At 38.9% G+C, this 126,611-nt stretch overlaps 1 protein-coding gene across 3 annotated transcripts; it reads right to left on the bottom strand.

Annotated features, from left to right (window-relative positions):
- Positions 1-10,428: 10,428 nt before the first annotated feature.
- On the bottom strand, positions 10,429-78,759 carry RASSF6 (Ras association domain family member 6). 3 transcript variants are annotated; one of them, XM_036762241.1, is made up of 12 exons: positions 78,685-78,759; positions 75,439-75,473; positions 64,132-64,219; positions 43,977-44,055; positions 38,231-38,373; positions 24,947-25,044; positions 18,644-18,828; positions 15,625-15,726; positions 12,600-12,651; positions 11,744-11,862; positions 11,553-11,650; positions 10,429-11,458 (listed from the first exon to the last, which is right to left on the bottom strand). In XM_036762241.1, the coding sequence occupies exons 1-12, from the start codon at positions 78,744-78,746 to the stop codon at positions 11,383-11,385; spliced, it is 1,137 nt and encodes a 378-aa protein (XP_036618136.1). In that variant the 5' UTR covers positions 78,747-78,759; the 3' UTR covers positions 10,429-11,382. The 3 variants fall into 3 exon arrangements, with proteins under 3 accessions (XP_036618136.1, XP_036618138.1, XP_036618137.1); XM_036762243.1 differs by having other exon boundaries at positions 75,429-75,473; positions 78,685-78,699; XM_036762242.1 differs by lacking the exons at positions 75,439-75,473; positions 78,685-78,759 and adding an exon at positions 72,852-72,921.
- Between the last annotated feature and the right edge of the window lie 47,852 nt (positions 78,760-126,611).

Below are 126,611 nucleotides of genomic sequence, written 5' to 3'. Positions count from 1 at the left end.
GAGCCTGCACCAGAATCCGTGTCTCCTTACAATTTCTCATGTGCCTTTCAGCTCTCGAGTTGACATTGTATCATACATTTGTAACGAGCAGATGTCACTGTGGAGAGCAAAGCCAGCTAGCTGGCATCTGGATTCTTATTCCTGTGCCTTCCCAGAAAAGTGCAGGACCATAATGATCCCAGCTTGCCTATCTCTACCAGTTGGGGCTGGCTCACAGTCAGACTTTCTCTTTAGGTAGCAGCCTCTCTTCTCTCCTCCCTGTGTCTCTGTCTGGAGACTAGGGGGAGGTGTCTTGCCTAGCCCCAGGCAACTGCATCCCAAGCTCTGCATAGCCAGGAACAATGACTTTCTTAAGTCCAGATGTAAGGACCTAGATTCCCAGGAATTTTTTCTTTGCTCTTTTAGGGGGACTTTATAGATTGTTTCAAATTATTGATAAACTACATAAAAAATGTTAGTTATGCATCAGGAAGCACCTAACTTCTAAGCTGCAAAAGATGGTTTCCAATTTTTATACCTTGTGAAGTTAAACAAACAGCTTTATTTGTCCCATTCTCTGATCTTAGTTAAAGATATACTTGCAGGACAATTGAGAACGAGCTCAGATTTTTATCTAGAGCAATAACCTTTTTGTGTGTCCTTGACCCCTTCAGCAGTCTGGCAAGGCCTATGGACCGTTTCTAAGTGTAATTTTAAAAAATCACAATGAAAGGAAATGTAAAATTTTATCTAGAAGTGAGGGAAAATAAAGGTATTATTGTTTTCTCCTCTAAGTTTGTGGACCCCTTGAAACCTCTCCATGGATCCCAGGTTAAGAACCCCTAGTATAGGTTAATTTGATATTGCTATAGTTTCTTTTCTTGGGTGGGTGGGGGAGTTGGAGGCAATGGGGTTACGTGACTTGCCTAGAGTCACATAGCTGGGAAGTGTCTGAGCCTGGATTTGATCTCAGGTCCTCCTGCTTCTAGAGCTGGTGCTCTGTTCATAGCACCACCTAGCTGCCCCTGATGTTGCTATATTTTCTATAGCTAAATTCTAACAACAAGAGAGGCAGCATGGTATAGTAGAAAGAAAATGGGCCTCAGAGACAGAAAGTCCTGGGTTTGAGTCCTTCCTCTGACACATACTGTCTGTGTGACTCTGGGTCAGTCACTTAACTTCCTAGTATTCTACACAATTCTCTAAAAGTCTAAATTCCAGCACAGGACTCATTCTGCCTTGGTAGGGGGAGTTTACTATATCCATGAAATCTCAGGTATAATGCCCCACAAATTTGAAAGAAACAAAAGAATTGGCAAAGCTGCTTGGATTCATTTGTCAGAGGACTTGTGCCATCCTTTCAAAAGCACATTGACTGATAACAATCAGAAGCAGAAAACTTATTAACTAAAAGCAAACAGCTCTTCTCAAACTTCTGAAATTGTATTTGGCAAGCAGTGCACTTTTCCCCAAATTCCACTTCTTCTGGATATACTCTAATCAGTAGATTTCCTTTCCACACCAGGCTGAGGATCCACTTAGGATAAGGGAGTTAAAACCAGACCTAGTCCTTATTCTTTCAGAAATTAACAACAACCTCATCACAGCTGGGAAGAAACCATAGTGGTCTATTATCAAGAAAAACCTCTTCCCACTCAAGCTCTTGATCCATATTTTGAAGACATCTCAGAGACTAGTAAGGTAGCCCTAGTCCTGGCTAGTTTTGGTCCTACTTATGGCTTGGCCATTGATCACTATGAAAGTGACCATGGCCACACCATTCTATTTTCCTACATCATTTTCTGTTTCTTTGCAATGAGGACAATAATACTGCCTCTGTTCACCTCAGTGAGTTGTGAGCATTAAATGATATAATAATGTAGGTAAAATCATTTAACTGTTAACTTCTGTTGGAAGTTACTATTAGCCGTAACTTCTGTTGGGAAAAGATTCATTTACCAGTTTATCTGACACAGCAAGGGTTTCTTTTATGAATATTCAAGAAAATATCTTAGGCATCCGAAGTGTGGGTAACATGTATCAGAAGTTATTAGAAAAGTGCTTTGAATTTGGAATGCCACAACCGTGGGGTAGGTATAATATCTATTTCCTGGAGTCAGCAATAGATGATGGCAAACTTGTGTGGTTGTAGTTGCTGTTTCAGTGATGTCCAACTCTTCATGACCCCATGGATGCCAGGCCCTTCTAGCCTCTGCTATCTCCCGAAGTCTATCCAAGTTCATGTTCATTGCTTCCATGACATCTATCCATCTCATCCTCTGCCATCCCTGTCTCCTTTTGCCTTTAATCCATCCCTACATCAGGGTCTTTCCCAGTCAATCCTGTGTTCTCATGTGGCCATAGCTCTTATGAATCAGCTTTTCTGTTATTTACAGAAAAATTCTAACATTGTTAGAATACAAATGCTTGGCTACATACAGGATAAATTGGAGATAATCCACTGAGGGAGGGTATATCAACCCACCAGATTGTCAGAAACAAAATAAGTATGTTTCAGATTTATTTATCAGCTTTATTTACCTTCTCAAAGATAATGCCTGCTTTTCTTTGAATAAAACAGAGTTTTGCACCTTTTAGGGATCCATGACCTCACTGATGTTAGATGTGGAAATATTGTTTGTCCTTTGTTTTTGAAGAGAATCAATGACATCATGGGTGGTGTCTTGACTTGCACATGAACTGGATTTAGTACTCTTTCTAAGGATCACAACCCACCTCTCTCTGCCCAACCATCTGGACTCCTGACCATGTGTTAGTTGTGGCTGCTTTTTTTAAAACTCAGCAGTTACCAAATAAATAAACCTTGTATCTGATATATCTGTTGATTCACCCGGTTTCACAATCGTGCCCCAGTTACATTTTGGCAACAAAAACCATTGAACTTAGTTTAGTACAGAGTAAGCACTTGATAAATGCTTGTTTCCTTGACTTGTTAACATCGACTTTTACTTTCAGGAAGAAGGATTCATAAAAGTGTTTGATAAGAGCCACATGTGTGTGAAGAATTACTGCTCCCTCTATGACTTTCACAGTAGGGCTATCCCTGTATTATATATCAGAACAAACCTGGTTACTCATTGTTGATTAGGTTAAATTGTAAATTTCTGACATTTAAAGGGTTTTAATGAGTTTTCTGCTTCCTCATTCTGTCAAATTAAAAATCTTAGAAGGCTAAGGGAAATCAACTCAGTTCCAAACTAGCTATTGGCATTTCTTCTTGGTTTGAATAGAGTTGAACTCTTTCCACAAAACTGCCAAATAAATTTCCAGGAACTTGGGCTACTGGGGAGAGCAGGTCCCACCCTGGTTCTTCACCGGAAAAGTACTAAAGTACCGATGACCATGGGCAAATGTGTCATTGGCTTCTATGAACGCAGAAAGGTTCTGCAGCATGCAATTAATAATAAATCCTTGAGGGCTACAAAGTCGTTCAAAGCTTCCATCCTAGACCTGAAGGACTAGAGATACAACGTGGCATTCTTGAGGCTGAATCAGGAAGAGGGTCTGATCCAGTGTGACTTTGGACAGTATAATATCAGACGCCAAGTAGTAACTTTGGAACTTTCTCAGCACTGGTATGAAAGCCAAGTGACTATCTCAGTTGTATTTTATGGAGAATTCACACAGTGCAAGTGGTCAGAAATTAGTGGTGAGAAGAAGCGATACAAGGAAACTCTCATGGTCTTTCTTAAGAACTTTGGAATTGATTGTGTGACATGGGAGACACTGGTACAGGACCACCCAGCATGGTGTGCCTTCATCAGAGGAGGTGTGCTCTATGAGCAAAGCAGAATTGCAGTAGCTCAAAAGAAACATTTTAATCTCCCCCAACTCCCAATAGCACTCCCTCCTTTCTGACATTTTTCCCCTTCTGGTTTTGAGATGATTCTACTTATTCAATTCCTATTTTGTTTAATTTTTCTTCTCTCTCTTTTTTTTTTTGTAATTAGGTTGACTCACGATTTATCAATTTTGTAAGTCTTTTCAAAGAACCCTGTTACTTGGTTTATCATTTCTATAGCCTTCTCAGTTTCCAGTTTATCTAATTCTCCTTTAATTTTCAAAATCTTTTTTTAAAAACTTTTTTGGGTTTGTCTATTTTTTTAAACATTCATTATTCTTCTCTTTTTAAATCTTTTAGTTGTTGTTGTTCAGTTGGGTCTGACTTTTTGTGAACCCATTTGTGGTTTCTTGGCAGAGATGCTGTAGTGGTTTGCCATTTCCTTCTCTAGTTCATTTTACAGATGAGGAAACTGAGACAAACAAGGTTAAATGACTTGCCTAGGGTCATACAGCCAATTAGCATCTGAGGCCATGTTTGAACTCAGGTCTTCTTGACTCCAGGCCCAGTGCTCTGTCCATGGTGCCAGCTAACTACCCATATTTTATTAATACAGTACATATTTTTAGTGGTATATTTCCCCCTGATTACTGCATTAACCATATTCCAGAAATTGGTGGTTGTGGTGGTAAGGATACTGATTGGGAGTTCTCAAATAATGTTTCATTTTTCAAAACCTTGTGTGGCATGTCTATGCTTTAGTTACTTTATATATACGTGGATTGTAATTTATTTTTCTGAGATTTGGAAAGGCCTGAGGAAAACAAATCTCCCACTAACTTGCTTATTATGTGATTGTCTGTCGTTTGATTTTCATAGATCCCTTCCTTCTTTCCCTCCTCCCTCCCTCTTTTTTTTCCTTTTTTTTCATTTCCCTCTTTTTTCTTCTTTCTTTTCCTCCCTTTCTTTCCTTCTCTTTCTTTCTCTTCCTTCCCTTCTTCCTGCCTTCCTTCTCTTCTTCCCTCCCTCCCTTCCTTCTTTCCTTCCTTCCTTCCTTCCTCCCTCCCTCCTTTTTTCCTTCCTTTCTTCCTTCCTTCCTCCTTTTTTCCTTCCTTTCTTCCTTCCTTCCTCTTTTTCATTCTTTCCTCTTTCTAGCCTCTGTCTCTTTCTCTGTCTCTCTTAGTTTCTTAATAGTTTCTCAGTGTCATTGTTCACTCTTTAACAGTTCTTTTCTCTTTCTCTGTCCCATTTCATCTCCACTGCTTATAATCACGTGTGGGCTGGGAAAACACCTAAACAAATGTAGCAAGAATTGTCTGTTATTTCAGTGGATCTAGGATTTTATTGGGTGCAGGTCAAAAATCTGTCCACTAAACTTTCCTATCCTGTTTAATTCTTGTCTTTCCATAAATCCTCCAGAAAAAGATGCCCCCAATGTACTGGAGGCCTTCCTTTGGTTTGTCTTCTATTTCCTGAATACAATTGTAGGTATTAGAGTGTCCATTTACTATCCCCTGTTCTCCTAGCATGGTCTGCTCACCTTCTTGTATAGTCATACATATATGCAATCATGCCATCATGCTCTTTTTAATCATCAGGTCACCTGCAAGTTTAATTCTTTTGAAATCTGTGGTTCTTTCAGTCACATTGCACTGCTAGAAGAATAATAAAAGTCACACAGGGAGTAAGCATCAGAGGTGTGATTTGAATCCAGGTCCTCACAGTCACCATTCTACTACACTATTATTCCAAAGGCCTTGGATTTAATGGAGGGGTCCTATGGGGTTCTGGAGCTTGATGCAATCATCACAATGTTATCTACAAAAGGAGACTTTTGGAGAAATTTGACATCAGTGGGGAACCCCTCTTTCACTTGAACCTTGTACAGAACACAATAATAGCATTTATATAGCTAAATCTTAAAGTGTTTTACAGATAAGGAAACTGAGGCTGAGAGGAGTTAAGTGACTCGCCTATGGTCACACAGCTAGTAAGTGTCTGATTTGAACTTGTCTCTCTGACTTTGAGTCTCTCACTCTATTCACTGTGGCCCTGATAAGCGATCTTGGTGAGTGCAGGACTCTGGGTTTTTGTGATTTTCTTGATGATTTTCAGGGAATGTTTGAACAGCCATTTGTTGTCACCTCTGTCCTAAAATCTTTGAGTTTAACATATATGAAATATCTTATTTGAGAAGATCATTTAAAACTGCTTTTTGCTGTACCTAGTCAGATGATTTTATGAAATTAAGCAGAAAGAGATACTGTGGAATTTGTAGTCTCTTGTAGGAAATCATTTGTCTGCAAAAACTTGTCCTGTCCTCATGCTTTCATCAAAGTTACCTTCTATACATATACAAATGTTTTATTTTTTTTAATCCAGATAAGAATGCAAGCATATAGTTTGGCAGCGGCTGCTCACCCCCTGACACCCCAGTCATTAAACAAGTCAATAAAGCTCTCAGTGAGGGACCAAAGTACTTAGTTTCTGGTACTGGCCTGGGCCTCAGAGGGCTTCCTACTTTTGGTTTGAGGGCTATATTCTGAAGGTATTGAAGTTGCTAAAAACCCAACATCTCCATAAATAAGACATTGTGTATAGACTAGCAGATTGGGGATTTGGGGGATGCTCTCTCACTAGGGGGTCCCAGCTTTTGGCTCACATTTACTGGGAGTTAGCTATTGGAGTAATTGAGCCCCAAAAAGATGAATCGAGTATTTCTTACACTCTCTGACTCAGTATATCTCTACCCTGCCTCCAACACTCCAATTGAATAATCTCAGGAATGAGAACTTAAACAAAGCTTAGGTGGGTTCATGTGTAGGGTTTCCCAAAAGAGGGTTTATCAGGGTTGTTTCTACAAAGGAACTCAATGTACAAAGAGGATTAAATATACAATAGCCATTTATTTATTTCTCTACAAAAGAAATACTTAAACCACAAAGACTTATTGCCACACGTTGACAAATAACTATTAAAACATGAGTTATGTAATTCCTATTACATTGTTGATGCTTAAAATGTCAAAATATGAAACATTTTCTGGTATAGGTGGACAGCTATTTCTCTTTCACTTCTGCTCTGAATTGTCCAACCAACACCCCCAAGGTCCTCATCCCACATGAAGCCAGTGGATGGCTTGGGCTTATTTCACCTACCAGACGTCATCTCTGAGCAGAATGTTATCATAGAAAACTGTCCCCTACTGTCAGGCAGCTCTAAGGAACCCAGAGACCCCCACACTCGATGGAGCCACTCCTAAAAAGTTCATCTTTCATGATCCCTGTTGGTCCCACATTCTTAGGGAAAGAAACACAACAGAAGAGGGAGCCAAAGACCTGAAGTCTAGGTTAGATTACCCCAGATGGACATATGCTCTTTCTATCAAGTGTGAGTGGCCTCCAAAGCTTTTTAGGATGAGAAAATGGAAGGCCTTCCCTACCTCGTGGGAAAGTGCCAACATACTGGGCATATGGAAAGAGAAGGAGTGAATGTGGAAGTTATTTCTCTTCCTTAGTGGGTGATTCTTGTTCTCTTGGGCATACCACAGGTAAGGGGACTAAGAAGCTAATAAGGACATTGTATCTTTATCACAAAGCTTAACTCCTTCAGAGTAAAGCCATGTGTATGACTAGAAGTGGTTAGGTGACCTCCTTGTAGCTTCACACATGTTCCATGGGATAGCACCCATGCATGAATCTCCATTACCACCTCCCTCCACCCCTCCCAACAACTGTATTGCGGACTTCCTTAGGATCATACATTTAGAGATGGCCAAGAGTTAGGCCAAGAGTTCTTTACCTTTATTGTGTCATGGCCCCCTTCGACAGTTTGGTGAAGCATGTGGACCTATTTTCAAAGTCATATTTTTGAATATATAAAATAAAACATAGAATTATAAAGGAGGTAAGTTATATTGAAACATAATTATCAAAATATTTTCAAATAACAAGTTCAAGGAATGAAGGTTAAGAATCTCTTATTTGGGCCAACGTCCTTCCCCCAACCCCTCAATCTAACATTTCGAGAGGTGAAGTTATATATGTGTATATATATATATATATATATATATATATATATATATATATATATATATATACACATCATCCTCTGACCTTGAATTTGGTGTCTTTTCCATTGTATCACACCACATTTTAGGGTGCAAAGTGCTAGGCTTAAGAGTCAGGAATACCTGGGTTCAGATCCTGACTGATGATCGTAGGTAAGCCTCTTTAAGACTTCTTTCCCATTTGCAAAATCCTTGAAAATGATACCCATGATAAGACTTCCTGGGGATGGTTTGAGTCTGAACAACAAAGTCTAAATCACTATAGAAATGCCATTAGCTTATTAAGTATCTGAAATTAGTATAATTTATTCCATTTTTTAAAAGAAAATAATAGACATGGAATTCTTCTTGCCAAGAAAACCCCACAACGTGCATCCTTGATCCCATCTTCTCCTGTCTTTTCCAGCATGCTCCTGCTCCATCATCCCCTTTCTCTCACTAAACTTCAGTAATCTTCCCGTATAATGGATCCTACATTGAAGCTCATGTCTCTCTCATCCTTCCAAAGAAATCTGACTTGGGTTGCCTTGGTAGATACCATTCTATAGCTCTCCTCCCTTGCCACTCCTTGAGGAAGCTGTTTAGAGTAGGGGCCTTCATTTCCTCTACTCACATGTGCTTCTCAATCCTTTATGATCTGAGTATCAAACTCATTATTTAATTGAAAACTGCTTGCTCCAAAGTTGCTAATGATGTCTTAATTGTCAAATCTAAGGGCCTTTTCCAGCACAGCCAGGTGGTACAGTGGATAGAGCACCAGGTTTAGAGTCAGGAAGACTCATCGTCCTGAGTTTAAATCTGGCCTCAGATAATTATTAGCTGTGTGACCCTGGGCATGTCACTTAACCTTTTTTTGCCTCAGTTTACTCATCTATAAAATAAGCTGGAGAAGGAAATGGCAAACCACTCCAATACCTTTCCCAAATGGGGTCATGGAGAGTTGAACATGACTGAAAAATGACTCAACAACAACAAAAATGGCCTTTTCACCCCTCATTCTTCTTGCACTCCCTCTCTGCTAACTGGGAAACTCCTCAGTGCCCTCTCCTAGATACTTCCTCCTCTCCTAGCTTTTGTGATGCTGCTCTCTCCTGTTTTCCTCTTCTTCCTCTCTTGCTGCTCTATTTACTTCCAGGATCTTCATCCAGGCATGGCCACTAAGAGTGAGTATCTTGGGCAATCTTAAGTCCTCCCTCTTTACTCAGTGGTGTCATTAGCTCATATGGGTTCAGTGATCATCTCCAGACAGGTTATTCCCAGATTTACACATCCAGTCATAGTTTCTCTGCTGACCTTCACTCCTGCAACACTGTCTTTGAAACCTCTCAAAGGGGATGTTCTGCAGACTTCTTGAAGTCAATATGTACAAAAAAAATAATTCATTATCCTTCCCTACCCCTCCCACCTTTCCCTCTTCCAAACTTCTCTATAATGTTGAAGGAAACACCACCATCCGATTGGTCATCCAGTCTTACAACCTCAGTGTCACCTTTGACTTCTCCTCTCCCTCATGCCACAGATGCATCCAATCCATTGCCAGATCTTGCTCATTTCTTCTTTCACAATCTTTTGTATATGTCCACTTCTCACCATTCATATAGACACCACCCTAGTATAGGCATTCATCACCTCTAGCCTGGACTTTTGCAACAGCTTTCTGGTCAGTCTCCCTGCCTAAAGTCTCCCCCATATTAATCCATCCTCAATTCAAGTGCCAAAGCAATTTTCTGAAGGTTCAAGTTGGAGCATGTTACCTCTTTAACTCCGTAAACTTTAGTGGTTCTTTTTCACTTTCAGGATCAATGAAATAGTTCTGTTTAGAATTTAGCTCCCTTCCCTTCTTTTCTTCTTACATTTTCCTCCCCTTCAGGTACTCTATTATCCAGCTACATAGGCCCCCTTGCTGTTCCTCACTCATGACATACTACATACCAAGTCCAGGCTTTTGTCCTGGTGATCGTTCTGCTGGAATGTTGAGTGAGGCCTCCTTTGAGACTCAGCTCAAAGGTCACAGTCTCTCAAGAGGCCTTTCCTTGTCCTGCCCTACCTCCCCACTGCTAGTGCCTTCCTTTGGAGATTTCCTTCCACTTACACTGCATATATCTTATATAGAAACAGTTATTTGCATGTTGTTCTCCCATTAAAATGTGAGCTTCTTGAGGGCAGGGATTGCACATTTTTCCTTTGTATTCCCAGAATTTAACACAGTGCCTGGCACACTGTAAATGCTTAATAAAAAGCATTTGTGATGAAATACATTTTTATCAATCCCTTCTTTCAAGGTATAAGTAATTTAGTCTTCCCAACTAAGGAAAGCTATCTTAAGTGGCATGATATATTCTCTGAATATATGAGTTAGACAACTATGAGTTATGGTCTATATTCTCAGCCTCACATTTAGCAAGTGGGCATTTTTTCCTTGACAATTATCAAAAAGCAAATAAAGTAATGAAAACTCAGTCATATGTATTATACCATACAAGGAGGTCTTTAATATAATTTAATCTATATGAACATGCTCTTGTCTAGTCTATTTTGGCAATAATTTAGAATTACATGTCTTTGAAATGTTTATTTAAAAGTAATTTTCTAGCTGTGTACTTATCATACAGAACTCTAGTTTATATCACATATAAAATGGTTTAGAATTTTTTTAGACAATATCCATGAGAAATAAAAATGGAGGTAGATTAAGAAAAAGAGCTGTCAACCCTTATAAGGAATTGCTTAAAAAATTATTGCTGATGACAACAACTATTAATAACAGTAACCACAAGTCCCAAACTCATTTTATGTTTTCATAATTTCTTTTGTGTTTTGAAAGTCAGTTCTGGAAAACAATAAATAGGAGGTCAGAGACAGCTTTGTGAACTTCAGGTTAGGTCCTTTACCAGATGTCATGCTGCCTATACAGAAGTCCCTTCAGCTCAAAGGAATCAGCAACCCAGTAACTCTGGGAAAGATCCACCTGTAGATTTTGCAGTTTACTAGGTGGCTATGGTCTTTGATCCTCTGGAATTTTAGAAGGATTATATACAGATAACAGAAGCTCCCTTGCCAACTTGCAAGGTCATCCTCATTTTTATGAAAACCCAAGAGCCCTCAATGATCTATAAACTCCACTCAAAATGGAAATGAATTTCTTTGCAACATAAAGAACATCTCTTTTTTTTTAAAAAAAAGTGTTTGCAGTCTTTATTTCCCATTTCATTTTGTCATTTCTTGCAAAGAGTTAGTTCACAAAGTTTAAGCTAAAGGAGGGGTTTTCAATTCACACTGCCCAAAATGCCTCTCTAACTTTGAAAAAGTGAGTACTACTCTGGCTGTCTAATTTTCAGAATACATAGTGTCTCAACTCTAATATGAAGGAAACTTCACCTCTTTCTATGGAGATGAAATTTCCTAGTCAGATGATTTTCTACAAGCTTGACATTCCTATATTAATGCATGTACCTACAATATACATGCATTCATTAAGTAAGCAAATACTTTTCACTTGGCTGAAGTATTTGATCCATGGATGTTTGTTACACTACACTGTTGTCTCTGTCTTTACTATCATTTTATTTTGAAGGTGTTTTAGTATAAAAGCCTTCTCTGTACTGAATCTGAAAAGAAAAAAAAAAGAAAAGAAAAAATACTTAAATTTACTTTGGTTTCACAGCAGAACCAAATGAACTTAATATATGAATTTCTACTTACTTTGTGATTATTTTTTGAATCTCTCGTGCTTCTTCGTCATTCAACCTTTGAAGGATTGATTCCAAGAAAGAAAGATGACAGTGAATATATTCAGCCACCTAAGAAAAACAGAGACAAAATAAAGCATATTTGTGAGAAGCATTGAGTCCCAAAGAAAGCAAAGAAAGATTCTAGATGATGTGGTCTCATACATCACTGCTGATTTCTTCTGCATCTTTGTCCATGAGGAAAATCCTGGCATTCCTTTGTGAGGGACCCTGCAAAAGTCTCTGAAATAAGGGAATGTCTGTCCTCTTTAGCCGTCTCTTTTCTGAAAATAAAAACAAAGACTGACGAATAGGCAAGCAAGTTAAGCAGAATGTGGTACAAGAATGTTAATGTTAACCATGCTATAAAAATGATGAATATGGGAAATTCAGAGAAATATGGGAAGACTTATATGAACTGATGCAGAGAGAAGTATGCAGAACTAGGAAAATAGTATACAAAATGGTTTCTTTTAAGTCCCAACTAAAATGATATGTTTTATTGGAAGCCTTCCCTAACCCCTCTAAATTCCAGTGCCTTCTATCTATTAATTATTTCCTATTTATGTACTTAGCTTGCTTTGTATATATTTGTTTGAGTGTTGTCTCCCTCATTAGATTTTAAATTCCTTGAGGGTAGGGATTGTCTTTTGCCTCTTTTTGTATCTTCAGTGCTTAACATAGTGCCTGGCACATAGTAGGTGCTTAATAAATGTTTACTGATGGATTGATACAACACTAGAAATGAAAAGAACAAAAACAATCCAAACTAAACAGTAGGTAATTATAATGATAGGCACCTTTGCATCTTATCAAGTTTCTAAGAGTATCCGGAGTCCTAGGTTGTCCTAAATTTAATATGGTGGTGCAAAAAATGCCAACTCCTTCTATTTGTAACAGAATGAAACAACATTGCCATCTGCCTTTCTTACTGGTTAAAAAGAGAAACAAAAAACTATCACCCTCTAAAAGGAGGGCTTGTGAAAAGAATCAGATGATTTGAATTGCCTCCTTTCCTTACCTCCAGTTGCATAGATAATGTAAAGAGCAAAATCCTGGGGGTTGTTTTCAATCTGTTAGAGAAAAATAAACAATCATGACTGTCTGTTGTGTAAAAATATTTTGATAACTTTCATGTGTCAGTATCAAACTATTTGTCCTACACTGGGGGTAATCCCAAGGCTGTGGGTACAGGGTAGTTCATAGGGTTAGCTATGGCAGAGAGGGGTCTGGTGCCATGCAGCGAGCTCATCTGCTACTGTCAGGAAAAGCCCAGAAGGGATTCATTCCAACGAATAAGGAGAAAATCCAAAGAAGATCCAAAATCTTAAGAAAATCCAAAGCCTAATTTTTGCAATATTTTCATATAATAATAATACTAATAATAACAAATGATAGTACATTTATATTGACCTTAAACATTTTTGCAAAGGACTTTACAAATATCATCTCATTCAGTCCTCACAACGACCCTGCAAGGTTGGTGCTATTATTTTCCCATTTGACAGATAAGGAAACTGAGCCAGAATACTAAGGTCAAGTCCAGGGTCACACAGCTGGGTAGTGTTTGAAACCAGATCTGGACTCAGATTTTTCTTGCTTTGGACCTAGTGCTCTATCTTCTGAACCAGGATGAACTATCACCAACTTTTAGAATTTTCAGGAGAATGGTTTTGTTTTGTTTTTTTTCCCTATTGGTCAAAATAAGGTAAACCAAATGGGGCTTTGCTTTCAAGAGATATGACTAGTAAAGGCAGGGGCCTTGGGAGGAAGGAGGAGGACTAGACAGAGAAAGGTGACAGTGCTTCTTAGCTTGTCTTTTGCTCTGACTCCAAATCATCTGGGCGCCAAGCCAGAGAGAATCTTAGGGATGCGTAAGGTCAGAAGCTAGACAGTTCCCAGTAACCCTAGACTTTGAGCCACCTGGAAACAGAAGTCTAAAAGGCTTCCTCTTAGCTCGGGAGACCTCTGCTTGGTTATCTGGATGAGGTTACCCTCCTTATATCTCCTTCTTAGCTCCCCTGGCTTCCTTTAAGTACCAGCTAAAATCTCACCTTTGCCTTTCCAGATACCCCTTCCATTGATAAATTAGCTCCAATCCATCCTGGACAAATCTTGTTTGTACAAAATTTTTTGCATGTTGACTCACCCTTTACTATGAGCTCCTTGAGAGCAAGGATTATGTTTTGGGGAAAGAGAAGGGAAGGGAATAAGTATTTATATAGCACATACTATGTACCAGAAACTGTGCTAAGTGTACAAATATTACCTCATTTGATCCTCACAACAACCCACAAGGTAGGTGCTGGTATTATCTCCATTTAACAGTTGAGTAAACTGAGGCAACTCAGTGCAGTGGATTGAATATTGGACCTGAAGTCCATCTGTTATCCCCATTTTATAAATGAGGAAACAAAGGCAAACAGGGTTGAGTGACTTGCCCAGAGTCACACAGTTAATTAAGTGTCTGAGACCACATTTGAACTCAGGTCTTCCTGCGTCCAGGCTACTGCCCTACCAGCTCCTACTATTATACCCTTAGCACAGTGTCTGGCACATAGTAGGCATTCAATAAATGCTTACTGAATGACTGATGGCAATGACTAAAAAACAATCAGCCTTCTCTGATCAGGGACAGCTTCTAGCTACTATACCCTAGGAGCCTAGAGAGCAAAGAAGAGGCCAAAAGCCGGTAGCAAACATCATTGCCCAATAGAGACTCTATCCGGGAACTATAAGCCACTATATAAGATGGTGACATTGAGGTATAGTTGAGACTGTGTGTCCAGCACTCATCACAAGACTAGTACTGAATAGTGGAAACTGTTGTTTGTTCATGTTTGTCTTGACGTGGACCAATGACATCATGAGGGTGGTGTCTGATTGCTATGACCTAGATTTAAGTGGGGCAGAGCTGTGCAAAGTTATCAGCCTCATTCTCGTCTCCACAGTCATTAGAGTCCAGTGGCAAGACAAAAGTCAAGATAACTGGTGATGGCCCACTGTACCCAAGGAGAAGTAGGTCCATTGAGAGCAATGCAATGGCATCATTAAAAAGATATCAGTGTTGGGGCAGCTAGGTGGCACAGTGAGTAGAGCACTGGCCCTGGAGTCAGGAGGACCTGAGTTCAAATCTGGCCTCAGATACTTGACACACTTACTAGCTGTGTGACCTTGGGCAAGTCACTTAACCCCAATTGCCCTGCCTTCCTCCCTCCAAAAAAAAAACAAATATAAAAAAAGATATCAGTATTCTTGGGGTAGGGACAGGGAAGGCAGGCATAACTTGCCCTTCCATGCATGTGCTCTGGCCACATATCTTCCTGTTGCATGTACTCCCTATTTACCATCTCCATCTAAATGCCACCATTCCTACTGATGGGGTATTTTTAAGATAGTGTACCCTAGTTAATTGTCTATCGTTACTTTTCCTGCTATGCTTTTTCATTATCTGACTTTGCTTTGAACCAATTGTGTCCTCTGGTTGATGAGAGAAAAAGTAATTACGTTAATAGGATACTGAGAGTTGATGTAGACCCACACTATCAAGATGATGTAGAGAGAGACAGACTAGAGGAGGTTTCCCAGGGTAGGAGAGAATGTGGTAGGTCCAGTGCTACAGGATGCAGTTCCTTTAGCCTGGGGTAACTATTTGGGAGCTCCAAATACCAGAGAGGGCTGACCCAGGGACTAGCAGAGTCCTTTATGAGTTCCCCATGATTTGTCTGTAATAATCATCTCGTAAGTTTCCCTACAGTGAAGAGTGGTATAACCGTTTAAAAGCCATTAAAAGGAGGGTGGTTAGACCATTTTTCAGGAAGCAGGGCAAGAATGGAAGTAGAGAAGCCTACATCCTCACCTGCTCATAAGAACCCGGGTGGTCAGAAACCCAGGCCTAGAGAAACAAGGCAGGGAATGCCAACAGGCTGAGCCCTGAGCTTGTTGGTGGTACAAACAGTAATGGTGGAGATTGCACTGAATTTTGCACCCATATCACCAACGAGATGGACTAGTGATCCCCACTTGAGTTCAAAAGGAAAGATTACCTTGAATTTTTGTAGAAGCTGCTTTATTACCTCTTCTGTTCTCATGTTACTGTTTATTCTCACTTTGGTTTCAGATCCAAAGGCTGGAGTAAAAATTGATGTCTGGAAGGGGGAGATAAACATTATAGTCATATCCTAGCTATTTGCAGAAGGCCTATATTCTAGGCCCCAAAGCAACAGCAACAGAAAGTTCTGGGTACAAAATAATAGAGCAGGCTATGAACTGAATTTGTGAATGTCTGATACAGATTTTTTTTAAGATTCTGCTATATTAATTGATTATTTATTTTTTAAATTTTTATACCTTTTATTTTTGTAACAACTTCAGTTCCTGAATATGGGAGGCATATGCCTCCCCTCCCCCATTCAAAGAGTCATCCCTTGTAATAGAGAATAAAACAAAAAAAGGAGGGAAAAACAGTTGACCAAAACCAGCCAACATATCAGTTGAGTGTGATAATATATACAATGCTTCACACCCACAGGCCCCAGCTCTACAAAGAAGGGAAGTGGTACATTTTCTCATTTCTTCTTTCTGGTCTAGCTTGGGTTTTGTGCCCCACCCAGGAAATCTATGTGTCTTTCTATGGGAGAAGAGGGCATGCCATTCATTACTTAATTAATTTGACCTCAGAAGCCTTCCATATTTTCTTCATGTGGCTAGAGTTCCTAGATTTAAAATTCTCAGAGTTTGGTTTCAAATGAGAGGGAAAGAAAATGATGCTACAGGTTAAATTTCCCGGATAGGGCTTTGTTACGGCTAAATTCAATTTCATATTACAGTGTATTACTAATAATGATTTATATGTGAACAGTGACATAAAAGACACCATCAAGGACACGTCTGGGCTGAGAAGGAGGTGATCTGATGATTTATTAAGGATAATGGACAAATGATGGACAGCTTGAGCACTACATAGAGAAATGATGCATAGAGATGAATGAAAGTGTAGACAGACAGCAGTAATTAGATAGACAGACAGATAGATAAAGTTCTTTGCAGGTTGGGATTGCTTCATTCATTGAATTTGTATTCTCAGTACCTAACACAGTGCCTGACATGTAGTAGCCACTTAACAAGTGTTTTTTGATGAGCGGATTGTGTGTGTGTGTGTGTGTGTGTGTGTGTGTGTGAGTGTGTGTGTGAGTGTGTGTATTGATAGATGAGAAGAAAGGAGAGGAGAAGAGGAGAGAGAGGGAGAGAAGGTGACAAGGGGAAACCTGAAAACAGAGGGAGAGGAGAGGGGAAGAAGAAGAGAGACAGAGAAACAGAGATAGATAGAGACAGAGTCAGAGCCAGAGACAGAGACTAGAGGATGGTCCCTAGATCACTGAGTGGAATCTCTATAAAGGATTTATGGAAAAAATATCACAGGATGTAAAGGTATGGATTGACTTTGACGGACACTGAGAGGAGTATCCTTTCTCTTGAGTTGGGAGGCGCCTTTGAGGCCATCTAGTATAACCCCTGATTTTACAGATGAGGAAATTGAGGCCCAAAGTAGGGTAATTATTGAAGTAGCCACATATAATCCCTATTTCTAGTGTTGTGACATCCCAAGGCATCTGCAGTTAGCTGAAATGGATACTATAAAGTTCTAAGCCTTAGAACTCTAAGAGAATAGAAACTCATCATATAAGCATGATCACTATGTAACGAATCATATATTCAGTTAATTATAACTAGCCTGAGTGCCCATAGTCTATGTTTCACTGTAGATTGAATAATCAACCTGGGGTCAGGAAGACCTGAGTTCAAATCCCACCTTCCCACACTTACTAGCTATGGGACCCTGGACAAGCCTGTCTGAGCCTTTATTTCCTCATCTGAAAAATGAGCAGATTGGACTCAGTGACTCTCAAGGTCCTATCTAGCTCTAAATCTATGAGCCATCATCTATGTACCCCTATAGATGGGGCCGTGTCTTCAGGAGATGGTGCTGCTTGTTTCTCTGCTTGATACACACATCATCTCTTGCCATAACCTCTCAAGTCTCTTCCAGGGCAGGAAGAAAAGTATTTTGCAAACCTGAAAGGTCATTGGATAGTGAATTCCTTGAGAGCAGGGATTGTCTTTTTCCTTTTTTTGTATCCTCACTGCTTAGAACAGTGTCCAGCACATAGTAGGTGTTTTGTGGATGCCATTTAACTGACTGAAAGAACTTTAAAAATATTATACAAAGACCAAAAAGGCTGGGACTATAACAGGTGACCATTATAGACCCTAGGAGGGTCAAATGGGGGAAATTTTGGAAAAGCTTTCTTGAACTGGGAGTAGGTCCAAGTCGAGCAAAAAACCAAGGGAATATGGAAGGGAAATTTCCACTCCTCTAGACTTCCGAGGGAAAGCTGCTTGAATGATTCTGAGGGTAAAAAGACAGGGAGGCAGGTTAGAATAGCTGTTGGGAAATGCTACCACATATGTATGCCCTTGGAAATGAGGTTTTGTTCTCCATGCTTTTAGTAAAATGAAGTCTTTCTCTCAAAGCATTTGTTAAAAATCCTGTTAAAAACTAGGATAACATTTATACAATATTAACAGCACTGCAAAAACAAATGATTTTGAAAGACTTAGGGACTCCGATCAACACAACTACCAATCGTGATTCCAGAGGACCAATGAGAGAGCATACTACATCCCTCCTGACATAGAAGTGAGGGACACTGGATACAGAATGAAATTTATGTTTTGGAAATGGCCAAAATGGGAATTTGCTTTACTTCCATATGAACATCTGTTTGATAGGTTTTCCCTTCTCCCTTCTCTTCTTTTCCCCCTTCCTTCTTCCCTCTTCCCCTTTCCCCTTTGCCTCTTCCATGCCCTTCCCCTTTCCCCTTTTCTTTCCTGTTCCTCTTTTTTTTCCCTTTTTTCAAATGGGGAAGATAGGAAGTGGGTAGGAGAGAAAATAGATTTTTGATTGTTGAAAAAGCATACAAAAATATAAAAGTCAACCAAAAAAATCCTATTCAATGACCCATACTTCACAACCTCTTCCCTGGCCATTGATTTTTAACTCACCTCATGGTTATAGAAGTGGCCATTAATAGATACTCTGTGATTCTGGTGATCTCTTCTCCCTATCTTGCTAAGGTTTCCCTTCTTTCTCACCAAGGCTGCTTCACTCATTGTTCTGTATAGCAAGGGAGAATCTGGTTCATCCTCCACCAGAGGCCTCAGGGTGCTGCTGTTATAAGACACATAATCTAAGAAGAATGCAAGATTATTAGCTTGTGTCTGCTTCCTGGATTGTTCCTGGAATCCCTTTCAGGAACTATTTTTTTTTAAAAGGGGTGTTAACAGGGATGATTTAGATTGTTAATGTCTGAAATCCAGAGTAATTCTTCCCTTCCCCCTTCTCTTTCTGCAGGAAGTAATAATAGTGGCTAGACATTTGTACCCAGAGTCTACATTCCCAAAGCATAAGCATCATTGAATTTAAGTGGATTTCAGAAAGTGGGAGGAATAGCATGATGTCATGAGGTTGAGGAGCTGTTGCTGCCCTTCTGAAGAGAGGGAGGCTAGAGTTGTAACCTAGACTGCTTAGCAGAGCCAACTGGATACTGATTGGAGGTGAGTGCTTGGTACTGATCCTGAGAGGAGGTGATAGAGCCAAAGGGATGCTGCAGTGGGGCTGCAGCAACTTTGGTCACATGATCACTTGCCAGCTGAAGCAGCAGATTGTAGAGTGAGCTGGTGAGACACCCATAACACCTACCTGATACCTCCACTGCCAGCAGACAAATGGTCCTCCATTAACTGACTGAACATTCACCTCTTATTTTCATTTGAAGAGAGGGGAAAGGAGCTTATACTTCATATAGCGACAGCTGGTATTTCAGCTGAATGGTTCCCAATTAATCTCTATGATTTCCTTATTTAAAAACTTATCTCCACTTGATAGGTATATGCATATGTATATGTATACACACAGACACATATATGTATGTGTATATATATATGTGTATATGTATATATGTACCATATATATAAACTCTGAAATAATTTTCTTGATGTGAGAAACGTAGTTTTGGGGATCACTGGACTTCCCCAAATTGTGAGAACACGCGGCTTTGGGGATCATTGGACTTCCTAGGCAGGGCCTGAGGAAGAACCCTGTGATAATCCCTAGGGAAGGCTGTACAGACCCACAGGACTCCCAGAGGAAGACCAAGTAGTAGCCATCCCTTAATCTTTGGGGATCACAGGGCCTCCTAGGGGTCAGACCCTAAGGAGGACCCAAGTGATGGCCCCTTAGGACAGCAGTAAGATCACAAGGCTCCTGAGACAGGGCCGGAAATCCCAAGTGATATCCCCATAAGAAGGCCGTGCAGACCACAGGGTTCCCCAAGGGAATCCAGAGTGGTACCCCTCTTAACACCACAGTGGGGATCACAGGACACCCCAAGACAAGATCCAGGAGTAAGCCCGGAGAGCTTCTGCTGCCTGTTGCTTCCCTTCGCTTGACCTTAGGAAAATCCATGTGATTTACCCATTCTCACCCAAAGAACTCAAGACCAGAGTGGGCAGAGGAAGGCATTTTATTATGCTCCTCAAGAGAGCAGGTGTAGTGCTCACAGGATCACTCACACTGATACAGCTGCAGAAGCAGGGGTAACCATTCCCTCCACTCCTGCTAGAGTTATGGTTAGTTTACAGTTTTTGTTTTTTTACATAGTTTTCCTAGGTTATATAGTTTATATAAATAGGATAATAAGGATACAGAAGCAAAAGTGAAGTTAATTAGATTTTCCTTGTCTTAGTTTAGGATTAAACTATATTCTTTTACTTCCCCTACTTTCCCTCTTTAACATATGCAAATCAGTAGGCCTGGATTCTTGACCAAGACCAGACCCTAGATAAGCTTGAACAGGTTCAAGTGGGTTTGGCCTCTCCAATTCCCCAGACTGCCCTCCCAAAAAGCAAGCACATGCCTACAAGCCTCTGACCTCTCACCTGACCGACCCTGAGGCCTGGTCTCTGCCAAAGCTGGGGTGGGGGAGGGAGGGAAAGCACGCCTTTACTTCTGTGGAAACAAAACTCCTCCTCCCATTTCTTACATTGAGTTTTTATTTTTTATATGTATTTATTTCATCTTTATGGAATAAAACAATCGTTTCCATAACATAGCGTAATTTTAAAAAGGTGATTGCACATGAAACGGCAAATCTATTATGTACAACTTGCTCTCTCTCTGTGTGTGCATATATATATATATATATATATACATACATATATATGTACAGAGAGAGACAGAGACAGAGAGACAGAGAGAGAGAGAGAGAGAGAGAGAGACTCTTTGCTAGTTAATTAGTTTCAGACCCCAAATGCTGAATGGCATAATGACTTTTGTACTGATGATTGGCAGAGGGAAGAGGTTTGTTTCCCCCTTCAGCAGAAGAATGGAGGGGAAGGCTCTGAACCAAGAAGAGAGAATGAATCTAGATTGTTGTTGTTGTTTGGGCAGCTAGTCCTCAGCAATAGATATAAAAAACTCACATGGAAAACTGAGCTGCCACTTGAAGCACTGAAGGCTAGAGAAAGGGCATCATGACCTGCTTAGCCTTGGCAATGCTGCAGATGGGCTGTTACTGTGGTATTAGCACCAAACACAAAATTCATCATTCCTGCCAAACGAGACACATTATATGGGTCCCATACTACTTCTGAACTTTATTATACACATGATCCCTAGAACTCACGACAATCATTATATATGGAACATTTCTACCAGATATCTGATCTCCTCTATATATGGGAGTTTGTCCTCCCTGTTATTAAAAAAATAAAACCTTTTATTGATATCTTTTTTATATTGCCTTAATTCCCCCTGTATCTTTCTCCCTCTTCCTCCCAGAGAGCCATCCCATATTACAAATAATATCTTAAAAGAAAAAAAAATTAAAAGAGGAGAAAGAAAAGAAACTCAGCAAAATTAATACACCTAACATACCTGCCACCCAAGTGGACTTGCCACCTCTGCAAAAGAGGAGGGAAAGATGTCTTCTAATACCTTTTCTTTGGTACTATGTTTGTTCTTTGTAGTTTTGTAATGTTCATTTTTAATCGTTTTGTGCTCCACATCATGTTATTTTCCTTCTCTCTTGCCTTTGGGATTTTTAGATCTTACAAAAATCACTTTGGAGATTCCCTACCTTCTCGAAATATTTATTTTCCCATATTTTCTCTCTACTTTGAGCTGAGTATTAATTCATTTTGTTGTTTTCTTTTGAAATAATTTTCTTGAGTTTTTATTTTTTCATTTGTATTTATTTTATTTTTAATTTATGGAATAAAACAATCATTTTCATAACATAGAATAATTTTAAAAAGGTGATAGCACATGAAATTGCAAATCTAATATATACAACTTGCCATTCCTTTTAAATATGTAATAAAGTTATCATGTAAATTTCCTTTTTTTCCCTTTTTTATTCTCCCCCCGCCCTGTGCTAGAGATGGCTACCATTAGACACAAATAAGTGTGTCTATGTGTGTATACACACATACAAATATACATATATATATATATGTAAAATTATTCCATACATCTATTTATCAGTTTTCAAAAAAGATTTTCTTGTTTACATACCTTTTTTTAAAAAAAAAAACACCACTGACAGGAAAACTCGTGGTTCTTTAAATCAAAATTTTGTTTGTATCCCATGGAAAATTTCTTCTTTCATAATCAATTCTCTGCAGTGATTGTCATTGTTTGTCCTTCATTCTCAAAGAGGACCAGTGACATCAGGAAAGTGATGCCCTGACCTGACTTGCAAGTGAATTGGATTTAAGTGAGGCAGGGCTGTGCTAAATCACCAGCTTTATTCTCTCCTCTAGAGCCATCTGGGCCCAGTGGCAAGATATAGTTCAGGATGACTAGAGAGGTCCCAGATGCAGTGGGAGACCTTGGCTTTTTAAAGTTAGGTTCTTTTCCACATTTCAGTTTGTCTGAGGTAACACCCATTCAGTGATTAAGAATGAGGCAAAAATGGCCTCTTTTGCCTAGTAAAAAAAAAAAAATCAAGAGGGTTTCTGGCCAAAATAGAAACAATTGCTATTCACATGGAGCAATCAAAACCCAAAGGATAACTAAGTGAGGCTTGGGCTGGGACCTATTGTTGGCCAATCAATGAATGCCAGAGTGATTTGGGTTTAAGGCTGGTCAAATAGCTCCATTTGAACCCCAATGGGCTTCATCAAAGCCTGGTTTCCAGTGCTGTATTTCAAGAATTCGTAAATGAAACTGCATGGGGCAAAAGAGTTAATTGTTGCAGTTCTTTTTTTTTAATGATAAAATAAATAAGTAGGGAAGAGAAAAAAATCTCACTTGTAAACCCTAAGATATCTTGTAAGGTTTCAGTAATCAAAATTCATATTCCTTTGGGCAAAGCACACGCAGGTAAGGGTAGGTTTCTCTATGTGGACAGAGGGAGAGGAGGGAGGGGAGAAGAAAGGAAGGAAGGAAGGAAGGAAGAAGGGAGGGAGGGAGGAAAGGAAGGAAGGAAGGAGGGAAGGAAGGAAGGAAGAAAAGGAGGGAAGGGACGGAGGAAGGAAGGAAGGTATGTAGGAAGGTAGGAAGGAAGGAAGGGCAGCCACTGCAGTGATAGAAGGATTGTAAATTCATTTTTTGGTGGTGGTGTTATTTCTGATGCTAATATACGTTGGATAGACCTATTGGATGTTGTTTGCTCAGTTAAATACTGGTTGTTGCACATGAGTAAATTTATTCAAATTGTTTCTCATAGTCATGGGCTTATCATTTCTATTTCATTGCTACCAATTGACATGTTTACTGATTCATTTGCCACATGTTAATTTTACATGGCATTGTTACATTGTGTTATTGCTGTACAATATTACATGTTTAGGGCTTATGGTAGCAGACCTGATTTGCTGAATATTGTAATCCTGAAAAAAAATGGGGGCTGAATTGGTTGAAACATATTGTTATGTTATAGGCATGGAGCTCCGTAGGGACTTCCTGAAATTAAGAGTGGATGCAGGATGTAAGAGTGGGCTATTATAAAAATAAAGAGTTGTAAAAGGCTTAGATGAATGCAATACAATGCAATTTATAACAAGGTCAAGCTAGAGGAGGTCATTTAGGTAGAGCTCTGTGAATTTCCAGATCTATTTAATCATTGAAAAAAATCTTGAAATATGGTTAGGAGGAGACAGTGTGGTTGTTGTTTTTAGTCACTTTTTTCAGTTGTGTCCAACTCTTCGCGACCCTATCTGGAGTTTTCTTGGCAAAGATACTTTCCATTTCTTTTTCAGCTTATTTTATAGATGGGGAAACTGAGGCACACAGGGTTAAGTAACTTTCCTAGGGTCACACAGCTAGTAAGTGTCTGTGGCCAGCTTTGAATTCAGGAAGATGAGTCTTCCTGACTCTAGGCCTGGTGCTCTATACACTTGTGCTACCTAGCTGCCCCTTAGTAGAAGACGATGCCTAGAAATTAATTAGCAATCCAATGTCTGAGAAGGGAGATGCTTAAAAAAAGAGTTCTCATGAGTAGAAAAAATCTTATACTTGGGGAGGACTAGTTCAAGAAGAACTAATGAAAGAAATCACAGACTTATAGATTACGTGGAAGTCTCATGACTTTATATTATGAATACTTTCTTTGAGAAAAGAATTGGTAAACACTGGACAAAATAACACTGAAAAGGATGAAATTATATTTTCACAAACTGGAAAACACTTGTTGCTGGTGTGGGGGTTATTCTTTAAACCAGCTATCTGGGTACACTTAGACCACCAACTTGTCAAGGCAAAGATAAAAAGCTAAGAAAAAGCAAGAAGAAAAAAATAAAAATGAAAAAAAGATAGACTATACAATTGGAAAACTCCAACCTAAACTATGTAAATAAGTAGTCAGCAGTGAACAATGAGAAATGGACATTAACAGTCATATTGGTACAAATTGCTATAATCTTATGCAGACATTTCACTCAGTTTTGGGAAAATTATGATTGGACAGTGATAGGTGTGCACACCAATCCTGCTGAAACACAGAAACAGCCAGACAGTGGGTGAGAATATTGGTAATAATGGCTGTGATGACCCCCAAAGCACCAAACAACCACCATCATAAAAGTCATGAATGCCAGTTTACATTGGCATAGAATCTTTTCCTTTAAAATTACTTTACACATACGCATATAATATGAGACCAAATGGTGAAGGTGGTTTCCAAGTAAAACTTTTGGTTGGTAATAGGTTTATAAAAAGCGTATTTCAGAGAATCAAGCAGGATTAACCTTTTGCCATTGGTTCCAAGGAATACCACACATGCCATGGATGGTATGGACACTGACCTTCCTGGGGATCCTGGGCTTCATGCACAGAACTCTGTTTCTTCTCCAGCTCACTGATGCGATAGAGATCATCAAATTCCCCCCAGCGGGTCATACCCCTGAAATAAAGCATTCATTATGTTAGTGACATCTATGAGAGTTATGCTCAAGGACACCCTTTACCCAGGGTCCACTCCTTTAGGTGTGTATACATTTAGAGAACCTTAATCCTCACAGTCCCTGTAGGTTGAAAGGCCATGATAATTACAGAGGTGAAAAAAATGTTAAGGTTAGGTTCAGATGAAAAAAGGACTCAATGATCAATGATTTGGGCATACAACTGAAAAAGCTAGAAAAAGAACAAATTGAAAATCCCCAATTAAATACCAAATTAGAAATATTGAAAATCAAAGGAGAGATTAATAAAATTGAAACCAAGAAAACTATTGAATTAATAAATAAAACAAAGAGCTGGTTTTATGAAAAAAAAACAATGAAATTGATAAACCTTTGGTCAATTTGATTAAAAAAAAGAAAGAAGAAAATCAAATTGCCTGTATCAAAAATGAAAAGGGTGAGTTCACCTCTAATGAAGAGGAAATCAAAACAATAATTAGGAATTATTTTTCCCAATTGTATGCCCATAAATTTGACAACCTTAGAGATGTGGATGAATATCTACAAAAACATAAATTGCCCAGGTTAACAGAAAAGGAAGTAAAATTTCTAAATAACTCCATCTCAGAAAAAGAAATTGAGCAAGCCATCAATGAACTCCCTAGGAAAAAATCTCCAGGGCCAGATGGTTTTAAATGTGAATTCTATCAAACATTTAAAGAACAATTAATTCCCATACTTTGTAGACTATTTGGGAAAATAGGTGAAGAAGGAGTCCTACCAAATTCTTTTTATGACACAAATATGGTACTAATACCCAAACCAGGTAGAGTCAAAACAGAGAAAGAAAATTATAGACCAATTTCCCTAATGAATATTGATACAAAAATTTTAAATAAAATATTAGCGAAAAGATTGCAGCAACTTATCGCCAGAATAATACACTATGACCAGATAGGATTTATTCCAGGAATGCAAGGCTGGTTCAATATTAGGAAAACAACTAGCATAATTGACCATATCAACAACAAAACTAGCAGAAACCATATGATCATCTCAATAGACGCAGAAAAAGCCTTTAACAAAATACAACACCCATTCCTATTAAAAACACTAGGAAGCATAGGAATAAATGGAGCCTTCCTTAAAATTATAAATAGCATCTATTTAAAACCATCAACAAGCATTATTTGTAATGGGGATAAGCTAGATGCATTCCCAATAAGATCAGGGGTGAAACAAGGATGTCCATTATCACCCCTACTATTCAATTTGGTACTAGAAATGTTAGCTGTAGCAATAAGAGGAGAAAAAGAAATTGAAGGAATTAGACTAGGAAAAGAAGAAGCTAAATTATCACTTTTTGCGGATGATATATATGACGATTTACTTAGAGAATCCTAGAGAATCAAGTAAAAAACTACTTGAAATAATAAACAACTTTAGCAAAGTTGCAGGATATAAAATAAATCCACATAAATCCTCAGCATTCCTATACATTACTAACAAAGCCCAACAGCAAGAGATAGAAAGAGAAATTCCATTCAAAGTTACTGTAGACACTATAAAATATTTGGGAGTTTATCTGCCAAGACAAACCCAGGGCCTATATGAACATAATTATGAAACACTTTCCGCGCGAATAAAGTCAGATCTAAATAAATGGAATAATATCAGTTGCTCATGGTTAGGCCAAGCTAATATAATAAAAATGACAATTTTACCTAAATTAATCTATCTATTCAGTGCCACACCAATCAAACTACCAAAAAATTATTTTACAGAGCTGGATAAAATAATAACAAAATTCATCTGGAAGAACAAGAGGTCTAGACTATCTAGGGTATTAATGAAAAGAAATGCTAGAGAAAGTGGCCTAGCCATACCAGATATTAAACTGTACTATAGAGCAGCAGTCATCAAAACTACCTGGTACTGGCTAAGAAACAGAGTTGTGGATCAGTGGAACAGGATAAGTACACAGGATGGAGAAGTCAATGACTATAGCAATCTCCTCTTTGATAAACCCAAAGAGGCCAGCTTCTGGGCTAAGCATTCACTCTTTCACAGAAACTGCTGGGAAAATTGGAAAATGGTAGGGCAGAAACTGGGCATAGACCATTATCTTATACCATATACCAAAATAAAGTCAAAATGGGTTCATGATTTAGGAATAAAGGCTGAAACTATAAGCAATTTGGGAGAGCAAGGAATAGTTTACCTATCAGATTTATGGAAAAGAAAAGAATTCATGACCCAACACAAGATAGAGAGCATTACAAAATGCAAAATGGATAATTTTGAGTATGTTAAATTGAAATGTTTTTGTACAAGAAAAAAGCCAATGCAACAAAGATTAGGAGGGAGGCAGAAAATTGGGAGAAAATCTTTACAACTAATGTCACTGATAAAGGCCTCATTTCCAAAATATACAGGGAACTGAGCCAAATATATAGGAATACAAGTCATTCCCCAATTGAGAAATGGTCAAAGGATATGAACAGACAGTTTTCAGAGGAAGAAATTAAAGATATCTATGGACATATGAAAAAATGCTCGAAATCACTACTGATTAGAGAAATGCAAATTAAAACAACTCTTAGATACCATCTCTCTCCTGTCAGATTAGCTAAAATATCAAAACAGGAAAATGATAAATGCTGGAGAGGATGTGGGAAAATTGGAACATTGTTACATTGCTGGTGGAGTTGTGAACTGATCCAGCCATTTTGGAGAGCAATTTGGAACTATGCCCAAAGGGCTATAAAAATGTTCATACCCTTTGACCCAGCAATATCACTTCTAGGGTTGTATCCCAAAGAGATCACACAAGTGGGAAAAGGACCCATATGTACAAAAATATTTATAACGGCTCTTTTTGGGATAGCTAAGAATTGGAAATCAAAGGGATGCCCATCAATTGGGGAATGGCTGAACAAGCTGTGGTATATGAAGGTAATGGAATACTACTGTGGTATAAGAAATGGGGATGATATGGACTTCATAACAACCTGGCAAAACCTACACGACATAATGCTGAGTGAGCGGAGCAGAGCCAGGAGAACATTATACACAGCCACAGATATATGGATTCTGTGAGGACTAACCCTGACAGACTTTGCTCTTCTCAGCAACACAATGTGCAGAGACAGCTCCAAAGGACTCACGATGGAGAGTGCTATCTACATCCAGAGAAAGAACTATGAAGTATGAATGCAGATCAAGGCACACTTTATGCTCACCTTCTTCTCCCCCCCCCTTTTTCCCTCTCTTTTGTATTTGTTTTTGGGTTGTGTTTTTTTTTGGTTCTGTTTCTTCTTTCTCATGATTCATTCCATTGGTCATGGTTCTTCTCCACAAAAAAGAAAAAAGAAAAAAGGCCTCAATAATTGTCATAAGGACTCCTTATAATTTGACCAATGACCAATAGCTGTTGACAGATTGAATGTGTATTTTTTGTTTTGGACTGGTTTTGAGATTTCATTGGTATACAGTATCCTGCCATATGTTGTGAATACTCAATAAGCAAAGTCCCTCTCCCAATGCCAACTGGCACCTGCCCAGTGACCTGCATATACATAGGAAGTATTTAATACATACTTGCTGTTGCCATTTCTCTGCACCAATAGGTTAAATAACTTGCCTGAGAGCCCACAACCAGTAATTGTCAGTGTTGGGACTTGTGACCAGATCTTCCTGACTGTAGCTGGCTTCTATTCATTATCCCATGATACCCCTACCATACATAGAAAAATATTGTCTAAAAGATGTCCACAATAGTTTGATCACTGGATATCTCATATCTTGTAAAGTCCAAGGAACAGATGGCTCAAAATGAATCAGGTACTGTTGTGATCTTGGATCTGATGGTTTGCAGTGACATACGCTGGGCAGAAGCTCAGGAATTATGCTTTCATGTGTATGTGATATTTCCCCTAATGGAATATAAGCTCTTTAAGGGCAGCAATTTTGTCATTTTTACCTTTTTATGTCCAGCACCTAGAACAGTGTGTGACACATAGTAGGTATTTAATACATGCTTGCTGATTGACTGATGCTACAAAACAATTCCCTAGGAAAAAAAGATTTGTTTATTAAAACAGAAGGGGAACTTTTAATGCTGTGTTATTCATTATGCTCTGGCCGACCTTGGGACATGAAATTTGGAGAATATGGAGGTAGGAGGGCTATGTGGAGAGTGATGTTGGGTGGATGGTGCTGTCTGCTCAGTTGTTCTCCCAGAAGTCATTGCAGGCCACCATGACTGCTACCACCAGTACTATATGCTCCTAGAACTCAACCATCTCTGTTGTCATGCAGGACCTTCATCACCTTGTCTGCTTTGTCTGCATTCTTCTGGGCCTCCAGGAAGCTTGAAAAGCTCACATGATAGAGGCACCTTCTTCCTCAGTCCATAACTCTTATCTTCCTTGCCTTAATATGCATGGAACAATTGAGGAGGGATTCCATGGTAGTCTCCTGTTTCAGACCTGTGGCCAAAACACACGTTGGGTTCTGGGCTGAAGAAGGGAATGGATGGCAGAGAGAAAGCTGAATCTCTTGTGACCAGAGCCTGTGTGGTGAAACAAAGATTTTTCAAATTGTAGAACCCCAAATAGAGATTTTGTTTAGCAAAAAGGATTCAGTAGTATCTTTAATCGTTCAAGGATTTGTGTTTTTATTGGCATGAGCATTGCTTCTGTAATACAGATTACAACATCTCTATGACTTAACAGATGGTCTCCAATAGTTGTGGTGGATGAAAAAGTTCGTTCCCTGGTGGCCAACGTAATGATGAGTCTTCCTGAACCAACCTAGACTCGTCCTTGAACAACAGACAAGGGCTCATCACCAGACCTATTCTCAGGTATAGAAGAACTTGTCAGCTGCTGGCAAACATTTGAAAACCCAGGGTCATCTGCCTTTGCTGATGAGGGATTGGAGTAGGGTCTGGTTAGAGCTGAAGCTCCAAGCAAAGAATGAATTGACAACATTTGAACTACATGTAGCAAGAGTCACCTAAAGACCTAAGAGAACTCTTGTCTCTGGAAATCCTTGCTTATTTATCCAGGTTCGGGATTTGGTATTTGGGAAAAGAAATTATTCAAATTGTAGTCTGAGCCCCAACTGAAGGAATATTCTCTAATTACATAGACCATGCAAATAACAAAGAAAATAGCAGAACAATTAGTTAAGACACAATGGCCATATAAGAACAAGGAAAGATAATTGAGGTTAATAGGACCATTCTTATCTATCCCATATACAAATGGATATAATTCCTTGTAGTTTCTAGAAGTTTTATAATTTAGGCTAGAAAAGGGGAGAGTCAATCAACTAGCATTTATTAAGAACCTACTGTGTATCAAGCACTACGCTAAGCTCTAGAGATACAAAGAAAGACAAAAGACAGTTCCTGCTCTAATGGAGCTCGCATCTAATGGAGGAGACAACTATGACTTCATTGGCAAAGGGAATCCTTGTATGAGGAAACTCCCTCTACCAGTGAAGATGGGGAGCATCTTTCCTGCCATTCATAAGCTTATTTCCCTGAACAGGGATTCTTAGACTTTTTCCATTTGTGACCCCTTTTTGTGTTTTGGCAACCTTAGTTGGTGTTACGTGGCCTGAGGGCTTGAGCAGTGCAAAGTGAATTCTTTGTGTTCAGAACCAAGACTGCAGTGAAGTTGCATGATGCAACATGGGCAAGCACTGCCAGAAACACCGTGGATTCATTATGTGTTTCCCTCTAATTAATTTTAGGTCATGTGTCCAGAAGCCCTTTACTGTTGCCAAATTTTTTGTGACCATGGGGTCATGGAGAGTCAGACATGACTGAAACTACAAAACGTGTGTATACACATATATGTGTGTATATACATATATACAGATATATATGTATACTTATTCATATTTGCAAATATGTGTGTATATATGGATATATGCCTATCTAGAGGTGTGTATAGAAAAACAGGTTATTAAACATTTACCAGCACAGTCTTGGATGATGGTAATATAAAAAGATAACAATAAAAATACGATTTTTCTAAGTCTCACAGGAAATCAGGAGAGGAATATAGCTGCCTCAGTAGTAAAAAGCTCTGGCTGCTTCATGGGAATCTATAAAAGCCTTTTGGGAAGTAATTCAGAGAGTGGTTAACGACTTCTTCCTCTAGCCTGCGAGCATCCAGATTCTCCCAGGACTCCCATAGCAGCATCACTTCCTAGGCTCCTCTTCTGCCCCATCTTTCCTGTCCCCATTCATGAATGCCTTCAACAATCCAGACTTTTTAGACCTCCTTTCCTGTAAGACTTTCCACCAACTGAAGTCCTCACCTGGTGGCACCAATGCTTTGTAGCCCAACACACAGTATTCTTGGAAATGGAGTCCAGGGAATTTCTTCCAATGAGTGAATAGGAAATGAAGTTCTAGGGACTTTTAGCCATTCAAGGGTGGGAGCATGACATAGTAGAGAGAATTCGGGACTTGGAAGCAGAATGACTTGGTTTTTTTTAATATAGCCTTAGAAGTTTATGACTTTGGGGAAGTAAGTCACTTAACTTCTTTCAGCCTCAGTTGCCTTATCCATAGAATGGGGATAATACGTGATAGGTGATTAATTAGACCCCTATTTTATTTCAATCAGTATTTATCAATTTAATATGATTCCACAGGGGCAGTGATTATAACTTCTGTATATTAGGCCCAAGAACTGTGAAATGCAGGTTGTAAGTTCACTTACTTAATCATAGCAAATTAACTAGAGGACCTCCACCCTTGTTTTTGCCTTGTTGTGATGACCAAGCTCAGTGTGGTGGAGGTGACTCAATTACATGGAAAATCCCCTGGCTATTTTTGTTGCCTTTCTGTCCCTTGTCATCCCTCTATTGCCCAACATGGGTAGATGGCTATGAGCATTTGCCTATGAAGTGACCCTCTTTGGCAACCTGTGGACTGCCTTTGTACTGGTCTGTGTACGTTTTCACGTCTGTTTATGAGGCCAGTAAATGGGTCTGCTCATTGCCTCGGTAGGACCTCCTGAAAGGTCAAGATAGGTCTATCAGGGTCTGCTCATCAGCTTATTTGTCAACAAGTGAAATTCCATATTTTGTGTAGACTCTCCTGGAGGATCAAGGTCAAAGTTTACCAACCAATAAGATTGTATTTTACTGTGTCTCTTCTGTATCATAAAACTCAGGCCCTGGAGGAAGGGGGCATCTCAGATCACGAGGGATATCTAAGGTCCATTTCATTAGGGGGGACCATGGACCCTTTAATAAAGTACAATTGGCTCAGAGCTCCACCTCAGTTTCTTTTATTATAGGTTGGAAAATTTTGGACCCCACAAATAAGAACTCATAGCTTACAGGGTTTCTGTGAAATTATAAGCCACAAGTTAGAGAATGGGGCCAGGGTGCTAGATTCAGGCACAATGATGATGGTGAGGAAGAATGATTGAAAGTCCAACGAAAACAACAGACTTCAGATTCAAGAACTAAAAAAGACATAGTAGTCAGGCCATTTAACAGAATGGGAAATAACAGCCCTATACACACCAAAGGCTCTAAGGTCTGTACTAGGCTACCTAACAGATCAATAATTAAGGTTCCTAAAGATGGCTTTGTATCATCAAAATGAGTGATCCATCAACAAGTATTTATTAGGCACCTGCTGTGTGCATGGAACTACGAAGAAAAAATACATGTATTCAACAACTCCTGTTTAAGAAAGCAGGAAAGTATGCAACATGGTTTAGAAAAATTCCCACATAAAATTTTATCAAATTGAGAGTTTCAGTTTTCTAGAAAAGTGACTTATGTAAAATGTCCCATTTCTCACATGTGCCAGGTGAATTAGGTGCTTCCCCATTAACCACTCTTTCTCACCACCCCCTGTCCCATCTCTTTTAAAATTGAGGTGCAAAAAGATCAAGAATTTTATCCAAAGTCAAACAAGAGTCAGGTTCAGCACCTGAGTCCCCTGCCCACCCTATTCAGCAACCTTTGTTTCTCTTGCTATATTGTCGTGTTGGTCCTTGGTAGGACACAAGAAGTTACTGGCAAACAAGGTTCTATCATCATCACTGTGGGCTATGGCATATTAACAGCCTGCAATCATCTAGAAGCCACTGAGATGTACAGAATAGCTTCCTGGGAAGCCTACTTGACTAGATGTGGTGCTTGAGTCTTTCAAAAATGCTTTGTGATAAAGATCTTACAGGTATCTTAAAACATTTCTGCTTAAATTCTTTGACCTCTCGTTGATCATTTCATAAGATCTAAGGTGCAAAATGAGGCAATTTGCCAGGCACCTGAATAATTAAAAACTTGGAGTCACTCCATGGTGATAAATGTTTCTAAAATATTGGGAGGGGGGAATCACCTGATAGATAATGTTCACTCTACCTTAGTTTGGAAATCATTTAAGTCAGTGGAATTTTCATGAGTACAGTGGATCTATGATTGGGTTGAAATACTATAATTCAATGTTAAATGTACCATATATTGCACTGTATATATCCTCCCCATCAATGCCCATAGAAGTCATCATTTTTAAGCATGAATTATATGTTTTGCTTGGTGAATACAACCAATACTATATATAAGTGCTACAAGATTTGAGTGAAACTACCTAAGTTATGAAGAGAAGAATTCATTCTAATTTATAACCTTTTCTACCAAAGCCAGTCCTAGCCTCCAATATAGGGGTTTCCTAATTGAGCTAGAAAAAGAGGTCAATGTTTGATTGACAGTTGATAACCCTAGATGATATAGCCCCTCCCACATAGATTCTGTATATTGTTATTCTTCCTTAAAGAGACACATTGCATATTTCCCTCATCATGTACAACAGATGGCATCATTTTTAAAGCATGGATTGTATGTTTTGCTTGGTGAATACAACTAATACTATATATATAAGTGTTATAGGATTTCAGTGAAACTCCCTAAAATACAAAAAGAAGCATTCATTCTAATTTAGAACCTGTCCTACCAAAGCCAGTCCTGTCCACCAATATAGGGGTTTCCTAATTAAGCTAGAGAAAGAGGTCAATGTTTGATTGACAGTTGGCAACCCTAGATGATGTAGCCCCTCCCACATAGACTTCAGATATTGTTAGTGTGTGTGTGTGTGTGTGTGTGTGTATGTGTGTGTGTGAGAGAGAGAGAGAGAGAGAGAGAGAGAGAGAGAGAGAGAGAGAGAGAGAGAGAGAAACAGGGACAAAGAAAGAGACAGAGAAACAGAGAGAATAGGCTCTGAGAAAGTATTGATGGAATTTCATTTCTTAGGAGATTGACAGTTAAATGCCTTTGGAGAAAGAGTCTGTGAGTGACTTGTACAGTTAAATGTCTGTGGAAAAGATATTCTGTAAAGCCATTTTGAGGTGAATTCTTCAGGGGAGTTGAATGAGATGAATAGATTTTCATTGTTAGTGAGAACTGAACTGAATTCAGTCTTGATCGGTGGAGAAAAACAGTTACCTGAAGATGAATGGAGTCCCTACATTTTAATAAGAATTGCCTTTTGGGGCTGTAGTTTGAGTGTTTTAGAGGATGTGGCAGTGGGAAATGTATGAGAGGAATTCTAATCAGCAACTTTATGCTGATTAGCTAATCGTGCGAATCAGCATGCTTTCCCAAAGCATAGAAGTAACTTTGGCAATGGATGCATTGTTTATATTATTATTGGCTACTATTAATTAATTATGTGGCCAGCAATGGTGATGTGTGAGTCAGGCTATAAATTTGGTCTTTGAAGATGAAGGAAGGTGGCTCATGAAAGATCTCAGTTCTACAAGACTGGGAGCTCAAATGGAATAATGAATTAACCAGTTATTGAGATATTTGGTGCTTTTAGTGATTTATTAAATAAATCATATGGACCATCTTTGAACTCAGTGAAAGAAACAATTGATGAAGCCATTAGTCAGTAACAGAGTGGGGCGGGGGAGGGGGGGTGTCAATGAATTTGTCTCAGACAGCACCAGGGAAGTATTGCTCACACCTAACTTCATGATACCTCCACCCTTTCTGGGAGGGTCACTCGCTATGAGGTCTCCTGCATGGGGTTGTTACATATGGATTAGCAAAAGCCCATTCATTTGCCTATTTTATCATGGGAAAGAAAAACACGCTAACATTTCCCTTGCCAATCTTGTTAAAAGAAAATCATCCAAGTAAGTGAAGGAATCAATCAGGTGCTGGTGATACAAAGAAAAGTGGGCAACAGTTTTTTTTCTCAAGGACCTTTCACTGTATCAAAGGAGAAAACCTGCACAGACAGAGGCCCAGGATTGAAACAGACATAAAGTGATCTTGGTGAGGGTTTGTAGGAGCATCTGGGGGAGAAGAAAAAAATCATGGAGAAGATGATGCTTAAGCTGACTTTTGAAGGTAGGATAGGCAAGGTGGGGTCTGCACTCCAGCCTTGGAGTCAGCCCATGACTCTCAAAGGCATGAGAAGGTGCATTGAGTGCCATGTGTGGGGAACAGTAAAAAGGATCAGGATGACTGGACTGGAGAATGCATGAAGGGTGTAGTGTTTAATAAGGTTTAAAAGATAGGTTGGGAAGGATCTTAAATGCCAAAGAGAGGAGTTTTTATTTGGTTTTTAGAGGCAATAAGGATTCATTGATGTTTATAAACAGAGGACTGGCATTACGTTTGTGCTTTGGAAAAATCACTTTGGCGACTGTCTGGAGGATGGGATGGAGTGGGGGTGATGCTTGAGGCAAGGATTTCAGTTAGGGACTATTACAATAGTCTAAGCAAGAAGGAATGAAGACCTTAACTAGGGGAATATGGGTGGAGAAAGGAAATGGGTGAGATGATGATGATGATGATGCTGATGCTGATGATGACGACAATAACAATGAGGAGGATGATGATGATGGGTAAGTAAGGCCACAAATTTGGGGTCTGAAGGTGAAAGAAGACAATTCATGAGAGATCTCAGTTATATAAGACTGGGGACTCAAATGGAATAATAAATTAGGTAATTATTGAGAGAGTTGGCATTTTTAGTAATTTGTTAAATAATATCAAAATATATATGCGGATCATTTTTGAACTCAATGAAAGAAATAATGAAGCATTCTGTAATAGACTGAAACAGACAAGTTCAATTAATTATATATAGCACCTGTGTGCCAGGAACTGTGCTAAGTGCTTTCACAAATAATATCTCATTTGATCCTCACAACAACCTTGTGAGGTAGGTGCTAGCATTTTCTCTATTTTTGTTGTTGTTCAGTTGTTTCAATCATGTCTGACTATTTGTGACCCCATTTGGAGTTTTCTTGGCAGAGATACTGAAGAGGTTTGCCATTTCCTTCTCCAGCTCATTTTACAGATGAGGAAACTGAGGCAAGCAGGATTAAGTGACTTGCCCAGGATCACTCAGGTTAGATACTTAATGATTACCTGTTGAATTGAATAGAAATGAGACACAATCACCTTATCAATCCTTGCACATGGAAACTGACCTTAGAGACTGAACTTTAAGCAAGTCCTCAGAGAGATTTGAGAAGACACCATCTTGATGATGATTTAACATGTAATGACAGAAGTATCTTTTCTAAATTGCCATGTTCATGTCTGAAGGCCAATTGAAGCCTACTATTTTCACTTTATTTTTTGTAGTTTTTTCCTTTTGTTCTGTTTCTTCTTTCACAACATGAATAATATGGAAATATGTTTGCATGATTACACATATATGACATTTCAAATTGATTACCATCTTAGGGAGGGGCAGGGGAGGAAGGGAGAAAATTTGGAACTCAAAATTTTTAAAAAAAGAATGTTAAAATTGTCTTTACATGTAATTGGAAAAAAATATTTTTCAAAAAAAATTATCTTGTTCCTTAAAGGGAGCATACAAATTAAACTTTGGTTAATCAAATTCTACTGTAAGTACCTTAGGGGAGTTTGATTTTTAGAGGAACCATGCAAAGAAACCTTAGGTAATGTGAAGAATAACCTCCAAATTGACCTATTTTAGAAATTTGGATTTTTCTATATAGAATACACTTGTGATTTACTTAAATTATGCCATTGGTTATAGGGAGGGGCATCAGCCTGCATTTCTATGGGAAATGGGAACAAGATATGGTCAAGAGTCTTGCTCTGGAGAACATGGGTAGGGTCATCATGCTGCTTGTCTTTGCTCTTTCACAAATACAAACATTGGGGACATAGCTTGGAGAAGAGAGAAAGGCCAGGGGGCTCTTGGTTCCTCCACCTAGGGAAATGTTCGCATTCCTTCGACGATTGTAGGCTTTTCCCCTATCACCAGAATCAAGTTGTTAAGACTGTTCTGTTAACTGCTTCCTTTTTCTGCTCCCCTACTCCTCACCCCATACCCAACCACCATGCCCCCATTCCACCCCCTCCACAGGGTGCTACATAGAAATGCAAACATCAGGAGGATGGGCTTTGGTGTTCTCCTTCCCTACTGCGCCCTCAAATAAGAGATTATGAAGGGGAGATTAGTGATGAAAAATCAAGGAGAACACTCCTCCCCAATCCCCCCTTCCACCATTCCTTCCCCAGATTGTATTTTGTTTTCAGAATGACCATGAATTCTACTGGATATGAAGAAAAAAGAAATAATATTAAAAGCACCAATTCTAATTCACTGATGGGGAACCATAGACTGCCCTCTAGGAACTGATTCAATTCCCGTCTTCCCACAGTATGTTTGGGGTCAGAAGGGGAAAGGAATAAGCATTTATATAGCACCTATTATGTGACAGGCACTGAGCTAAGCATTTTTCTTTTACAAATATCATGTCATTTGATTCTCACAATAATCCTGGGAGGTAGGTGCTATTATGATACCCAGTTTACAGTTGAGAAAACTGAGTCAAACAGTGGTGAAAAAACTTGCCCAGGGTCACACAGGTAGTAATTGTCTGAACTCAGTTCTTCCTCACTCCAAGCACAGCACTCTATCTACTGCACTACAATAATTAGGCTGAACATTACTAAGACTTCAATTTGTAGAGAGTAAGGAGAGTATATGAACATAGCTCGGAAATAATAGGCCCTTTTTGGATAAGAAAATTTACCACTAGTAGATAAAGATCTTTATTTCTAAAGAGATATATATTACTCATGTTTATTTAGATCTAAACATAGTTCACATTTGCATTACTTTGTATTTGAGGTATCTGAGTTATAGCTCACCCCTTTTGGGAGAATAAAGGTGATGACTTGATGGTTGCAAAAGAAGGGACCTGCTTCTCATCTTGAATTTTTAGCCGGATAGGCTTTTGTACTCCCCAGAATACATCCAAAATTCCTTCGATAACTAGGTTGTCATCTTCAGTCTAGAAAAAAAATATCCCATCAACGTTCTTTGTACTGTATCAAAAATTCAATATTCTCTCTGAAAGATATAACAATTCAATATTCAAAATATAAAAATGGTCTGTCAAAAATAATAGCAGGAGAAATTGACAGAAAAAAATTGGTTTCTCAATTTATCTGTAAACAACTTCATTGTTTAGGGCATCCTTTCGTATTTATTAAGAGGCACGTTAATTCGTTCACTGATTTTTAAAATAAGTTTGTGGTGGCATCTTTTATTTTAAAATTTCTTCCAGTATCCTTCTTCTCCCAACTTCTACCAAGATACATACAAAAACTACAGAAATACAGCTATAAAGACAAAATACAAATTATACCCAAAAGAGATAAAAGAAATATGAAAAGGTCCTAGATGTGTAAAAATATTTATAGCAGCTGGTGGCACAATGAGAAGTAACAATAAATTGTTGTATATAAATGGGATAGAATACTATGATACTGTAAGAAATGAGGAAATAGATTATTTTGGAGAAGTGTGGAAAGTTTGTATGATGATATAGAGTGAAGTGCGCATATCCTGCAAGAACAATTTTTACTGTAGTATCAAATTTACAAAAATGAACAATTTGGAAGTCTTTTTTAAACTGATGAATGAAATGAGCAGAATCAGAACAATTCCCATAAAGGCCATTAGGTGGAGCACTGGATACAGAGCTGGACTTGAAACTAGGAAGATCTGAATTTGAATTATGCCTCAGATGCTTACTAGCTGGGTTGCCCTGTGCAAATCACTTTACCTATAGCTGCTTTGGTTTCCTCAACTGTAAAATTGGGATAATAATAGGAACTATGTGATGATCAAATAGATATTTTAAAGAACCATGAAAACCTTTAAAAGCTCTATTGCTATTATTTTTATTACAGCAACAACCCTGAAAACAAACAACTTTAAGAGCTGACAATCTATTATTCCAGAGGGTTGAGGATGAAATATGTCATCTGTCTCTTCATAGAGAGGTAATGAATTTGGGGTTCTGAATATTTTTGTACATAGCCAGTGAAGGAATTGGTTTTGCTTGACTATACATATTTTTTCCCAAGGAATTTGTTTTTATTTTTTCTTTTATCAATGGGGTTGGAAGTGGGAGGGAGAGAAAATAGACTTATAACTAATTAAAATTAATTTATGTCAATTATGTTCATTAAAAGACTTTTAAAAACAGGTTGGTGGGGCTACAGGTGTGAAATGTTGCATGCACTTTCTGATGATGTCACTGTATTGTTAATTTTTGCCTGCTTACTTTGTTGCAAGAGAGCTCTCACAGGCTTTGGGTAATTTAGAAATGTTTTTAATGTAATAATAATAATAATTATTACTATAGCTAGCATTTATAAAGTGCCTACTGTGTGCCAGACATTATACTAAGTACATTACAAACATTATTTCACTTGATCCTCAGGACAACCTTGGGAGATGAGTTATATTATTATCCCCATTTTATAGTTGGGGAAATGGAGGCAAACAGAGGTTAAGGGATTTGGCCAAGGTCACACAGCTAGTAAGTGGCTGAGGCCAGTAAAAGCAAAACCTGTCTCTGTCTCTGTCTCTGTCTCTGTCTCTCTCTCTTTCTCTCTCTCTATATATAATATATATATGTATATATATATACATATTTATATATATATAATATATATATGTATATATATATACATATTTATAAAGAGGTATTCCATATAACAAATAACACTGTTTTAAAGAAAAAAAATGGCTCAACAGATTGTGGTATATGAATATAAGAGAATCTTACTGTGCCATAATAAATGATGTAATGGATCATTTCAAAGTTAACTAGTGAGACCTTTATGAAATATGCAGAGTGAAGTGAGCAGAACAAGGAAACAATTTATACAGTTATACCAATATCATAGGGGGAAAAACAACCTTTGAAATACTTTAGAACTCTTATCAATGCAATAAAAGATTATGAGTCCAAAAGAATAAAGATCAAACATTCCACTTGCCTCAGACAGAGAGGTGATGAACTTAAAATGCAAAAAGAAATATCCATTTTTGGACATGATTAATGTGGGAATTTGTTTCCCTGGACTAGGTAGATATGTACTGAGAGATTTGTTTGTAATTTTTTTTAATGGGTAGGAGCTATCTTAAAGGAACAAAATAATAAAAAAAAATACTTGTTATTTGGAACATAAAATTAATAAAGGATTTTTTTTTAAAAAGAGAAGATAAAAAACCAGCAAAACCACCTGATACTTGGTCATAATGAATGATTTCTTGGATAGACTTCTGTAGACTGTTTGGCAGGATTTCATTTAAAATTCTTGAATAAATATTTATTAATGTTCTTGGTCTATTTTGTTGTTTTAGTCATTTCAGTCATGTGAGACTCTTCATGACCCTACGTAGGGTTTCCTTGGCAAAAATATTGAGTGGTTTGCCATTTCCTTCTTGGTCTATTGTTCTCCTTATTTGTTTAATTCTTCCTTGGTTTACGTATTAGGACTATATTCATCTCGTAGAAAGATCTGGTAGAATGCTTTCTCAATTAAAAATTTATTTTGTGCAATATTAGCACATTTTAGAAGTTTGAGAAATTTTTCCTGTGACTCCATCAGGATCAGGAGGTTCCCCCTTCCCCTATCCCCTCTATGCTTTGGTGTTCCTTTATAAATTGTTCTATTGTCTTTTCTGAGATTGGATTGTTAAAGATATATTTTTGGTAGTTAGTTTTGGTATTTTATGTTTTTAAAAATTTTCCTCTATTTCTTTTGTGTTCTCAGTTTTGGTAGCATTAGAATGTTCACAACAGGGTTCAATAATTCTTTTTACTCTGGTTCTCTTGTGATTTCGCCTTATTCATTTGCTGTTTGGTTGATTTGATTTTCTGCTCTTCTTTATAATTGGATCGACTAAAGCTTGATTGATTTTGTTAGCCTTTCTAAAGAACCAGCTTTTAGTTTCATCATTTCTGTAGTATTTTTGGTTTCTAATTTATCTATTTCTCTTTTAATTTTTATTATCTTTTCTTCTGAGTTTATTTGTTGGCTTTCCCATTTTTAAAATACATATTCATTTCATCAGTCCTCTTATATATTGTTGTCATTCAGTTTCAGTCATGTCTGACTATTTGTGGTTTGGGGGGTTTTCTTGGCAAAGATACTGGAGTGGTTTGCCATTTCCTTCTCCATGTCATTTTACAGATGAGGAACTGAGGATAATAGGGTTGAGTGATATATACAAGGTCAGTAAGTGTCTGAGGATGGATTTGAACTCAGGAAGACAAGTCCTTCTGACTCCAGATCCGGCTCTCTATCTACTGTACCACTTAGCTATCCCCCTCATATTTTCATAATGTATGTTTTTAGGTAAATACACACAGTTTTATATATACATACATACATACATACATACATACATACATACATATAGCGCACTCCCCCAAGGATTGCCTAAGCTTCATCTCAGAAATTTTGGTATGTTGTTTCATCATTATCATTTTCTTTTACATAATTATCAATTGTTTCTATGATTTATTCTTTGGCTCACTCATTACTCATGATTTATCTTTAATTCCCAATTTGAATCTGAATTTTTTTTCATTTCTTCTCCCTAAACTGATTTCTATTTTTACTATATTATTGTCCATAAATGCTATGTTTACTCTCTCTGCCTTTTTACATTTATTTACAATATCTCTTCTCCTATTGTTGCAGTATCTTTCCTGATTCTCTAGAATCATGTAAGCAAACTATGATGTCATCAGTAAATAGGAATAATGATAGCTCTTTCTTGCAGATCTTTTATGCCTTTCTTTCTACCCAGCATTTCTACCAATAGAATCATGTCAAATGATATTGGGAAGAATAGTCCCCCATTCTCCCCAATAATACATGGTCAATTTTTGTAAAACTTTTATGTGCTGTTGAGAAATTTAAGTGGCACTGCTAGATAATGCATGCATATATATACATATATATATATACACACATACGTATATATACACAGTTGTATACGTACACATACAAATACATCCATAAATGCATGCATACATACACGTACTCCTTGAAGTTGCTTCCTGCCTTAAATATCATCTCCATGTCTGGAGAATGTGACTCAAACTGTTCAACTTTCTAAAATACTTGCTGATTGATAGGGTGTCTTGCACCAGGCAATTGACTCTACTGTAATATATACTATGACAAATAAGGTGGCAGGTTGGAGAGAAAAATCACCCCTTCTCCCCTTTTCTGGAAGAGGCTTAGGGGTCACAAAATGTTGTTCCCTGCCTTGAATTCCTTAAACTCTTAAACTGACCCACTATCTCCAAGGTTCAGGAGGCTTAGCTGTGTAATGGCCTTCTCTAAGGCACTGCCATTCTTCACCCAGATAAAGGTGAGCTGCCTTCCAATTTAATCAGTAACTTCTTTCACAGGATGACTGGGCCTGAGACATATCCTAGCAATTTGTTAACATACTAATACCTGGTTAACTCTGTCCTTTGACCCTTCCCCACCCCCACCCCTACTTTCTTTGATGACATCCGAAACTTAAGGTGGGGATAGGAGACCAAATCCTGCTCCCTCCCCTCCCTTACCCTCCCCTCCCCTCCATAAAGAAAGTCAAATGATTTCATACTGTAAGCTAGAATAATCATCCCTTCCTACTTGGCTCAAATCTTATTTTAAACACTTAGATTAACTCATTTACAGCAGCTATTTCTGAAAAAGACTAGTTGCTATTGTTATATGGAGGTTGAGTTACCTTTCAGATTTGTTGTCTTGGAGGATGATTCAGAAGTTGAATTCAGGGACCTTTATATAGTATACTCTAGGATATATAAGTTGCTTCTAAGTAAATTTGATGTGGACTGTGGCATGACATCTTTTTTTTTTTTTAGTGAGATTCAAAGTCTTTGAGTTTGTTTTAAATGAAAAAGGAAATTTATCAAGAGGCCTTCAATGGTATCATCAAATCGATGAAATTGCAAATTCAAGGGTTCTCATTTTCTAAAACTTTTTTTTAAATGTCATACTTCCTACAGATCATTTACAGTGTTGTTCTGAGTATCAAATTGATTATCTATCCATCATCTATTATTCTAAATTTTATTTTTAATTTATGAAATAAAACAAATATTTCTATAACACAGTACTGTAAAAAGATGAGTGCACATGAAACTGTAAATCTACTATGCACAACTTGCTATTCCTTTCAAATATACAACAAAATTATCATGGCTACCATTAGACACAAATAGGTATATACATGTAAAATTATTCCACGTATACTTCTATTTATCAGTTCTTTCTGTGGATGTAGATAGTGTCTTTTTTTCATATGTCCTTTATAGTTAATTTGGGTATTTATAATAGTCAAAATAACTTGTCTGCTCAGTCGTTCTTAAAACAATATTGTTGTTACCATATACAATGTTCTCCCGGTTCTGCTCATTTTACTCTTCATCATTTTGTGCAAGTCTTTCCATGGTTTTCTCAGATCAATGACTCCATCATTTCTTACAGCATAGCAGTGTTCCATCATAACTATATACAACAACTTCTTCAGACATTCCCCAATTTTTAAGAACAATGATGTTCTTACCTCACCGTATATAATATGCCGGTTCTTCTGGTCCCCATAAAAAATGTTGTAGGTCTTCAATAAAGAATTAAGTTGCTCTCTACAAGAAATGACCATATCAAAATACCATCAGTCTCAATAATTTTAATAATAAAAGGAACTCACTGAATTTTCATTTCACAAAGCAAATGGAATAGAAAAGAATAATTCCATGATTTCTTTCCCCATAATCCCTCTCTAGGACCAAAGTAGCTGACTGACAACTGAAGTTTAGTTTTAAAAGTAGGGATGTTCTTAAAACTTTTGTACCTAAGGCAATTTATAGGTGGGGTGGGTGATAAATGATTAAAATCTCTGTCTAAGGAATGGACTAAAAATGACGGTTAGGGATAACTAATCTAGAAGAGCCCACTTGGGAACTCAGAAATTATTTCATATAATTGTCAATTGTAGCAAGTGGAACTTGGCAGGGTTCTGCTATTATTTGAAGAGCCTCTTGCTTAGCTTATACGAGACCTCTGCTTCCTGGATATACACTTGTCTCCAGGCATTTTCTCTGGCTGTCTCAGCTTGCCTTTAGTTCTCTTCCTCCTTGCCTCTGCCTCCTGGTTTCCTTCAAATCTGAGCTAAAATCCCACCTCTTGCAAGAAGCTTATCTTGGTTCCCCTCAACGTTAGTGCCTTCCCTCTATGATTGTCTTCAATTTATCCAGTACATATCTTGTTTGCACATATTTATTTGAATGTCGTCACCTCCAGTAGTTTAAACTACTAGTTAAACTACTCCTCAAGTACTTTGACTTGACTTGTTTTTGATGAAGCCAGGATGCCTCTATTTAATCATAACTTCCTTTTCTTGATAATCATTAACCCACATCCTCCTTGGCCTGCCTCCATAGATGGGGAGGGAAGAAAGATGTTGGTTTCAGTTCTGTGTAGCTCACTAACCCTATGTCCGGTCTCTTTTATTTGTTTGTTGTCTAGAATTTTCCTAGGAATTGAGGTCAAACTCACTGAGCTAGAATTTACAGACTCTATCCTCTTCTTTTTTGAAAAACAAAAACAAAAACAAAACCACAGGTACATTTGCTCTCCTCCAGTCCTACAGTTCTTGTCTGGTTTGCTAGGATGTTTCAAAGGTGACCAGTGGTGGCTCACCAATGTTGAAATGTACACGGGATTTCTACTTAGAGATGGATTAAATGATGTGCTGCTCTGCATCTCTTCTAATGCTGTTATTTCATTTTCCTATGGCTTAGTGAGAATGTATAAATGATATTCTTAGTAATATGCTTGGTTGTTAATGAATAAACATTTTAATTGCCTACTATATGCAGACACTGTGCTAAGCAATGTCTTATAGAGGATGGTAATTGGCTATTCTGAATTCCCACTGGGGGAAGAAAAAGAGAATTGGGCTTTTACTTTAAAGTGAAAGACATTAAAATGAGGGAAAATTTCCATATTTAAAAGTCAAACATTAGATTTAGTTACTGATCAACATGATATCTCCTCCTCTGACTCTGTGTGTGTGTGTGTATGTGTCTTTCCAGGTAGTTTGTCCACAGACAAAACAAAACAGCTAAATTTTGAAATTCAAAATCTAGATCTGCTACTTGCTAGCTTTGTGATCTTTGCATCTCTCTGGGTCTCAGTTTCCTCACCCATAAATTGAACGGGTTCATTTTGATGGTCTCTAAGGTTCCTTTCCACATGAAATCCTATGATCCTCTGAGAACTGAAATTCTATAAGAGCAGGTTATTATGTGACATTTTGTGGGTATAACATACGACATGTTGGGTACTCCAAATCACCTTGTGCTCTGACTTTCTTAATCTGAGAGAAAAGCAGTGGGTAAAGATAGGTGATTTGAATGCTCCAGAGACGCTCTGTGTCACATACAATAACTCTTGTCTTCTAAATTTTTGTCCTGTCATTCCAAGTCATTCCAGGAAGAAGGGGTGGGGGAAGAGAATACCATCTATTCTGGGATAATGAGTTACAAACCTTAATGTAAACAGTGCTTCCAACTACCTCAGGATCAGTTTGAGTCATGTGTCCCTTCTGAGCAGCAACCAGAAACCTGTTCCTATTTTCTACTAGGCCAAGGTGGGGGAAGGAAGGATAATGCTAGGTAGCCCAGCCTGGCATGTGTGGCTTTTCAGTCCACAGCAAAGTTGGGGGCAGGGGTAACCAACCATGGAAGGCAGAATGGAATGGAATGATAGACATGGGACTCTTGTAGAGGAGAGGCAGAAGGCTTGTTCTAATGAGTTAACATAGAGTGCTAAGTGTGAATTGCTTAGGAGTACTCTGTACTTGGTGTAGAGTAAATGCCACTGCTCCTCTGATGAGAATCACTCCTACCTAAGGCAGGGAAAGGGAAGCCATGAAATAGCTTCCCCCATCTTCAAGGCATCCTTGGACTGCCTTGAAGCACAATTTCCCACTGAACTTTATAAATATATATTGCTGATTTCACAGCAATTTGGGGGGATCCCACCTTATACCCATACAGGTGCAAAGGTTCAGTGCTAGAGTGGGGCTTGGTGGGCATTTGGTCTAAGCCTTTGTTTGACAGATGAAGAAATCGGGCCTCAGAGAAATGAAGTGAATGGACCAAGGTCACACAGCTGGGGTGGTGGCACAGTCATAATTTGAACCCAGGTTCTCTGGCTCTAAAACCAGAGTTCTTCCAATGCTGCTTGCCATGTGAGGGCAAGGACTCTCTTTTGCCTTTCTTTGTATCCCTAGAGCTTAGCACAGTGCCCAGTACAGACTAGGTGTTTAATAAATGCTTATTGATGGACTGCCCACTTCAAAATTTCAAAAAGCCATGTTTTTCTCAGCATGGGTGTCCCTTCTCCTCCATCTCGGCTCCATTACAGACTATGGTGACCCCAATACATTATATTAAATAGGTTTATTGAGTTGCTATGACCTTAAACAAAACAAAAAAAAACAAATAATCTCCTGCTATTCATATATCTCTGGTGATAAACCTCCCTCAATCTGCCTAGCTTGGTCATCAAATGACAGATGTGCAGTGTGTCAATAGCCATAATTAAAGGCTCTCCATTTCATAGGTCCTGACCGTACAACCATAACCAGGTATTCTGCTGGCCAGGGCAAATTCAGGTAGGCTTGGAGAAGGGTGGCCTATCCTCTGGGGAGACAGATGGGGATTCCATCAGTAACCCAAGAAAGTACCTGTCGTTTCCCCCTTTTTCAGAGTTCTAAGATTCAAAAACATGCATTAAATAAATTGGTACATCCCCTGTCTTCTCCAGGAGTTGTGAAGGAGGCCCATTACAGAAGATTGGAGTGATGAAGAAGGGCAATAGGGGGTCTACACCAATAATGCCCAGAATTCTGTCATCTTCCCCTTTCTTTTGTACCTGCTTGGCCATTATGCAATATGGCTCACTTGCTCAATAAATACCTAGCTGATACTCACAACCTTACAATCTTGCATATTCTTTAATATTAAACCTTTAGGGCAAGCGCTCCAGCTGCTTCTTTATCATAGTAAAATCTGATTTCCCATTGATAATAAGGCTTAACATGAAGCATTATTAGGAATAATTATAGCCTTTAAAATTGTTTTCTCCAGTATTAGAACTTTACTGCAGACAACATTAAGGAAACCTATGTATTTTTCTGCAATACAGGATGAGGAAATTGTATTATTAAAAAATTTTAAAGGGAAGAAAATAGGATTTTATGTAAATATTAGGTCATCCATCAAGAAGTGCTCATCAGCCTGTGCCTACTGATATCTACAAATAATGGCAGAGTTCCCTTTGCTAACTTTACAATACATTTTATTCTCAATAAGAATTCTGTAGAGGAAGATAGGTGGTACAGTAGGAATGCTAGATTTGGGGTCAGGAAGCTGTGAGTTCAAATCCTGTCCCAGATCCTTATTAGATGTGTGACCTTGTCAGATAACTTTTGCCTGCCTCAGTTTCCTCATCTGTATAATAGGAATAATAAAAGCATCTACCTGATAGGGTTGTGAGTTCAAATCCTGCCTTAGACACTAGCTGTGTGACCCTGGGCAAGTCACCTAACCTCTCAGCCTCAGTTTCCCCATTTGTAAAATGGGGATAATAATGTTCTGAGGATCAAATGAGATGACATATTGACAGTACTTTACAAACCTTAAAGAGCTATATCAAGGGTCACTATTAGAGAGCACCTGCATTCCCAGTTCTACAGGTCTGACACAGCCTTTCGGATACTCCAAAGGCCTTTCAAGGCTTTTTATACATTTCTTCCCTTCCTCCAAATCCCAGCCAAATTGGTTGTGTACTAGTCTTCCTCACTTCATCATGCCTTTGCCTAGGCAGTCCCCTACACCTGGAAAGCCCTCCCTCTTCACCTCTTCCTCTTGAAATTCCTATCTTCAAAGTTTCATTCAAATGTTTCTTCCTGCATGAGGCTTGGAGGTTCCTCACTTTGCATTTATTCTAAGTGTATTTATATGCATACCGGTGGTCTCCACCTGGTAGAATGCAAGCTCTTTCAAGACAGGCTATTTTTTCTTTCCTTGCCTTTGGTATCCGTGGTGCTTAGCCTAGTGACAGGCACACAGAAGGAGTTTAATAAATGCCTCTTGTTGATTGGTGCTGAGGAATGCCAATAGCTTCATACTTTTATCATTCTTCTCTAAACCCTTGTTCAATCTTTTCTTTTTTCAATCATGTCCAACTCTTTGTGGCCTCATTTGGGATTTTCTTGGCAAAGATACTGGAGTGGTTTGCCATTTCTTTCTTCAACTCATTTTACCACTGAGGAAACTGAGACAAACAGGGTTAAGTGACTTGCCCAGGGTCACACTGCTAGTAAGGGTCTAAGGCCAGATTGGAACTCAGGAAGATGAGTCTTTCTGACTTCAGGCCTGGTACTCTATCCATTGGGCTGCTAAAGCCTTTCCAAACTTAGAGACTTCATTTTGCAGACCAAATAAACTATGGAAATCTCCCTTGCAAGCCAAAAGTTTGTATCTCTAATTTTGAAAGCTGAGAAAAGGAGCCTTATGTTGAACAAAAGGGCAAACCTTTGAAAACTATCAGGCAGCTCGCAGTGTTATATACCTCACCTGAATTTTAAAAGCCCATGGGAGCCTCTGAAGAAGATCCACAGCTAGCGAAGTAGGCTCAGATAAAATTCTCAGTAAGTTTTTTGGTTTCGTTTTTCCCTTCCTACCAGGCTTCTAGGCAGAGCTACTCCTAGACAACAACCAAGTAATCTCCTCCCTCCATTCTCTTGCTTGTCAGCTGGTGTTAAAATAAAAGATTTGAGGCTTATTTACACATGGCTAGTCATAGGTGGCACCGTGGCTATAGTGCCAGGCCTGGAGTCAAGAAGATTTGAATTCAAATTTGGCTTCACATACTTACTAGCTGTGTGACCCTGGGGAAGTCACTTAACCATACTTGCCTCAGTTTCCTCATCTGTTAAATGAGCTGGAGAGGGGGGCAGAGCCAAGATGGTGGCTGGAAATCAGGGACTTGCCTAAAGCTCTCCCCCAGGACCCTCCAAACACCTATAAAAATGGCTCTGAACAAATTCTAGAACTGCAGAATCCACAAAATAGCAGAGGGAAGCAGGACTCCAGCCCAGGACAGCCTGGATGGTTGCTGAGTAAGGTCTATCGCACTGTGCTGGGAGCAGAATGAAGCAGAGCCCAGCATGGGCAGCGCCAGGACCAACCAGACTGGGAGCCCTGAATCAGTGAGCTGTGGCAGTTACCAGACTTCTCAACCCACAAACACCAAAGACAGCAGAGAAGGTTAGTGGGAAAAAACTGCAGGGACAGAGTGAAAAGAGTTCCTGTTGGCCATCACCCCAGGGGTGGTGGAAGTGGTGCAGTTCTGAGACTGCTTACAGAGCTAAAGTTGCAGTTGCTTCAGGCCCCAGGCCCACCTGGTGGGAGGAATTAAGTGGCAGATCTGAGCAGGAGTGCAGACCCTGCTTAGATCTGAGTTGTGGTTCAGGTTGGTGATTCTTGGGGGAGAAGGAGCGCTGGTGTGGCAGAGCTTGCTGTGTAGAAATAGCTCTGAAAAGAACAGTGCACCCCCTCAAGGTTGGGACAAAGCACTCTCTACTCTACAAGCAGTCATACCCTAACAAAAAGCTCACGGGTCAAGTAGTTGGCTGGAAGCATGGCCAGGCAGCAAAAACGGACTCAGATTCAAACTCAGACTTTGGAATCTTTCTTTGGTGACAAAGAAGACCAAAACATACAGCCAGAAGAAGTCAACAAAGTCAAAGAGCCTACATCAAAAGTCTCCAAGAAAAACATGAATTGGTCTCAGGCCATGGAAGAGCTCAAAAAGGATTTGGAAAAACAAATTAGAGAAGTAGAGGAAAAATTGGGAAGAAAAATGAGAGTGATGCAAGAAAATCATGAAAAACAAGTCAATGACTTGCTAAAGGAGAACCAAAAAAATACTGAAGAAAATAATACCTTAAAAAATAGACTAATTCAAATGGCAAAAGAGCTCCAAAAAGCCAGTGAGGAGAAGAATGCCTTGAAAGGCAGAATTAGCCAAATGGAAAAAAAGGTCCAAAAGACCACTGAAGAAAATACTACCTTAAAAATTAGATTGGAGCAAGTGGAAGCTAGTGACTTGATGAGAAATCAAGATATTATAAAACAGAACCAAAGGAATGAAAAAATGGAAGACAATGTGAACTATCTCATTGGAAAAACCACTGACCTGGGAAATAGATCCAGGAGAGATAATTTAAAAATTATTGGACTACCTGAAAGCCATGATCAATAAAAGAGCCTAGATATCATCTTTCAAGAAATTATCAAGGAGAACTGCCCTGATATTCTAGAGTCAGAGGGCAAAATAGAAATTGAAAGAATCCACCGATTGCCTCCTGAAAAAGAGCCCAAAAAGAAAACTCCTAGGAATATTGTTACCAAATTCCAGAGCTCCCCGATCAAGGAGAAAATGCTGCAAGCAGCCAGAAAGAAACAATTTGAGTATTGTGGAAATACAATCAAGATAACCCAAGATCTAGCATTTACTACATTAAGGGATTGAAGGGCTTGAAATATAATATTCTGGAGGTCAATGGAGCTAGGATTAAAACCAAGAATCACGTACCCAGCAAAACTGAGTATCATGCTCCAAGGCAAAATATGGATTTTCAATAAAAGGGAGGACTTTCAAGCTTTCTCAGTGAAAAGACCAGAGCTGAATTGAAAATTTGACTTTCAAACACAAGAATCAAAAGAAGCATGAAAAGCTAAAACAAGAAAGAGAAATCATGAGGGGCTTACTAAAGTTGAACTGTTTTGTTTACATTCCTACTTGGAAAGATGATGTGTATAATTCATGAGGCCTCAGTATTAGGGTAGCTGAAGGGAATATACATATACATACATACATACATACATACATACATATATATATGTATGTATGTATAGACAGAGAGCACAGGGTCAGTTGAATATGAAGGGATGATCACTAAAATAATAAAATCAAATTAAGGGATGAGAGAGGAACATATTGAGAGAGGGAGAAAGGGAGAGATAGAATGGGGTAAATTATCTCACATGAAAGTGGCAAGAAAAAGCAGTTCATTGGAGGGGAAAAGGGGGCAGGTGAGGGGGAATGAGTGAGGAGAGAATAACATACACACTCAAATGGGTATCTTACCCCACAGGAAAGAAAGAGGAAGGAGATAAAAAAGGTGGGGGGATGACAGAAGGGAGCACAGATAGGGGGAGGAGGTGATCAAAAGCAAACACTTTTGAAAAGGGACAGGGTCAAGGGAGAAAACTGAATAAAGGGGGATAGGATAGGAAGGAGCAAAATATAGTTCATCTTTCACAACATGAGTATTGTGGAAGGGTTTTGCATAATGATACACATGTGGCCTATGTTGAATTGCTTGCCTTCTTAGGGAGGGTAGGTGGGGAGGGAAGAGGGGAGAGAATTTGGAACTCAAAGTTTTAAAAGCAGATGTTCAAAAAAGAAGTTTTTGCATGCAACTAGGAAATAAGATATACAGGCAATGCGGCATAGAAATCTATCTTGCCCTACAAGAACGTAAGGGAAAAGGGGATGGGGGCAGGAGTGGGGTGACAGAAGGGAGGGCTGACTGGGGAACAGGGCAATCAGAATATATGCCATCCTGGAGTGGGGGGGAGGGTAGAAATGGGGAGAAAATTTGTAATATAAACTCTTGTGGAAATCAATGCTGAAAAATAAAGATATTAAATAAATAAATAATGATTTAAAGAAAATGAGCTGGAGAAGGAAAGAACAAACCACTCTACTATCTTTACCAAGAAAACCTGAAAAAGGGGTTATGAAGAGTCTAATACAATTGAAATGGCTGGAGAACAACAAAGTGACCTGGAGAAGGAAATGGTAAACCACTCCAGTGTCTTTGCCAAGAAAACTCCAAATGGAGCCATGACTAAAAATGACTGAAAAACAACAATACAGTCTTAAACACCCACTCCATCACCAAGACAAAGTGGGTGCCATGATCACCATACTCTGGCTTCATATTGCCTCTATATCTATATGGAAAGAGGTATATGGATAATGGGGTGGGGTGGAAATCCTACAATTATCCTACCCTCACCACCTTAAGGATACATCACCTATGGTGCAAAGAAGTTGATTAATGTTCAGAGTTGATGATCCTCTGAAACCTCTATCATTTAACTATTTCAGTGTGTGATTCTTTCAGTGTAGAGGAGCTTTAGAAATTACAAAGGAGTCTCGAGATGTTGGTAGAAAAAGAGATAGGGAGCAAAAAGGGTTAATTGCTCCCTTTACTGCTGATGGTTTTAAAGATATCCTATGTGAATTGACTTTGCTACTTGTTTTGCTAATAATATTGTCATTCAGCGAGTTTGCATCAGAAGTATGACTCGAACTCAGATCTTCCTGACTTTAAGATTTTCCTTTTATGCATTACAATACTTTGCCTCTTCAATCTTTTTTTTTTTTGGGGGGGCCGATTTAAAAGGGAGATCAAATCAGTGTTGTACAAAATTACAATGAGAACTCCTTCTACCAACGTAAATTATATTTTCAGAGTTTCCTGAAGCTTGACTAGGTGGGAGATCGGTGAAGTAAGATTTAAAATTGGAAATAAATGTACACATTTGCCCAGGGTCACTCAGACTGTGTGTCAGAGATGGGACTGTACTCAGGTCTTTTGACTCAAAGGCAGCTCTCTCTCTCCACAATACCAGGCTGCTTCCCAACATGATGAAATGGATCAAGTCCTACCTTTTGGTTTCCTTTCTAAAGCCTTGAATGCTTTGTATTTATCTTTGAATCTAGAGACTATCGATCCAACTGGCATCTCCAGTTCTGCACCTGTTCCCCACCTGGAAGGCAGGGCTAGGTTATCTTTATCCATCGGTGTTTGAGTTCTATCAACCCACAGGTGGTAGGGAGAGAAGGGGGGGGGTGCCTTCTCTATTCCACATAGATCCCAATAGGCTGTACTTTCAGCAGCAGATTGACTGGACCATGGACATGGAGTTTGCCCAAGTCTGTACCTACCCATCATGCTGCTGAGCAGGCAATAACCTAGGAAGGCAGCTATTGTGTTTGGAAGTGGTTCTGCAACCTTCCTATGCCTTATACTTCCTACCCCTCCTCCACACGCTCTTTGATCCACTAACACTAACCTCCTTGCTGTTCTTGGAACAAAACACTTCATCTCCTGACTCAAGGCATTTTCTTCTGGCTGTCCCCAATATCTGGGCTGATTCTCCTCCTCTCCACCTCCAGCCTTCCCTCACTTCTTTCAAGTGCCTTCTTCAGGAAGCTTTTCCTGATCCCCTTAATGCTAGTTCCTTCCCTCAGGTCATTATTTCCAATTTATTCTCAATATAGCTTGTTTATACATGATTATTTGCATGTTGTCTCCCCCACTAGAAAATAAGCCCTTTGAGGGCAGGGACTCTATTTTGCCTTTTTTTTCTACCCCCCTGGCACAGAGTAGGTACCTAATAAATGTTTATTGATTGATTGCGCTAAAACACTCTTGGTTTCTAAGCACATAATATCCATGGGTCTTCCTTGGCCACACCTTAGTAAACCATCTCTATAGATAGGCTAACCAGGCTGAAGGTTACAGACAGGCCTCAGTCCTGCTGGTGAGTTTGGGGGATGTCTACCCTGAGTATGTGAAGACTCTCCCCACACTAGAGTAGGCAGATGCCATGAAGGCCCCTGAAGCAGGTTCTGTGGAGAGCTTAGAGCTTGGTCAGGCATCTAAGACATTAAGTCATCCTGACTTTTGTCCTGCCATCCAACTTCAATGACTCAGCAAGAGAGAGAGAGGCTGATGATTGTTCAACACTGCCCTACTTCAATCCAATTCATGTGAAGTCAAGATGTCATCCATGACATCATTTGTCCTCTTGGGAAAAGAAGGACAAACAGCAACAGAGGCAGAAAGGTAGGAGGAACTGCCCTCTTCTCTGCACAAATCTCCAAGACTTGGGCTGCCCTTTGGGGGATCTTTTTTCCTTTTAAAAGTACCTTTAATATTCATTTTAACCTAATAGCACCAGTGAAGGAATGATCTCATTCCAGTTCAACTCATACAGGAATTTCCTCTCCAATATTCCCAACTAGTAGCCACTCAACTTTTATCTGAGGACTCCTAGCAGTCTATGAAACTTTCTTTGGGTTTGGGACACATTGGCATCTTCCTTCACATAATATTTGTCAATTCAATGGTGTGCTGGAGAGGGCACATTTTCAGTGTGAGCATTTACACCTTGGAAATTGGTAACAGCTACAAACCAGGGCTTGATTTATTGTTTTGTTCATGTCTAGACTTAAGAAAGTGATGGAAAAATGCTAATAATGCAAATTAAACTTAAAAGGGTGTTTTGTGTATAATGTCTTGGGCTACCTCCCCTCCCCTGCCGCAGTTAAACATTTACCAGCATGACCCCATTTGTCATGAACACAAACCTTAAAGGTGAAAAAGACTAAAAAAAATTCTGCACCCTCTGTGGTAGTAGCAGCATCTGTTTTACATAAATTGGGTTGGCCAATTTCTCCTAAAGGGGCAAGGAGGCTGTCCTTGCATTTGAATTAGTGTGGGGTAGAATCATTGGTGACTTCCTGGTTGCCCAAGGAATAAAACACACCTCAGGAATAATTATAATAAATGATAATTATTTCACATGCCTCATTATTGGTGTAACTATCACTAGGTGAATGGTAAAACTTTCTGACCCAACATTGTCTACATAGTTAATGCAGAGGCAGAGGAGACCCTAGTCAATCTGCATTAATTCACCCTGATTGATCCTTTTATGGTGGAGTAAATTCTTAACTTACGACCCACAAATGTCCAACTTTATTCCAATCCCAAACCTTGACCTGGCCAAGAACATCTCAAAGGTGGTTAGTTAGTATCTTAAGTACTATTGAATCCTAGTTATATAAAACAGGCTGCTAAGCTCACAATTTGACTTAGTGGACTTCTCCAGATTGGAGAGCAAAAAAAAAAATAGAGAATTCCATTTAGTTTTCTATTTGTTGTTGTTTAGTTGTTTCAGTGGTGTCTGCCTCTGAGACCCCATTTGGGGTTTTCTTGGCAGAGATACTGGAGTGGTTTGCCATTTCCTTCTTCAGCTCATTTTACTGATGAGGAATCTGAGGCAAACCACGTTAAGTGACTAGTCCAGGGTCATCCAGCTGGTAAATGTCTGAGGCCACATTTGAAATTGGGTCTTTCTGACTCTAGGCAAGGTGATCTATCCACATAGGTGGGCTCATAGAAGGTAAGAAAGTCTCTCCCTCCCCCACTCCCAGGTACTATCTCCAAAGCACAGGGGTAAGGTGAACACAAGGCAGCCTTACCATAGTCCTGATCCTTCATCTCTGATGATCACTGGCTAGGTCTGGGATTCTGTCCCTGGCTCCTCTGTGCCTGCCTCCCATCATTGGGGAGGGTCTGATTTAGTAGAATGAGGATACTTTGAGAGTGCTGGCTTGCTATCTTCTCCCACTCATCCACTTTAAGGTCAAAATCAAATAAAAACATTCTGGGTAGTTCGTCCTCAGGTGACATCTGAAACCCTTAAGAGCTTAGGGAGTTCAATGGCCAGCTCTGTTCTATCAGGTCCTACTCCATTTCTTAGCTCTTTCTTGGAGTTCTGAAAAGGCCTGTGACATATTTGTCATATGTCTTGGTTAAAAATGTCTCAGGTCCCATTCTAAACAGCATTTATTTCAAATTTTGTTTAAGACAAACAACAACAATGAACCCATACTTTTCTGTGCTCTTAAAGAAAGAGGTAACGTTTTTTAAGTTCTTTGACCTTGGTTTAATTTAAATCCCAAGTCTCTACCCCAAACTTTCAGAACAAGGTCCCCTTATCTTTAATTAACGAACTCCGCATGGCGGGAAGTGTTCACACCTCTAACCTTTGGCCAAGTGAACACCACAGAAGCTCCAGAGTATCAAGGGAAAACACAAGTACTCCCCAGTTCAAAGCCAAGACGGAAGCATTCTCTGGAACAGTGGGCCTTTGTGTGAAATTGGGGCTCCCTGTAACAGGTGGCCTGGTTGCCTGGTTTCAGTAAAAGAGAGCTGAAGCCTCTGAAAATCACACCCTTTCATCTGAATTTCATTATGTCCCATTAGTTAAATTTAGGCGGTGAAGGCAGAAATGCCCAAGGGTGGCACAAGAGACAGTTCTCTTTCTTTGGCAGCTTTAGTGGTGTTGGCATTGGGTTCCAAGGAGTAAAGAAAGACAAAACAGATTCTCAAAGGGAAAACTGACCTGGTTCTGTTTGGGGAAACTGACTCTACACTCTTTATTCTTGGGAGCCTGGGAAGAGATTAGCTGTGAGCCAGAGTCAAAGTGTTTTACTTTGCTCACCTTTCAGCCTGTTATGAAAGGTGGAGGAAAGACAACTTTCTGTCCTAGTTTCTGGCCTTGATATCTTGGGAGGAGTAACCCCAGGACAGAAAGCAGAACTATAAACAACAGCAGCTATGGCAAGTGGGAAACAGAAGCAATTGGAATGTATGATACCCTTGCCTCAGGACAATGAAAATGTTTTTCAGCTCTTATTGATATCTTCTGTTTTTAACATCACCCTTCATTTCAGGATATATCCGGTCCTCCTTCCCTAACAAAGAGAGAGAGCCTTTATAACAATGTAAAAGAGAGAAGAAAAAAAAAAACTCCATCACATTAAACTCATCAATCTCAGACACTAGCTGCGTCACCCTGGGCAAGTCGCTAAACCTCTCAATTTACTTGCCTATAAAATGAGATGGTTAGGCTCAAAACCCTTTAAGGTCCTTTCTAGACCCTCTATGAGCCTATGAATGAAGGCTGACAATAATATCCCTATTACTATATAAGATATTCTCTTCCTCCCAATCATCTTGGCTCACAATCCAGGTCCCATCTTCAACTCTTCACTCTCCCTCTCTCCCTCTTATACATATCCAGAGGTGTGCTGGTAAGTATTTAATAGCAAGCCCTCAAAATATGCAAACACACACATACACACATACACAAATATATTTATATACATATATATGCAATTTATTGTATATACAATCATATATACATGATATATTGTATATACAATTGTTATACATATACGCATAATATATTGTCTATATACATATATATATTGTATATACAATTGCTATATATATACACACAAATATATTGTATATATACACATACACAATATATTGTATATACAATTGTATATACACATATATACAATATATTGTACATACAATTGTGTATGTATATATACACATGCAATATTCAAAAAATAGATAACCTCCCACTTTTAAGTTCAATTTTCATTATTAACATTTTCTCCATCACTTTCTTAAGTCTAGACAATTAGTAGAATAAGAAATCAAGCCCTCATTTCTAATGTTGGATGATTTCTAAGGTATGCATGCTTAGACTGGAAATTTAACAGTTGGCTCTCTGCATGCTTTGCTGCTGCATCCAAATTGTTGCCAAGGCTTGTCAATTATAAGATCTCTCCCATCAGTCCCTTCTCTCCACCACCAACCTGGTGCAGGTCCTTATCATCTTACACTTGGACTATTATAATATCCTGCTAGTCTGCTGGTCTGTCTTCCTCAAGTCTCTCCCAACTTTGGTCCTTCCTGTGTCCAGTCTATTCAGCTGTCAAAGTGACTTTCCTAAAGGGGATATCTGACCATGCCATCCCTCACTCCCATTCAATAAATTCCAGTGGTTCTCTATTACCTGCATGATTAAATATAAAGTCTTCCATTTGGCCCTTAATGCCTTTCTTAACCTGATTTTTTCCTACCTCTTTAAGTCTTCATAGTTTCTGTACTCAGTATATTTTCCCTGGCTGCCTCACATTCCTGGAATGCTGTCCCTCCTCATCCCTGCCTCCTGGCTTTCCTGGCTTCCTTCAAATCCCAGTTAAAATCCCACCTTCTACAAGAAACCTTTTCTGGTCTTCTAGTGCCTTTCCCTTGAGATTATCCTCATTTGGCCTTTTGACATCTCATAGGTACATACTTGTTTGGTTTTTTTTTGTCTATTTCAAATAAATTGTGAGCTCTCCAAAGGCAAGGACTGGGTTTGCCTTTCTTTGAATCCCCAATACTGCTTGGCACATAGTAGGTGCCTAATAAATGCTTGTTTATTTGATTTCTTTTACACCCATAGTCCCCCACCTCTGCAAACAAGGGAGGGAAATGTCTTCTTGTGTCAATTTTTATTTTTTTGCTTAATCATTATACTTGCAGAGCATTTATTTTCTATTGTTTTATTGTGTGTGGATTGTTTTCCAGGTTCTGCTTATGTCACTTTATGTCAGTTCACATGAGCCGCCGGGCTTCTCCAAATTTTTCATATTGATCATTTTCTAACACCCCATTGCATTCATGCACCACATTTCATTTAGCTGGTCCACAATCTATGGGGCATCCACTTTGGTTCCTGTTCTGTTAAAATCAGGGTATTTTCAATTCAATTCAATAAATGCTTATTAAGTGCCTACTATGTGCCAGGCACTATGCTAAGTGCTATTTTCTAAACATCCTTTGTGCATTACAAAAGGGAAACATCTGTCTAAGCCAGTGGTTTTCAAAACTTTTCAAAATCAGCTCATAGCACAGTATCATTCTTTGCTGTAAGAAAGCCCAGTGTACCTGGGAGACTGGGCAATGTCCATGCCCATGCAATTGCCAATGTAAATTCCCTACAGTTTATGGCATGCATAGAGAAACTGTTGATGCACACACCCTTTGAGAACCACTGCTTTTTGTACTGATAGTGAGCAAATACAAGTATACACCATAGTACTACATACTATGTTCATTGGTATAAATTAATCCATCAATTGATAAACATTTATCAATCACCTCTAATGGGTCAGGCACTGTTCTAGGAGTTAGAAATACAAAGACAAAAATGAAACAGTCTTTGACCTTAATTCCCCCTCCACACCTCAACCAAAATTTTCCCCGTTGTCTTTTCTCACCATCAACAAACATTTATTGAGATCTAGGAATTGGGCTAAACTGGGGGTGGTGGTGGTTATGATTGTTTTTCAGTCATGACTAACTCTTTGTGACCTCATTTGAGGTTTTCTTGGCAGAGATACTAGAGTGGTTTGCCATTCCCTTCTCCACCTCATTTTACAGATGAGGAAACTGAGGCAAACAGGGTTAAGTGACTTGCCTTGTGTTCAGCTAGTAAGCGTCTGAGGCCAGATTTGAACTTAGGGAGATGAGTCTTCTTGGCTCCAGACCCTGTATTCTACCTACTATGCCACCCAATTGCTCTAGTGGTTGGGGGGAAGACTAAAAACACAGCCCCTACCCTTGAGAAGTTACCAGTCTAGTGAGAGAGATAACTGTCAAACTATGTAACATATAATCCATTCAGAGTAAACTGGAGGTTATCTAAAAGTCCTGGGGGCGGTGGGACTGGGAAAAGCCTCATACAGTAGGTAAGATTTAAGCAGAGTCTTAAAGCAAAGAAGAATTGAGAAGAGAGAGCATTCCTGGCTTGGGATGAAAAGGCAGAGCTTTAGAAGATGGAGTGTCATGTGGGAGGAACAGTGAGAAGACCAGTGTTGCTGGACTGTATAGTGCTTGGCAGGTTATTAAGTCCAAGACTGGAAAGGTAGAAAGGGGCCAAATTGGTCACTTTTCTGTATTTGAGTAATGAAGTAGAATTGCTCCAGTCTTTCTGGAAAGCAATCCCTACCTACACTCTAAAGTCAATAAACAAGGTGTGTCCTTTGATATGCAAGTGTTTGTTATCTAGTCTCAATTGGACCCTTCTTGCAGCTGAGAGTCATTCCTCCTAGTGCTTGCACTGCATCTCTCCTCCCATTCATAGCCAAATTGTAAGAAAGAAAACTTGTCTAAATTTGCTGCTTCTACTTCTTCTTTTCCCATTTACTTTTTAACCTCTAGCCATCTGGGCTTAATTTGGACCATTCCACCAAAAATGCACTTTCCCAGGCAACCAACCAGGTCTGAATTGCTAAATCTCCATCTTTTCTCCTTCTTGACCTCTCTGTAATATTTACATTTTTGAGTAACTGACCCCACCCTTCTCCTGAAAACTTTTTTTTTGTCCCCCAAATTACTTTATTTCCTTTTTGGAGGGTTAGTAAACTAGTTGATCAGAGGAATGCTGTACATAGAGTTTATTTTATTTATTTAAAAAAATTATTTGATTTTCAATTCACAGAACAAACATTTCCATAATAAAAAAGGTGATTGCATATGAAACTGCAAACCTACCATGTACAACTTACTATTCCCTTCCAATATGCAACAAAGTTATCAGCTACGTTTCTTTTTTTTTCTTCTCTGAAACTTTCCCCTTCTTTCTTGATACTGTTCTTTCCTAGTTTTTCTCCTAGCTCTCAGACTGTATCTTCTCAGTCTTCCTGACCATACCATCATCCTTGTCTCACCCCCTAACCATAGCTTCCTCAAAGGCTTCTCTTCTATTCTCTTTCTTTACCCTCTCTCAATCTCCTCAGCTCCCATGGACATGCTTATCTATAACCAGATGACTTCCAGACATACAGCTATATCAAATATTTCTCAGGAATGCTGAGTTTTGCCTGTTGGCAAAATGTCCCAAAGGATGTCCCAAAGGCATTTGAAGGTTTGCATATCCAAAAATGGGACTCATTTCCCTCCAAATTCCACCTTTCCTCCATATTTTTCTGTTTTTATTTTTTATCTGCCTCCTCACCAATCAAAATGGCACTTCTCTTGGGATATTCTGATAGCCAACTAAATGATTTTTCTAATTCCTAAAGCACAGGTTCAAAAAAATGGTTCCCCCAATCACCTCTAGTACAAAATACAACCATTGGCATTTAAAGTCCTTCAATTTCCAGATCTATTTTGGATTAATTCCCTTTATACACCCCATGTTACAACCACATCAGACAGTTTGCTCTTCCCCAAACACAATGTTCAATCTCTTGTGTCTTCACTCCAATACAGGCTGAATGTTCTAAACCAGGATTACAATCCCTTCTCACCTCCACATCTGAAGAGCTTTTCTTTCTTTTAATAATCCTTGGAGGTCTCACCTCCCACAAGAAGCTTTTCCTGATATCTCTACTCCCCATAAGAGTATCCTAATGTCCAAGATCTCCCTTCTCAAATTAACGTGTATTTACTTATCTACTTAGCTATTTTATTTACCTGTAGAAAGTAAGTTCTTGGAAGGAAGGGATGTTTCTTTTTTGTCTTTATATATCCCCCACCTACCACAATTATTTGAAAATCATAGCTGGCATAACAAATATTAATTGAATAGAACTGAAGGTTGGGGTATCCAATGCTTGAAAATACCTTCTCAGTTCAACCTTCAGAGTTCTTCTTAATTCAACTGTTCTTATTTCACTCTTAGGTGGATGCTACAATTTTCTTTTTTTTTTTAATAGTATCTTATTTTTTCCCAATTACATGGAAAGGCAATTTTTAACATTCATTTAAAAAAATTGAGTTCCAAATTTTTCTTCATCCCTCCCTGCCTCCTTCCCTAAAACAGTAAGCAATTTGATACAGATTATATATGTGATGCTATGATTTTTCAAGAAAACATCAATGGATTTTACTATGTGAATGCCCAGCCAAGTTTCATAACAAGTATCAAGACAGGAACAGGAAGTGGATGTCTGTGTTCAACACCTGGGAAACAACTTTGGGGCAGAATGTATTTATGGTGCTCTGAGAGTCTTCATTTCCATTTCCTTTACTTTTTACTTAATGCTGCTTTTGAGAGTTAAAAAGAGCAGAAGTGACAGAATCATAGAATCCCAGGAATCTCTCTCTCTCTATCTGTTTCTTTCTCTCTCTCTCTCTCTCTCTCTTTTTTTCTCTCTCTCTCTCTTTCTCTTTCTCTCTGTTTCTCTCTCTCTCTCTCTCTCGGTCTCTCTCTCTCTCCTGTGAACTCCTTGAGAGCAGGGATTTTTCACCGCCCTTCTATATGTCCTCAGAACTCATCACAGTACCTGGCACAGAACAGAAACTTAATAAATGTTTGTTAAGTGACTCATTTTCACTTTGGAGAGGAAAGAAACCTCTCCTTTACAGATGAGGAATCTTGGGTTCACAAAGGTAAAATTAGCAATTAGGGTTAGCTATTAAAGTTAGTCCTAAGTCTAAGAGCAGCACTGAAGTAGTGACATCTGTACCTAGAACTAAGGTTGGCTCATGTCTTGGGGCTCCCACTGGTTCAGGCAGAAATCATCCCAGGGTCTGCTTACCAAGTTCTCTGATCCTGTCACTGATGGGGGCTGAACTTTGAATGACGAGCTAGCTGCTCTTATTCTAAGGGGTTGCCTGAGAGCTCAAGTCATGGCAGAAAAAGGTAGGAAGCATGAAGGGTAAACTGAGGAAAGCAGCCATAGCTGGATCTGAGAGGCTGCTGCTGAAAGCAGTTAATGGGCCCCAAAACTGAGAAAAAGGCTGTGTGAAAGTTATGTGGGAGGGCTATGGGACAGGCGCTGTCAGTACTCCAAAGATGGATCTGCTGATTCTTCCTTCTCTCCTCTTCCAATTCCCCTCACTCTTTCTCCCCTTACATTGTGAGCTCCTTGAGAGCAGGGACTTTGTTTTTTTTATCATTAACACTCAGGACAACTCTTGGCACTTTTTTTGTTGTTGCTCAATCATGAAAAAGTCTTTGTGATCCCACTTGGGGTTTTCTTACCAAAGATACTGTAGTGGTTTGCCATTTCCTACTCTAGCTCATTCTATAGATCAGGAACCTGGGGCAAACATGGTTAAGTGACTTGCCCAGGGACACACAGCTAGTAAGTGTATGAGGTTGTGTTTGTACTCAGGTCTTCCTGACTCTAGGCTTAGCACTCTATCCACTGCACCATCTAGCTGCACTGGGCACTTAGTAGGAACTTAATAAATGCCTATTGAGTGATAGAATTTTACTGTAGAGAGGAAAGGAACCTGATACCTTCCTTGGGTCTATGCTTATTCATTGAAAGACTTGTTCCCACTTCTTAAAATGTAACTTCCTGTTCACTTAGCCTTTTTAAACCAGATCATCTAATTTATGTGCATCACCACCCAGATGTAGCAGAGGTCAGCAACAGGGCAACTTTGGAGAAGGAAAAAAATAGATATAAAACCACCGTATCTTGCCAGAATACTCTTCTCTGTCCCGAAAGCTCGGAACTCATAAAAGAGAATTATTGATTCATTTTTACAACTTCCCAGGGCAGAGAGAGAAAAACATTTGCTAATATCCATCTAGACAATGTGAACCAGCAGGCTAGTCTGCCTAGGGGTGGAGAGAAAGAGAAGGATTGTGACTAGCTGGCCTGTCACTGAAGGCAGGGGCTTTACAAGTTTCTTTCCCATTTTTTCTTAGTTTCGCTTGAAAGGAAAAACCCTTCCCAGAGGCGAAGAGTTGAGGAAATGACTAAATAATATACTAATATCTAAGGGGAGGGTAGCCCAGTGTACCCAAGGAGGGGTGCAGAGTGGCAATTCTGTTCACTAACCTAGCATACAATAGTAACACCCCACCATCACTGATAAGTCTGCCTCCAAACCAATGCTCTTTCTGTAAAATACTAGATCACACAAATCACACTGAAGTGGAATATTTGCATAAAAATGTAGTTACCTTGTAATGAATTTCTTCTCATTGATGTATATCAGAGAAGGGGACTGGTGAGGATTGGTGGTCATTTTTCTCCACTCATTCAGACTGGCTGAAATGAATCAAAAAAAGAAATCAATGTTGATGTTTGTTTCAGATGGTTCTTGACTATGTCTATTGGGTGGCAAAAGATTAGGAAAGGAATTATCTGGTATATTCAGTGATGGGAATTATTGATATATTCAAATGGAGACTGATTCTGCAGTTCAATGAAAGTGTTCCACCAAAACTTTCATTCCAAACATTTTGTTGCTATTGCTCTGAGAGAAAATTTATGTAGTGAAATGAGGATATTTGCACATACCTTTTAGATATACTCAGAGACAACCCCACCAATCCCCCATTCCTCTCCACTACTAACTCTTACTCATATTTTCTCTCCAGATTTAAAGGCAGTCTAGTGGATCTGCTCTGGAATAATCTCAGAAATTATAGAAACTTTAATATGCTCAATTCTCACACAGGAGTAAAACCAAGGAAATCTCTCATAAGGTGATTTTTCTTGTCTCAATATTAAACACTGAATTTCTTGGTTTAGATGAAAATCACTATTAATGGCCTTGTAATGTATTAGCAATAAGAAGTAACATTAAAAAAAATTTATTTTTATCAAGTAACATAGGTAAAGGCAGCTAGGTGGCTCAGTGGATAGAGCACTGGGCCTAGGGTCAGGAAGACTTGAGTTCGAATCCAGCCTCAGATACTTACTAGCTGTGTGACCTTTGGCAAGTCACTTAACATCTGTTTGCCTTAATCCACTGGAAAAGGAAATGGCAAACCACTCTAGCATCTTTGCTGAGAAAACCCTGTGGACAGTATTGGTATGCTATGGTCCACAGGGTCACAGAGAGTTGGACACGACTGAACAATAACAAACATAGATAAACATTCAAACAAAATGTAGAAGGCTGCCATACAGCCAGGGTCACCTCTTTATCCCCCTCCTATTCACCCATTTGGTTTGGGGAGGAGGTGGTCTCTTAAGAAAGGAATGTACTTTGGGAAAATAGGGAGGGACTAGGGCTGAGATAATTAGAAAATTTATGCGATTTTGGACCAAGTTATGGAACTGGACAGTTTAGTAAATCTGGTCTTGTATTTTGTCTTTGAGCAGTGTTTCTCATATGTGGTCTACATAAGGAGTATATTCCCTTTCTTCATAAAAGCAATTCAACCCAAATGGACAAATCCTGTTCCTATAAAGAAAACAGAAATGCCAGTAGGAGTCAGGCAGGCTGAAATCATGCTCTGACTTGACCAGCCTGCTAAGTTTTGCCTAATATCCTTCTAGCCAACAGTGAGCTTTGGAGAGTGAGTTCTGACATTAGTGACCTTCTTCATTTTAATGTTTTCAGCTCAGCGGTACCAGGGTTTAGCTAGAGGGCATAAGTGGAAAATGTCCATTTCACTCCATTTTTTTCAGTAATGGAATGCCTTATTGCCTGGACCTCTTTGCCCAGGAACAGAATTAGACTAGAAGAAAGCTGAGGAAGATGCTGGAGATGGAGTTATAAAGTCTGGGAGCTAAGTTCTACCTACTTAAACATTACAGTGTTCTCCTGTGTAATTATACTGACCAAACTTGGCTCCAGACAAGAGTTGAGAAAATATGACTCTCCCCTCTTTGCAGAGGTGGGGAGTTATGGGTATAGAGTATTATATATGCTGTCAGGCATGATTGATGTGATGAACATGTTTAACTGCTTTTTCCCCTCCCTTTTTCCTGTTAAATCTTTGTTACCAGAGATGAATCTTTGTGTAAGGCAAGGTAGAGGAACATAGTTTTTTAAAAAGAAGATTCTATTTTTAAAGTTACTAATAAAAATAAGATTAAAATGAATAATAATTTTAATAGTAAAAATGATACAGTGCTTTCTACTTGTCTTTCTCTTTTCATTTCCATTCCTTTTGAGTTAAACCCATGCACACCTCATAGTCTTCCTCCTCTAGGAAACCTTCCCAGGTGAACACTATTTAACTCTTCCATCTACCCCTTTCCCTAGGGATTCTTTATTAATTTCAAAATTACTTATTATCGTTCAAACATATGATGTTGCAGAATACTTTTGGGATTGCTAATCCCTAGGCATTCTCTAATCTTCCCACCTGAGTATAGTCCCGTTGACCTATATTTCTTGCTCAGGTCTACCATCTGTACCAGGGGTGGGGAACCTGCAGTCTTGAGGCCACATGTGGCCTTCTAGATCCTCAGGTGTGGTGTTTTGACCAAGTCCAAGTTTTACAGAACCCTTTTGTTAAGGAGATTTGTTCTGTGAAGTTTGGATTCAGTCAAAGGGCCACACTTAAGGACCTTGAAGGCAACATGTGATCTTGAGGATGTAGGTTCCCCACCCCCAATGTGTACCATAGGAAAATTTTCCTACAATATTATTTCCCTTTCAGCACATGAAATTCCTTGTAGAGCATGTGGCTATGTAACAAAAACACTCTGTGAATTAAGATTGATGTAGGATATATAGAGACAGAAAGACTGTGTATATTTTGATCTTCAGGGCTCATGGTTGTTGTAGGCTTGCTTCTTTATTCCCCAGTTATTACAGAAGATAGCCAGAAGGACTAGCATATGGGGGTTGCTCTTGGTTGCTTAAAAGGCTACTGGTAGAATTCTTGGAGTCAAAATCATAATCATGAATGAATGAATGAAAAAAGTATTTATTTAGAGCTTACTACATATGAAGCCAATGTTAGCACCATGCATTTGTATTTTCCATACAAATAGAAAAGTAACTCAGTCTCTGCTCTCCAGGAGCTCATATTATAATGGGGGAGATGATAACATGGAAGGCTTCAGCTACAAGTCAAGCTGAAGCTGGCTTCCATTTCTATTGCATTCAAAATTTGGCAGGACATTTCCCTCACCAAATTCATGCAAAGTGGGATCACAGTATTTAGAGCTAGAAATGCCTTTAGCAATCATCTAATCTAATCCCTGAATTTTACCAATGAGGACACCAAGTGAGAGATGATGTGGCTTGCCTAAAGTCATACAGAATCTGAACCCTGGTCCTCTGACTCCAAATTCTCTTTCTTACCTACCACCATGGTAGTGCAAACATCACCATCCAGATTTTACCTATGAACCAACGGGTTCAGCAAAGTGAAGTGACTTTCACAGGATCACATAGCTAGTAAATGGTTCAAGCTAGGACTCAAAGCTAGATCTTTAGTCTCCAAGTCAAGTGTTCCTTCTGCTCCCAAAAGCAGCACATAGACAAAGGGTTGAATGAGGAAAATTTGGTGGTTTTCTCATTGGTTCCCATGGCTGGGTTTTGTTTTGACCTGGGCCTGGGATTCATTTGGTGTTGAGAACTCCCAATGAAGAAACTTTTTTTTTTTTTTGCCCATGAAGATTGATGACTATCCTATAGCTTTTAGTCTTAGAGAGCTGCCAGAGACAATTTTGCCAGTCACCTGTTTCCCATTGCTTTTTTGTATTAATAAACTATAATAACTAATATATCTTTAGCAAAATTGAGTATCTGTGCTGTATTTACACTGTGAATCATACTCACTGATAATCCAAGCTAGATCGAATAAAACCACTTTATTGCTGATCATAGGCCATCTGATGGCCTAAGGAGATTTCAAGCTGTTAGATGAAACGATTGGTGATGAATCAAATGAAACAGAAAAATGCAAAACCAAAATCAATTGTTTTTTCCCCTCACTGTTAAATGAAAATTGGGCAAGTCACAGAGGAACTTGAGATTTAAGAACAAAATATTTTAGAAATACCTGAAAAGTCAGGACATGCTTCTGGCAAATGAGTCATCAATAATGAAGTGTAAGAGAAAACAATCTTTTGCTTTTTTTTTCTTTTACTATGAATCTTATGAGGGTAGATCTTGAAAACTTATTTTGATATATGGAGATCTAAAGGACCAACTGGCCTCAACACATTCTCCTAAACATCTGAAGGGAAGGAAGCAGGGACATCAAACGGTAAAGGCAAAGAGGACATGATATTTTCCCTTTTCTCTCTGTGTACAGGGCTAATAAATAGTGAAAGGACGTAATGTCCTGTAAAAGGATGAGGAGATATAAGCTGGTTTAATCTGCAAAGTACTCTGAAGGGGAGAAGGGAAGCAATTTATGCCAGGCAACTCAAACCACCACCACCACAACTCAATCCTTGATAAGCAGGGCTCTGAATCCAATAACCTTGAGAATATTTGTATTCCTCAAAATTCCAGACCTATTTCCAGCTCAGCCTCTGCAGCTATCATTGAGGGGGAGAAATCACTGTAGAGAAGGGGCCCACCTTCCTCATCACCACACCAATTAATAGACAGGGACAAGTGTTCTGGGAGTGGCAGCATCCCCCAGACCACATGTCTGTAGATGGGAACAGTCATCTCCACTAAGTTCCAGTCAACTGTCTGCCATACACAAAGGAGGCATGCAGGCCTAGCTGAATCAAGAAGGTACCCAAGGGAGAGACAGAAGGCATCAAATGTCAGACAAGCCACCACCATCCCCATTCCCATACCCCTATAACTCGATGGAAACACCCATCACACTAAGAGTTTAATAAATACTTCATTTATTCATTCATATAAAAAAAGAGGACATGATAAAGAGAGATAGTCACACACTATCTATTTTGATATTTTTAACAAATATTTGGTTATTGGTTTATTTTAGAATAAATCAATAGCAATAGTTTGAAAGAATATCAGCACTTACAGGCATAAATTTTAGTACTCTGGTAGGTTTGTCTATGTGGAATTGATAATTTAATCAATTAATGTTAAGTACTTATTAAGTGCCTTTTGTGTACCAAGTATACCAAGTATTCTCTTTAGGGCTGGAGACCCAAAAACAAAAATGAAACAGTCCCTACCCTTAATTCAGATTCAACAAGACCACTGGCTCAACCAAACTACCCTTAAGGATCTGACTTTCTTTGGGGGGTGGGGGTGGGGGTGGGGAATACAAGATATGTGTGTGTGTGTATAGTTATGTATAGTTACATATATAGTTATATATAGTTACATATATAGTGATATATACATTTAGTTATATGCATACATAGTTTTATATATGTACACACATAAATATATATATAAATAGTCATAGTTGTAGTTGTCTGTATAGTTCTTCAGAAAACATACAAAATAATACAAGATAATTGATGAGGGAGGAACGTGCACCTGGGGGTACCACGGAAGTCCTCAAGGAGAAGGTAGACATTGAGTTGGGTTTTGAAGGAAGGAAGTATTCTAAGAGTCATAAGTGAGGAAGCTCAGCATTCCAGACATGGAGATAGTGTGTGTGAGAGACGCGAGTGAAGAACAGCAGCTAGATAACTGTCTGGACTCTAGAGTGTGAAGGGCAGTGATGTATAATAAAGAAGAAAAGGTAGATTGAAGAAAAGTTGTGAAGGACTTAAATGCCAAGTAGGGGAGTTTGTACTTAATCTTAGAGGTACTTTAAAAAAAATTTTTTTGGTGGGGGGGGGGGCTGGAGGGGTAAAGGCAGGGCAATTGGGGTTAAGTGACTTGCCCAAGGTCACACAGCTAGTAATTGTGTCAAGTGTCTGAGTCTAGATTTGAACTCAGGTCTTCCTGACTCCAGGGCTGGTGCTCTACTCACTGCACCACCTAGCTGCCCCAGAGGTACTTCTTGAAAGGCCACTGGACCTTACTGAGTGACGTGGTCAGACAAGTGTTTTAGGATGATTGTTTTTGCAGTTGTTTGGAGGATAACTTGGAAAGAGTGGATAAACAAGTCCAAATGAGAGGTGCTGAGATCTTGAAATAAGGTCGTGGCCTTGCAGAAGAGAGAGGGTGACAGATGATGGAGACAACACTTGGTAATTGAGCAGATATGTGGAATGAGGAACAGTAGAGTGTTGAAGATGATTCCAAGTTTATGAAACTGGGTGCAAAGAAAAATGGCAATGGTGCTTTCTGAAGAAATAGGGAGGTTTGGAAGAGTAGATTTGGGAGGAGAGAAAATGAATCATGTTTCTGACATGTTCTGTTTGAGAGGCATGAGAGGCATTCAGTACAAAATGTCTAATAGGCAGTTAGAAATGAACAACTGGAGCTCAGAAGAGAGACTGGGACTAGATTTACATAGAGATGATAATTTAACTCTTGGTTGTAGACCGAGTGTATGCATGTGTGCATGGTGTGAGAGAGAAGAGAGGAAAGGAGAGGAGAGCACCGGGAAGGATCCTGGGATATACCCACATTTCTGTTCGGTTATTTTTTTGGTCATGTCCAACTCTTTGTGACTCCATTTGGGGTTTCTTTGACAAAGATACTGGAGTAGTTTGCCATTTCCTTCTCTAGCTTATTTTACCAATGAGGAAACTGAGGCCAACAGGGTTTTGTGACTTGCCCAGGGTCACCCAGCTAGTGAGTGTTTGAGGCTGGATTCGAAACCAGGAAGATGAATCTTCCTGACTCCAGGCCTGGCACTCTATCCATTGGACCACTTAGCTGCCCTATATCCACAGGAAGAGGACACAATATGGATAATGAACCAGCAAAGGAGATGTCAGGCCTGGAATCAAGAAGTCCTGAGGTTGAATCTTGCCTCAGATACTTACTAGCTGTGTGACCTTGGGAAAGTCACTTAGCCACTATTTACCTCAGTTTCTTCAAATATAAAATGGGAAAAGTGGCACCTACCTCTGAGGATTAATGTGAGAATCAGATGAGATATGTATAAAGTGCTTAGTGTGATGTCTGTCACATAGTAGATGCTACAGAAATGCTACCTATCATTGTTGTTATATGGAGAAAGAATAGTCAGAACAGTGGAGGAAAGACAGGTGAGAGCAGTCTCAAGAAAATCCAGAGAAGAGAAAGTATCCAAGAGGAGAGGGTGGGTCAGTGGTGTTCTGAAAGGAAGCTCATCTCTTTTCTCCTTTTTAGAATATATAAACACTTCATTATCATCTATTCCCTTCCAATTGCTCCAAAGTATTTACCTTTCTAGGTTTCTCTTATCTCAAGTGTTTGCATTTCATAGATCTTAAACAACTGTTTTACCCTCTTAAGAATGCTTCAAAATCCTCTATTTTATTCAAATTCCGTTTTTTTCTTCTTGTAGGATTATATCCAGTTTTTCTGGGCAAGTTATTCTTGATTGTCAGCCTTTGTCTTTTGGAATATTGTTTTCTAAGATTATCTTTCCTTGATCATAGTAGCAGCATAGTCTTGTGTGATACTAACTGAGGCTCTCTGGTACCTGGCTGCTGACAGCATTTCCCTTTTACCTGGAAACACTGGATTTCAGCTATAATATTCCTAGATGCTTTTAATTTGAGGTTTCTTTCAGAAAATGAGTGATGAGATTCTTTTTTTGTTTTTTTTTGAGGGGGGAAGGCAGGGCAATTGGGGTTAAGTGACTTGCCCAAGGTCACACAGCTATTAAGTGTTTGAGGCCAGATTTGAACTTGGGTCCTCCTGACTCCAGGGCTGGAGTTCTACTCACTGCGCTACCTAGCTGCCCCTGAGTGATGAGATTCTATTTTCACTTTGCCCTCTTATTCTGATTCACATGAGTTCTTTTCCTTTATGATTGATTCAAATAAAGGCATTGATTACTGGACCTTGCGTTGGCTTCTGCTTCACTTGGTCCATCCCTACTCAGGGCACCTATATATTTCAGGCCCTGGGGGATCAGTCTGATCTCAGGCCTCACTGGTGCTCTAGATTAAAAGTGCCCACAAGCTTCAGGCCATTTACTGGAGCTCACACTGTCTTCAACCTTCACTGGCATGAGTCCTCTCCTAGTACTTGCTGGCTTTTTCCATCATCTTGTCTAGTTTGGGGTTGGATGGAGGAAATTGCTGTTGCCTTTGTTTTCATCGTTGCTCCATCTGGTGACTTTTTAGATCTTTTCTAGGGCTTATGTGAAAGAGGGAGACTTCTCTGTGACTTCTCATCTTAAACAGATGACAAATGCTGTTTTCAGTTGCTTTATATACTTGATAAAATGAAATCTGCCAATGCCTTTGTTTAACTTTCCAAGGAGAATTTGTGAGCCATGTTACATTTATTGATTGATTGTTTGAGACTGGGTCTCTCCGTCTCACTTGGGCTGGAATTATAGCAGCCTCTCATGGTGTGACCCCACTACTGATTGCTATGGGAACTCTGACCTATTCTATTTCTGACCTGGGCTAATTCAACCCTCTCTAGACAGATTCCTGACTAGATCCCATTCCTGGGGGCTCACAATATTGGTGCTGAACTTAGTTCAGACACCTGATTGGTTTAGTCTACTGCAAATAGCTCAGAAATTGGCTTCAACCTCCACAGTATCTGGGATTATAGGTGTGAACCACCAGCCCCAGCCTCATTGGTTTCATTTATAGAGAGACCTCCACTGCAGTATCTTTGCCAAGAAAACTCCAAATGGGATCACAAAGAGTCAGATACCACTGAAATGACTGGACAACAACAAAACATTGCAGCATTCTAACTGCCTTCTTTTTTCACTACTCTGCTACCATCACTGCAAGATTGGAAAAGGACCACACAAGACTGAAGGCTGTTTTGTATTATTCTTAATTTCTTGGGTTTCTTTGGAATAATAGGCCAGGCTTGATATGTGCTGGCCTTGTAATGTAGGTTCAATATGGGAATGAAATGAGACAACTATCTCATTTCATCAGACAATCAATAAAAAAGGTTGTTCCTCACCATAGTAGGGGAAGGATATCCAGCAAGAATTCATTCAGCTGAGTCAACTTCCCTGCTTCTGTTTCTTGTGAAGATCTGCTGGTCAGAAGCCTAAGGGAGACACAAGGTGGCTTTTTGTGTCCTGACTCTTTTGCATGTAGGCCACCAGGAAGCTCCATCACTGACCTGAACCTTAGACTTATGAGCCAATTAAGTCTCAAGGATAATTTCAATATATTTTAAGGAAAAACTAAGCTAACCTATATAGGGTAGGGCCTTGGGATACTGTTCCTACCACATGTAGCCTAATTATTCATCAGTCAAGATAGAGATGGTCAGACCAGTATCTCTGTGTATATTTATGTATATTTATGTTCAACCCTTGCTGACATACAGAACATCCCAGAGGCAAGATTTATGGGAAAACTATTTAAATAGCAAGCATTCAGGTAGTGCTTTAAGGATTGAAAAACACTTTGCATGTTATCTCCTGATTCTCTCCATTTTATAGGTGAGAAAATTGAGGCAGACAGAGATTAAGTGACTTGATCAGAGTCACTCAGTTAATAACTGTCTGAGGCAGGATTTGAACGCTTGGAGTCCCTGACTCCATGTCCAGTGCCATATCAACTGCACCATGCTGTCCTGAGTTGAATGTCTCCTTTTAGTCCCTTCTCCAGGTTAAATAAACCCACTCTTTTAATCATCTATCATGTGACATGGTTCTGAGGCACTTCAACATGCGGGCCAACTGTCCCTAGATAGGTGCCAGTTCGCTGATGTGGCTGCAAAGCCTTAACGACTTGCTGGGTCATCTGCTTACAGATGACTTGCTGATATGGCTTCAAATACTTAAAAATTCCACTTCCCAAGGTCAAAGGCATGACTTTAGATTTGGTGTGGCTTAGGCTGAGTAGACGTGAAAGTTTATCTACTTTGTTCAAGTGCTATTCATGTACCTTATGATTACATTGGTTTCTTTGGCAGACATGTTTCACACTTACTCATTGATTTGTATTGATGATGTAGTTAAGAGAAATCCCCAAGTTTTTTCCCCCCATACACCTTTATGTTGCAATCCTCTCCACTCTACCCAGATGCAGTGGATTTTACATTTATCCCCTTAAAATTTCATATTTTTAGATTTGTCCCACCATCTTAGATGTTTGAACTCTTTTTTGTGGACCCCAATTCTGCAATATACTAGCTAACCTTTCCATCTACTAATTGGACACCATGTCACTTTTTTCCTTATTTGATCTCAACATCCGCTCCAGTTATCATCTTTTGTCTCTCCTTTCAAAAACTCCTAGAAGAAGCCTTCTTTCCTTGTTCATATACTTCCTCTTTTCCCCTTTACTTCTTATCCCCTATAATCTGGTTTACAATCCTAACACTCATTGGAAAGTTTTCTCTCCAAGGTCACTGATTATCTCTCATTTACTAGATCTTATGGCTTTTATTCATTCCTCATCCTCATTGCAGCATTTGACATTGTGGGCCACCTCCATCTTTGGGATATTTTCTCTTCCCTGAGTTTTCATGACACTACTTCCTCCTGGTTCTCTTCCTCTATCTTGGTTCACTCCCTAGCCTCCTTTGATAGATCCTCATCTATAGCCTTCAGCTTCTGCCTGAGCATAGACCAGGGCTCTGTCCTGGTCCTTTTTATCTTTTTTTCTCTACCTTCTCTTTTGGCAATGTCATCAGTTCCTATGGGTTCAATCCTCATTTTTAAGCAAATTCCAAATCTACATATCGAATCCTTGTCTTTCTTTTGAACTCCGGACCCACATCTGCAACTGCCAGTTGGTCATCTCTCCTTGAAAGTGCCATAGGTATCTCACGCTCAACATGTTCAAAGCAGAACTCATTCTATTTCCCCTCAAACTCATTTGTCCTCTCACTACACCTATTTCTATTGAATGACCACCATCCATTCAGGCAATCAGATTTTTAAGCTTGGACTCATTCTTGTATCTTCTTTCTCCCTGTATCTCTCACCACGTATCTAAATGGTTTAGCAAGTCTTTTCAATTCTATTTCCAAGATATTTCTATCATTCTTTCTCTTTATTAATATTGTCATTATCCTGATAGAGGCTCTCATCGCCTCTTCTCTGGACTATTACATTGTTTTTCAGTTATGTCCAACTCTTTGCGATCCCATTTGGGGTTTTCTTGGCAAAGATACTGGAATGATTTGCCATTTCCTTGTCCAGCTCATTTTACAGATGAGGAAACTAAGGCAACCAAGGTAGGGTGACTTGGCCAGAGTCACACAGCTGTCACACAGTGTCAGAGGCCAGATTCAAACTCATGAAGATGAGCCTTCCTGACTCCAGGCCCTGCACTCTGTCCACTGTGCCACCTATTACAATATTTCCCGAATTGCATTCCTTGTCTCTAGCCTCTCTACAATCCATCCTCTAAACAACTGATGTAGTGATATGCCTGAAGCACAAGTCTGTGTGTATCTCTCACTCTTTAACGTTTCTTGTAAACAACATATTGTTGGATTCTGATTTTTAATTCATTCTGCTATCTATTTCCATTTTGTGGGTGAGTTCATCCCATTCACATTCAAAGTTATACTTACTGTTACTGACCATAGCAATCTCCTTCTCCAATGGTTTCTCTTTGCCTATAGGATAAAGTAAAACTATTTTGTCGGTTTATAAAGGCTTTTATAGTACGCCTCCAACCTTTCCCACTGAATATCCCCAATTAATCTCCTTTATGCACTTTATATTTTTCTTCAATTTGTTCCATGTACATGATATTCCAAATCCTGTTTCCATGTCTTTGCAAAAGCTTTCCCCAAGTTTAGGATGTTGGCCTTCTTAGTTCAAGCGTCTTCTCCTGCAGGAGGCCTTTGCCACTAGAAAGCCTACCAAAAAATTCTTTTCATTTATTTTGTAAACATGTTGTATTTATTGAACCTTTCTTATTTCCCTTTCGGTACAGTATAAACTCCTTGAGGGAAGAGATTGTTCCATTTTTGTATTCCTATCCCCAGTGCCTAGAAGGTGCCCAGCACCTAGTAGGCACTTCAGAAATGGTTGTTGAATTGAAATCCTTAATTTATCCAATTAATTGCTGAAAAATGGTGAGCCTGACAAGGCCAAGGGCAAAGTCCAGAAGTATTCGACTACAGACCTCACTCCCAAGTTGAGAGAATCAATTGACTAATGTTCCTTGACTATGGTTTTCAGATAGCTATAGAGTTACCTAACTGTACTGTCGTCCTGCCCACATCTTTTCCACATTGTCCAGAATCACAAGAAGGTTATTAAATACCTTGCAGAAATCAAGATATATCGAACTGACAATACTTTCCCCAATTTACTAGTCTAGTAATCCTATCAAAAAAAGAAATCAAATGAGGTTAGATTGGCAATTCTAGATAAAAATGGCTTCAGCTCTGATAGTTAAGCAACTATGTGACCTTGGGGATGCCTCTCTACCTCTCTGGGCCTCAGTTTCCTTCTTCATAAAATAAATAAATGGTTAGATAATCTATAAGATTAATTCCAATTCTAAACTTCTGATTCAGCTATAAATGAATTAGAACTACTGGAGGTATTTATACTCAAACAGTTCTCAAGTAGGGAACAATTTGGTATAGTAAAAAGAAGAAAGCTGGATTTGAAGTCAGAGGAATTTAGTTTATAACATGACTTTGCCTCCTTACTTTCCATGCGATGTGATTCCAGTCACTTAACCCCCCCAAAGCCTCAGTTTCCTCATCTGTACAATGGGGGAGTTGAATTACATGGCCTCTGAGTTCCCTTTCAACTCCCAAATCTATGATCCTATGACTTTTAAGGCTCCTAATAGCTCTCGACTGACAACTTTATGTTTAGAATTTCAACATTGAATGATTGTCATGTCTGGATAGATCATGATATAGATGTTGTTATTGTTAATAACAATTGTTATTGTCTCAAATGGAGCTCATTACACTCCCTCCAAACTCATCTTTCAAACCATAACATTTCTATTGAGTGTACCATTAACCTTCCAGTCAAATGGTTCATGGCCTTGCAGTCAACTTGACTCTTCATTCTCCATCATAACTCATATCCCCAGCATTTTTAAAGTCCTGCCTATTCTTCCTCCACATTTCCTGCATCCATCTTTTTCTCTCCCCTAGTCCAGATCCTCATCAACTTCCACTTTCTCCCATCTCCAGTCCATCCTCCACTCAACTCCCAAAATAGTCTTCCTAAAGCATTAGCTCTGAACATGTTACTCTCTTGCTTAAAAACATCCAATGACTCCCTATTCCCTCTAGGAATAAAATAAAACTCTCCAATTTGGTATCTAATGTCCATCAGTCTAGTTGATCTTTCTAGACTTATTTCTATTACTCTCCTTCATGTAAGCTCTTTTCCAGTCAAGCTAGTTTGTTCCCATTTCCTGAACTCAATTTCCCATCCCCCATTTCTGTGTCCCTGCTCAGAAGTCTCCCTCCCAAGCCTGAAATACTCTTTTTCCACATCTCTTGAAACTCTTAGATATCTTCAAATCTCAGGCCAGATCCCAGGCTTTTCCTGCTGCCCTCTCTGTTATTGCTTTCTCCCTTCTCAAATTATCTTGTATTTACTTAAACTAATTACTTTTCTCTCCAGGTAATTGCCTCAGTATTCTATTACTCAATATTTTACATGAAGGTTCATAGCAAGTACTTTAATTGTGCTTAAAGCAAACCAATATAAAATTAATGTTGTTTTGGATTATATGTGGACATGAGGCATAAATTGTAGGAGAGCTGGACTTTTAAACCTAGGGCTGATAATTATTGCAGTCTCTCAATCTTACCAATCTCTAGGGTTTTTCCTTCTGGTCCCACTTTGTAAGAAAGGATGGTTTAAAGCAAACCTTTTTAAAAAATTCATTCTAAAATGCAATAAAGTAAGGATTCCCATATGTAAAGCACTTGCTAATTTACCAACTGCTTTCCTCATGTCAGCTCTTCTGGGTGGGCAGTGAAATTGTTATCACTACATTTAATAGGTGATAAAACTAAGTCCCTGGAATCAGTCACTTGCCAAAAAGCATATGTAGCTAACGTGTCAGAATTAAGATTGGAACTCAGTTCTTTTGACTCCAAGTCCAGGGACTGCCCCACTACCCTTCAATTGTTTCTCAAATATTATATAAATATAGTTTAACCATTACAATATTAAGAGAAAAAGGCACTGGGAGCATAGTTCTGGACAGCTAGGCAACATAGAGGATCCCTGGACCTGGAATCAGGAAGATCTAAGTTCAAATCTTCCCTTAGACATTATTAACTGTGTGACTTTGGGCAAGACACTCCTCTTTGCCTCAGTTTCTTCAGCTTTGGAATGAGGATAATAGTACCCACCTCTAATGGTTGTTATGAAGATCAAATGATATAATAGTTTTAAAGCCCTAGAGGTTGGCTATAAAAATGCTAATTATTATTATTGTTATCATGGGCAAATGTGATATCTACACTGTTTAGGTTAAAAATATTTTAATAATTTAAGAGGGAGGGGATCTTTTAAGGCTCAAGTGCTTTGAACCTGGAAAAAAGAATGGAAAGTGTGGAGTGAAGAGGATCTTGAGTATGAGATGGGTCTGACCCACGTGGGCTTCTGGATCCCTTTATTCTGAGGACAGGTGCAGCCAGGATGACGTCAAGGTCCATGCCCTCAACTTTGATCCCCGATAACTAGACCTGGAGGAGTTGAATTCAGGGGGTCAGGCTCCTCCCTTCCCCTTCCCTCATTCCATACATTCTGTAGAACAAAGTCATCTTGAGAAGCAGTGAATCATCCTAGCCAATGGCAAGGGAGCCCACACACTGTAAAAAGTTAACTTACCTAGGAGGGAGGTCAGAAACACGGAGGAAAGGAGACGATTTGTCTGGTTTTCCTTTGAGCATGGCAGGGATCTCTCTTCCTGACGGATGTCCCTCCACGGCCTTATAAAGTCCAAGAAGCTGTTAATTATTACTCTAACGCTTAACAAGCTGGGGCGTGTTGGAAACCTGAGACACTCCCCGTGGCTCAGTGCATGTTGGGAGTGTTTATTTTCCTCGAGAGGAGCAGCTGATAGGAACACTCCCAACCACACACCTGTAGGACAGGTAAATTGACACTCCGGTTAACGCTTTAGCTACTGCCTGAGATCTGATTCTCATAACTTGACTGGTCTGTCAGGACTCCGTATATACCCTCTATAAGCAAGAAGAGACCTCACTAATGTAACGTTTGATCTCCCCCCAATAATCTTGTGGTATAGGCAGTGCCAGCGTTCTTGACTCTATTTTGCATTGGTTGAAACAGATTCAGAGGTTAAGTGATTTCTTTACAGTCACACAGCCTGGAGGGCATGGAATTCAAAAGCAGATATTCCGATTCCAATCGCGGTGCCCTTTCACTCTAACATCTACTAATAAGTGACAATGATTGGGGCTGAAAAGAATTCTTCACAGTGCCTTATATTCCCCCCCCCCCCACACACACACACACATTTGAGTGAGCTTGATTTGAATCCCTTCCTGTTGCCCACAGATGTTATAAGAGGGAAGAAAGGAAGGGCACAGCATGTGATTCAATTGAGAGAAACAGGCATCATTTACCAGCTACAGTCCCTCTAACTAGGAGCATCAGAAAAGCTTTGAGATCCCCAAAATGGCAAGTGCTACTCAGTAGAGTATTAGTTTTTTGTTGTTTTTTTTCCTAGACCTTCGATTTCATTTTCCATTGCTTATCACAGTCTCTGGAATATACTAGGCTGTGTAATAAATTGACTGATTTACTGAAGAGATGGGGAATTCCCGGTGTCAAAACTTGATCCTTTCCCCATCCTTATTTGGAGAAAAGGGGAATTTCATCATGTTAGCAACTTCCTCCATAAAGCACTATAGATAAGATATTTTCTATAACAGGCTATTTTACAAAATGTTGCCTTGATACTCTTCACATGATCGGTCAGCCAAAGTTGTGTCCTGGTACCTGCGATGTTCACATGTCACAGGAAGAGAATGGTTGAGACTTTAGCATTGTGTAATAATAATGTTTATAATTCACACTTTTATACATCTTAACATCAGCAAAACTCCACAACAACCCTCAGAGGTGAATGAAACAAATATTGTTAATAACTATCTTAAAAATGAAGAAACTGAGGAGCATTGTGGTCAAATAGTTACACTTCACATAACTAGTAAGTTTCAGAAGCAGAATTTGAACTCGGGCTTATCAGTTCTAAAGTCAATATTCTTTTCACTGTGATCACAGCATAATTAGTAATTAAAAGAACAACCAACCAGCCTATGCCTGTCTATTTTTACTTAAGGTAGTATTTATATAGCCCTTTAAGATCTACAAAGTCCTTTACTGATATCTCATCTGATATCTCCCCATTTTACAGTTGTGGAAGCTGAGGCAGAAAGAGGTTAAGTGATTTGCCTAGGTCACATATCTAGTAAGTATCTAAAGCTGGATTTGAACTCAGGTCTTCTTTACTCCAGGTTCAGTTTTCTAACCACAGCTTTACCTAGATACTTATCTGGTTGTGGGGTCCAGGGCATGCCAGTCTCATTATTTATAGTGATGATTTAAAGCTGAAATAGTCTGATAGACTCAGTGGGTCATATCTTATAGAACTGAAGCCTTAGGGACCTATGCACAGCTACTGTGACAGTGGTATAATTCATAGATATGTGAATATAATTGAGAAGTCTGATGTTACTCACAGTTTCCTTTGCCTGGATAGGCTGACCTTTGAATGCAGTGTTTGCAGACTCTAAGTCACCAGGATGCCTTTGTTCAAACCAGACTATTCATCTTCTGTAGCCTATTGTTATCATTTCTCCATTATTAGGAGTTAGGAAATACTGCTTTGAAATACACTTCTGAAGGTATCTTTGAAACATGTCTTCTGATTATCTACTTTCCAGGTGGCTTTCTTTAGCTCACTGCATGGAATGTGGCTTTGGCTACCTGTGGCTTCCTATTCAGATTCCATGACCTGGAGGCCCCTCCCAGTAGGGATTAATTGGCAATGACTTGGAGTCAGTGACAATGACAGCAAGATTGCCCCTGACAGCAGATTTATGAGCAAACAAAAGAACAAGAATGAACCCATATCTTAGATCCATGATGGAGTCCTAAAGTGAGAGGGTCTCTCTCATTTGGAAAGGTAACAAGTAACCTTTGTTTCCATATAATCACAGATTTCCTGAGTAGAAAAAAAGAGGGAACCTCTTAGAATGTAATAGAATATGATTTATTTCTAATTTGTCTGGGATATATCTTGTCTGTATAGTTGCAAGAAATGACCAAAAGGAGGGAGCAGGAAGGGGAAGGGAAATGAGGGTGGTCTGCCGTCAGATTAATCAAGGTAGCACAAAACGGGAAATTGACAGCTGATGGTTCCTCCAACAAGAGGGATGAAATAATAGAAAATAGGAAGTTGACATACATTAACTCACCCAGCCCTAGTGACTCAGCCACTATTGCCAATTAATTTCATATCCTCGATAATGTTACTTTAGGCATGTATGCTGGGGAAACTGAAAAGGGAAATGAGAAAATTTAAACAGGGAAGTGGAAACTAGAGTTAAAAGTCAAATCTGGAAATTGCCACACAGAGGAAGCCAGGCATTCATGGGAGATGCAATGTGAGGGACCTATAAAGCAAGAATGTGAAATTGTCATAAACAGAGAACTTTTTTGACCTCAAAGTACTTCATTTTTTCTTAACACTGACTGGCCAAATTTTCCCTCTGGGGAAAATCCAAGTCTATTTTAGACTAGAACAGTGAGTTCTGATGGACTCTCAAGATAAAGGGACAGTTATTTAACATATTGTTTACTTCCCATGAAAAAAGGGATTTAAAGATTCCTTCCCCTCCCCTCATCAAATATATGAGAAGACAATTAGAAAGTTTCTCATTATTCTCAAAAAAACTCTTGGTAGGATCAGTGCTGGTGCTGATAATGATAGAGTTCACCCCTCCCCCCATTCATTAAACTCTAGTGGCTCCTTATTATCTCCAGGATCAAATATAAACTCTGTCCTCAGATATTTACTAGCTGTGTGACCCTGGGCAGGTCACTTAACTCTGCCTTAGTTTTCTCAACTGTAAAATACAGATGATAATAGCACCTACCTTTCAGATTTGTTGTGAGGATCAAATGACATAATATTTATAAAGTACTTTACACAGTGCCTGGTACATAGTATATGCTTAATAAATTCTTGTATCCTTTCCTCCCCTTCTCTCCCTTCTCCCATCCCTTCTTCCTTTCTTACTTTTCTCTGTCCCCTTTTCCTTCCTTCTTTTCCTCCCTTCCTTTCTTTCTTCCTTCTTTCCTGCCTTCTTCCCTCCTTTTCTTCCTCCCTCCCTTCCTTCCTTCTTCCTTTCCTTCCTCCCTCCTTCTCTTCGTTTCTCACATCTTTCCTACTTTCCTTCCTCTCTCCCTCCTTTCCTCTTTCCCTCCTTTCCCCTCTCTCTCCTTCCCTCCCTTCCATTCTTCTTTTTTCCTCCCTTCCTCCGTTCCTTCCTTCCTTCCTTTTCCTTGCACAAGACACTCTATCTCTTGACTCTAGGCTTTTTCACTGACCATTTCCCATTCTTCCCTTCCTCATCTCAAACTCCTAGTTTTCTTCAAGTCTTGGCTAAAACTCCACCTTTGATAGGAAGTTTTCCCCCATCCCTCTTGATGATATTGCCTTCCCTCTGTTGATTATTTCTAATTTATCCCGAACATAACTTGTTTGTCCATAGTTCTTTGCATGGTATATCCTTCAATTAGATAGTGAGTTCCTTGAGAGCAAAGACTGTTTTTTGCCTTTTTTTGTATCCCAATGACTTTGCATAGTACCTGGAACATAGCAGGTACTTAGTAATATTTGATGACTTGGTAGAAATTATCTCATTCTGTCTCTACCTCAGTTCTGTAATGTACATTATGGATATTCCCATGCAGATAACCTGCATCCCCATGTTCACATCTTGTCCTATTCTGTTCAATGGCCTCCCACAAATTCTCCACAGGAGCCATCCAACACCCTAGGGGCCTTCCTCTAAGTCTTTGAATATTGCATGTCTGGGAGAGGAGCAGATGGACTGTTCCTAGGTTATCCCTTGCCCTAGCTGCATGGTTAGCCTACCTCCTCTTCCTCTCATATGTCTCTCATGAGACCTGTTACACTTTTGTGTATTTCTTCCTGGGTAACATATTGCGGCTTATTCATCCCACCATGTATCTCCATTGCCCTTTGGGTGAATAAAGCTTTAAACCATTGGAGACTGTGGGATAGCATGATTTGCAGCCATACAGTGTCACCAGAAGAAAAACTGATAATAGAGAATGTTGGTGGGCCTTTGTTTCAGAGAGAAGCTTGATATCATTCATTCATTCACTGAATAAGTGTTTATTATGGACCTACTATGTGCTGAGAACATGAAGACAGAAATGAAGCAGTATTTGTCCTTAAAGGGCTTTCATTCTATGGGGGGAGGGACTAAAATGCCATTCAATCAGTCATAAATGAAACACATACTATCACAAAAGGACAAATTATATTGAAATATAATTATGAATACACATATACACAAAGTTAGATAGCACAGTGGATAGAATACTGGGCCTGGAGTTAGGAAGACTCATCTTCCTGAGGTCAAATCTGGCCTCAGACACTTATTAGCTGTGTGACCTTGGGCAAGTCACTTAACCCTGTTTGCCGCAGTTTCCTCATTGGTAAAATGATCTGGAGAAGGAAATGGCAAACCACTCCAGTGTCTCTGCCAAGAAAACTCCAAATGGGATTAACAAAGAGTCAGACGTGACTGAAAATGACTGAACAACCACACACACAAATGTGTGTGTGTGTGTGTGTGTGTGTGAAATTCATGGGCCCTAATTAGGGACCCTGGCTTCAGAGGGCTATAGCTAGGCTAAATTTCAAAGGGAGCTAGCGATTTTAGAAGCCAGTGGTGAGAATCAGAGCACATTCCAGGTAGGAGAATGGTGTCCTTGGCAGAAATAATTATGTTGAGAAGAGAACAGATTTCAGAGGAAAGGCAACAAAGGTATTTTGAATATATTAAAGTTAAGCTGCCTATGGGATATCTAAGTAGTAAACGGTAAGTGAGACTTGATTTTGGGAAAGAGATTAGAGTTGAAAATCTAGATTTGGGAGTCATCTGCAGAGAGGTGGTAGCTGGACCCATAGGAGCTGATGACATCATTAAGATGGAATGTAGAGAAAGAAGAAAAGAGGGCCTAGGCCAGAGTCCTGGGGGAATATTCCTCTTCAAGTGTCAGACAAGATGATCATTCAGTAAAGGAAATTGAGAAAGAATGGCAGACAGGTAGGAAGAGAACCAGGAAAGAGAAGTGTTGTGAATACCAATGGAGGAGAAAATGTCTAGGAAGAAGGAAATGAAATCAAAAAAGTTAAGGACTGAGAAAAAAATTATAAGATACGGCAATTAAAAGACCATTGGTAAACTTGGAGAGAACAGTTTCAGTTGAACAATGATGATAGAAGCCGGGTTTTGGTTTTTTGTTTATTTTGGTACAGAACAGCTATTTCTTCCACATAAAAGAGACATTTATAATGCAAAAGACTCATAATATGTACTGACAAAGACTTAAATATGAAATAGTAACTCACAATTCAGATTATTCACCATGAGCTCCCCCTTCTTCCCTTTTCTTCATCTTAAAATGTCTTGACATCATTACTCATTTTCTCCTTTCCTCTTTCTTTGATATCTGATGATGAGGTAACCCTTCTCCTTGCCAAGACTGGCCCTCCTTCATACACCCTTCTTCCCATCCCTCCCATTCCATCCCATCCCATCCCATCCCATCCCATCCCATCCCATCCCATCCCATCCCATCCCATCCCATCCCATCCCATTCCATCCCATCCCATCCCATCCCATCCCATCCCATCCCATCCCATCCCATCCCATCCCATCCCATCCTATCCCACTTTCTCTAGCAGTCTCTTTAATAATCTCCCTTCTCTCCCTAATTTTGAACTTCTCCCTATCTACTATTTCCTTTCCTACTACATTTAGACTTGCCTTAAAACATTTTTCATTAGCCCCTACTACACCCTCAAGCTAGCATCCTACGTCTCTCCTTTTTTTCTTTAAAATTTTTCCTGAGCTTAACAAACATCAAATAAAATGAACAATCCAATATACAAAACAGTACAGAAAAATATTAAACATGAAATTATGAGTCTCTTTGTAGAGTGTTTGCTTTAACTTTTAAGTATTCAATGAATTTGATGTGTAATTTTCAAAGCTGTCCTGTCCTATTACCTTTGGGGTTTCCTTCTGCTCTTTTCTGTTGACTAAAAAATTCTTCAATATCCCTCTTTTCTTCCATTGCTTTTCCTTTTCTGGCAATCCTGTCACTAACTCCATTTCCCTCTCTCCTCTCCCCGCTAGTAGAGGGGAACTTTGAAATGAATATGTATAGTCAAGTAAAACAATTTTCAACTTAGTCTTCTATGAAAAGGTATATATCTCCTTTGCCTTGAGTCCTTCACCTCTGTCAGGGAGTAGAGAGCATGTTTTGTCATCATACTAGATTTTTTTAAGTCTTTCAAAGTTGTTGGTCTTTACAACGGTGATATTATTATATAAATTATTCTCCTGATTCTGCTCACTTCACTCTCCAATAGTTCATTTATATCTTGGCAGATTTCTTAGTAGCTATCTCCTTTGGTCATTTCTTATGGCACAATAATGTTCCATTACACTCATATATCATAATTAGTTTAGCTATTCTTCAATTGATGGGTACCTGCTTCATTTCCAATTCTCTATTCTAATAAAAAGAGCTGCTGTAAATATATTTGCATATATGGGTCCTTTTTTTCTTTCTCGGATTTCTTTGGGGATATAGGCCTATTAGTGAACTAAAGGATATACATATTTTATTTTGGGGGGGTCAGTTCCAAATTACTTTCAAGAATGGTGAGACCAATTCATAGCTCTTATACCTTTTTTCCTAATTAAGTTGCATTCATTTTGTTTGTGTAAAACCTTTTTAATTTTATGTAATCAAAGTTATCCATTTTATCTTCTGTGATATATTATTCCTTGTTGATCAGGAACTCTTCCCCTCTTTGTACTTGCAAAAAATATTTCCTTCCTTGCTGCTCTACTTGATTTGTTATATGACCTTCCGTATTTAATTCATGTATCTATTTATGGCTTGCTTTGTATATGGTGTGGGATGTTGATCTAAACCTAATTTCTACCACACCACTTCCAAATTTTCCCATTTTTTCATAAACGGAGTCCTTCCCCACTAACTAGATCTTGGCATCTATCAAACTCTAGGCTACTAGGTTCATTTGCTTCTGTGTATTGCTTCTGTGTATGCTTGCTGTGGTCCTTTGATTGACCTCAGTTTTTTAACCAATACCGAATACTTTTGAGAACTATTGCTTTATAGCATAGTTTGAAATCTATCCTCCGTTCATATGTTTTTCATTATTTCCCTTGATACTCTCAATCATATTTCCCCCATCAACTGAATTTATTATTTTCTTATTTTTATTTATTAATTATTATTATCTTATTATTTTTCTGGCCTTATAGAGGAATCCTTTAGTTGTTTTATTGGTATAGCACTGAATAAATCATTTTTATTATACTGATGTGGCATACCATGAGCAATTAATATTTCTCTATTTATTTAAGGCTATCTTTATTTCTGTAAAAACTGTTTTGTAGTTGTATTTATATAGTTGCTATGCCCGTATTGGTAGGCAGATTCCCAAATATTTTATATATTCTGCAGTTAATTTGAATGGAATTTCTTTTTCTACCTCTACCTGTTGAGTTTTGTTGGTAATGTATAGAAATGTCAATGATTTATATGGGTTAATTTCATATTCTGAAAGGCTATGGAAGTTAGTTTCACTTAGTTTCATTTGTCTCTTTAGGGTTTTCTACACAGACCATTATATCATGTGCAGAAAGCTATAGTTTTATTTCTTCTTTGCCTAAGCTTATTCCCTTAATTTCCTTTCCTTCACTTCTCGCTAAAGCTATATTTTTTAAGAACTATATCAAATGATAGCGGTGATAATCCTTAAATCCTTGAGATTATTGGAAATGACAATAATAATAAGTAGTAGTTTGTATATAGTGCTTTAAGGTGTGCAAAGTACTGTACATGTTGCCTTATTTGATTCTCACAACAACCTGGTGAGGTATATACTATTGCTATCCTCATTTTATAAATGAGGAAGCCCAGGCAAAGGTTAAATGACTTGCCTAGGGCCCTTACAGATAGTAAGGGACTGAGGCAAGTTTATCCTGTTATTCTAGGTTATCTCATTACATATATCGCTTGAAAGAACAAGCCCCCAAATCTGAAATCGTTTTGGAAAGAAATTTATTAGGTCACTTGGGAGGGAAAGGAAGGAAGGGGGGAGAAAGAGAGAGAGAGAGAGAGAGAGAGAGAGAGAGAGAGAGAGAGAGAGAGAGAGAGAGAGAGAGAGAGGGACAGAGACACAGACAGAGACAGAGAGACAGACAAAGAGACAGACAGACAGACAGAGAAAGACAGACGGAGGGAAAAGACAGTGAGAGGGACAAAGAGAGAGACAAAGAGACAGAGAGATAGAGAGACAGAGAGACAGAGAGCAGCACATAGCTTTTCCCTTGAACGGCAGACTATCGGCTTAATGACAATTGAGACAATCATACCTGATATCAAAACTCAAGATAATATCAAATTGCTTTCCCAGAGATTTCACCCCAAATAGCAAAATATAATTAATCATAGCTTAGGGTCAGGCTGTTATTGTTTTTCTCATGTTATTGTAATAACAATTAACAATAAGCACATTAAAGGAGATACAAGCACTCAAAAGTCCTTATTTTATCTTTTCTAGTTTAAATCCATCCTGGAGCAGAATTCATTAGGAATTAACAATAATCACATTCTGGAGGTTCACCAATATTGTGAGCATACTACAGTTTCACCAACAGTAAGTTATTATCCATTTTAAACCAAAAGATACCCGATTAAATACTTAACAGCTTTCAAACACCAGCTCAATTCATAATCTAATAGCTTCCAGATTAAGAGAAGTTAATCTTCTAATAATATAATTGTATCACCCTCTAGTTATATTTTTTTCAAATTAATAGCTTTTCTTATACAATAGTTTCCCCAAAATCATAATACAAGAAAACTTAGAAGTCTAACAATAACATTAACATTATTATAGATTTAAAAAACAACACAAAGCTTTTTGCCAGTCAAATAATATTAGTTCAGTTGAATGCATGCTGAATCCTCTTATGTAGAATCACTATCTACCAATTTGGCATTCTATATCAATCACATTAAAAGGCCAGTATAGAGTAACCATACTTTATATGGCACTTCCTATGCTCCAGGCACTGTGCTAAGCACTTTACAATTATTATGTCATTTGATCCTCATAATAACCCTGGGAGAAAGGTGCTATTATCCCCATTCTACAGTGAGAAAACTGAGGAATCCAGAGTGAAGTGACTTGCTCAAAGTCACACAGCTAGTATCTGAGACTGGTTTTGAACTCAGTTTTCTGGATCCATACAGTTTCCAAGCATATTGTCTTAATGTCAAATATCAAATGCATTTTACATGGAGTTCTGCTTTACTGCAAATATCCTAATAGGAGAATATATAGCTATTTAAATGAGACCACATTATAATTTAGTTTCAGACAAACTTCAATTAAATCAAATTTGGATTTACAATCACAAATGGCAAACATTGAAATACTCAATTTTCCCAAGGGCCATTTGCTGTGAATTCCTCAAATTCCTCAACTGCTTTGCATTAGGTCACTTTCAGAGATAAATGGTGACAGTCTCACATTCCTGTTTCCCTCTTTTTGGAACCCAGGAGGCTCTAATGATTGGAACAAGCCTTTCTAGTGGTCTTTCAAGGACAAAATTCTAATATGCTATACTCAAATAATTCCATGTTGCACAGTTATTTCTATAATTTCCATTTCATAAATGTTATAACTTGATAGAACACTGTCTATCTGAAATTGCTAACAGGCACTTCTCCAAAAAGTTTCTCACTTCTTTTTTATCTCAGTGGGATCAAAACCTTCTCAAACCACTTTCCAAAACTCCAGATCCTTACTTCACATTCACACTGTCAGTGCAAAAGGCCTCTACTTTTTTTTTTAAATATTCTATCCATTCTCTCTCGTTTTTTTTTCTTTCTCAGTTATTTTTCCTCTCACAATTAATTGCTAAACTTTTACCTCAGGAGTTATATAGTCCATTTTAATTTAGATGACTTTGCTACTAATTTACCTAAACAATTTAAATTCAATTGAATCATTTCAAACTAGCCTTAGTTCTGCTTATTTTCTAATAGGTGAAATAACTTTCTACTAGAACAATAAATACATCTATCACCCTCCAGGAAGGGGAGAAAGGTGTTTGTTGTTTGTGTTTAAACTTAATCCTGGCTGCAAACCTCCAAAAAATCCACTAAAATGTTTTAGCAGTTACAAAAAAATTTTAAACCATAATTTGGAAATTAACAATACAGATATCACATTTTAAAAATAAATTTTAGGCTCTAATTAGTTTATAATGCCATAAATTTCCACAAACCAGAGAGTTCTTTTCTTTTCTTGTCTGTATTTATCTCTGTAATCTCCAACCTAGCCAGAGTTCTGAAGTTAGAGAGAAAGAGTCTAACCATTTTCCTCCTTATCCCCCACTGAAAGTCTAGTAAACAAAAAAAAAGGTCGGTGAGAGTAAGACCATGCTTAATATTACAGATAGTAGAAAGAATTATTTTAGGTATAGAACTTTGTCAGTCTCACCCACCTTTCTAAGTTCCCTTTCTGTGATCAGTCTCAGGTCTCCAAGAGGCTTCTGACTCCTTGGGCCAGCTGTCAAGGTTCAATCACTGCTTTTACCATATTAAGAAAAATTCCATTTATTCCCATGTTTACTTAAGTTTTTTTACATCTCAATAGGTATTATATTTTGTCAAAAGCTTTTTTTAAAGCATCTATAGGTGACTTTTATTGTTTTTGCTATTTAAAATATCTTTTAAGTTAATAGGTTTTCTATTATCAAACCAGCCCTGCCTTCCTGAGATTTGGAAGGCAGAATCAGTCATTTCTTCTCCCCTATTAGAACGTAAGAACTTCATCATTGCATAGCCCTTTCCAAATGTTCAGATGTTTTATCTTTCTAGTTTTCTTTTGAAATATTTACATTTCAAGGTTTCTACTCCAACTATAATCTGTGCATCAGGAATGCTTGTGAGTCCTCTATTCTATTAGAAGTCTGGTTTTGCAGGTAAAGTTGGTCTTGGTTGGAAGCCTCTGTCATTTATCTTTTGAAATATTGTATCGCAAGCTCTCCTTTACATTATAGTGGTAGTTCAAAGGCTTATGTGATATTGACTGTCATTACTTGGTACCTCCACTATTTATTTCTGATTGTTTGATTTATTTTTTCTTTGACCTGGAAATTTTGGAGTTTGGCTACAATGTTCCTGGAATTTCTCATTTTAGGTTTGCTTTTAGGAGGTAACTGGTAGATTCTTTCTATTTTTCCTTCTAGAATTGGAAATTCTAATAGATATGGATAGTGTTCCTTTACGATTTCTTGAAAGTTTGTATGTAAGCTTCTTTTTGTTTTGGTCATGATTTTTAGGTAGGCCAAGGACCCTAGTTCAGTAGTATCAAACTCAAATAGAAATGGGGGACACTCAACATGACAAATATCAAAATGTAGAGTTACCATGATTTTATTGAATTTTTATTTATTTTGTTCAATATTTTCCAATGAAATTTTAATCCGGTTCAGACCATACTCAGAAGTGTCCAAAGGCTGTGTGTTTGATACCCCTGTCTTAGATTATATGTTCTTGGCCTGTCTTACAAGCATATCCCTTGTGTCTTCATTAATTCCCCACTCCAAGTCTTTTGATTTTGATTTAATATGAATACTACTAGAAAGTAAGAGAGCAATGCAAAATTGCTAGAAAATAATTGGGGAATGGCTGAACAAATTGTTGGGTATGAATTAGTTGAAAACTATAATAAATATATATAGATATATATCATATATATCTATATATAATGAGGAAAAGATGATTTCAAAGAGAAAATGGAAAGATTTCTATGAACTGATGCACAGTGAAATGAGCAGAACTAGCACAATTTGTACTAAAACATAAATTTTGTAAAAATTAACAATTTTGAAAGACATAACTCTAAGTAGCTAAATGATGAACCACAATTGTTATAGAGGACTGATAAAGAACATGGCTTACTTACCTCTACGATGAGAGAAGATGGATTAAAATGGAGAAAACAGAAGGCATTTTTGTAGGTTGCCAACATGGAAATATGTTTTGCTTGACTGTGTTTATATAAATGGGGGTTCTCTCTTTCTTTTTTTCCTCCAGTGAGTAGGGGACATTGGAAGGGGAAAAATTAATTTTTGATTAATTAAAAAAATAATAAGTGAAACATATCCTTGCACAAGTTAAATTCTAATACTGCATATATGTACATACACACATGCACATATATACATATATGTATACACATATACGTACACACCCATGCATATACATGCATACATACATGCGTACATAATGGTAACAGTATGGTTTGGGGAGAAAAGACACTAGCAACTAAAGGAATCAGGGAAAGCTTCATATAGAAGATAGAAATGGCGCCCAGTTTTGAGGGAAACCAAGGATATCCAAGAGGTAGAGGTGAAAAGAGAGAGCATTTCAGGCATATGAATGCCTGAATCACATATTAACGCCAAACTTAGCTCCAACATCCAATCAGCTTAGCTTGCTGAAGCTCAGAACTCCAGCTAACGTTCTGTTTTCACTGATTATCTTTCTCATTGGTCATCAACCTCCATTAGACTGGAGTTAATTCTTCTTGATCCCAAAGCGTAGAACAGAACCAATGGATCAGAGTTTTAAAGAAGCAAAATTAGCCTTGAAGTAAGGAAAAATATCCTAACAAATTGAGCTATCCGAAAGGGGAATGGGCTTCTAGGGGAGGCTATAGGATCTCTCCTCCTCTCAAGGTAGTTTACTACTTGTTGGGTGTGGGGTAAACTAGATATTCTCTGAGGTTCCTTCCAGCCCTTAGATCCTATAATTATATCTATCCAAACTGGCTTAATGTGATTTAGAGGGAATCTCCAAGTTGTGAAGAGGTTGTATTATAAAAGTTCTTTTATAAATTAATTCTTTGAAACTCATAATGCATTTTCCGTAGAAACAATATTATAATATTATTATAAATTAGGTTCACAGACTAGCCCAGTAGTGGGGAACCTGTGTCCTTGAGGTCACATGTGGCCCACTAAGTCCTCAAACATTGCTCTTCGACTGAATCCAAACTTCACAGAACAAATCTCCTTAATAACAGGTTTTGTTCTGTAAAATTGGACCCAGTCAAAAAGCCACACCCAAGGACCTTGAAGGCCACATGTAACCCCAAGGTCACAGGTCCCCCATCCCTGAACCAACCTACAAAAAGCCCTTACCCATAATGTAGCTGAAATATTGCACATTTTGTAAGCAAGAGAATGCAGTACTGGGCCAATCCTAATAATTACATAAATAGAGAAAAAACAAAATTAAGTCAAAATGGCTTTTAATTTATCTTGAGCACTGGTCCTTCCTCCCTTAGTATGTTCTCATCTTTTCAGATGATTAAGCGTCAATTAACAGGCCAGAGGGAAAGAACCTTCTTGAGGAAAGAAGGCATATGATCTGAATAATTTTTCAAAGTAATAAAGAAAATATCAATTTAAATCAATCCCAAATTCATAGATAATCAAGTCCATGGGTTAGTTGGGAAGTGGGAAAGAGAATTTGTCATATTGGTCATACTAGTCTAAAGCCCCAAGTCAAGGGAGCAAACTCAAAAAAGGAAGAGTAAATAAATATTGGAGAGATGGTTTGTCTCACCAACCCCACTGAATGAGGATGGTGAGGTTTTGGTTTTTGTTCTGTGGCAAAAGGATGTATATCCCTCCTTCTTCTATTATGCTGGTGAGGTGGGATGGGAGAAACTATATGAGGAGGTTGAGCGGCTGACAGAGGTTTTTGTGGGGATTCTGAAAAGAATTCCTAGTCTTTACAAGGGTTTTCAGAGGTTATTAACTTTGTCTTTATTATGTCTAATTTTGTTTAATAACTAAAGCTGTCATCTTCCTTCATGTGAGTATAATATTAAACAGGGTCTGGCTTCCAGATAAAATGAAGGAAAGAGATGTTTCATGAAGGAAGTGGTCAGTTGGTAGAAGAAAGGAAAAAAAGGAAGGGTTACTTTAAAAACCTTTATGCATACACAGATGGTATAGTGGATAGATTTCTTGACCTAGAGTCAAAGAGACAAATTCAAATCCAACCTCAAAAACATCTGTGAGGCCCTGGGCAAGTCATTTCAGTTTTCTCTGCCTTAGTTTCCTCCTCTGTAAAAATGGAAACAATAAAGGTTGTGAGGATAAAAGATATCTGTAAAATGATTTGCAAACCTTAAAGAGTTATATAAATGCTAGCTCTTGTTTATTATTACATGAGGTGGATTTTGCTTGATCTGGAACCTACTGAGTTGTACAAGACCGTACAGGTGGTCTGGAAGGTCTGATTCCTCATATTAGACACAAGATGGCACCATAGACCAAAATAACTTGACACATTCCCCCTAATATCACCTTTCACCTTCTCCCTAGGATTGTAATGGAGTGAGTATGGAAGGGGAGTGTGCTTCTGTCAGCCATGGAATGCATGGAATTTTTGCCAGTCTAGTGTTTGTACCCTGAGTCTAACCTTTAATGTTTTTACAATGTAAGGAGGCAATGCCCCAGAGAGTAAATATGTGTTTTCTTTTATGAAAAGGTGTCTATAGACTCCTTTGAAAATGTATATCCTTCAGTTCAGGGGATCAGGAAGGAGTTAGGGAAGAAGAAACAAAAGGTTAGAGAGCAAGCTCTTGTTCTTTTAAGGCAAAGATAAGAAAATAATTAAATGACAAATTAAAAGCTGAAGGTGTCACAAAAGGAGAGAATGAAAGATTTTTAAAATGGCCATCTAAGGAGAAAATCGAATAAAATTTCAAGACTTTATTTCCAGCTTTTTCCATTGTAAGCCAACGGTCTGTCCCATTTATTCAGTTGTCAAGCAGACACTGACTATGACCCGTCAGATCTCAAATGAATGCTAACCATGTGGTTAAGGAATGGGAGAGTAACAACAATTCCTGAAAGATCCTAGAAGATTGTTCTTTAATTGCGTATAGTAGCCCCAATTAAGTCTGGACTTGGAGCTCTCTCCATACAAGCCAAAGACTTTGTAGTTTTAAATTAACTAGGACTAAGGGCTGTGGCTGCAACCATTCCATTTCTTTGACATAGGACTCACTGATTGAGTTCTGATTATTGGCTGATATTGGCATATCTTTCTAAAATGTCACCTCAAATTTTTAATGGAGATGAAAGGTCTACAGAGGTAAGGAGGTTTCATTGATGCTACTGTATTGGATTAATTTCCTCTTGTTCTATATTTATAGACCCACTTAATCCTTTAATAATAAATTCTGAAAGAATTATTTAATAGAATTCTAACAAGAAATTTGAGTGCCTGGGACAAATAAAGTTTAGGGATTAGAGAGGTGTGGGAGGGGGCCAAGGTCATGGTTTGAGAATTCATGTCCCGGTAAACTGCTTGTTCATGGTCTAAGAGCCATTTTTCTTCCTTCTCCAGACAGAACAAGGGGCAGAAAAGTAAGCCCCATTTTTTTTGAGTTGTGGAGTCCTCTGTGGTTGGCAAAGGATCTGGGGGACAATGCTCTGATCCACCACTTGTTCCTGAGCTGTCTGGGAACTGTATTCCCTTTCTGCTAAGGGTGGCACCTTCTCAGGAGGAGCAGTATATCTCCAATTGACCCTATTCCTACCTGCTTCTTGTTGTAGGAAAGATCCTCCAGGAGTATGCAACTTCCCCATACTTGTATTCCTTGGGTAGAGGAACACAATAGGGAGGAAGGATCTCAAATTCAGTGCCAAAGGAAAAAACTTTGGTTGCATAAACCTAGATGTGATTCTGACCTTTAATCTTAACTCTAAAATTCACTGCAGTCTTGTTAAATCAGGATAAAAATATGAACATAAAAAGGATATGGCAGAAAATTGTGGCTGAAATGAGACTAGTAAAGAATCTATGTAGAAAACAGCTTTGTTTTTGTTGTTCTTGTTTTTAGGAGACATGCCCTGAAATGTGAAAATTCCACTCATTCAAACATAATATTCTTTCCTCTTTAAGCAAAGGTTTTAGTCATCTGACATGTTGCTGCAAGCAAGGTATTAGACCAAGAAAGCTATTAGAAGACAAACTCTTAGAACAGACCTAATGCCAGCTGCAAGGAGTATCAGTTAGTTACATGACTCTGGTATCATACAGAAGTTAAAAGACTTTGACATTGAGTGCTACACTCATTGTGGCTACTGCCAGCCAGTTGACAAAAAGGGAACAATGATCTCATTTCTCGGTCATCTTTTCAAGTATAAGGACATTTTGTAAACATTTAACTCAGTGCTTGACGTGGTAAGAAGCCAAAGAGAGAAGTTCCATTGTACATTAGCAACAGGAATATTGTAAGGATTATCAACTGTGATAGACTTCGCTATTCTGATCAAGAAACGATCCAATATAGCCATAAAGTCAACCTTTCTTATGTGTCTTCATGGCTGTATACATACACACATGGGTTGGGGTGTGCCCAGCCCTGCACTTACTGTTTGTTGAAATGGTGAAGAAACCTTTGCTGTTGCAAAATGCCAGTGAAGAAAGAGTCGTAACTGATTTTAGGAGAACAGGGAAAGACTTTCATTAAATAACAAAGAGTAAAAAGAGCAGAACCAAGAGAACATTCTGTACAGTGACAGCAATTTTGTTTGAAGAGCAAATGTGAATGACCAAGCTATTCTGAGTTATATAAATATTCTAATCAACTACAAAGGACCCATGAAGGACGATACTACATGCTTCTAGAAAAAGAACTGATATATGGAACTATGTGTTATGTAGTTTCACATATTTATTTCCATGTCTAATGCTGTCCTTCTTTAGTGAGGGGTTGGGAGGGAAGGAGGGAAACAGCATGGAACTCAAATGTAACAAAAATAAAATAAATATTAAGAGAAAAGAAAGGTGGGGGAGGACATGATAAAGATGTCTATTCTTGTCTCCCTGTGAGCCACATTTAGATGGACCCATGTGGATACCATGTAATCAACATGGACCAAACAACAGCACCCACCACCCCCTTACACGTACAAATTACTAAATTTTCAGTGTGAGCATTTATACGTCAAAAATTGGCAACACTTACAAATAAGGGTTTGATTTATTGTTTATCTAGACATAAGAAAATGATGGAAAAAATGTTAATAACACAGATTAAAGTGTGTAAACACCATTTTTCTGCCCTAAAGGGCCTGGTTTTCTTGCTGGTCACATGCTTTCTTCTTCAGCTGAGAATCTTGCCTCATACTTTACAGAAAAAAATTGAGGCCATTTCTTCTTTTCTCCTATTATGCATTTCTTGTCACTCACATGCCTTCTTCCACTATTTCTTCCTTCAGTCATTTCACATGACATCAGCCCATCTTCTCCATCAGATTGCCCCTCTGGTATTCCCACTCTTTGGCTTATTCTTGATCTCTGCCTCTCTATTGATATCCCCTACTGCCTACAAACGTGACTATCTCTCCCTCATCCTGAAGAAGCCTTCAAATGATCCTTCTGTCCCCATTAACTATTGTCCTATATCTCTTTTGCCTGTTGTGGTTAAACTCCTCAAAAAGGCTCTCTATAGTAGATGCTTCCACTTTCGCTTTCCACTCTCCTAACCTCTTAAAATTCAGCTTCTGACCTTGTCGTTCCACTGAAACTGCCCCTTCCAAAGTTAACAATGATTGATTAGTCGCAGACCCAAAGGCCTTTTCTCCATCCTCATCCACCTTGACCTCTCTGCAGCCTTTCTGATGATCACTCTCCTTTAAACCTTTCTTAATTCTAGTGCTTTCCTTTTGTTAATTGTTTTCTACATATAGCTTATTTGTACATATTTGTTTATTTGCTGTTTCCCCCATCAGATTGTAAGCTCCTTGAGCTAAGGAACTATCTTTTGTGCCCCCTCCCTTTACATACATACACACACAGACACACACACACACAGACATATGTATATACATATATGTATATATACATGTACATATACACATATGCATATATGCACACTTACATATAAATATATGTATATGTACATATATGTAATTATATCTGAAAAACTTGTCACAGTGCCTGCCAAATGTTTATTGACTAGATAAGCCTCGGTGCTTCCTTTGAGTAATTTCTCCTAACTACCTTGTTTAGCACCTTAAACTTTCAATGTGAATAGTTTGAATGTGACCCTGGGAAAGTTAACTTCTTATCTACCTCTGTTTTCTTCACTGTAAAATGAGGACAATAATTTCACTTCTCTCAGAGGGTTGTTGTAAGGATCAAAGGAGATGATGTCTGCACAACACTTAGCACCGTACCTGGAACATAATTGGTCCTTAGTACATATTTATTCCTGTCTCTACTCCTCCTCCCCATGTTCTTTATAGTCATCTTTTCTTAGGGTTCATCACAGTTATGAAGGGTGGCCTGACATAGGCCAGGACCCCGTTAGTTCAGACTTGATTTTGGAAAGAAATGAGGCACTTGTATGTCATTCTACAGTTCGCAAAGGGAGCTTTACTCCCTTAGAAAGGATTTCCAATAAGCATACTGCAACCAGCCCCTAAAGCCCTTCGCTGCCAGATGAAAAATGCCTGGTCAGCAAAGCAGCATGTAGGGTAGGGGTGGGGGAACCTGTGCCCTCGATGCCACAGAAGTGAAGTTTGGATTCAGTCAAAGGGCCGAAATTGAGGACCTAGAGGGCCTCGTGTGGTCTTGAGAACATAGGTTCCTACTTGTTTCACTTTGGGAAATACACCACATGAAAGACCCTAACTCCATATAGGTGGGATTTTTATGCCCTCTTATGAGGAGGAAGACATATCATTATGGCCAGAAGTTACCAGGAACCTGTGAACAAGAAAGGTGATGCTTGAGCCTTGGACTTCTAGGCCAATCAGTTCTGGGGATAGCTTTGTCCTGTTGCAGGAAATGACTAGCCTACCTCCTGTTAACACCCTGCCTGGTAAATAGTGGCCCATCATAACATTCACCTACAACAATGTGTTTAGCCATTCCCAATTGATGAATTATTGACTTTGTTTCTAGTTCTTCGCTACCATAAAAAAGTGCTACTATAAATATTTTGTACCTTTCTTACTATCTTTGACTTCCTTGATGTTATATGTCATAGTTACGGTTATCTCTGGACCCCAACTTTCATTTATTTCCACTGCTCTACATTCCCTCTGAGGTGATAATCTGTCTTTTTTTGTGGAGGAAATTTGGAGAGCCATAATTTTCTTAACCTATTCTGCCATCTTCCCAGAATCCTCTCCAGTTTGCAAATCTTTCGAGAATCATTTGTTCATATCATTTTATGACTTACCTGTTGGGGAGGTCTTGGATATCAGACAATGAGTAATACTTTTTAACAATGAGAGAAAGTAGTTGCTTTTGAAAGTGTTTGTGTTAAAGATAGTATTTTGAAAATTCATCATTATGTGATTTTTGTTGTCTTAAACAATGTGTTTACTACATATACATACATGCATATACATATATAAATATAAATATATACATATACATATATATAAACAATTTCCATAGCCACACACTAAAAATTTGAAAATAAATTTCTGACTGGTTAAATTTTTCCAAATGAAGAGTTACAGTGGGCTTTGGACTGTTAAAAGTATAAAAATCTAATACTTTCATACTTATTTGTAAAAATAGCTAGAATTAAACTAAAACCTTTGAAAAATTGATGAAAGGGATTGAAAAGTCTTTATCTTGATTTAATAAGTACAGCCAATGATACACTTCTTGCATTTGGAATTGTGTATCATTGTGAGATAGTTTTAATAGCTATAACAGCAATTAAAACCCAGTATTGAAATAAAATAAAAATGGAACCAATATCACATGTTTAATTTGTAAATAAATGTGAATATATTGGGAGTACAGGTTCAATTTTTTTTTACTGACGGGAATATAATCAAAACATGGAGATCACTGATACAGGACTGGACTCTGCCCTCATGGACTTTACATGTAAGAAAGACAACACTCAAGATTGCAGCATCCAGATATATGTAAGTCTAAATTTTAGCTTCTTCAGAGTCATATTTTTTCCTAATATGGTGAATATTGTCCTGCCCTTGCAGCATCTGGAAATATTACCCTTCTAGCCAAATGGTGGATAGTATACTGACTGGATTTAGAGGAAATAGCTTCAAATCCTTCCTCAAACACTTCATACTTGTATGATCTCAGGAAAGTTACTTAACTTCTCATCAGTAAAATGAGAGCGCTAGACTACATAGACTAGATCTATAGGATCTTTTCCAGCCCTGGCTCTATAATTCTATCATTTTGTCCTATAGCACCTCACATGGTAGTTCTCTGGGGGAAAGAGCACACTTATCTCTCAGCATCATTGTCCACAAATGTCTTACCTTTTCATTCGCACTTGCCACTCTTGCAAGACCATAAATTTTCAGCTGCAAGGAAAGCACCACATGGTGGTGCTAACTCTCTGGATATTACTATGTGGAGGTGTGATGTGAAGTTCTTAGAACTCTCATATTCTCACACACTATTCTGCCCTTTTCCTAGGGCAGGCCCATAGTTTTGGCAGAGCACGAGGGATGAAAAGCAGCCCATCACGTAGAGGGCCTCACTATGCCTGAGGCAGAAGGGGCAAATCAGGTTATCAAGTGATTTAAGTGTTAGGGAGGTTCTTGTGGAAATTACGGGCATTTGGGGAGGCATTTCCAAGTTTTATTTTTTAAAGATAAAGAAACAAGGAAGGTATTCTTGAGGAAGTGAGAATCAGGAATCACAGCTACTGAGGATCTTTAAGCATGGTAGAGTAGGAAGACCTGGGTTTGATTAATTTTCTTGAGTTTCACTTTCCTCATCTATAAAATGGAGGTGGGGGGGGGAGGTGGGGAGATAACCATGCCTTCATTATCTATCCCAAAGTCTTGACTGGAGGATCAAATGAAGACCATGCATAGAACTCTTTGTAGACCTTGAAGTGTTGAGTTTGAAAAGTAGGAACTGAGGCTTCTCAGTCCTCTGTAATTCTGCATATCACTTACTATGGGCTGTTTTTTTTTTATTTTGCCATCACCAGGTGAATGAATGAATGAATAAATGAAGCACCTACTATGTGCCAGTTTAAACTAAAGAGAGAGAAAAAGAGAGATTCTTCAAGACGTTCACATTATTTTTAAAATTTTGTTTTTATATCACCATAGTATCCCCCAGTATCCTTCCCAGAGAGCCACCACACACACACACACACAGTTTTATTTTTTTCCCAATCACATTTTAAAAACAATTTTAAAATGTTCTTTAAAATGTTGAATTCCAAATTCTTTTCCTTTCTCACTCTTCCTCCTCTTCCTTTATTGAAAAGGCAAACAATTTGATATAGTTATACATGTGCAGTCATGGAAAACATTTCTATATTAGTCATGCTGTGAGAGAAAACACAGACCAAAGAAAAACCCAAGAAAAATAGACAAAGTTTTTAAAAGCATGCTTTGATTTGCATATAGACTGTGTCAGTTCTTTCTCTGGAGCTGGATAATGTTTTCATTATAAGTCCTTTGGAATTATTTAGGATCATTGTACTGAGAGAATAGCTAAGTCATTCTCAGTTGATTATTATATAATATTGCTGTTACTGTGTACAGTGTTCTCCTGGTTCTGCTCCATTCACTTTGTATCAGTTTATGTAAGTCTTTCCATGTTTTTCTGAGAGCATTCAGTTCATCATTTTTTATAGTACAATAATATTCCACTATAATCATATACCACAACTTGTTCACCATTCCCCAATTGATGGCCATCCTTCAAGTTCCAATTCTTTGCCACCACAAAAATCGCTGCTATAAATATTTTTTGCACATAGAGGCCCTTTCCCTTTTTGTTTTTTATCTCTTTGGGATACAGATCTAGTGACATAACCAATGGGTAATAAAATCACTGCCTTATTTGCAGGACAAGGTATCTTAGTTGTGGGGTTCCTTCACCGCTAGACTAGAACAAGCAGGTTATTCCTCAGGGCTTCCTCCTTTTGGGGTTTGGCTGGTGGACCTCTGATGGCTCTTGTAACCTTTTTAGGTTCAAAAGGTAACAGACCAGTTCCTTCATTTCCCTTATTCCTTCACCTAAGATCAGAAAAGAATAAACACAGCATAGATCAAGGAAAATCAGGGCTGTGCATTCATATTCACATAGCAGCCTATGTGGGGAGATAAAGACCCAAGACCTCTTTCTTTCTGCCTACCTGAACTGCTTATAGGATTTCTCCCCTGAATCCTCACAAGGAAAGAAAGAGAGTGATTTTGCATGTTTGTGTCTTTTGTATGCACATTCAGTTCTGGGTCATCACCTAGTTAAAAGGCTTTTCTTTGCCACTCAGTAAAAAGACAGTAAAATAGTCACAGAATAACTGGACATGCTCTGAATCTGGGCCAGGGGATGTGGTAGCAATTTTTATTTGAAGATCTTTCCCACCCATTAATAGGTCATGTGACCTGCTTACATCACAGGAAGCCTAAGCTACATGGTGGGGGGAGCATTTTGACAGGAAAGGAAGTTATGTCACAGAAAATGCTAAGAGAGAGAGAGAGAGAGAGAGAGAGAGAGAGAGAGAGAGAGAGAGAGATATGTTATGGGTGCTAATGGATGGTAATGGCTGCCCTCATGATTGTTAGAACTGAACAGGCTGACTTAGCTGTACTGTGGGTTTATTTTGGGGAAGACACCAACAGGGAGTCAGAGAGGTTTTGGGATGTTGAGGCTCCATGTTGTGATATTCTGTATTGAATGTTTTAGGTTCCTTGCTGTTATGATGAAATGGACTGACTGGCTGTGGGAGCTGAGCATTTGGTTATGGGATATGGTTCTCTGGTGTCTGAATAAATGGTTTACTACTTCTACCTTCTATGTGGAGAGTCTCGTATACTTTGTGATACAGAACTACATAGGCATTTTGACAATTATCATCTACATTGTTATTGTTGCCTTACTGTTTCAGGGGACTATTACACCTCATAAAGTACTGACAGCAGGAGGCTTTTTAGCATCCATGTGGACTGACAGCAGAAAGAGAATGTTTTTTATATGCTAAGGACTGAGCTCTGTTATGCATAAAAGACAAAAAGGAACAGAAAGCAAACAAAGTTCAGAAATGAAAATTTGGGGAAAAGACACAGGAGAAGAATGAGGTTTTACCAGCTCTGAATTTAGCAGATTTTAGAGTTCTAGAAAATCTAGTGGCTTGTGAATGGCTCTAAAATCTAGAGCTAAGCAGTTAGTTGTCCTCAGACACTAGCGGTATGACCCTGGGCAAATCGTTTAACCCTGTGTGCCTCAGTTTCCTCATCTGTCAAATGAGCTGGAGAAGGAAATGACAAACCACCCCAGTATCTTTGCCAGAAAACCCCAAATGGGACATGAAGAGCTGGACATGACTGAAAAATGACTGAACAACGAAAAACGTGTTTCTATGATTGAATCTCTACCTGTGCGCTTTCACAGGAATTCTTCTGATGCTTCCCAGTACAGCTGCTTAACATCTTCAGCTGGATTTTTAGCACCTACTGAGGGCTACAGAAATGTTCCAGCTTTTATTGTCATATATAATGAAAGCTGAAAGAGAGGAGGGCACAATAGGATGCAGACTTTGCACAGATTCTTTTTGCTAGGAGGTAGAGCATCAATGCATCTTATACCCAGGCCCTTGGGTGAAAGTATCTCAATCTGGACCTGCTCTTGGAAGGAACTGATCTCTGACATTAGAAAATCTTCTGGGTGAACAGGTCAAATGAATGATATGATAAAAGCTGTGATTTATATGGTACTGTAGGGTTTTAAACCACTTGACAAATGTTATCTCATTTAAACTTCTTCAATCCCCCCCATCTCCTTTTAGCTTCTTTTTACATATTTTCCCATGAGCATGTAAGCTTCTTAAGGCTCTGTCTTTCTTTCTGCCTTTTTGTATTCCCAGTGTTTAGCACACTTTCTGGCACATAGTAGATGCTTAGTAAATGCTTAGTGCCTGCCTGGCTACTCTTACCACATTGGAGAGATGGTTACAGAGTAGACTAGAACTCCAGAAGTCTTTGGGAACTGACTCACTCACTGCGGTTTCCATCATATCAAAAACCAGCCTGGACCACAAGCCAACTCCTTGGAATGCCTCTGAACTTGAGTTACCATCTATACCCATCCCAGTTCATAACTGCTTAACTCTAGTGGCCACATGCACACAAGTGGCATTAAATGGTACCTATGGTAGGCTAAGGCTGTCCTCATTTACCACTTTGGTTAGTGGGTTCCCCCACTGTGCTCCTGACTGTGCCCAAGTAAAGGGAGTGATCACATCATTCTGCTTCAGGGAAGATCCAGGTGGTTTAGTACAAAGAACAATATTCCCTAAGGGCAAATCATTCCTGGCAGCAGTGAGGCCTCACAATAGTCTGGACAAATCAACATGGTTGACACATGGTTGTGGGTTGTCCTTCTGTGAGCTAAGCCACTCAGCACAGGACATGGCTCAGAACCATGTTGATTTATCACATTCCATAGAGAACAACACACTAATGTGAGCTCTCATTGCTCCCAGGTGTGAGTTCTCCTTGACAACTATATCCTTGGTTGTTCCTGACAACTGTGATCTTCTTGGATCTCTGTGGGGCACACAAAGCTCACAAAGTGAATGAAAGAGAGTGCAAGGCTCTTACTGTTTTAGGGGTGATGTCCTTCAATCCCTGATTCCTACCAGACCTGTGCCAGTGTATTCCTACCTGCCTCTGCCAGGGTATCTCAGTGAGTTGAGGAAGCCAGACATCAGAGCTTGTGTTATCACAGCACTTTCCAGGTTAAAACATGATTTTAAAGGCAATATGGCATAGTGGAACCAGGACTAGCTCTAGAGTCACAGCCATGGGCTCAAATTCCTGGATCTTGCTTTCCTCATCTGTAAATTGAGGGGTTTAGACTACATGACCTCTGAGGTCCCTCCAAGCTCTAGGTCTTGGATTCAGTGAGTCTGTCCTTTACAGCAATTCGAAGGAATTAAACTTTACTAAAAGGTCAAAAAGAAGGACCCAAAGTGGAGGCATCAACAGACAGGAAAGTCTTTGAAGCAGCAAGGCTATCAGGAAGATGAGTAATTGGAAAAGGAGGGAAGCTAGTCATATCACAAGAGTGAGCAATCACCAATGGATAGCCTATGTCTGGTATCTATGTGACATTAAAACATCTAGTGAAAGTCCTCCAGTACAGTGGACAGATACCCTCTGTGCAAAACCTAAGGATGGGGATAAGAACTGCATAAGATGAAAATGAATAGGTGGGTGGTGGTCTGATCCACTGTAGGGAATACTCCAAATTAGAGAAAATAGTGGATTCATCAAAATAAGAGGAGCATAGCAGTGTTTTTACTAACCTACCTATACCAATTCAATGAATGAAGGTATGGGTGCATATTTCAAGGTGTGATTTAATAAGGCAGCTAGGTAACTCAGTGGATAGAGTGTTGGGCCTCACTAGCTACGTGACCTTGAGCAAGTCACCTACTCTCTGTTTGCCTTAATTCACTGAAAAGGGAAATTGCGAACCCCATACAGGTTCATGAAAAGTCAGAAAGGACTAACCACAACTCAACTCATTTTCAGGAACTCCTATCAAGCTCCTCCCTGTCCTCCCCCTCCCCCTTCAGCCTGCTACTAGCTTATTACCTGACTAATTCTTTCACTGGTCTCAAAGGATATTTAGTAGGCCTGAATAGTAACTTCCTGAGAAAGTATTCATAATGTAAAATTGCTTCCATTAATTACTAATAAATTAGGTCCAAGCTCCTACTCTGAGAAAATGGGAGAAATTTCTTTTCCAATAAACTTTTTGTCCTCTTACTCTGCAAACGCAGTCTCATAGGCTTACATAAACATCAGCATGACCACTCCTATAATTTAATGACCATAGCAAATATACATAGATAAATGTTTCTACAATGCATTGATTGTAAGACAGGTCACAGAGTTACTACCCCTGTGTTCTGGAAAAGCCAGGGAAAAGGAGTTGTCCAATGGAATTGCTGACTCCTCTAAAATGCTCAAAAACTCAATTTTCTCAAGATGGAAGTCAAAGCTTTGCCATTCCATTCAGGAATTCTCAGAATGCCTTCTCTCCAGAATAAGAACTAACTCAGTATATTTCTCACGAGGAACAAAATAAAATTCAACTCATTTAGTTCTCCTATGGAATGACAGTTAAACTCAGTTCTCTAGGAGAGTTTTGGACTCTCTTAAAAATGACAGGATATTCTTTAAGTCAATCACAGATTCTCCCTTAAATGGCAATTAATAGTTTCTCACAGATGTTTGCTTCATGACAGTTAACTCTCTTAGTCACATTAAGAAAGATGTTCTCTAGGTCCTCCCACAGTGCCTCACGCAGTCTTCTTCAAAAATGACATTTACTGATAGAAACCACAAGAAACATTTAAATATGAAAAAACCAGAAGTTTGAGGGGGAGGTAGAGTATTCCTGGAGAAAAAAGAAATAGGCTTTTGTAGCTGCTCTACAAATAGAATAGAATGTCCTTCCTTCTTAAAAGGACATTTACAATATCTAAAGTCTGCAGGAGAGAGTATTTAACAAATGTAATCACTTATACATGTGTGCATTTGTGCTGTGTGGGTTCATTTGGGGTGTTGCCCCCATTCTAATGTAATTCTCTACAGGGTAGGAGTTTTTCCTTCCATTTCCTTTGGACAACCCTCATCACAGATAATACTTTGGATGCTGAAAAAAAGGGTTGATTGACTATTCCAAGGCTTAAACTCACTGATGCTCAAACTGGGCCAAAAAGAATAAAAAGGGAAACAAAGCAAAACAGAACAAAAAAGCAAAAAACAACCCAAGCAATTCAGTCTACAACATAAGTTCATCTTTTCCCTGCAGGAAAGGGAAATCGGAGACTTGCAGAGGCATTGGGCACAGCCTGAGAAGTGAGCTCTCCTACATGCCTACAAGGGTCTGTCCATTCCAGCAACAGACTCTTTATTTCCTTAAATGAAAGCTCAATGATGTTTGGCCACTGTTATTTTCACTTTGGGGTATATCATATGCTAAAATCATTATCTAATTTACCAAAAATACAGGCTATGATACTCATCATCCATTGTTTAGAACCTAGAAGTAGTTAAGACAGATTAAAAAGATGCATAAGTAGCCATTAACATTAGAGGTTTGGAGGTTTAGTGGGAGGGGGAGATGCAGAGGCCCCCATCTAGGATTCTGTTGATAAAAAGAACTGGTAAGGAATCTCCCTCTACCAATACTAGATTGGCATCTGCTCTGTGACTTATAGTCTTAGCAAGTTGCCTGGGCCACTTGAGAGGTTAAATGACTTTTCCAGGGATATGAAGCTAGTGTTAGAGGCAAGACTCGACTGTGCCCCTTCCCCCAACTCTTCCCCCACCCCCCACCACCATGACCTCATTCTGAGGCTAGCTCTCTATGCTGCCTCATAGGATTGTGGTTACCAATAAAACATGCTCCTGTTATCATTCAAGTAGCATAATAGTCCCTGATGGATTGTTTCTAAATTTCCACATGAGTCAGGAACCTGGAAAATGTATCAGAGCTATCATGTGCAGTGGAAAGGCCATCAAAGAACCTGGATTCATGTCCTGACTCTGACACTTGCTGTCTAGCCTTGGGCAAATTCCGTTGTCTGACCTCAATTTCTACTTCCTCATCTCAAACCTTGCATGAGTCTCCTCACAGGATGAAAATGAGGAAAATGCTTTAGAAAACCTCCAAGTGCTGTATCAACCATCATTTGGGGGACACCTCAGAGGCCCACACGTCTTGACATTAAATATAACCCTTCAGTGAACTCCCTAGGCCCCTTGTCTATGTCCTTCACCTCCTACACTCTATGATTTCACAGCAGTAGCTTCCTTGTACTATAGACCTCTATGTCTGACAGAGGTGTGATGGAGTGTTAGTTTACTATCCCATGAAGGAGATCCCCTGAAGGGAATGGTGAAAGATGACTCCGTATGAATGATGCTAAGAGAATGGAAATGAATAATTCTAGGAACTTGAGCCCACATTCCTCTTTTAAATGATTGAGATACTGGTAGAACCTGCGTGTCTTTGAATTACCATGAAACTTCTATGGTAGGCTATGAGTCAAGGACTCACAACGGCCTAGATCCCTTTATCTTGGTAGTTACAAGTCTGCCCTATGTTTGGTCACTGACTTTGCTGAAAGATCAAAAGCTGACCTTTTATTTTTTTATTTAGTATTTTATATTTCCTCAATTACACGTAAAAACAATTTTTAACATTCATTTTTAACCTTTGAGCTCCAGAGAGAAGTTTTAAAAGACAAATGTTAAAAATTGTTTTTATATGCAACCAGGAAATAAGATATATAGGCAATGGGGTATAGAAATCTATCTTATCCTACAAGAAAGTAGTGGGGAAAGGGATAAGAGAGGGTGGGTGGGTGATAGAAGGGAGAGCAGACTGGGGGAAGGGGTAATCAGAATGCATGCCATCTTGGGGTGGGGTGGGGTAAAAATTTGTAATTCAAAATCTTGTGGAAATGAATGTTGAAAACTAAAATAAATTAATTAAAATTTTAAAAAAAGATTCAGAAAAAAACTTTGTGCTCCAAATTATCTTCCTTCCTCCCTCCCCACCCTCCTCATTGAGAAGACAAGCAATTTGATGTAGGTTATACATTTGTAGTCATGCAAAACATATTTCCATATTAGTCATGCTGTGAAAGAAAACATAGATTAAAAAAACCCTCAAGAAAAATAAAACTTAAAAAAGTCTTTTCAATCTGTATCAACACCATTAATTCTTCCTCTGGGGATGGATAGCATTTTTCATCATAAGTCCTTCAGAGTTGTCTTGGATCATTGTATTGCTGAGAATAGTTAAGTCATTCACAACTGATCATCCTACAATATTGCTGTTACTTTGTAAATAGTACATTTCACTTTGCATCAGCTCATGTAAGTCTTTCTGGGTTTTTCTGAGAGCATCCTTCTCGTCATTTCTTATATCACTATAGTATTCCTTCACAATCACATACTACAACTTGTTCAGCCACCCCCAATTGTAGTATCAATTAAGTTGGGACTTTTTTTTTTTTACTGTTTTAGAATGATAAATTAATTAAGTGTCCTTTATTGAGCCTTCCTAGGTACAAAGGCCTAGGCCCAAACCTCTGTCTACTAGGTGCTAAGCCTATGTGGGTGTGAAGCCCTCAGGGTCCTAAGGGGAGTTGCTAAGACCAGAGCCAATAGTAGGAGCCTGAGTTCTGGTTGCTTAGATGACGTTTGATGATGGCTAAAAAGTGTATAAAAAGAGAGAACAGAGCTATTTGCTTGAGGCTCTCACTCCTGGAGGCGCAGGACTCTGGGCAGCCACTCTAAGAGCCTCCTGGCTCACCCAGATGTTGATGCCTTCTTGGTAACTATGAATTGTATTTGGTTTGTTTATAATGTATGTTTGTAATTTGTTTGTATTTGCTCTGAAGTTCAGGGTGCTGGCTTTTTACCTTGAACTAAGTGAATGATATTTGTATGTTGGATTGAAATAAGATTGTTAACTCCCTAATATTACTTTTCTTAGTAAAGCAGATCAAAAGAACCTGTGCTGGCAGTGTTCTTGTTGTTGGGTTTGTGTTGGCCTTTCACCCCCACAGCAGCTGCTAGCTGAATTGTTGCAACACCAATTGATGGGTATCCCCTCAATTTCCGATTCTTTGACACAAGAAAAGAGCTGCTATAAATATTTTTTGTATATCTGCGTTCTTTTCCTTTTTGTTTGTGATCTCTTTTGGGATATAGATCTAGTAGTGATATTGCTAGGTCAAAGGTTATATAGAATTTTATAGTCCTTTGGGCATAGTTTTAAATTGCTCTGCAGAATGGTAGAATCTGTTCACAACTCCACCAACAATGCATTAATGTCTCAATGTTCCCACATCTACATGGTAGCTAGGTGGTGCAGTGAATAGAGCATTGGTCCTGCAGTCAGGAGGACCTGAGTTCAAATTCAGCCACAGACACTTACTAGCTATGTGACCTTGGGCAAGTCACTTAACCCCTATTACCTTTCCTTCCTCCCTCCAAAAAAAAAAAAGATCCAAATGACTATTTGTCATTTTCCTTTTCTATCCTGTTAGCCTATCTAATAGGTGTGAGGTAGTACCTCAGAATTATTTTAATTTGCATTTCTCTAATCAAGAGTGATTTAGAACATTTCATTCACATGACTATAGATAGCTTTGATTACTTCATCTGAAAACTATTCATATCCTTTGATGATTTATCAATTGGGGAGTGGTTCTTATTTTTATAACTTTGACTCATTTCCTTATATATTTGAGAAATAGCTTTCATCAGAGAAACTTCCTTCAAATTTTTTTTTCAGTTATCATTGCTAATTCTATTTCCCTCCATCCTATTCCTCCTTGCCATTTATTCTCTTTATTCTCTTTTTTCACTCTGTCTCTGCTCAAAAGTGTTCTGCTTCTGACTACCACCTCCCCCAATCTGCCTTCCCTTTTATCACTCCCCTCCCTTCACTTATCCCTTTCCTCTCCTACTTTCCTGTAGGGTAAGATAGATTTCTATACTCAGTTGAGTGTGTATGTTATTCCCACTTTGAGTCAATTCTGATGAGAGTGAGGTTCATTCACTTACTCTTACTTCCCCCTCTTCCCCTCCACTGTAAAAGTTTTTTTTCCTCTCTTTTGTGTGAGATAATTTACCCCATTCTACCTCTCCCTTTCCCTTTCTCCCAGTGCATTCCTCTTTCTCACCCCTTAATTTTATTTATTAGATATCATCTCTTCATATTCGACTCACACCTGTGTCCTCTGTCTATATATGCTCCTTCTAACTGCCCTAATGATAAGAAAGTTTTTATGAGTTACAAGTATCATCTTCCCATGTAGGAATGAGTACTGTTTAAACTTATTAAGTCTTTTACGATTTCCCTTTCCTCCTTACCTTTTTATGTTTCTCTTGTGTTCTGTATTTGAAAGTAAAATTTTCTATTCAGCTCTGGACTTTCCATCAAGAATGCTTGCAAGTTCTCTATTTCATTGAATATTCATTTTCCCCCCAAAGGATCATACTCAGTTTAGCTTGCTAAGTGATTCTTGGTTGTAATCCTAGCTCCTTTGCCTTTGGGAATATCATATTCAAAGCCTCCCTATCCTTTAATGTGGAAGCTACTAAATCTTGTGTTATCCTGGCTGGCTCCATGATACTTGAATTGTTTCTTCCTGGCTGCTTGCAATATTTTCTCCTTGACCTGGGAGTTCTGGAATTTGGCTATAATATTCCTGGGAATTTTTATTTTGGGATCTCTTTCAAGAAGTGATTGGCGGATTATTTCAATTTCTATTTTACCCTCTAGTTCTAGAATATAAAGACAGTTTACTTTTCTTGAAAGGTGATGTCTGGGTTCATTTTTGACCATGACTTTCAGGTAGTCTGATAATTTTTACATTATTTTTCCTGGATCTATTTTCCAGGTCAGTTGTTGTTTTGCCAATGATCTGTTTCACATTGTCTTCTATTTTTTCATTCTTTTGGTTTTATTTTATTGTTTCTTGATTTCTCATGAAGTCATTAGCTTCCATTTGGTCCATTCTAATTTTTAAGGAATTATTTTCTTCAGTGAGGTTTTGTGCCTCCTTTTCCATTTGCCCAATTCTGCTTTTTAAGACATTCTTCTCCTCGTTGGCTTTTTGGACCTCTTTTACCTTTTGGCCTATTGTTTTTCAAGGTGTTATTTTCTTTAGTATTTTTTTCTGTCTCCCTTTACCAAGCTGTTGACTCTTTTTTCATGATTTTCTTGCATCACTCTCATTTCTCTTCCCAATTTTTCTTCTACTTCTTTTACTTGATTTTCAAAATGTTTTTTGAGCTCTTCTATGGCCTGAGACCAATTCATATTTTTCTTGGAAGCTTTGGATGCAGGAGCTTTGACTTTGTTATCTTCTTCTGAGTGTATATTTTGATCTTCTTTGGCACCATAGTAACTTTCTATGGTCAGATTTTTTTTCTGTTTTTTTCTCATTTTCCCCAGTCTATTTCTTCACTTTTAACTCTTTCTTAAAGTGGGGCTCTGCTTCCAGAGTTGAGGGCACATTGTCCTATGCTTCAATGTTTTTGTGTAGCTGTTTTCAGAGATATTGCTAGGGATCTGTAAGTTTTCAATTCTTCCAAGGAGGTATGATCTAAGGAGAAGTCTGTTTACTAGTCCCCTAGACTGTGCTCTGGTCTGTGATTGAGCACAAGCAATCTTTTCTGCCCTTGAAATGTGATGAGATTCCCCTCTCCACTGTAGCCCACAAGATCTGATGTGCTAGTGCTCCTCCTTACTCTGGTACTGTCACCTAGGACTAATGCCCTGGATCTGAGTATAGGCAAAGCAATAGAGTTCTGCCTCGGTGCTAGCAAAGAAACCCCTGTAATCTCCTTCTGACCAGTTGTTTGACTCCCTTACACTCTGTGGACTGAGAGCTCTGGAAGTAGCCACTGCTCCTGCTGATTCAGTGGCTCCCAAAGTCTGCTCCTGGTTTGCTGTGACCCAGTCTGAGCTGGTATAGCCAGCATTGGACTGTGCTCCACTCTCACCCAGGTATGTCAAATCTTTCCTGCTGACCTTCTAAGTTGTCTTTGGCTGGAAAATTATTTCACCGCATCCTTTTGTGGGTTCTGTCACTCCAGAAATTGTTTTATGGCATTATTTAAAGGTGTTCACATTCATTTTGGTGAGAACTCAGGTAAAATCACTGCCTTTTCTCTCCCATCTTGACCCCGCTTCTATCAAGAGCAGACCTTTTCACATGAACCAGTGGAAAAGATATTTTATCTATGGGCACCAGGCCTGGGTCAGGCAGAGACTGCTTGTTTAGATGTTCTATAAAGTCATGGTTCCTTGGAAGTACTCAGGCTCTCTAAAAGAAAAAAAGCAGATAGATAGACAGACACACAGACAGACAGATAGATAGATAGATATAGATTTATATGCATGCATACATATATGTATATACAAATATTTGCACAATATGTGCTTTTAAAAGTGTATATATACACATATGAGTGTGTATATGTATATACATGTGTGTATGTATATATACACATACATTGTTCGGTTGTTTCTGTCATGTCCAGCTCTTTATGACCCCATTTGGGGCTTTCTTGGCAAAGATACTGGGGTGGTTTGCCATTGCCTTCTCCAGCTCATTTTATAAATGAGAAAAGTAAGGTAAACAAGGTTAAGTGACTTGCCAAAGGGTGCACAGCTAGTAAGTGTCTAAGGTCAGATTTCAACTCGGAAAGATGAGGCTTCTTGACTCCAGGCCCTGCTTCGCTATGCTTAACCCCACCCCCACCCCCATCTCTAATCTTATCCCTATTTGTATCTTTATCCTTATTCATCTGTATCTAAATCTATCTGTATCCATCTCTTCCTCTCTTTTTATCTATTTCCTTACTTGCTATATTCCACCATCTTAGTTGAGGATTTTTCTTTCAGAAGTAGCTCTTCCATAAAACATTTCTGACATAAAAAAGTGGTCCTTCCTGCCAAGCAAACTCTCTCTCTCTTTCTCTCAATCTCCCTCTGTCTCTCTGTTTTTCTGTCTCTGTCTCTTTCTCTGTCTCTCTCTCTCTCTCTCTCCCTTTTTCTCTCTTTCTCTGACGCTCTTTCTGTTTTCTATCTACTAGCACTTTTCTACTACCCAAAAACTGGTGAAAGATGTCTGAGGAATGTGAGATGCTCAGGTGAGAAGAAGGAGCTCTCAATGAATGGCCAAAATTCTTTTTTTGTTGTCCAAAATTGAGGAAAAATCCTCAACTGAGAAGGTAGAATATAGCAAGGTTGGGAAATAGAATAATACCTGAGGCACCCAGCAGTTCACAAGAGAGGGGAAAAAAATCCAAGAAAGGAACAAGAAATAAAATCTGTTACATAAGATGTTTATATACAAATAAAAGAAGCCTGGCTAAGGAGCAAGATATCCCAATTCAAGGAAGCAAATTTGATCTCATGGGACATGAAATTTGGTGGAGATGTGGTAGAACATGGTCCCTGATAGAAATATAACTTAGGAACTTAAACTTTAATCAAAAGAAATAAGAACCTCAAGTATGAGTGAGGGTAGGTATGGTAGCTTTGTAGTATTTAGAAGCTATACTCATGGAAGGAAGTCCAATCAATCAATTAATAAGCATTTATTAAGCACTTATTGTTTGCTAGACATGACTGTAGGTCCTGAATGAACAAAGAGGGCATTCCAGGACCAGGGCAAAGCCTATAGGAAGGCATGGAAATGGGAGATGGAATTTTCTGTACAAGGCCAGTTGGAATGGATTGTAGAATACACGAGGGATACTAATGTATAATTAGGCTGGAAGGGTAGGCTGGAAGGGTTGTGAAGGATTATAAATGCCAAATAGTACAGCACTTATTTTATATTAGTGATTATAGGGATCTATTAGAGTCTATTGAGTAAGGGTGGAGAGGATGTGTGCCATGACTAGACTCTATGAAAATCACTTTGGTGGCTATATGGAGGACAGATTGGAGAGCAGTTAGAAAGCCATTGTTGCAACAGTCCATGTAAGAGGTGAAGAGAAACTGAATTAAGGTGTTGATCATTTAAATGGAAAGAAAGGGGCAGATACAAGAAATATTGTGGAAGGAGAATTGACAAACCAAAGGAGGAAACTTGGAAGAAATCAGGTGGGCTGTAGACACCAGGCTGGAGAGAATTTATATTTTGTTCTGGAAACAATAGGGGACCAACGGAAATATTTGAGTGGGAGAGTATCCTTGCTATTCAGATTTGATGTTAGGAAATACTTCCTAACAATAAGAATTATCCAAAGTGGAAGTCTGTCTTGAATCACTCTTTGGGCTCTTGAAAGCTATCCAGTGGCCAGGTACAACCAGGATAGAAACACTTTGGTTCTAGGCCCAATGGCAGTCTCTGTGTCTTTCATCCAAGGAGAAACTTAGTGAAATTCACTTAGTCAACAGCCATTGATTAAATCCTTACTATTTGCCAGTCACTCTTGCTAGGGAGACTGACCACTTGATACCTTTTGGTTGTCTTTTGAACCATAGCAAATAATAAAAGCTTTCTACTAAGGCAAAGAAGATTTGCTATCTACATCTATGGAGTAACACAAACACTGATGAACTCACAGAGTTTTTAGGTATGAAAACCAGATCTTCTGACTCTAAAAAACAGTGCTCTTTTTATAGCATTCTGCTGCCCCACTTTGTTATCCTAAAATTTAGATGGAGCTAGTGAGCCTGTAAAGCACAAGGATAGGAATTGGACCTGTATAGGGAACTCCCAGATTAGAAAACTCTCTCTGCTTATGCAGGGTGGCACCTTCTCTATAACTTAGTCTTGGTGGAATGCCTAGAATGCTTAGATGTTAGATGACTTTCCCAGAGTCGTACAGCCACTACAAGTTAGAGGCAAGGCTTGAACCGTGGTCTTATTCCTTTCTAGGTTAGCTCTCTAGTCACCATGCCATGTGAGAACTTCCACACAAAGTCCTACCTCTCCTCATCGAAGGATTAAATAAAGCTTCTTAGTCAAACAGAAACCTTACTCAGTCAAGAAAAATCTTTTTGACTCATTCCTTTGCATAAAGCCTTGCACAAGAGATGCTTAGTTATTTATAAGAGATAATTCCATGTACCTATAGGTAATAAGAGAGAAGTTTTCCATTGTCAAAAATCAATCTTGGTCAGAAAAACTCTTGCTGATAGCTTAAAGATAATCTTTATTAGGTTAATTTAAAAATGTAATGGGTAACACTCTCAGTTTCTTTTTTTTCCTCTATTGTTCTCTTTCAAAGGGCATGAACCATTTAAATCACTTGTTCCTTTATCATATCCCCCTACAATATCTGTTCTGTATTTTCTTCTCTTTTCTCAAACTTCCAAACAACCCCCAGCTCTCAGCAGATAAACAGACAGGCCTTTTTATGGAGAGGAAAGGCCCTATCTAACAGAGCTTCTCCAATTACCCTCCTCTTCACATTAAAATTTCTTTGTATATTCGTTCACTCTATCCTGCCTTCTGGTTTCAGATGATGAACAGGTTGTCCTTGCTGCTAAAGCTAGCACTTTGATCTGTACTGGTCTGTACTCCTACCCCTTCTAGATTTCTCTCATTTATCTCCCTTTCTGGGGGGGGCCTATGAAAATGCTCAAATCTCCCTTATCTCAAAAGCATAAATGAAATAAAAATAAGTAGATTAAAGCAAAAGCCCCACCTTCCTTTCCAACACTGATACACTCTCAAGCTACTCCTTCCTTCCTTTCACTCCCAGAAACATTAATTTATGTTTACTGACAACTCTTTCTTCATACTCTTATAGACAATAATCAATCTGAGAGAAATTAATATTATACTATTGTATGAATAATTATTTATTGATTTATGATCCATCCTTTTTCCTCACATTTCTGTCAAGACCTCACTCTTGAAAAGGCCAGTCAATCTCTGAAAGGCAGGACTGAGCAGTATAATTACTGTAAGCCCCCAAGGCACTAGCTCAGTAACTAGTTTGGGCTGGCCCCTTCCAAATGAGAGCCTGGTTTTTGTTTATCACGTAAATAAAAGCTAAATCAAGCTGGTTCTAGCTACCACATTACCCAGAGCCACTAGCATGACCTTAGTCTTTACATTGGAGTTTGGGGTAACCTGGCTCACGAAGGAGAAAACTGGCCAGAAAGGTCCAGGTTGAAATGGCCTCTCCTGCCCAGATTGCTGGAGGCTGCAAAGTCTCATGATCAAGTCACTTTCTCAGCATGAGGGGAGTTTCCTATCAGAAGGAACACTCCTGATTTAAGGGGTTTCAGAATTTTGCTTTTTTGTCTTTGGTTACCAAGAGAAGCCACTGACTATCAAGTAATTGATTATTGGCTTACCTGGTTAATAAATTGATTTTTAATACCCACAAACTTTGTCTCTCAAAATTTTACTCATCAGTTAACCGATATGCTGTTAATAAGTACTTACTATGTGCCAAGCACTGTGCCAGGATAGGAAAAGTGAAAATGACATAGTCCCTGCCCTCAAGATTATATTCCTATAGGTAGGAATGCATGGGCATGTGGAATTGTAAAGAGTCTGATGACTGTGCAAATCTTGTCAGCTTGCTCCAGGGATACATCCTTTCCACAGGGAGGATACTGGGAAACTTACTACCAGAAGAATCATGATGTGGGAAGGAAGTGCCTTGCAGAGACTGAATGGATGGACTTTCTGGAATAGATTCTGGTCGGGTAACCACATGGTGAAAGGGAGGCTCTTTCCCCAAACCCAGTCAGCTTCATCTACTTCCTTTTCCACCTTTGTTCAGTTAGTATCATTCAGTGACTCCTCTGGTGGTTCTGGGTGAGACTATGCTGTAAGGAAACGGGGTCCTTCTCCCTTTGATGTCACATGGCCCCCAAAAACAGGGATTGGCCCATGATAGAGTTTGTATCTCTTCTCTGATGCCATTGCTATAAGCTCCCACTGACTCTGTTTCCCCTGTTATTAGAGGCCAGCAGCAGAGACCATCACTGTAGATCTATTTAACCATTTAATATTGGTTAGCTTTTACAAAAAGATATTTACTTCAGGAACAAAGTACAAACATTTTCCTCAGCGATATGAGATCATACTCTCCTCTACCTCACCATAGTTTCTGTGGGGAGTAGACTTGAGCCCTAACCCAGTTCCTAGATAGCCTTGGTCCTGTCAAGTTTACATCCAGAGGTAGAATAGGTGCAGATGGGTCCTTGTTTATATTTCCATTGACCTGGGTTCAGAAGGTCACTCCTTGCTTCTTGGGACACTGATGCAGAGTGGCAGCAAAACCCAGCCTGGAACATCAAGGTGCCCTCCAGGTCCTTTGAACTCACAAGGTCATAGTCTTCACTCCTTCCACCTAGAATGGATAAAAACAAATAAAAAGGCCAAGAAATCAGTCTGTTTCTTGGGACCACAACGCTTCAGAGCCGGGGAATTACAGCTTGGTGTCTCATCCAACCCATCCAATCCAATCAGGCAGATGAGGCAAAGAGAAAGGAGTTGAGGTTGGCAGGCCTTTAGGAGGGACTCCCCAAATAACCAAAGAGCCTCCCATTCTCCACATGGTTAGTCAACCAGAACCAGTTGGGGAATGTCTATGCATGCTCTGCAGTCACTTTAAGACACCTCTCTTACTTCCCCTCACGATTCTCCCAGAAGTTATCACTCCAGTGTCCTCTACAAAGAGGGGATGCATCAGCTAAACAATGCACAGGTGCCATATGCCCCTTATGGAAATATATATGAAACAAATATGTGCCCCAAAGTACAAAATAAATACAAGGGAATTTGAGAAGGAGAAAACCGAAAGTTGAGGCATCATGTAGAAAATGGTGAGTGCTGCATCAGGAAATTAGGGATTCTGTTAGGCAGAGGGGAAGAGGGAGTACAAAGACAGTGAGATGGGAGATACAGTGGCATATGTGAAGAAGACAGGGAAGGCCTGAATGGCTGATTCATAGAGTAAGAGAGAGTAAGATATAAGGAGGCTGGAGAGATGGGTCAGGCCCCAGTGAAAGGCTTTGAAAGCCACGTGGGAGTTTTTATCTTATCCTAGAGGCAACAGGGAGAAATAGCAGTTTATTGACTAAGATGATCAGGGCTTCCTTTTCTGCTGTCTTTGATGGTATCTCTTCCTTTTCCCTTTTTACCTTCTTTTCTTATCTCTATTGTTTGGTGGTTTCATTCAGTCCTACCTTCAGTCCTGCTTTATGCAGATGATTTCTTCATTACTTATCTCCAATGTTGACTTTTTAGCCAGTGTTCAGACTTACATTCCTGGACATCTACATGTGAATCTCCTGATAATTCAAATTCGACATGCTCAAAACTGAGCTTAGCAACTTTTCCCCAAAAGACTGCTCCTTTCCCCAAGTTTCATCCATCAGTCAAAGGCACCATCATTCTTCCTTTGAATTTTTGGACCATAACAACTGTCCACGTGCATCTACCAAGCTATGGAGGGGTCATGATTTACAGCATTGAAATAAAGTAGTCTCCTTCGCTTAGCACTCAGAACTCTTTACAATACAGATCTACAATACAATACAAATCCACCTTTGCTATTTTTTCTCATGCTTTTTTATTCACTATTCAGTTGAATTATATTTACTGCTTTTGGTACAAATACCTACTTTCTTATAACTATACTGGGAGTCTGTGCAGCCCTTCTCTCCCTACCCCCATCAGCTGGTGTGGCTGATGCAACCTCTTCATATGGAGGATGCTGACGAGAGAGCATTTTGTGAACCCTTGGTGACCTGTGAGGGAAAGTACCTTGGAGAGACTCTGAAGCATTGTGGACATTGTGTAACTCTTCTGGTTGGCTAACCAAGTACTTTGGTAAAGTATCTTTTGATCAAATGCGTAGCCAGCACTGGTAGAGTCTTTAAAAAAGGGTCTGAATTAGCTTTTCACTTCATTTGTGTCTGGAGAGAGCTCACAATAGCTGGAGTGCAGGAAGCAGAGTCTCAAATTTGTTTATGAGAATGAGCCTCAAGGATGTGGGGATCAGAAACTAGACCAGGGATTGCTATAAGGAACAAGAAGTTACCCTCCAGTACCCACCTTAGCAGAAGGATTCATCCAGTAGTCATGTCACATCTGGACAGGAATTCAGCGGGATTAATGCTTAGTAGGAACTGAGATAAACTTTGAGCTCACTCCCCCAGAGACTGAGATGGTATAAGGAAATGAATGCTTTTATTTGGGAAAATATTTTTACATATATTGTTACTATGTCTTTGAAGTAAAAATCCCTTTGTGAAAAAGCCAATTGGGGTGTGAATCACCAGTCTCTAACAAATGAAGGGAACAGAGCTAGTGGGGGCACAAGTCAGTGGCCAAGAAAAGAGACATCTCACAAATTAATTGGGGTGCTCTGGAACCCGGGGGGGGGGGCAATGGAGCCCTGTTGGCCCTGAGAGAGTAGGGCCAGAGTGCACACATTCCATTGTGATACTTGGACTGCCCTCTTCCAGCCTTTGGAAATATTCTCCATCCTTTAAAACTTTGCTAGAATGCTACCTCTGTCAAGAATAAGAATAACTCTCAGATGCATGGAGTTTGCAAAATACTTTCCTCATGACAACCTTGTTAGGATTATTATTTTACAGATGTGGAAACAGAAGCTCCAAGAAGTTAGGAAATCAGCCTGTGGTACCACAGCTAGTGTTAGAGGAAGAACTTAGCCCCAGGTGTCCTAAATCCCAGTCTTACACTGCATCTACACTTTCCCACAAAGTCTCTCATGAGCTAATTCCTTGTTGTCCTCCAACCAAATGGGATCTTTTTGTTCTGTGAATTGATTCTCCTAGGGATAAGGGCTGGACTTATGAATTCATTGTTACAGAGAGCTCTCAGATGAGAAAACCCCCTCTACTAATACAAATTGGCATCTTCTCTGTAACTTAAAATTGTAGGGAGTTAATCAGGGTACTGGGAGGTTACATGGTTTGCCCACAGCCATAAAGCCACTATGTGTCAGAGACAGGTATTAAATCTAGGTCCTCTTGGCCCCAAGGCTAGCTCCCTATCTACTCCATTTCATTGCTACTCTTAGTGCTTTGTTATGTGTCTCTATTTCACTTTTCATATTCTAATTTATATTTTTTCTTACTAGTGTGTGTGTGTGTGTGTGTGTGTGTGTGTGTGTATCAGCACACTTCTCAAGGAGATGAGTATGTATGCATTGGCTCCATGGGGAGCCTCTTAGCCTCTTTCAGAATCTTCATGTGTAAACAGTGGCTCCTGGTAGGTTTGGGTGATGGAGCACGGTAGTGTCAAAGAGGACTTGTTACCGAGCTGGGAAGAGCTACCTACTGGGAAGTCTTCAAAGGAAAGAACAAAGTCTCTTTTTCCTCCATTGAGTAGACCACTTGGGTCTCTATCTACCATGGGTCCCTTGGATCTCCGATGGCAGTGAGGAAGAGATTTCTCTTATCTACCTCTGGCACCACCCCCTCCCCAGTCAATAAACATTTATTAAGTGCCTACTTACTATACACACAAGCACCAGGCTGAGCTCTGGGGAGACAAAGAAAGGCAAAAGATAGTCCCTGCTCTAAAGGAGTTCATAGTCTAATGAATGAGACAATATGCAAAGAATTATATACAAACAAGCTATAGATAGGACAAATTGAGGGTAATCAAGAGGGAAGGCACAAGGATTAAGGGGAACTGGGAAAGGCTTCCTGTAGATGGTGGGATTTTCACAGGGACGTAAAGGAAACCAGGGAAGTCAAGAGGCAGAGATGAAGAGGGAGAGAATTCCAGGCATGGGGGGCAGTCAGGGAAAATGCCCAGAACAGGGAGATAGAGTTTCTTGTTGAGAAACAGCAAGGTCATGTCTGCTTTCCTAGAATATAAGCTTTTTGAGGACTGGGACCTTGTTACATATCTTGATAGCAGTGTGTTTCAGTGGAAAGAACACAGGCTCTGGAGTCAGACCTATCCAAAGGCAAGTCCCTATTTGACCTTGGGCACTGAATTACTTAACTACCACTGCAAAATAAAGGTCCTGCATTAGGAAGTTTCTGAGGCACCTAGTTCTGTGATCCCATGATCACAGATTCACATAATAGGTGCTTAATCAATGTTTGTTAGATGATTTGATGAGTGAGTGAATGAGTGAATAGAGGAAAAAAAGATCAAAGGATCAACCAAAGGCACTGGTTTATGTTGCAATAAAGGAAGTTGGATGGTAGAGAGGCGATTGGGCAGGATTTGGGGTGATTCATTTTTATTATCCCGTCTTGATCAAGTATGAAAGTTGAGATTCTTTGCCAAAAAAAGCAAACAAACAGAAAAACCAACCCAATTATTACTCCTCCTGGAAGAATTCAAGCGCAGATTCATAGTGGAAAAAGTTCATCATAAGAAGGCCATTAAAGGTGATTTCCATAATAATTACTATAATCAAAAATGAAATGATACACGTGGAACTTTTGCATACTGCTTAGTCAGTGATTTGTAAAGGACCTCAGCCAACCCCTGTCTGTTTGAATGTGCAATGCTCAGATTTAGCAGAATTATTTCATTTTCTCTCTAGGTTGCCTCTTGGCTTCTTTCTCCTTTATTTTCTCAGATTTCATCCCACTGGATTCTTTCCCAAATACCTAACAAAAAGGAAAGCAATGGAAGAGAAATAAATGCTTCCTCTCCCAACTTGGATCATCATTTCTTTCATTTGTATAGTGCTAGCTTCTCTATGCTTTTCAAAATATTCTCATGTATTGATATGTAGGATATTTTTGGAGAGGCTTATGAATTCAGGAGTAGAGAATTAAGGTGAGCAGAGAGAAAGGTAGTCAGATGGAAAGAAGAAAGATGGAGACAGCAGGACCCAGTGAGACACTGAGCAACATGGCTGACCCACCATACCATTGTTGAGCTCTCCTTAAATTTTTTTTTTCCTTCCCTCTGGGATCTCTTCTGGCTTATATAGATAAAGGGCCACACAAACAGAAGAGGAACATGGGTCAATCAATCCATCTTCCTATATTCATCAGTATTCAGTTGTCTTTGGATCATCTTTGTCAAGTTTTCTATGCCCTATTATTAGCCATTCTAGTTGCCAAGATTTTATGGTGATATTTAAATGCTTCCTAGTCTATAGATTGTTAGTTTCTACTAACCAGGAAAAAAAATGCTTATTTTCCCCCTGTTATCTATTGAGCAATAATTGAGCTTTGAAATATTTGGTATTTTTATTATTATAAAGATAAGTACCTCCTGTGATTCACACATTCTTTTCAAATGCAAACCTAACACCTCCTATCTATGAATCATTGCTCTCTTGATCTTGTATTTCCTTTTGGTTAAGCCATACCTTCAGGAGACAATGGGCTGTTAGTTTTAGCTATAAACTGTTAGAAGTCTCTACCTTGGCTAGACGCTTAATCTGAGATTCTTACATTAAATCATTAATATAGTTCGGGCAAACTTGATAGGATGAGAGGCAGTTGGATATAGCAGGAAGTCCTGGGTTCAAGTCCTGCCTCTGACAAAGAAGAGCTTTGGGCAGGTCACTTCACCTCTCAGTTCTCTAGGAAGCTTTCTAATTCACAGAGAAAGTGCTGACTTGCATTGATAGAGGGGATTTCTTCTCCTAGGAGTTCCTTATACTGATGAAATCATGGGTTCAGTTCTTATCCCTATCCATTTGAGAGGATAAATAAGACCCAAGAGGGAGAGTGTTGAGATTGACCCACTTGGGTTCTCCATCCTTCCATTATAGATCAGTGTAGCAGCAATGTTGCTAGCAGCTGCTGTGGCTGTGTAAGAGAAATAACACCAGGACACAGAAGGGCTGCCAGCGCAGGTGTTTTGACCTGCTTTTCTAAGGAAAGCAACTTTAAGGGGTTAACAATCTTACTTTAATTAAACATACATATACCATTCACTTAGTTCAGGGGAGAAGTCAGCACCCTGAACCTCAGAGCAAATACAAACAGAAATTACAAACAAAGACAGTATAAACAGATTTCTGAATGACCAAATCATAATACATAGTTACTAGAAAAGCACCAACATCTGGGTTTTTCAAAGCTGGAGGGTGTGTGTGTGGGGGGTGGGTGAAAGGCTGCTTCAACAGCTTACCCAGAGTTTCATCACCAACACTCTTTCAATGAGTGTGCCCCCAAAGGCAAAATGCCAACCTCAGATCTTATATACACATCTCAGGGTCAAAGGGCATCACAACAATGTGACTCAAACTCATGTGAACTAAGCCTTCCCTTGACATAAGCAGGTCATCAAAGACTCCCAATTCAATCAAAGATTCCTTAGTGTTGAGAAGCACTCCAAAACAAAGACAACAAAAAGTCTACTTTGCTTGCCATTACATTTGAAAGGTACTCGTCAAAGGTACTTGATTACTTCAGCATTCCAAAAGAGAAAACAGTGAAAAATGTGCCACCTCAATTACCATAATAATCAGTATCCCACTTGGTCAAATATTTATCTACTGTCCATGGAGTATGTAGCACTACCCTAGACATTTAGGGGAAAAGAATAAAGATTTTACCTGATATCTGCTGTGAAGTGGTGGCAGTCGGATAAATTGGTCCTTCTCTAAAGACTTACAGTGGCATGATTTGATTTAGTTCAACAAGCCTTTTAAAAATGACTTATTTATTTTTAGTTTGCAGCATTCACTTTCATAACATTATGAGTCTTAAACTTTCTCCCCTGATGTCCCTTCTCCCTTCCCAAGATGGTAATCTGATATAAGCCATACATGTACGATCACATTAAACATAGTTCCACATTAGTCATGATGTAAAGAAGAATTAGAACCAAAAGGAAAAACCATAAGGAAGGAAAAAAAAAACAAAAAAAGAGGAAAAATAGTATGCTTCTATCTGCATTTAGACTTCATAAACACATTCTCTGGACGTGGATAGCATTTTCCATCATGAGTCTTTTGGAATTGTTCTTAGATCTTTGCCTTGATGAGAAGAGCTAGGTCTATCAAAGGTGGTCTTCACACAAATGTTGATGTTACTGTGTACAATGTTTTCCTGGTTCTGCTCACTTCACTCAGCATCAGTTCATGCAAATCTTTCCTGGTTCTTCTGAAGTCCATCTGCTCATCATCTCTTAATGGAACAATAGTATTCCATTACATCCATTTACCACAACTTATTCAGCCATTCCCCAATTAATGGGCATCCCCTCAATTTCCAATTCTTAGCCACCACAAAAAGAGCTGCTATAAATATTTTTGTACATGTATGTCCTTTTCCCATTTTTATGATTTCTTTGGGATACAAACCTAGTGGTGGTATTGCTGAATCAAAGGACATGCACAGTTTAACAGCCCTTTGGGCACAGTTCCAAATTGCTCTCCAGAATGGTTGGATCGATTCACAACTTCACCAATAATGCATTAGTGTTCCAATTTTCCCACATCTTCTCCAACATTTATCATTTTCCTGTTTTGTCATGTTAGCCAATCTGATAGGTGTGGGGTGGTACCTCAGAGTTGTTTTAATTTGCATTTCTCTAATCAATAGTGATTTAGAGCATTTTTTCATATGACTATAGACAGCTTTAATTTATTCATCTGAAAACTGCCTGTTCGTTTCTTTTGACCATTTTTCAATTGAGGAGTGACTTGTATTCTTATAAATTTGACTCAGTTCTCTATATACTTTGGAAATGAGGCCTTTATCAGAGACACTGGCTGAAAAAAATTGTTTCTCAGCTTTCTGCTTCCCTTCTAATCTGGGTTGTATTGACTTTGTGCAAAAACTTTTCAATTTAATGTAATCAAAATTATCCATTTTGCATTTCATAACGTTCTCTCTCTCTTATTTGGTCATGAGTTCTTCCATTCTCCATAGATCTGACAGGTAAACTATTCCTTACTCTCCTAATTTGTTTATAGTATCACCCTTTATGTCTAAATTATGTACCCATTTTGACTTTATCTTGTTATATAGTACAAGATGCTGGTCTATGTTTAGTTTCTGCCACATGATTTTCTAGTTTTCCCAGAAGTTTTTGTCAAATAGTGAGTTCTTATTCCAGAAGCTGGAGTCTTTGAATTTATCAAAAAATAGATTACTATAGCCATTGACTACTTCAACAAGTCTTTAAATGCCCACTTTGTGCCAAGCACTGTGCTAGGTGATACTAAGACAAAAAAAAGACAGCCCCTGACTTTAATGAGCTTACATTTTGTTGGGGAATACAATCCACAGAAAAATATGAGATCTACGTCTATACCTATATCTATATTGATATATATATGTAGTCTCTCTATATTTTTGTAGTTAAGTCATTTCAGTCATGTCCAACTCTTCATGACCCCATTTGGAGTTTTCTTGGCAAAGATACTGAAGTGGTTTGCCATTTCCTTCTCTTAACTTGCCCAGGGCCACCCAGCTAGTAAGTGTCTAAGGCCAGATTTGATCTCAGGAAGATGAATCTTCCTTACTCTAGGCCTGGTCCTCTATCCACTGCACCACCTAGCTGCCCTCACTCTTTCTATATACATATATGTGAAACAAAGTCATTTATTTGAGGGTAGGGTCTAGCACATGGGCCATCAGAAAAGTCTTCTCACAGGATGTATCACTTGAGCTGGGCCTCAAAGCCAGTTAGGAGTCCCAAGAGGTAGAAGTGAGGATGAGGAGAATTCTAGAAGTTGAGTACAGCCTGTAGAAAGACATAGAGATGGGAGATGGAAGTTCATGTAGGGGTGTACTATGGACTGAAGAAAGGGAAAGAAAGAGCCATTTAAACGAGTAGGCAGGTTCTCTACTAAACAAGGAAAAAAATGATTTAGAAAGAATCTATATATTATGGAAAAATCTATTTCTAATTCTTAGTTTTCGAACTTCATTGATCCCCTAATAACAAAATTCATTTGGAAGAACAGAAAGTTAAGAATACCAAAGGAACTAATGAAAAAAATGTAAAGGAAGGAGGCTTGGCAGTACAAAATCTTAAACTATATCATAAGGCAGTAACTATCAAAACTATCTGGCACTGGCTAAGAAATAGGAAGGTAGATCAGTGGAACAGGGTGGACATACAATTTACAGCAGCAAATGAATATAGCAACCTTGTATTTGATTTTAAGTTTTGGGGACAAGAATTCATTATTTGGTAAGAATTGCTGGGAAAACTGGAAAGCAGGAGGGCAGAAATTTCTAGGGCTACTTGCAAAGATATGTGTGTGAAGGAAAGGGAAGGATGGTTCGCACATGCAGTGATAATTCTCTGTATTGCATTACCCAAAAGACTAGGTGAGGGAGGGAAATTGGGGATGTAGGAGGAAGGTAGTGCCTAGTAGAACCTAGTAGCACTCGAATGACACTTCAAAAATATCTATTTCAAAATTTCCACCAATTACAAATTGGTTTAATGCTTTAAAAAAAATCCAAATGTCCTAGGGTTTAAACCCCAATTAGGCTCAATTAGTGTTGACTTTTATGAGATTACCAAATCAATAGCTAATGTTGGGTAACAAGCATTTATGTGCTTACTACACAACAAGTTTACTATGTACCAGACACTGATATCAGGTACAAAAGTCCTTGTCTCAAGGATCATTTATAATCTAATGGAGGAGATCATAATGCAAGGATGAATAGTGTGGATGAGGGAGAGAGAGAAAAGAAATGTTGGGTGGTGGATGACTAGATAGGTAGAGATCAGCATGAGGGTACTGAGTATCTGTGGAAGGAGAAGATAGAAGGCGACAGGTGAAAGAAGGGTTTGGAAAGGAATGTAAGAGGCCTCCCTTGGAATTTTGTCTGAGCCTCCAGGATGGTGGTATCTGAGTGGAGACATTAGCACTGGTTTGGAGAATTTAGTTCCC

Source organism: Trichosurus vulpecula, chromosome 6 (genome assembly GCF_011100635.1).
Source record: "Trichosurus vulpecula isolate mTriVul1 chromosome 6, mTriVul1.pri, whole genome shotgun sequence".
NCBI lineage: Eukaryota > Metazoa > Chordata > Mammalia > Diprotodontia > Phalangeridae > Trichosurus > Trichosurus vulpecula.
Note: the sequence above shows the minus strand (reverse complement) of the source record. Positions and strands in the feature narration are given on the sequence as shown.

Coding starts and splice junctions, on each gene's coding strand:
- RASSF6 (XM_036762241.1), bottom strand. CDS start 78,746: ATGCTCAAAGGAAAACCAGACAAATCGTCTCCTTTCCTCCGTGTTTCT. Junction 44,056..64,131: donor GAGAAGAAATTCATTACAAG/GTAACTACATTT, acceptor CATTTCTTGTAG/AGAGCAACTTAATTCTTTAT. Junction 11,651..11,743: donor CAGAAGAAATCAGCAGTGAT/GTATGAGACCAC, acceptor TGTTTTTCTTAG/GTGGCTGAATATATTCACTG.